The 144,179-nt window shown below is 43.4% G+C and overlaps 1 protein-coding gene and 1 long non-coding RNA gene across 3 annotated transcripts; one reads left to right on the top strand and one right to left on the bottom strand.

Annotated features, from left to right (window-relative positions):
• Window positions 1-39,528: 39,528 nt before the first annotated feature.
• On the bottom strand, window positions 39,529-66,238 carry LOC110303848 (uncharacterized). 2 transcript variants are annotated; one of them, XR_015048564.1, is made up of 5 exons: window positions 65,900-66,238; window positions 61,670-61,811; window positions 58,949-59,146; window positions 57,151-57,390; window positions 39,529-39,846 (listed from the first exon to the last, which is right to left on the bottom strand). It is a non-coding gene; the product is annotated as an uncharacterized LOC110303848 (long non-coding RNA). The 2 variants fall into 2 exon arrangements; XR_002378968.2 differs by lacking the exon at window positions 58,949-59,146.
• Window positions 66,239-66,380: 142 nt separating this feature from the next.
• Window positions 66,381-141,756, top strand: Frs2 (fibroblast growth factor receptor substrate 2). The gene is made up of 10 exons (XM_021175238.2): window positions 66,381-66,527; window positions 110,379-110,472; window positions 111,949-111,991; window positions 112,873-112,897; window positions 128,384-128,475; window positions 132,211-132,302; window positions 134,268-134,454; window positions 135,525-135,683; window positions 136,210-136,373; window positions 138,255-141,756. Exons 6-10 carry the CDS (start codon window positions 132,237-132,239, stop codon window positions 139,203-139,205), a joined length of 1,527 nt encoding a protein of 508 aa, XP_021030897.1. The 5' UTR covers window positions 66,381-66,527; window positions 110,379-110,472; window positions 111,949-111,991; window positions 112,873-112,897; window positions 128,384-128,475; window positions 132,211-132,236; the 3' UTR covers window positions 139,206-141,756.
• The last annotated feature ends 2,423 nt before the right edge of the window (window positions 141,757-144,179 follow it).

Below are 144,179 nucleotides of genomic sequence, written 5' to 3'. Positions count from 1 at the left end.
TAATAAACGGGTAGACCCTAATCCAGTATGGCTCATGACTTTATAAACAGGGTATTCAAACAGACGACATGGAAGGACACAGGGAGAGCAGCTCAGAGAAAGACCTCAGGAGAAACAACACTGCCCACTTCCTGATCTCTGTCTAGCCTCCAGAACTGTAAGAAAAGAAGTATCCGCTGTTTAGACACCCAGTATGTGTTGCTTGGTTACAGCGGCCCAGGGCAAGGACTCAGGAGTGAGGGAGCACGTTTGCTCTTGACACAACTATTCCTGCTGGGGATTCTAGCCAAAACAGACAGACAGAAAGTGAGTTAAAGTCAACCAGGCTAGAAAGGGAAGACGAAAGATGACCCTATGTGCAGAAGGCATGGTTGTGCTGGCCTGTTTTGTGTGTCAACTTGACACAAGCTAGGGTCATCAGAGAGGAAGGAGCCTCAGGTGAGGAAATGCCTCCGTGAGATCCAGCTGTAAGGCCTCTTAGTGATCAGTGGGAGAGGGCTCAGCTCATGGAGGGTGATTCCATCCCTGGGCTGGTTGGTGTCCTGGGTTCTATAAGAAAGCAGACTGAGAAAGCCAGTGGGGAGCAAGCCAGTAAGCAGCACCCCTCCATCTGTCCCTGCCTCCAGGTTCCAGCACTGCTTGAGTTACTGTCCTGACTTCCTCCAATGATGGACTGTGATCTCAAAAATGTAAGCTGAATTAACCCTTTCCTCCCCAACATGCTTCTTGGTCGATTTTGTCACAGCAATGGAAACCCTGACTAAGACAGTGACCTACCAAGAAAATCCCAAAGGAGCCAGGCAGTCATGGTGCATGCCTTTTAACACTCAGGAGGCAGCAGCAGGCAGGTCGCTTTGAAGCCAGCCTGGTCTACAGAGCAAGTTCCAGGATGGCCAGGGCTACCCAGTAAGACCCTGTTTTAGAAAAGCAAAACCAAGAATATTACAACTCAAGAATAGATGTCTCCATTGGAAATTGGGCATGATGATTCAGACAGCCCTACAGGACAGGAAGGAAGGGTTAGTCTAGCATCTGGTGGGGACAGCTCGGTAGTTAAGAGTGCTTGTTGCTGTTGCAAAGGACCTGGGTTTAGTTCCCAGCACCCACATGATGGTTCGCAACTGTAACTCCAGTTCCAGGGGACCCAGCACCCTCCACGAGCACCACACATGCACACATGAATGCAAAACACTCAGAACTTTGTCTTAACGACTGAGAAGACTCCGTGCAGCAATGGTGTGAGTCCAGGGTCTGAGCGGGGGCTTTTCGAGAGTTTCTTCCACTCTGACAAAATACTGGATGAGAGGAGTGAACCCAAGACTGTAACCAAAGGAGGCGTCACGGTTCTAGAAAAAGCTGAAAGAAAACTTTTGCAAACAACAGTAGTGACCGTGAGATCAGGCCTTAAGCAAAGGCTGGAGAGAGCCAACCTTAGTGAGAAAATCAGACTCAAAGTTCTTCTCACCAAAGCTGTAGACAACAGGATTGTTTTCTGACTTAGAGATGGTGACATTCTTGGAAAGTGTATGGAGTAGATCATTGTTGAAATGCGGTCACGTGAGGCCGCCTGTCCAGACATTCCAAAGTGTTTCATCATGGAAATAATATCAGTGCCTCCCTTTTGTAAGAAACAGATGACACCTGACCTAATAACGTCCGTTGTCTCAGAAGTTTGTGTCTGCTGAACTGTTACAAACATTTCAGAGAAGAATAAGGATAAACAAAAAATCTGGTGAAGCACCCCATCTTTGTGGCTACCCCTCCTTAAGACCAGCAAGCCTAAAATTAGCACTAATGGTTTTCCAAATTCCAACCCTGCCTCACTTGTGCTTAGACACCACTGTTGCCACAAGATGCTGAAGAGGCCCCTGTTAAGGCAGTCTTCCCATCTGGCTTTCTCCTGCTTTGGATCCTGGGATCCAGACTTCAGGATACGACCCAAATGGCTGTTTTGTTGAGGTTTAGCGACTGTCACAAAGCTTCTTGAAAGGTGATTGTTTTCCTATGGAGGGTTCCGTCCCTGCTTGTAGGTATGTGCAGCACTTGTGTATAAATGCCTTTGGAGGACAGATGAGAGCATCGGGTCCCCTGGGCCTGGAGTTACAGATGGTTGTGAGCTACCACGTGGGAGCTAGAAATAGAACCTAGGTCCTCTGAGAACGTGTCCAGTGCTCCAGTCCAAAGCTAAGCTAAATTTTAAATAGTATTTACTTAATGTACATGAGTCCACTGTCGCTGTCTTCAGACACACCAGAAGAGGGCATCGGATCCCATTCCAAATGGTTGTGAGCCACCCACCATGTGGTTACTGGGAATTGAACCTCTGGAAGGGCAATCTTAACCGCAGAGCCATCTCTCCAGCCCCTAAATTTTCTATCTCTAAAGAGTAACCTAACATACCAGGGCGTCTGACCAGCACCCCCTTTTTGGTTTGTTTTTCAAAACAGGCTTTCATTGTGTAGCCCTGACTGTCCAAGGACTCACTCTGTAGACCAGTCTGGCTTCAAAGCCAGAGATCTATCTGCCTCAGCTGGGATTAAAGGTGTGTGCCGCCACCACCCGGCTGTGTCCCACCTTCTGAGTGGAGGGTGCGGGAACTTTTCTGAAGAGACCCAGAGAGTAAATATCTCAGTTTCTGTCAGTCGGTGACATCTGCTATTGTATGAATGTAGTCTCACCAGAAAATGAGCATGACTGTCCAATAAAATGGCTTTGTTGACACTGAAATTGATTATTACATGGTTTTTCAAATCAAAATATTTCCTTTCTCTTGTTTTTATTCAAACATTGAAAAATTATATAATAAATGAAACCATATAGTAAATAATATATATAACATATATTGTATGTATAATATATGCACTCACCATTCACTATCCACTGGCTCGGATACCACCAGGCTTAGCCCTTAAATTCATCATTTTTTTTTTTTTTTTTTTTGGTTTTTTTGAGACAGGGTTTCTCTGTGTAGCCCTGGCTGTCCTGGAACTCACTCTGTAGACCAGGCTGGCCTCGAACTCAGAAATCCGCCTGCCTCTGCCTCCCGAGTGCTGGGATTAAAGGCGTGCGCCACCACGCCCGGCCTATCATTTTTCTAGATTAGACCTGCACCAAGACCTGTTGACCACAAGAGGGCAATCTGTGATTTCCTATGGAATTTAGAGTTTGTCCCTGGGCCCTTGGAAGAGTCCAGAGCAGACCAGATTAGTCCAAGCTACCCTAAAAAAAAAAAAAAAAAAGGATTGCTAGAACCTGCGAAATGGCTTAGTGGATGAGCCAAACTGATTCGCTCACTGAGTTCAATCCCTAGAGACCACATTGTAAGAGAGAACCAATTCCCACCTGTGGTCATATGACGTACACAGACAGTGGGGTGGGGGGGGTGGGGTGAGGAGCAAGCGAGCTTGCTAAGACATGGCAGAAGACCTCTTCCTCTTCCTTCCCACCTCATCCATGGGAGTGTTCTGTTCAGCGCTTATTTGACCCCTTAGCATTATTTGGAGGTTTGGTTTGTCTGTTTGCTATGGAGATGGGGTCTTGGCGTGGAGTCCATTTTGTCCTTGAATTCAAGGTATCCATCCTTACCAAAGCCAATTGCAGGTGTGAGCCCCATACCTAGTTGGTCAGCTGGCTCTCTCCCTCCGTCCCTCCGTCTGTCTGTCCGTCCCTCCCTCCCTCTCTTCCTTCCTCCGTTCCTTTTTCCAGGTGACAACACCTTTCAGCACCTATTCCTCTATTTAGTCTATCATTATTAGTTTATTAGTTATTTAGATGGGCTGTTTGTTTGAGACTGGGTCTCATGGAATCCAAACTGGCCTAGACTTGATGTGTAACAGACACTGTTCTTGAATTCCTTACCCTTTTGTCTGAGCCTCCCAAGAGCTGGGATTACAGGCTTGTGCACCTATGCACCTATGTTGCATAATTTACAAGAACTCTCCGAGTGTCTACCCTGAACCAGCTTTTTTTTTTTTTTTTTTTTTTTTTTTTGGTAGTCCTGGCTGTCCTGGAACTCACTCTGTAGACCAGGCTGGCCTCAAACTCAGAAATCCGCCTGCCTCTGCCTCCGGAGTGCTGGGATTAAAGGCGTGCACCACCACTGCCAGCCCTGAACCATCTTTTAAGGAATTCTTGCCTATCCATGGTCTTAAGTAATAATTTATGCTAATCATTAAAAGCCTACCTGCCTATCCTGAGTTCTGGACTGTATTAAATTACTTCTAGATAATATATTTGGATATTCTGAGGTCACTTCAATTAGAACATTCTTGAAATATAAGTCACCGCCTGTTTTAGTCTTCCTCCATCATGGACCACGAGCCAGGCACACAGCACCAGTTGTCCTTTTTTTCTTTTTCTTTTTTTTTTTTTTTTTTTTTTTCCGAGACAGGGTTTCTCTGTGTAGCCCTGGCTGTCCTGGAACTCACTCTGTAGACCAGGCTGGCCTCCCGAGTGACCAGTTGTCTTATTGTCTGTGGTAGACAGGATCTCTCCAGCAAAGGCTTCTCTGGTAAGAGTCCCAAACCTCCCCACAGGAGGAGGTCCGCGGGCATGCCTACGTCACGTGACCATTCTCTTCGGTTTGGATTCAGGGAGTTTGTGACCCCGGATCCCGATCATCCTCATCTTCTGGGGTTCTCTTCAGTCATTACCGCTGCCTGTGTGGGGGCCGGCATGACTGTGTGGGGGCTGGCATTGGCTCAAGGATTCAAAGTGTGGGCTCGGGAACGGGACTTCAAAGTCTGAGCCTTGCCTCCGTTGCTGGCTTTGTGACCCGAGGCAGGCTATTTAGCTTCTCTGGGCCTTACTTTGTTCATGCTTAACGGTGGGCATAATTATCATGGCCTCGTAACAGGTCAAATGAGATGACGCATGCCAAGGACTGGGCATTGAACGCAGAGCGCGAGACATCAGCAGCGCGCTTTTATTAGAGTATAATTTATATATTGTTTCGGGATGATTTGTGTTGCCTCCAAAGTTTGTGTGTTGAAACCCTAGCCCCCAGTACCTCAGAATGTAATTATATATGAAGATTAAATCTTTAAATATGTAATTAAACTAAGTCATTACAGTGGGAGCTAATTCAATACGAGTGCTCTTAGTTAGTTTCTTAGTTAGTTAGTTAGTGAGTTAGTGAGTTAGTTTCTTTGTTTTTGAGACAGGGTCTCACTGTGTAGCCCTGGCTGGCCCGGAGCTAGGTGTGTAGACCAGCCTCAAACTCACAGAGACCAGCTTATCTCTGCCTCCCAAGACTGGGGTGAAAAGTGTGCGGCCACACAGAGCTGGCTAGTATCCTTTAAAAAGTTGGGCCTCGCAGTCTACTTGTAATTCTAGCACTTGGAAGGCTGATGCAGGAGGATTCCTGAGAGTTCAGGATCAGCCCAGGCTATGCAGTAAGATCCTATCTTAAAAAGGAAAAAGTGTTAAGAGGGAGAGAGAAAAAAAAGTAGGAGGGATGGAGAAAATGGGAAGGAGGGAGCAGATTTGGAAACAGACACACGCAGAGGAGAGGAAGATGGGCCACAGACATGGCTGTGCAGTCCAAAGAGACCTGGGAAAGGGCCTTCCCTCACAGCCTTCAAGGGAGCGGGCCTCACTGGCACTTTGATCTTAGACTCTCTGCCTCCGGGGTTTCATAAGAATAAATCACTGTTGTTTAGCCACCCAGTGTGTCTCATCAGCCCCTACAAACCAGCACATGCCCCATAAATATCACCCACTCGAGGTACGACTCAGGGATTTTGTAGTAAATTTAGAATTATATACAACCATTACCACAGGCTAATTTTAGACTCTTTTCATTGCCTCTAAAAGAAACCTTGTGCCTGTTTGCAGTCACTGCCCGTCCACCCTCAGCTCCAGGCAAGCACCGTACTCCCTCCCATCTATACATTTGCCATTGCTGAACATTTCTTGTAACTATCTCCTGTGGTTGGAAAACTTTATACTGCTCACGCTATGTCCTCCCAGCTCCTTAAAAATGTAAAGATAATGAGCTGAGTCTTAGGCCTTGTGGCATCTGTGTAATTACACACTCCTATGATGGTTTATCTGCAATGAGTAAAAGAAAACTCATATGGGCCACAGAAGAGCTGCACTGGGAATGAATACTCGGTGCTGGAGAGATGGCTCAGCGGTTAAGAGCACTGACTGCACTTCCAGAGGTTCTGAGTTCAATTCCCAGCAACCACATGGTGGCTCACAGCCATCTGTAATGAGATCTGATGCGCTCTTCTGGTGTGTCTGAAGTCAGCTAAGAGTGTGCTCATATACATAAAATAAATGATGAAAGAGAGAGAGAGAGATTGAATATTCAAGTCTGAGGGTCTGCAAGATAGCTCAGTGAAAAACAGCCACTGAGCCTTACAACCTAAAGGAGAAAACGGAGTTCTGCGACCTGAACTCTGACACACACACATGCACATGTGCATGCACACAAACACACAAATACGTACATTTATAAAGATTAGACAAAACATAACAGTGAGAGTGACCATTGTGATCACTGTGTAAGAATAACCACTCTGGCCTCAGCACTCACTGTGGAGGCAGAGAAAGGTGGAGATCTCCGTGAGTTCAAGGTCAGCCTAGTCTTCACAGTGGGTCCCAGGTTAGCCAAGGCTATGCAGTAAGATCATGCAAATAAATAGATAGATAGAAAGACAGATATATAAATAAGAAAATCAATAACCACGTTATCTAGGCATGGTAGCACTACATGACCTTACTTGCAGAGCACAGAGGAGAGTGAAGTCAAAAGTTCAAGGTCACCTCCAGCCACGTGTGGAGTTCAATTCCTGCCCGGGGTACAAGGGACTCTATTTCCAAAACAAGCAAGATCGGCATTCCCTAGTAAACTTCAAGTCACATAGACTAGAGAGAAGTGTAGTCATACATAGACAAAGGTGCTAATGCCAGATTGACTGTCAGTTAGCTGATGTAGGCCCCTGATCAGCGTCATCAGGGATGGGTTAGCATTGCTTTGCTCTTCCATGGTTTTTGTCTTCAAGGGAATGTTTGCGACCAGTAGATTTGTGAGATATCAATACCATGGCAAAGAAGAATGTCTTCAGCAAAGGATCTCAGTGAGAGGGGAGTCAAAACTCTCAAAGACTGTACCCGTACCTGTTACTTTTCTAATGGCTGTGATCAAAACCAACAAGAAGCAACTTAAGGGAGTAAGGGCTTATATTGGCTCATGGTTCGAAGGCACAGGCTGTCATGGTGTGAAAAAACATGGCAGCAGAAGCAGCTGGCAGCTGCTGTGGTAGAAGCTCGAGGATGCTTGTTCACCTCCTCCTGACCAGATCAAGAAGTAGGGCTTGGCTATAACCCTCAAGCCCTGACAACCAGAGGCGCACTTCCTCCTACCTACCTCTCAAAGGTTCCAGGCTCTCCCAGAACAGTCCCGCTAGCTTGGGACCAAGTGTTTGAAACCCGAGCCCATGGGAGATGTTTTACAGGCAAATTATACCGCCACCAAAATTCTTGTAGGAGGTATACAGAAAACAGAATATATACAGAAAACAAAATGAGTAATTTAAAGCCATAGACTGATGTACAAGCCAAGCCAGATTTCACATATGGGAGTGGCACTTGGACACAGGACTCAAGAAGCCAAAGGCAAGAGAAATAAGATCTTGTTTCCTGAGTTGATTTGTGAAGCTTCTATTTGGTAATAATATTCCCCCTTTAAAGCCAGGTGAGGTGGCACAAGACTTTAATGCCAGCCTAGGGAGGCAGAGGCAGGTGGATCTCTGAGTTCAAGGCCAGCCTGGTCTACAGAGTGCATTTCAGGACAGTCAGGACTACACAGAAAAATCTTGTCTCAAAAAACAAAATTCTCTTCTTTAAAGTTTAATCTAATGTGTGTATGTTTGCTGCTCATGCTGTGTGTACCACGGTGCTTATGGGATTCCCAAAGAATTAGAGTCACGGATGCTTGTAAGGAAACAGAAGTTAGGTCATCTGAAAGAGCAGCAGGTACTGTTAGCTGCTGAGCCCTGTCTTTCTCCCCTCTCCATTTTATTTATTTATTTAGACCCAGGACCTCACTGTATAGCCCTGGCCAGCTATCTAAACCAGGCTAGCTCGGAACTCACAAAGATCTGCCTGCCTCTGTCTCCCAAGGGCTAGGATTAAATGTGTGCCTGGCTAGTGTGTCTAACTCTCGTGTGCACAAATCCTGTGTATTTGGTAGTTGCATAAGCAGGTGTGAAACTACTGCTGACAGAATATGGCCAAAAAACTCTGTGGCGAGGGGCTGGCCTGGGAGCCCAGCAAGAAGGTCAGCCTCCAGTGCTATGAGCATTGCTGTCTGAAGGTGGCAGCTTCTACCCTGGAGAATCTGTCTGGAGAGTAAAAAGACATGAAATACATTTTTAAAAGGTCAGTTCACATCTGCTTTCTATTTGTCATGTTTTGTCAGCACTTCTGTGAGAACAGGGCCATTACATCAGCCCAGAAAGCCAGAGGCAGCCAGATCCTGCAAGACTGGCACACCCACACACACACACCTCCACCCCTTGATCATGTGTCCCCTGCCACCCATCCCCAGAGCTGAAGATGCTGGTACACCCTCAACCTCAGCTCTCAGTTTCTGCCATGGTCAGTATGAAGAACAAGCATGAAGCACTCAGGCTTGCCAATCAACTGCTCTCCCCGCACTGCAGACCAACATCGATGACGCACAACAAAACGTAGGGGCTTCAATCCACTGATGTGTTAATCATCTGACAAGCAAGAAAAAGAAAATTCCCATCATTTTTTTTTTTAATTCTATTAACCATCTCCTCTAGCTGGGGACCTGGAATCTGTCCAAGAGACATACAGGCAAAGCCTCTGGCTTCAGGAAAATCCCCGAACTAATCAACCACATTGCCTAGTCCTGCTTATCAGAAGTAAGATTTCCCAACCGTGCTTATCTTGAAGCCTTTATCGGGAGCAAGGAGAGCTGGCTGTAGATGTGGTTCAAAGGGCAGCTGAGCAAGCACACAGGGTCCCTTGCTCATCTCCTCCAGTCCTTCTATCGCCAAGCCCTGGCTGGTTACGACGGGGTCGACGATTTGAAATGACAAGGCTTCCGTGACAGCTTGGGTCCCTTGTGGGTCGGTAGCAACAAACTTCCGGTGCTTACTGCTGAGACGAAGAAAGCATCCAGTTAAGCACTCGGGAGTTTGAAGTCATCCTTAGCTCACTGACTCTGTGAGATGCTTCTCAAAGCAAAGGAAGGCAAAAGAGTGGCAGCATCTGGTACTTGGCTAGAAAGAGACCCTACCCAGTCTGGGTAAAGCCGAAGCACCAACATTATGGGCCATTCTACTGTTGTTTGTTTTCTGAGACAGGGTTTCTCTGTATAGCCCTGGCTGTCTTGGAACTCTGTAGACCAGGCCAGCCTGGGACTCACAGAGATCCATCTGCCTCTGCCTCCTGAGTGCTGGGATTAAAGGCGAGTGCAACACCACATGGCCATGGGTGAATGCTTTGAGGCCTCTGAACAGAAGAAAGCTGACGACCAGGCCTGGGAATGTAGCTCATGGCTGAGCATTGGCCTAGCGTGCACAGAGCTCCAGGTTTGACCTCCAGTACCATCCAAACTGAGGTACAGGCCCATAAAGTAGAGGCAAGAGGATCAGAAGGTTAAGGCAGTTAAGCTCAGTAGAAAGTTTGAGGCGGCCAGCTCTACACGAGGCCCTGACTGAAAAGGAAAAGGCATGAACAGTTGCCATCCATAGCCTGCCTTATCAGGAGGCCAGCGCTCTGTGATCACAAACCCGCGCGCCTCGGGGACGGTGATCACTGTGTTCTCTGCTGTGTTTAGAACCAGTCTGGAGATGAAGAAAGCACTTTGTTGGTTGCTGTCATGTGCGACATTTTTAGAATCACTCATTGGCCCTGCTAGAAAACCACTCATTCTTGTGAAAAAATTCTCCAGGAAGGACAATAGGACAATAGGACTTGGTTTCTCTCTCTCTCTCTCTCTCTCTCTCTCTCTCTCTCTCTCTCTCTCTTTCTCTCTCTCTCTGTCTCTCTGTCTCTGTCTCTGTCTCTCTCTGTCTCTCTCTCTCTCTCTCTCTCACACACACATACACACACTATCTCTCTTCAGACACAGCAGAAGAGGGCATCAGATCCCAGTACAGATGACTGTGAGCCACCATATGGTTACTGGGACTTGAACTCAGGACCTTGAATTCAGGACCTCTGGGAGAGCAGTCAGTGCTCTTAACCACTGAGCCATCTCTCCAGCCATCCCCCTTTCTTTCTTTTATTTCTTCCTTTCTTCCTTTGCATATCTCCACAGGAAGAAAGAAATATTCAACTTAATTTCTCCTCCCCCTACACACACACACAGAGAGAGAGAGAGAGAGAGAGAGAGAACTCTGCAAGTGTCTGAAACCAGAGGAGCCCCAAAACCAATCACTATTGGCGAGACCTTGTTTCAGGGTACAGAGAGCATCCAGCTAAGATAGAAACCCAAGTGTGCAAGTGAAATAAGTTATGTGTAAAGTTTCTGACTTTCTTGTCTACCTGCATCAAACAAAGCTGTATTCTAGGGAGAAAAACCGAAGCTCATTCTGGTGGAGGCAGGCAGCTTCTGGGGATTGTCTTGTGTCGGTGGAACCCTCCTTGACGTGCATGCGGCTTTGGCAGATGGTCACAGACTTCTGCTTCTCCGTGAGCAGAAGTTTCAAAATCGAAGTCCCATTTGGACTGCAGATGGAGCTTGCCAGATGCGTGAGCCATTCCATGAGTTCTCAGAGATACGTTAATCTCCATTGCTCATGCTCTTGCCACTTTGGTTGGTTTTGTTTCCTTTCTTGAGATAGTTGGGATTGAACTACAGGCCTCACACATGCAAGGCAAGCCACTGTACACTTGAGCCATATCCTCAGCCCTGTATCCTTTTTTGCCATGTCGATAATAAGTCAAGTGTTCCTCTAAAACATTCACCTGTCAACAAAGGGCTGTATGTGTCGCAATGAGCCAGCACCAAGGACGGGAATGACCTAGGTTCTTTCCTTCCGTGTTTCCCTTGGGAAACTCCGTCCCTGTAACTAGACCTGGCTCTTGTCTGCTTTACAGCAAAAGAAGCCTATGTCATCGAAATACATTTGGGACAATCCTTCAATACTTCTGTCTTACAATCCCTTTAACTGCCAATGAGTTAATGTGATGATACAGATTGGTAATCCCGGTATAAAGGAGCCTGAGGTAGAAGGATTGAAGTGAGTTCAAGCCCAGCCTTGATACACATACACACACACACACACACACACTGTAACAAAACCATCGTCTATTGCTCTCATTATACTTTACTGTAGTATTTGCCATTCCTGCCAGTTTGAAAAAAGGAACAAGTAGTGACCTTATCAGAATGACCTTGAGATGGACTTTGCAGGATGCTGAGAGGAACTCCCCACCACAAAAAGATGGACTTGAAGCAGGCAAGCATACAGAACCAGCTGCCCTGCTCCATCTTTTCTGTGGGAGACAATGGTGTGGGCGACAATGGTGTGGGCACTGGTGCTTGCCACTGTGCGGTGACCTGGCTGTCAGAACTCTCTTTCTGAACCACAGGGCTCACTGTTGTGACCTGCCACATCCTTGTAAACACGTGAATCGTGATCTGATCTGTGATTCCATCCCTGTCTTCCTGTTGGACTTGCTGTCACGAGTACCGTAGGTTTCTGCGTTATGAGGTATATGTGCTAGGGAAGTTAATTTTGTTGACTTGATTGGCTAAGAAAGCCTATAGGATTAGCAGAGCACACCTTTGGGTGTGTCTGGGGTGGCATCTCAGAGACAACTAAATCACAAGGGCCCTGACCTCCTGAGTGGGTTAATCCCTTGACAGGGTTGTACTTTTGTCTAAAAAAGAGAGAGAGAGCCGGGTGTGGTGGCGCACGCCTTTAATCCCAGCACTCGGGAGGCAGAGGCAGGCGGATTTCTGAGTTCGAGGCCAGACTGGTCTACAAAGTGAGTGCCAGGACAGCCAGGGCTACACAGAGAAACCCTGTCTCGAAAAAACCAAAAAGAGAGAGAGAGAGAGAGAGAGAGAGAGAGAGAGAGAGAGAAAGAAGAAAACAAAACACTGAAATCTTTTTTTCAAAGTGAAATTTCCCCATTTTTTGTTTGAGCAAGGATGTCATTGTATATCCCAGGCTGGTTCCAGTCTGGTCTGAGCTGGACTGAAGAAGCAAGATCCTCTTTCATCTGCCTCTCAAGTGCTGGGATTACAGCTGTGCGCCAACAAGCCCACTGAAAATTACCAATTCAAATGACCAATTCTAGGGACACTGACCCATGAAACATCCCATGGACTGTGTATATTGCTTGAGCTACTGACTTTAGTAATTCTTCCCCCTGGGATTTGGTTTGTGGCACTGTCGACAAGCTGGGAATGAATGTTTCCAGATGTAAGGCAGTAGTAACTGGGGTAGCCAGCCAGATGTGTGTTTTAGGGTTCTGAAGAGAAGCGAGTGCCCACAGAGGGAACATTGAAGATTCTTCAGAGAGTGGCCCAAGGACAGGCGAAAGGCACAAGACTCTTAGGAAAGAGAGATATCTTAGCCCTTTGGGTGGGAAAGAGGAGGGGTTTGGAGAACTAAGGAAGAAGAAGGACCTTAACATTAGTGTGTAAGTGAACTCTAAGAAATAGTAGTCGAGCTCCCTCAAGCCTCCAACCCAAAGACAGAGGAGTAGGTTGTATGGAAAAGACCGAGGACACACACACACATTCACTTTGTCAACTGTGTTAACATTTTGTCTAGGCTCCACCCCACAGTTACCTTGGCAACAGTCAGGTGTGCCTGACTCACTATAAAACGAGCTGCTTGCCCCCTTCGCTCTCTCTTGCTCTTCTGCCTTCTTGCTCCCTCTCTGTCCTCTTGCCCTACCCCCTCAATGTGCTCATGGCCGGCCTCTACTCCTCTACTTCTCTTCTCTTTTTCTGCTTTTCTCTGTCTCTACTACCATCTCAACTCCCCTCCCCCATGCCCTGAATAAACTCTATCCTATACTAAAAAATAATAATTAAAAAAAAAAACCCAATCTCCGGGGCTTCTAGCCTTAGTTCAACCGGGAGCCACACTACCTTTCATGGTCCAACAAACTGTACCCTATGTGTATCTAAGGGCCAGGTCATTAAGTCGATCACTGGAGACACAGTGGAGGCTGTAGTTGCCAGAGACAGCTTTGACATCGTGTCTTGCACATCTGTGCATACTAGCAGTGTGTGTTACAAGACTGCATGAGTCGGTGTCAACACAACAGTTAGGAATTTTTCTCATGGAATCCAGCAGGACTAGAGATACCACAGACTTCCAAGTGCCACCCCCTGACCTCCGCCAAGACCATGTAAGGAGCGGAGACTCTGTAGACCTGCAAACGTCGTCCTGTGATCTCCTCTAAGCCCATGAACAGCTGACAGCAATGGGGCTGAAGACAAATTATGTTCTAGGAATGAGAAACACTAGGAATTATACTTCAAGATAGCTTACATTTTTATTTATGTATATGGAGATGTGGCTGCTGGAATCCTGTGTACTCCACTTGCTTGTAGGTACCTTTGGATGTTAGAATAGGGTATCAGGGGCTGGAGAGATGGCTCAGCGGTTAAGAGTGCTGGCTGCTTTTCCAAAAGTCCTGAGTTCATTTCCCAGCAATCACATGGTATCTCACAACAATCCCCTGTAATGGAATCTGATGCCCTCTTCTGGTGTGCCTGAAGAGAGCAATGGTGTACTCATATACATAAAATAAATAAATAATTGTTTAAAAAAAAAGAGTAGGGTATCAGGTCCCCTGGGAGTGTGAAGCTGTGAGCCAGGAACTGAACCTGGGTCTCTGCCAGAGCAGCAAGTGCTTTTAACCACTGAACCCGCTCTCCAGCCCCAGAAATTATACTGGAAAGAAGGAAAGAAGAAAAGAAAGGAAGAAAGTCAGGTGGAGGTGTAGCTCAGCAGCAGTAGTGTGTACTTAGAGTCCCAGCACCAAAGAATATAAAAACAAAAAGATAGGAGTTGAAGTGTCCTACTAAACGAGAACAGAGACAAGAAGAAGGCCTTGAGACAGGTTGGGGCGAAGAGGGTTTGAAGACTCCCCAGAGTGCGGATTCATTTTAAAATTTCTATTACTCTTGGAATTTTTTTTTATTAATCGTTGTTTTGACACAGGGTCTCCCTTGTATCCCAGGTCTGCCTTGAACTAACTGTCCTCTTACTTCAGGCTCCAAAGTGCAGGGATTATAGGTGTGCCTCGCCACACCCGACTAGTTCAGCATTTTAAAAGTGGCTTCTGCATTCCGGACAGCAAGCTAAGCTCTAGGTATTTTCAGTTAGATGGAAAAAAAGATGAAGAAATAAGTAATTGCCACAGGGCTGTAGATGTCATAAAAGGATTATTAGCAGGACACTATTGAGAAAGCAAAGAAGCATTCTGGAAAGCTTTTCGAAGAGGAGGCATTAAAATCTATGTTTAAAAGATGAGATATAGAAGTTATGAAGGCACTGGGGAAAAGCCCAGGATATGTTTGTGTGTATCTACATATATGATTTATATTGAATACTATAAATCATATATGATATATACAAGCATATACACATACACACACATGTATGTGTATCTAGAATATGATTTATATATTGAATATTATAAATCATATATGACATATACATATACACATACTCACACGTGTATATGTATATCTATACATATTTATATATTGAATATTATGATATATACATACAAATACACATACTCACATGTGTATCTGTATCTATATATAATTTATATGTTAAATATTATAAATCATATGATACACACACACACACACACACACACGGATGTAAGGACCAGCAAGATTCATCCTGAGAATTTCAGCTGGTTCCCTAAGTCTGAAACAGAGTGCTCACAGCCAAGCAAGAGAGAATGAAATTGAAAAGTTAACATGAGGGAGAATAAATGATCCAGAACTTGGTCCCGACGTATGGAACAAGGAAAAGCCATGGAAGATGCTCAAGCGTGACCGTGACATCATCAATTTCTCAGAGGACATGCATCGGCTGGAAGCAGGAGCATTAGGAGGGAAGCCAGGTTTGATGTGTAGTAGTTTACTTAGCAGCAGCAGCAGCAGCAGCAGCTAGGTCTTAATGGATTGAAGTGAATCCCGAGGCTCTTAAACCTCTTTATCCACTGATTAATCAGGATTGTAGAGCCGTCTTAGGCCAGTGTGTGTAATGGATGCCTCTGAGACACTTCTGGCAAGTGCTTTCATCTTGACAGAAAAACCCTGAAGAAGAAAGTTTTCTTGCCTCTCTTTTCCTTTTTCCTATCTATTGCTCTGTGAAGATGTGATGTTTGAGATGCAGCAAGCCTTTTGGGATTATGATGCAATAAATCTAAGGATGGAAGCCAGAAAAGTAAAGATTGCAGAACACAAGACACTTAGTTTCCAAAACATCTTTGGAATGGCCCACCTTGAACTTCCCAAGTTGCTGTGGATAGGGTATTTTTTGTTTGTCTGTTTGTTTTGTTTTGTTTTAAGATTTACTTATTTATTTTATGTATATGAGTACACTGTCACTTTCTTCAGACACACCAAAAGAGGGCATCAGATCCCATTACAGATGGTTGTGAGCCACCGTGTAGTTGCTGGGAATTGAACTCAGGACCTCTGGAAGAGAAGTCAGTGCTCTTAACCACTGAGCCATCTCTCTAGCCATCTTCTCCCCCCCCCCCCCATACTTTTAATGTTTTAAATCATAATGAGTTGGACTTTTTTTTTAAAGATTTATTTATTTATTTATTTATTTATTATATGTAAGTACACTGTAACTGTCCTCAGACACTCCAGAAGAGGGAGTCAGAGGGAGTCGAGATGGTTGTGAGCCACCATGTGGTTGATGGGATTTGAACTCCTGACCTTCAGAAGAGCAGTCAGGTGCTCTTACCCACTGAGCCATCTCACCAGCAAGAGAGTCCTGAGTTGGACTTTTGTTGCTGTTGTTGATCACTGCAATACCTTAGCCATGGCCTTCAGAGTAGAAAGTGTAGGAACAACCAATGCTAATCTTCGAACAGAATCCCTCGTGTGTAGTCTTTTCGGTGTGCACAGGAAATGTACAAGGATGCTAAAGGATATTTGATCACATGAACCCCGAGATTGTGTTATTTACTGGAAAAACCCATTTTCAGTTGTGGTGTGTGGCTCAGCTTTAGCACACAGCTTTAATCCAAGAGATTTCTGCTTGTATGTTATAAACAGGATTGAATAAAACCAACCACAGGTCAAGAAGTGGAGCAAGCAGTCAGTTGACCGGGAGTAAACATAGATTATTGAGAAAAAACAAAACCATAGAGAGTAAGAAGAGAGGATAGAGAAACCCACAGGAAGTGGAAGGGCGGGACTTGGAGTTGGAAGGAGTTGTTAGCGAGGACATTGCTGGTGGGGGTCGTCTAAGGCAGGTCAGCTGGGTGCTTGCTCGGCCTCTGAGTTAGAAGGCTTTCATCTCAGCATCTGGTTCCCGAGACTTCATTAGTAAAATCGAACAATTGAGATTTTGCTGTAAACCACGTGGGGGTGCATCCTCCTGGCCCCTCTCACCTCTCTGCCCAGCTAGACTTGACGTCTTATGTAGATTTCTCGAAGGTTCTTCACTCTTCTGGGCTCTTTCCTTTGTAGCGTTGAACTCTCCTAGCAAGAACTCAGGCTTATGACACTTAATATATTGAATTATTGATCACGAGGCCAGAAGTCATACTTTTTTATCTCAGTGCTCAGGGCAGAAAGGATGGAAACCGACCGACTCCAGTAGAGTTTGGAACAAGAGAAAAATAAATATAAAGAGAAGCGTTGGATTATTTTTTTTTTCTTGTTTCGGGGCGGGGCCGGGACTTCGTGCACGCTAAGCCATGGCTCAGCCGCTGAGCTGGGCCCACAGCCCCCACATATGGGTGTGTTTCCCTGGCTGCGTCGCTGCCCCTGAGCAGGCTGCTGAGGAGTTGCTCAGGCTGCAGGCTTGAGTATCAGCACCGACAAGGCCTCCATCCCACCCACGCAGCTGGGGTTCCAGTTCTCCAGACAGCCCAGCCTGGCAGGCGGGGTCTCGGGCTCTTCCTACCTTCTGGCAGAAGCAACTGTGTGCCTTAGGCCAGCTTCCTTGGTGTCTGCCTGGAAGGGCTCTTGGCTGATAATGTCTGGCAATGCCTGAGGGTTGTCATCCTGTAGGGGCTTCCTTCGTTGGATAGACTACAAGAGGCACGGGAGAACCAGTATGTTCCTCTTGCTCCTTGATACAGCCTCTCTTGCACAGACTGCTGTGGTCTACGGAAGAAGTTTACTGTGCGTTCTCACAAAGCTGGAATTCCAAACACAAGGCTGGGTCTTGGCTTTGTTTCCATCTCTGGTCCATGTCTTTATTATCTGCTCTTTCTGACCTAGACTTGTAACTTTTCCCTCTTAGTAAAACATTAGCATAGACTCTTGCCCCAGCCTTTTTTAAAAGAGCAAGACAAAGAACATCTAATGTTCGGGATCAACATGTGTGTGTGTGTGTGTGTGTCCCAGAGTGTGCACCCATGACATGCCATGCCATGGTAAGTGTGCAGAGGTCAGAGAACAGCTTTGTGGAGCTTCCATCTTTAGGGATTGACCGCAGATTTTAAGGCTTTCGCGGCAAGACTGTCGAGCAGTCTCATGAACCGCCGGAGCATTTAAAGGATACCTCTGTAGATGTTTCTCCAGTCTCAACTGGAGGGGTGTCAGTTTGAGCCAAGGCTGAGCTACTGTTTACAAACAAACAAACAAACAAACAAGTATTTTAAAAAAAAAACTTAGTTTTACATTATAGGCAGTGGGGGCATGCCAAAATGGTACAAAATCTTTCAAATGTTATCTGTTGAATTAAGCCATGATTAACGAAAGGCTTAACATTAGTGGTGGTACCGGCAGCATTTTGAGACCAGCCTGGACATCACAGTGAGACCTGTTCTAAAAAGAAAAGCTGTCCACTTAAAAACCCTCCTAAAACAATCTTAAAGGAAGTGAAATGAAGTCTCCAGGGCGGTCAGTTAACAAGGAGGATCAGCAAACACTTGTCTTTGACTTCCAACATTGTCAGTTTGGGCTGGATAGTAGCTGCTTTAAGTACAGATTTCTCAATGCACCAAGCCTGTGTTGACAAGTTTTCTTGAAGGTGTGTTGGAAGAATAAATTGACACATAATTATTTTTTTGCTTGATGCTTGGTTATCTTACTGTCATCTAATATCAATAAAAGCTACAGCAAATGATGGGTGTCTGGGTTATTTTTCTCCTGGCAGACATGAAATATTATATTACTTTTAAGCATTATTCTGCTTATCTCGGAGACATCTGTTTGATGAACTTGAATTTGTTCTGTATTGAATACATTGAGAAATTATAGACCATTAACAGAAAAGTCCCGAGGGGAAGACAAGCCTTGAATCCCAAAGGCAGATTTGTTATCTTGAATTCATGAGAGCCTCTGAGAGGCTGGGATCATTAACAATACATTAAAGGCAATATCCAATCAAGATGTTAACTATATAATTCTAATCTGACTTAAGAAGCAGACTCCAGATTTTTGGCTTATTGCTAAGCTAACTAGAACAGTATCACACACACTGAAAAGGAAGAGGCTGTAAGACATGGGGTTCACAACCTGTGGGTTGCGACCCCCAGGGACTGAATGACCCTTTTTACAGGGGTTGCCTAAGACCATAGGAAAACACAGAGATTTACATCATGACTCATGACAGTAGCAAAACTGCAGTTATGAAGTAGCAATAAAAATAATTTTATGAGGGAAGTGGGGGGCGCTATGGGGGACTTTAGGGATAGCATTGGAAATGTAATTGAGGAAAATATGCAATAAAAATATTAAAAATCAAAAAAAAATAATTTTATGGTTTCGGGTCAGCCCAGCATGAGGAAACGTATTAAAGGGTCACAGCATTAGGAAGACTGCTCTAAGAGGCCTGTAGTCTGCTCTGAAAAAGACACGTAGCAGAACTGCACACATTGAGAGAGAACCACTTTTTTTGTTTTGTTTTGTTTTGTTTTGTTTTGTTTTGTTTTGTTTTGTTTTGTTTTGGGGGGGTGGTTTTTCCGAGACAGGGTTTCTCTGTGTAGCCCTGGCTGTCCTGGAACACACTCTGTAGACCAGGCTGGCCTCGAACTCAGAAATCCTCCTGCCTCTGCCCCCACAGTGCTGGGATTAAAGGCGTGGGTCACCACCAGGCAGTGAGAGACCCACTTTTTAAAAATGGAATACAATCTGTTAGCGTTCTGTCTAAGCTCCACCCCACAATTACCTGGCAACAGCCAGGTATGCTCTGCCCCACAGTTACCTGGCAACAGCCAGATAGGCCTAACCCATTATAAAAGGGGCTTCTTGTCCCCTCCTTATTTTCTTGGTTTCTTGCCTTCTTGCTCCCACTTTGTCAACTCGCCCCTTCCCCTCTCTCTCACCATCCCAGTCCCTCTCTACATGGTCACGGCCGGCCTCTATTCTTCTCCTCTTCTCTTCTCTTCTCTCTCTTCTCTTCTCTTCTCTTCTCTTCTCTTCTCTTCTCTTCTCTTCTCTTCTCTTCTCTTCTCTTCTCTTCTCTTCTCTTCTCTTCTCTTCTCTTCTCTTCTTCTCTTCTCCTCTCTTCTCTTCTCTTCTCTTCTCTTCTCTTCTCTTCTCTTCTCCTCTCCTCCCCTCCCCTCCCCTCCCCTCCCCTCCCCTCCTCTCCTCTCCTCTCCTCTCCTCTCCTCTCCTCTCCTCTCCTCTCCTCTCCTCTCCTCTCCTCTCCTCTCCTCTCCTCTCCTCTTCTCTCTCTCTCTCTCTCTCTCTCTCTCTCTCTCTCTCTCTCTGCCTTTCTCCACCTCCTCTACTACCCTCTTAACTCCCCTCCCCATGCCCTTAATATTCTATACTATACCATCGTATGGCTAGTCCCTCAGGGAGAAGGGATGCCTTGGCATGGGCCTGCTGAGGCACCCCCTTCCCCTACACCTCACCACACCTCCATAGAACATAACCCCACCCCTCTTTATCTTTCTATAATCACATCACAAGCCATCCAGGAAACACAATGGCTTTGGTCATTTGAATTTTTAACTCTTCAGCCATACTCTTTAGAAAGAAAACAAAAAACAAAAAAAACAACCAAACCATCCTCCTTCAAAACACCTCCACCCAAGGCTAAGAAATTCTAGCTCTATACTGAAATACACTCATGTTAAACAAAGCCTGGTCTCACCATCCTAGTAATGGATAAGAAGTTGAGGGGTGGGGGGCAGTGGCACAGTCAGTCATCGAAGATATTTTAAATGCTAAGATGGAGGGCTAGGGAGGCAGCCTGGAGTTTAAAAGAACACACTGCTCTTTAGAGCCCCTAAATTGGGTTTGTTTATATGTATCAGGCAGATCACAAGCACTTGTAGCTTCAGCGCCAGGGGACCCAGTCCCCTTCAGGACTGGGACGACCCTGCACTCCTGTGCTCATACCCACACAGATATACACATATACCCATAGCTTAAATAAATTTTAAAAGATGTATTTATTTGTTTTATGTATATGAGTATACTGTAGCTGTACAGATGGTTGTGAGCCACCATGTGGTTGCTGGGATTTGAACTTCAGGACCTTTGGAAGAGCAGTCAGTGCTCTTAACCACTGAGCCATCTCTCCAGAAAAATAAAACAACTTTTTAAAAGTTCTAATGGTAAGCCGGGTAGTGGTGGCACATGCCTTTAGTCCCAGCACTCAGGAGGCAGAGGCAGAGGGATCACAGAGGTGTGAGTTCCAGGCCAGCCTGCTCTGCAGAGCGAATTCCAGGACAGCCAAGGCTACACAGAGAAATCTTGTCTCCAAAAACCCAAAAATAAATAAATAAGTAAGTAAGTAAGTAAATAAATGAATAATAAAATCTATGATGGATATTAAAAAGGAAACTACTAGCTAGGCTGTTGACAAAGGCCTGTAATATCTGTGACATGCTAGGCTGAGGGAGGAAGATGGCACTTCAAGGCTTCCTTCAGCTATGGAGTAAGTTCAAGGCCATCCTGAGCAATATGGAGACCCTGTTTCTAAATAAAAAGGCCTGGGGGAGGGGGTATAGTTCAGTGGTTTAACCCACAAACCATAGTTAATCAGCCTATAGACTTTGGCCTGAAGACCACCTTGGTTCCTGAAACCATGCCCCAGGATCAAATGGGAAAATCAGCTATGACTGCTTTGAAACTGCCTTTCTCCTCAGTCCAGTGGCTTCCAAAAGTCCGTGTAACTCCAGCTCCAAGGAATCTGATGTGTCTGTCTTATGGCTTCCACAGTTACCTGCACACATAGCCGAGTATATACACTCACACAGACACACACATGCACACACACATATAAATAAAGTAATTGATCAATAATAAATAAGTAAAAATAAACAAATACATCTTACAGCAGAAAACAGAAGAGGAAACTTAAGCAGGCAGTGGCCTGTGACTCAGATGTTACCCTGAGAACAAGAGAGGTAAAAAAGCCTTTGGGTTTATCTAAAGATGGCTTCTTCCAAAACACAGGTTTTCCCACCCCAGTTCCAAGCTATCATAGACTAACTGGGTCTGGAATTTCAAACAGTAGAATGTGGAAGGGAAGGAAGGAATGGCAACGTTCAAACTTTGAACGTCTTTAGTTAGTGTTCTGCTGTGATCTCTCCTCGAAGGTGGCCCTAAGAGCTTGTTTGTCTTTTTGCCTGGAGACGCATGTCTACCCATGGAGTCCAGCAGGAAAGTGAGGTGCTGGCTGATACCCTCATTTCAGACTCCAAAACTGATGTGTTCATAAAAAGATAAAGAGAAGAGGGGATATGTTTGGTGGAGGCGTGGTGAGGTATGGGGGAAGGAGATGTCTCAGCAGGCCCATGCCAAGGCATCCCTTCCCCCTCAGGGATTAGCCACACAACCGTATAGTATAGAATAGAGTTATTCAGGGCATGGGGGGGGGGAGTTAAGAAGGTAGTAGAGACAGAGAAAGGGAGAGAGAGAGAGAGAGAGAGAGAGAGAGAAGAAGAAGAAGAAGAAGAAGAAGAAGAAGAAGAAGAAGAAGAAGAAGAAGAAGAAGAAGAAGAAGAAAGAAGAAGAAGGAAAGAAAGAAAGAGAGAAAGAAAGAAGAGAGAGAGAAGAAGAAGAAGAAGAAGAAGAAGAAGAAGAAGAAGAAGAGAAGAAGAAAAGAAAGAAGAAAGAAGGAAAGAAAGAAAGAGAGAAAGAAAGAAGAAAGAGAGAGAAAGAAAGAAAGAGAGAGAAAGAAAGAAAGAGAGAAAGAAAGAAAGAAGAAAGAAAGAGAGAAGAAGAAGAAAAGAAAGAAGAAGGAAAGAAAGAGAGAAAGAAAGAAGAAAGAGAGAGAGAGAAAGAAAGGAAGGAAGGAAGGAAGGAAGGAAGGAAGGAAGGAAGGAAGGAAGAATAGAGGAGTAGAGGCTGGCCATGAGCATGTGGAGAGAGAGGCAGGGGAAGGGAATGAGGGGTGGGGGGGAAGAGAAGCAGAGAAAGAGCAAGAGAGACACAAGAGACCAAAAGAGGACCGAGAGTGAGGAGAGGGGGCAAGCAGCCCCTTTTATAGTGGGTCAGACCTACCGGCTGTTGCCAGGTAACTGTGGGGTGGAGCTTAGGCAGAATGCTCTCAAAAACTATGAGAGAATAAACTTGTGTTATTCTAAACCACGCAGGGTACAGGGTGCTGTTAGTGCCGTCCTAGGAAATGAATGTAGGTATTACATAGAGCGTATGCCTCAAATTACTCAACCAGGCTTTGCTGTCATGGGAAAGGTGACTCTCTACCCACAGAGAAATCCCTAAGTCCGGCGACGCCTGCTTGGTGCAGAAACCCCCTCCTGAGGACAAGCTTCAGCCATCTATTTTGCCACATGAAACCAATCCTACCAGGATAACAACAGTTGGGTGGAGCTCGAGTGCCCGAGGATGTGAGGAAAAGGACACCCAAGAGATGTTAACGTCAAACGGTCTACGGAATTCTCAAACGGACTAAGGAACTCTGTATGGGACTGTCGAGGGGTCGGTTTATCCAGGACGTAAAGTACTAAATAAAGAAACGGTGCTCTAGTCCGAGTTCAGCCTAGCTATTGGTCCTCCAGGAGCCTAGAGAAAGTTCTGCCTGAGAAGCTCTGAGACAGAGAGAATGAGTGTCTACACCAGGCTGCCCCATGTACCCCGGAAAGGAGCTGCTTCATCAAGGGCCATCTGGGTCTACTTACCGTTAGATACTGCCCAAGTCGGCTTGGGCTACGGTTACAAAACGCCGTGAGTCAGCAGGCTTAAACAACAGAAAGGTGTTTCTCTCTCTCCGTTTTAAAGATTGATTGATTGATTGATTGATTTAATGTATACGTAGATGTAAACTGTAGCTGTCTTCAGACACACTAGAAGGTGGCACCAGATCCCATTACAGATGGTTGGGAGCCACCCTGTGGTTGCTGGGAATTGAACTCAGGACCTCTGGAAGAGCAGTCAGTGCTCTTAACCTCTGAGCCATCTCTCCAGTCCAGAAATCCGTTTCTCACAGCCAGTCCTCAGAGTGGGAAGGCCAAGCCCTGGATGCCAGCTAATGCTTTCAAGAGCTTTCTTCCCGGCATGTAGGTAACCATACTCCCTTTATGTTCTCATGGGACAGGAGTGCAGGTACTGCTCTCTCTCCCTCTGATTTTATTAGATTAGGACTCTAGCATCATTACCTGATTTATCTTTAGGCCCTCCTCCCCCAAGGTCCCCCTTTACACCTAAAATTACTTGGAGAAATATTTCAACATTTAATGAGAGGTAAGGATGTGATTCAGTCTATAGAAAAGTTGTCTTTAACTAACACAGACTAGATCGAGGGTACTCATGTATGAACACAATATCCACGATGAGGCCAGAAACTAAATATATTCTGGGAGCGTACATACAGAGCCCAATGTATGTCTTCTCCTTACTATCGTCTTCCAATCTTTTCATAAGTTAGCGAGTGCAGGGGACATGAAGAAGAAGGAGGGGGAGGAGGAGGAGGAAGAGGAGGGGGAGGAGGAGGAGGAAGAGGAGGGGGAGGAGGAGGAGAAGGAGAAAAGGAAAAGGAGAAGGAGAGAAGGAGAGAAGGAGGAAGAAGAAGGAGAAGGAGAAGGAGAAGGAGGAGGAGGAGAAGGGAACAAACTCAGAGGATGTCTGTCACCTCACAAGGACATAAAGTACTTGCATTTGCATAAATAAACTCATATGCAGACAGGGTTTCTCTGTGTAGCCCTGGCTGTCCTGGAACTCACTCTGTAGACCAGGCTGGCCTCAAACTCAGAAATCCGCAAAGGCGTGCGCCACCATGCCCGGCGGCATCTGTACTTCTTCTGTACCTGGTCTTTGTGCCAGATGATTGTATAAACATGGCTCCATGAACCACACTGCTCAACCTTGCTTAATGGGCCAGAAGCTGAGGCAGTGAAGTTAAGTCCGTGGCACAGGGTCGCGCATCTAGCACGTGCTAGGTTGGTACCTGACCCTCACATGGTGGCTCCAGAATACCCACCCCTTAACAATGCCAGTGAAGTGGCTGGGCAAAGCAACGATCCGAGGATGAAAGCAAGCAGTGTAGGATGTTTAAAACACAATAGAGGTATAGAGTCAGAAGAGCATTATGGGAGATGTATTCTTTTGGGTGGGCTATCTTCATGCTGTTAGTCTCCATAGGCTTTAACAGCCACATAGCAACTGGCTACACCAGACATAAACATAACTTGCATTGGAATGAGGCCTTATCTGTCCAGGGTGCTATGGACCGAGCTGCAAACTCTTTCTGGTCCCACTCTGCCCTCCTGAGCAGATCTGCTTGCCCTGAAATTTCATCTCCAAGGCCGAAAAGGAAGAAGAGGGTATTCCTTCCCCTTGCTCCTACTAACCAAGCCCCTGTGTGCCCAACAAGAGCCTCTTCTTCATGGCATGAATAGATGTGTAGAGAGGCAGGAGGCCAGGGCTTATGGGCTCAGGGATCTGTAAGATTTATTGGAGCTGCTGGTGAGAGCACCGCTGTTTCCGTGAACTGGACCAAAATGCTCTCAAATCGCGCTTTCAACAACAAAATAAATAGCCTCAGGTGTCCATCGACCTAAGGGGACCTGCTTGTAGTTCACAGAACTGCCAAACCGCTGGCTGGATCCTTGACAGATGAGTGGTTAGCTCTCAATCTGAAGTGAGAATATACACCGAGGAAGGAGACGAAAGTCTTTCTTTCCTTTTACATTTTTGCTTATGTGTTTGTTTGTTTATTTGTTTTTGAGACAAATTGTTTTGAGACAGATTGTTTTTGTTTTATACATTACAGTCATGTACCACACCATGCCGGGGTTGAAACAAATGCTTTTTAAAAAGAGAAGTACAAAGTCAGACTTCCTTGACCTTTCTTTGGCTCGTCGACCTGCTATTGAGCTCCTTTCTGGGAGAAGAAAACCAATCAGTGAGGCAAGGAAAGATTCTCACCATGTTGCCCATCAGACATGAGCGAGGGGAGAGAGACGATGTTCTGGGTGCTAGCTAGGAGGTGATACGCGTAATGGAACAAGTAAAAACAGGACAAAATAAGGAGAGTTCAAGGGGCTAATTCCAACCTTAACACGGTCACCAACACAGGGTCACGGAGAAGATGCTATTGTTTGTGGAAGAATTTAAAGGATAGCGAAAGGATTAACCACATGATTATCTGGGAACAGATACACTAGACAAAGAAAACAGCAAGAAAGGGAATTCCTGGCATGTTTGAAGAAGGAGACTAGAGCAAAGATAGGTAGGGGACAGAAGGACTCAGCGATGGGGGCTTGTAACCTTTAAAAAGGCTTCATTTTGTACGTAACAGGACTTTACTCCCAAAGAGATGGGACACAGTTCGGAAGTCTCCAGCTGCAGAAGCTGCATTGCAAGCTGACCTCATGGGAGCAGGTGAAATAGCAAAACCAGAGGCAAGGATTGCAGTCGCTGCGGATAGAGCAAGCCAGATAGAGCAAGCTGCAGGAGGTGCACGTCTCCAGACCTAGGTCGGGTGCGAACGTGCATCACAGACAGACGCGGGAGTTATTGGCATACAGATGGCATTAAAATCAAGGGAACGAGTGTAGAGACTGGCAACTGGTCCTTCGAGCACCCATACCAGTGGGAAAAGGAAGAGACCAAGTTGTAATGAGTTAAGGGGGTAGGAGGAAAAGGCAAACGCTAAATTTTGGGAAATCGGAGTGAGAAAAATAGACTAAGAAAAAGGCACATAGCCGCTGTATCAAATACCACCGCGAAGCGAAACCAGATGAAGTCTGAGATTTACCACTAGATTTAGGCACATGGAGACTTTGTTGACGCTTTAAGAGGATGATGGAGGCAAAGCCAGTGTAGAACTGGTTGACAAGTGGATGAATACATACACATATGTGAAAATTATATATAAATTATATCACCATCACCATGAAGTTGACTTAAAAGCTTGTCTTAGTCAGGGTTTCTATTCCTGCACAAACATCATGACCAAGAAGCAAGTTGGGGAGGAAAGGGTTTATTCAGCTTACACTTCCATACTGCTGTTGATCACCAAAGGATGCACCTGGAACTCAAGCAGGTCAGGAAGCAGGAGCCAATGCAGAGGCCATGGAGGGATGCTCTTTACTGACTTGCTTCCCCTGGCTTGCTCAGCCTGCTCTCTTATAGAACCAAAGCTACCAGCCCAGAGATGGTCCCACCCACAAGGGGTCTTTTCCCCTTGATCACTAATTGAGAAAATGCCTTACAGTTGGATCTCATGGAGGCATTTCCTCAACTGAAGCTCCTTTCTCTGTAATAACTCCAGCTGTGTCAAGTTGACACAAAACTAGCAAGTACAATTGACCCCTTGTCAACTTGACACACAAACACATCACTAATAAGCCTTAACCCTTACATTCTTATTCATCCCCAAGGTCTAAATAACTTTAAACGTCCCACAGTCTTTACATATTCTTAAATTTTCAATCTCTTTAAAATATCCGTCTCTTTTAAAATCCAAAGTCTTTTTACAATTAAAAGTCTCTTAACTGTGGGCTCCACTGAAATAGTTCTTCCTTCAAGAGGGAAAATATCAGGGCACAGTCACAATCAAAAGCAAAAAAGCAATCTCCAACCATCCAATGTCTGGGATCCAACTCACGATCTTCTGGGCTCCTATAAGGGCTTGGGTCACTTCTCCAGCCATGTCCTTTGTAGCACACACGTCGTCCTCTGGGCTCCAGATGTCTGTACTCCACTGCTGTTGCTGCTCTTGGTGGTCATCTCATGGTACTGGCATCTCCAAAACACTGCATGACCCCTTCAGTCCTGGGCCGTCAATTGCAACTGAGGCTGCACCTTCACCAATGGCCCTCCATGGCCTGTCACAGTGCCTAGCCTCAGCTGCTCTGCGTGACCCCTTCATGCCTTCAAAACCAGTACCACCTGGGTAACCCTTACACATTACCAAGTCCCACTGCAGCAGGAGTACAACCTTGGCTATCTCTGGAACACAGCCTCTTTGTGCTTTCAGAAAACACTTCCCAGAAGATGTCACCTCAGTGATGCTGGTCTCTTCTTAATCACCACTAATTTCTTAGCTCCAGCTAACCAGCATCAATAGTCCCAGTAACACAAAGTTTTTGCTTTAGTAGTTCTGGTATCTTGTTAATCACAGCTAATTCGTCAGCCCCAGCTAACCAGAACTACAGAATCTTCACAATCAAAACAATGATGAAAATAGTCTTTAATTTTCCCTCTGAAATTTCACAAGCCAGACCTCTATCTTCTGCACTGTTCTCAACATTATCTTCCAAGCTCCTACACAACATTCGACAGAGCTCTTAACACCGAATGGATCTTCTGGCCCAAAATTCCAAAGTCCTTCCACAGTTCTCCCCAAAACATGGTCAGGCTGTCACAGGAATACCCCACTATGCTGGTACCAATTTGTCTTAGTCAGGGTTTCTATTCCTGCACAAACATCATGACCAAGAAGCAAGTTGGGGAGGAAAGGGTTTATTCGGCTTACATTTCCATACTGCTGTTGATCACCAAAGGATGCAGGACTGGAACTCAAGCAGATCAGAAAGCAGGAGCTGATGCAGAGGCCATGGAGGGATGTTCTTTACTGACTTGCTTCCCCTGGCTTGCTCAGCCTGCTCTCTTATAGAACCAAGGCTACCAGCCCAGAGATGGTCCCACCCACAAGGGGCCTTTCCCCTTGATCACTAATTGAGAAAATGCCTTACAGTTGGATCTCATGGAGGCATTTCCTCAACTGAAGCTCCTTTCTCTGTGATGACTCCAGCTGTGTCAAGTCAACACAAAACTAGCCAGTACAAAGCTCAACGAAAAGGGAAGAGCTATAATCAAACCAAACTCTGGACACATAAATCCAGCAATAAAACAAAAAAAGGAGTCTAAAATTATGTTGTGTTCATTGTGTGGGCTTCCGTAGACTAAGCAAGCCTCAGCAGACTACAAATTCCAGGGTCACACGGGGCCTAGGGCCAGTTTTCATAAGGTTTTGCAGGACGCCCTGGATCCTGTGTTTACCCACTGTGTATAGCTGCTTTTGTGAACAGAGATGTGGTTGCGATAGACTTTATGGCTCCCAGAGCTTAAAGTATTTACTATCTGATTTTTACACATAGTTTGCCAATCCCTGGTCTGGGATGATCAGAATGAGTCAACCGCTGCTATTTGTAACAGAATGGATCAATTCCCTAAGTATAATGTTGAGAGCCTGAAGCAGGGTAGACTGGAGTCTTCCCTGGAAGCACCTAGTTGTATAAATCTCAAAAAAAAAAAAAAAAAAAAAATGTGCTGCCGGTGCCAGCATGCGGTTTCCCTGAAACTAAGGACAAAGCAGCCTCAGGAGGTGACCTTCTGGGTTACTGATAAGAGCCTGTTTCTCGATCGAGGTGTGTGTGCGTGGGAGGGGCGGGGGGGCAAGTTATGAGGAATGCTCGTTCTGTGAAAATTAACCCACACACTTAGGACTTTGGACACGTTTCTAAATGTCCAAATAAAAGGTACTAAAAATTAAGTGTGCCTGGGGAAACCGGACTCAGTTTCTCCCATGAAGTTTTGCTGCAGGGAGACAGCCACGAAAGAGCACACAACAGAGACCAGCGCAGCAAAGAGCTTTGTTTCTTTTTTTCTTTTTTAAGCTGGGAAAATTACTTTTCTCCTTTGGCAGCAGGCATAGCTCCTTCCACCACCATGAAAGGCAACAGGAGAGATGACATCTGCAGTTCTGTGGGTCACATTCGACGGGCACAAAACGTTCCCGTTCCTTTAAGCCAGTGGCTCTCACCCTTCCTGAAACTATAATACAGTTCCTCAGGTTGGGGTGATCCCCCAACCATAAAACCATGTCATCGCTGTTTCCTAACGGTCATTTTGCTGCTGTTACGAATTGGAATGTAAGTACTTGATGTGCAGGGTGTCTTTACAGAACACCGTTTGGGGCTCAAGCTTGCACTCAGTGCTCCTGACGAAAGCAACAACTTTCTGCGTTTCTAACAAGATGCTACAGAGCTGCTGAGAGCAGCCAGAGTGGTCAGTTACATTTCCTGTGACCACGTCAGGATTGTGCCCAAGGTTTCTGCATTTGTTAGCTTGGATGCACCTAATAAAATGGCTTAAGTCACAGAAACTTGTGGTATCCAGTCCTAGGAACTAGGGCTGAGATGGAGGTACAGTGGTTCCTTCTGGGAGTTTTGAGGGAGTCTGTTCTTGCCTTTCCTGGGCCTTCTTCCACTGGAGCCTCTCTCTACCTTGTGGTCACGTGATGTTTTCCACTGATATATGACTGCTGTCTTAGCTTGGGTTTAACTACTGTGAACAGACACCATGATCAAGGCAAGTCTTATAAAGAGCAACATTTAATTGGGGCTGGCTTACAGCTTCAGAGGTTCAGTCCATTATCTTCAAGGCGGGAACATGGCAGCATCCAGGCAGGCATGGTGCAGGAGGAGCTGAGAGTTCTACATCTTCATCTGATGGCTGCTAGCAGAAGACTGGATTCCAGGCAGCTAGGATGAGGGTCTTAAACCCACACCCACAGTGACATACCTATACCAACAGGGCCGCACCTTCTAAAAGTGCCACTCCCTGGACTAAGCATCTACAAACCATCACAACTGCTGTGTTCAATTTTCTCCTTTTTAAAGGCACCAGCCATAGTGAATCAAGGGCCACCATACACCATCATGTGACTTTCAAGGTGACCCAGTTCAATCCATAACCGTCTATTGATGTTGCACCAATGTCTGCCTTGACAGTAACAGCTTAGGGAACTACAGAGCTGTCAGGATTTAAGGGTAAGCAGGACGGTGCGTGTCCATGGCCCATCCTCCTGTCTGTGAACCTCGACATTGTCTTTGATTCAACCTTTGTGAACTGTTTCAGGAAGCAGAACCTTGAAGCATAAGAGGAAGTGTGGAGTGGTGAGAACTAAGGGACTTTTGGGGTGAGGTGTTGCCTCTGCACCAAGGATTACACATACCAAACACATACTTGTCTTTCATAGCGTTAAAATAGCTCCACTGTGAGATTTGGAGTCTATAGGCCTAGAACCTAGGAATCTTCATTTGAGAGAGCTTTCAGCTGATTCTAATGTCACATTTAACTTTTTGAAAATATTTAGTTGGTTTTAGGTGTGTGAGTGTTTTGCTTGCATATATGTATGTGCACCACATGCGTGTAGCGCCGCCTGAGGAAGTCAGAGTCTCTGGAAATGGAGTTATGGACAGTTGTGAGCCTGTCCGGTGTGGATGCAGAAACGCAAACCTACCTGTTCTACAGGAACAAGTGTCCCTAACCACTGATCCACCACCTCTCCGGCCCCATCTGATGGCATGTGATTATAACAGTTTCCCTGAGAAGATGATGGTGTGCGGTGTGGGGAAGGCAAAGCATCAGGGCATAAGCTGGGTAATTTCTGTGATGCCCTTTCACTTTGCAAACTCTCAAATGTGGTGTCAATAAACAGTGCAAATTATGACAAGGTATGGTGGCACAAACCTTCATCTCAGCATTTGGGAGGCAGAGGCAAGTGGATCTCTGTGAGTTCAAATCTGGCCTGGTCTACATAGTGAATTCTAGGACAGCCAGGGCTATGTGAAGAGAGCTTGTCTCAAACTAACCAACTAACTAACTAACTAACTACCTAACTAACAAAATGTGATTTACAGACTTTTCCTACTCTTCCATTTTGTATCTTTGGTGTAGGAGCTGTGTAAGAAACAGTTTGTTATATAATTTATAACACTCGTGATGTGGTTAACTGGCTAACTGGCTTTAACTAATATTTAGTCCTATGGGAGATGGGTGCTTGAAGGTGACCACCATTAGCCAAGTTACATATGGGCCCAGAAAGGTGGTATAAGGATGTTGTTGTGGAAGATCTGAAGACTTCAAAACGTTGCCTGGGTGATTTAAAACTCCTAGGAGAGTGAGGCATGCTGGGCTACTGCTGTTGGATAATTTGTAAGGACACATTTAAGAGAGGCTATGAGTAAATATTGTAATGGTAGGAAGAAGGCATTGGCTTGAGCAAGACTGGGCCTTGCCATCCAGAGGGAGTGGGCAGAGCCATAGAACCTTGAGGTCAAAGCTGAGAAGGCTCACAGAAATGGCTAGGATCACCGCCTCACTATCTAGGCCAAATGGAGTCTATAAATGGTGGAGCCAGGGAGTTCTGAGCATTTAAAAAAGACAGAGAAGTAAAAACAGGACTTAAGTATAATAAGAGGATTACAATGGATCAAATGAAAACAGAGACGAGAAACGTGAGATGCTGTCCCTTAAGCCAATGTCTAGACTAGATAATGTCTCCTTTCTCCCTCGCAGGTCACAGATACTACCTCACTTCGGTTGTAGCCGTACTTCCCCACTTCTGAGGCAAGCCCACGGTCCTGAAGCAGCAGTGTGCGCACAGGGCAAAGAGCAGGTCTTTTCTGAATGGCCATATGTGGTGGGCACCTCTTCTTGTGGTGCAGTAATGTGGCAGGCAGAAGGGGAAACAAGAAACCCAAAAGAGTGTTTGGTGAATGTAATGAAAGTGGTCAGTGCCACTCAGTTAGCCAGGATCCTTCATAGTTAGACTGCTTGACAATACTTTGACTATGGCAGCCTCAACTGCATAGCTCTTCATAGCGCTGATAGCATCTTGGCCTCCTGTCTGCAGCAAGATCATCACAGGTAAGATCTGACTATCACTGGGCAGATATTTTGGAGACAAAAACCTGATCATGCCCTTTCTTCCTTATGACCCTCACCATCCACCTATGAATCCTTCCTTACACAGCGTGTTCCAGGTTAACAACTGAAGAGGACAAATGGCCACCAGAGTGGATATGTCAGCTTAATTAACAATATTTAAAAAGTTGGAAACGGGATGGGGAAATGGCTCAGCAGTTAAGAGCCCTGGCTGCTCTCCCAGAGGACCCAGGTTCAATCCCCAGCAACCACGTAATGGCTCACAACTGCCTAGAACTAGTTCTAGAGGACCTGACACATTTCTCTGCTTTCCTGGGGTTCTGCACACATGTGATACACAGACTTACTTGTAGGCTAAACACCTACATATACTAAATAATACAAATGATTTCTTTTGGACTAGAGAGATGGCTCAGAGGTCAAGAGCACTGGCTACTCTTCCAGAGGTCCTAAGTTCAATTCCTAGCATCCACGTAGTGGCTCACAACCATCTGTCATGGGATCTGATGCCCTCTTCTGGGGTGCATTAAGACAGTGTACTCATATATGTAAAATAAATAATTCCTTAGAAAATGAATTCCTTTGTAACTTCGAAACAAACCAAACCCCTACGATAAATGGCAGAGCGAAGCAAATTCTGCTTCATCTACATGCTGGAATACTCTGTACCCACATGAACTGATAAGAATCTGTTTTATTCTGAGGCACAAGAGTGCTTTGAAGATGCGTGGAAGAAGGCTTAGTTAAACCGACTAAATGAGCGACATATTTTCAGCTGGGACAAATTGGGGGTGTACATGGTGACAAAATACCAAAAAAAAAAAAAAAAGCAAGAAAGTGGGCAAGTGTTTGAACTGTGTGTAAGAATTTAAATAGGGAAAAAATGTCATCTCTTCTGGTATTTGGGGGTGATTAAAAAAATAGTAGATATAGATAAAAGCCATAAGATTTCAGTGCAGCCAAGTGGGCTAAGGACAGGGTGGCAGTTTAATTTGGAATGTCAGTGATTAGATCAGTTTGACTGAGAGCAGGGGAGGGGCGTTGAGAGCCCGCTGAGGCTGAATTTAGCGTGCTCATGTGACCACACACACCCTTGGCCACAGCAGTTCTTAGTGGTAAGAAATCAGAGCAGAGTGAGAAGAACCCTTTTAACTGAGAGGGAAAAACTGGTCAGACTTGACCAAGCAGAATACCAGTGTGATGTCAAATTGACCATGTATGTGTGGGGTTTCAAAGAAGCCTCGAAACCCAGATGCAGTTCTCTTCTCTTTATTGGTACTGTGTGTGGTCAAAGGCTTTTGATGTTTGTTCATGCGTTGTACTGGGGAGTGCATTTAGGGCTTCATACGTGCAAGGCCAGCATCTTCCCACTGAGTTTCATCTCCAGATTTCTTACTGACTTTCTGATTTTTGAGACAGGATCCTACAAACTTGTCTGGGTTGGTACGATTCGATGTAGTCCAAGCAGCCCTTGAACTTGAGTCCCTCCTGCTTCGGCCTCCTGAAGATCGTGATGACAGCTATTAGATGCACAGGTCACTGTAGTGTCCACACTTTGGTAACTACTTACCTATGTTTAGTTAATCTGTTTAAAAAAATAGTCTCCTCTCCCCCCAACATACCTATATCTAAGGCTATTTGCCTTCTGTCCCTGTCTGTGAACAATATTACCTGGAACTGACTTTTCATGCCTCCTGTAGGCTTTCTGCCTTAGTAAGTCTACAACCTCAATCATGGCTTATCCTGGGTTGACCAGGCTCTAAGGAAACAAAACAAAACAAAACAAAAAATGGTTCACGTTTCCCAACTCATACATAATCAGAGGGTCATTTTACTCGTTTGCAGAGACAACCTTCACAGCCAGTGGGATGTTATTTATATTGGCCTGTTTGTGAGGTCTCTTCCCACCAAGGAAACCAAGGATAAATTAGAAGAAGGTTGTCTCTGTGTAAGCGTAATAAATTGCTGGTATAGGGAACAGGTCTTGATTTTTATTTGTAAATTCATCTCTCCAGAACTCCTGGGTTCTCCCTCCATGTCGACTCCTACAACGATCTGACTCACACATTACCTATTCCATGAATTTTCTCCTACCCATGCATGAGCTTTAGGGAAAAACTAGTCTCTGTGCCCGCCAGGCTACCATAGCCTTGTGTTCCAGTAACTGCTCATGTATTTATGTCTACCATGATTTCAGAAACTTCGACAGAGACTTTATCTGATGTTGTTTCTTCAAGGCCTAGCAAATAATGCGCTCCATAGACAGTCTCTCCACTCATTTTAAAACTGGATTTTTGCCCAAGTGTGGTAAAGTATGACTTTAATGCCAACACTCGGGAGGCAAAGGGCAGGCGATATTTGTGAGTTCAAGACCAACAAGGGATACATAGCAAGTCCCTGTTTAAAAACAAAAACAAGACATAATAATAGAATAAAATTGGGTTTAGTTAAATAAGATATACAAAGATACTTAGGATAACTGAGGTTGGAATGAGAGAACCATTTCCCACTCTCAGCTTTCCTTTTTTTCTTTTAAATTGTTTTAAATTTTAATTTTAATTGTGTGTTTGTGTTTTGTGTGCTCATGACTGTAGGTGCCTGTGGAAGCCAGAAGTGAGAGCTGGATCCCTTGGAGCTGGGTTTATAGGGAGTTGTGGGCCATCCAACACAGCCATTGGATGCACAACTTAGGTCCTCTGTAAGAGCAGCATGTGCTCTTAAAAACTGAGCCATCTCTCCAGCTACTGTTATAAAACTTCACCCAGGTGTACCTGCTTATCTGTGTTCGCTGGCATCACCTACTCTCTGCGAGCATACAGTAAGCTGCCCCTTCCTTTTGGTGAATAGTTTGCCCTTCTTTTAAAGCGTATTGACTCTGATCTTCCTATTTCACTCTGCGCTCATCTTCTTGTTCTCCCTGCCCATCCAGGTGCTTTCTGCCCTCATTTCTCCATGTGTATAAATCTGGCAACATGGGTTTTGTTAGAAACATAGAACCTCAGAACGTCACAGGATTAACTGAATCTGAATCTGCCTTCTAAGGAAAAGCCAGAGTGATCTGTATCACTTTACAGTTGGAGAAGCTCTGCCTTACGTCTCTGGCAATGACTACTGTCCTAGCTCATGGCCTCCCTACACCCTGGTCTCCTATCATCCTTCAGGCATCAGCCTCCTCTGTATTAGTCATCCGTGACTTTGTTTAAAGTCACGATGGTGGTGCACATTTTTAATCCCATCGCTCAGGAAGCAGAGGCAGGTGGATCTCTGGGTTTGAGGCCAGCCTGGTCTACAGTGTGAGTTCCAGGACAGCCAGGGCTACAAAGAGAAACCCTGTCTTGAAAAACCAATAAATCAATAGAGTCACCATAATTTACAGGGCTTGAGAGATACCTCAGCAGTTAAGACGAACACACAGAGTGTTCTCCTGCAGAATTTATTTCAATTCCTAGCACCCACACAGTGGCTATCAATTGTCTGTGCCTCTAGTTTTGGGGAATCAGATGCCCTCTTCTGGTCTTTACAGGCACCAGGCAAGCAAATGGTGCACAGACATACATACGGATAAAACATCCATACTTCTAAGATAAAAACAAATGAGTCTTAAAAATAATTAACTGTAACTTAGTTGCTCAAAACTAACTTTCCCATGTCTTACAGGTTTTGTGGGTCAGGAATCTGAGTGAGACTTTCTTGGGCCCTCAGGGTCTCTAACCAAGTCAGCCAACTCTGTGAGAGAATCTACTTCTCCAATCAGCCATGTGATGTTAGTAGACTCAGATCCTTGGAGCTATTGGAGGGGCTGATTCCACAATGTGGTTGGCCCCAGGCCTCCCTTAAGCCCTCACAGGGTGAGTCTCCCCACTGTTCAGTTCACAGGATGGCAGGAGGTAGCTTCAATAAGCAAGCAAGAAAGCAGAGGAGAGAGAAGGAGGGTGACCTCAAAGTCAGAGTCTTTTACAACCTAATGTTAGAAGTGGCAGCCATCCTATCTGTTGGATTCATATTCCTTAGAATTTATGAGCTTGGCCAGCCTGGTCTAACAGCAAGTCCTGGAGCAGCCTAGGCTACACACCAAGGCCCTGTTTTAACATTAACAATAATGAAACAACAACAACAACAAACAAGTCACTTAGTCTAGCCTACCTTAACCAAGATAGCAATATACAAGGCTATGGCCAAAGGAGGTGGGAATAATTTGGAGATCAGCTATATTCATCTGGGAGATTCAATAACATGGCTGCCTGGTTTCTACTTACTATCAATGTGACCAATTGCTCCTTTCTGCCTTTGTAGTCAGTTAACGAACGCTATTGGTCTCATCAGAGCTCAACACAAGCCAGGAGCAGACCCAGCTCCTTGTGAGGATGAGGCAGAAGGATCACTTGAGGCCCCGAGTTTAAGACCAGCCTGGCAATCTTGTGAGGCCCCATTTTAAAGCAACAACAAATAGGCTGAACGAGATGTTGGCCATCTTTAATCCCAGCACTTGGGAGGCAGAGGCAGGCAGATCCCTGTGAGTTCGAGGCCAGCCTGGTCTACAAAGCAAGTTCCAGGACAGGTAGTGCTTTTATGCAGAGAAACCCGGTCTCAAAGAAACAAAAACAGAGCCAAGCAAGCAAGCAAACAAATAAAAAACAAGCAAAAACCCAGGTAACTGGGGGAGGAGCGTACCTGGCTGTTGCCAGGTAACTGTGGGGTGGAGCTTAGAATGCTAACATGTTCTAAGCAAGGCTTTGTGTGGTTGGCTGGCTACTTTCACATGGCTACCCCATCTGACTTGTTCTAACTGCCACTTCTCTTCTTCCACCTTGGTATCCTGTGGCTTTCTACTGTTTGTCGGCTGATGGACCATGCCTGAAGGAAAAGCATACAACCTTATCAAGTAGGATGGCTATCAATGCACGCTAACGTAACTGGGGGACCATCCATACGGACTTCACCTCCCAGTAGAAGGAGGTCCCTCAGCTTGGTCACATCCATTTTAGAACGCTCTCATCTTCTGGTTAGCCTTCCTGGGTCTGGGCCCTCTTTACTGATCTTAAAGCCCTGTCCTATCCCATTTCCTTCACTGTGGCTCATCAGCTCCTTGGTGCCTCCTGCCCTTATTTTCAAACATGAAAGCAGACAATGGTGACGCCATTACCCACTTGAGCTACGATTTCATCACACTACACTCCCTTCACATCACTTTCTTTCTTCTTTCTTTCTTTCTTTCTTTCAGATTTATTTATTATTATAGATAAGTACACTGTAGCTATCTTCAGACACCCCAAGAAGCCCAAAAGAGGCTCATTGATCTCATTACAGATGGTTGTAAGCCACCATGTGGTTGCTGGGAATTGAACTCAGGACATCTGGAAGAGCAGTCAGTGCTCTTAAGCACTGAGCCATCTCTCCAGCCCTATTTATTTATTTTGGTCTTTTTTGAGACAGGGTTTCTCTGTATAGCCCTGGCTCTCCTGGAACTCACACTGTAGACCAGGCTGGCCTCGAACTCAGAAATCCACCTGCCTCTGCCTCCCAAGTGCTGGGATTAAAGGCGAGCACCACCAAGCCCGGTTTATTTTTAAAGATTTATTTATTATGTATAGTGTTCTGCCTGCATGTATGTTCTGTCTGCAGGCCAGAAGAGGGCACCAGATCTCATAATAGATGGTTATGAGCCACCATGTAGTTGCTGGGAATTGAACTCAGGTCCTCTAAGCCATCTCTCCAGCCCCCACCCCTATTTATTTATTTATTTATTTATTTATTTATTTATTTATTTATGGGATAAATGACAATTATTTCCCCAAGTCTATCTTAAAGCAAAATAAATAATAATAAAAAAATAGTGATCACATTTTCCCAACGTTGTTTGCGTAAGTAATGTCAGTTTGTCCCCTTCAGCAATGGTCTCTTCTAATTAACATTGTTCTTCATAAGATCTAAAATATCTCCTAGCTTTTACTTTTTTTATTGTATTTTATTTATTTATTTTTGTTTTCAAGGTAGAGTTTCTTTGTGTAGCCCCTGTAGATTAGTCTGGCTTCGAACTCACAGAGATCTGCCTGTTGGGATTAAAGATGTGAGCCACCACCTCCTGGCCTGGAGTGTTTTTATTTCTACCCTTCTGCATAATTGGTAGCTTCTACAGAACTCAAGATCAGAAATACATCTTAAAAAAATCTTTGTTTTACATTTATTTATTTAGTCCATTTAACACACAGGCTTTCATTGTCTTAGAGCTCAACCACCAGGCTACGCTGGCTGGTGAGTGAATTCCAGGGAATTCTCCTGCCTCTGCCTCCCACCACAGGTATGGTAAGCATGTGCCACCACACCCTGAATTTTTATTTAGGTCCTAGAGTCTGAGCTTGGGCCCCCGATGCTGACAGGCAAGATTTTATTGACTGGCTATTTTCCAGTAGTATTTCTACCTTAAAATATTTTTTGTCAGCTGGGCGTGGTGGCGCACGCCTTTAATCCCAGCACTCGGGAGGCAGAGGCAGGCGGATTTCTGAGTTCGAGGCCAGCCTGGTCTACAAAGTGAGTTCCAGGACAGCCAGGGCTATACAGAGAAACCCTGTCTCAAAAAAACAAAAAAAAAAAAAAAAAATTTTTTTTTGTCAAATAATACGTGTGTGGAAGGGGTATGTGCACATGAGTGCAGATACCTGGGGGAGCTACAAGAGAGGAGTCAGGTGCCCTGGAGTTGGGAGTCACAGGTGGTTATAAGCCACCAGACTCGGGTGTTGACAATCCAAGTCAGACCTTTAAAAGAGTAATGTGCACTCGGTCAGGGATGGTACCACATGCCTTTAGTCCTAGCAGTCAGACTCCAGATATTTTTGGCAACCGAAAGAAAATAGATTCAAGTAATTACAACTTACCAAAACTCATCGGAAGGGACTAAAAAGAAGGCAGAGGGAATTTGGATCTCTGTGAGTTCAAGGTTAGCCTGGTCTACATAGCAAGTTCCAAGGCAGCCAGGGCTACATAGCATCTCATTTAAAAAAAAATAAAAAGGTCGTACATACTCTTTACCATTGAGCCACCTCTCCAGCAGCAGCACTGTCATTCCTGTTTCTCATTAAAGTCTTTCTTTCAATGCCCATTTGCTATTGGTATGTTTTATGTAAAAATGGGACAATACCGTGGTGGAATAGCACACTTACCCAGTAAACACAAGGCCAGGGTTTGTTTCTCAGGGCCACAATCAATCAACAGAGATTAAAAAAAAAAAAAAAAAAAAAAAAAACCAACTCATCTGTGCTTTTTATTGTGCAGTTCTTTTAGGCAGGACTTTCCCCCTGTCTCCTCAAACGCTGTTCTCTGAGGACACTAGTGGACCCAAAGACAGAGACTCTCCTCTCCTCCATGAAGTAAGTCTGCCTGCCGGTGTCCAGGGCCACTAGTATTAAAGGCTAGAGATCTTCTCGATCAATCCTCAGACTTTCTGATTCTTCAACTGTCTCAGGGTCCAGGGGTATTTCAGGGGCGCTCTCTGCAGATAGCCAGCACTCTCCGCAGCCCATCCCCCATGCAGTGATGGCGTTATCATCCACCTTCACTAAAGGAAACAGAAAATGATCCAGATACTGTGGGCGACAGAAAGAAATTAGATCCAAGTAACTATGAGTCACCAAGTTCACTGAGAGGACTTAAAAGGAAGGCGAGGCTAGATCTTGAGGAGACTGAGTTAAAGTTAACACTGCATTACCCGGGTCCTGATGTTCATCAAGCTGCCTAACCTACACTACAGGGTGCTCCGGCATCCTCAAATCTAAGACCCGGAACCAGAACCGGAACAGAAACTCCCTTCGTTGTATTTGATGTGTCTCTACCAGAAGCAACAGTGAAAGGAACAGGATAGTGGGCCTCGCGTAACTTCTCATGCCCAAGCGCAGTGAATTGTGGACTCCGAATTTATATTCCAAAGCCTAGACGCAAAGCAGTCTGATGAATGTACTGGTTTTGTTCATTTGTTTTCATTTTGAAGTTGCTGATTACCAGGATGTTACAAGGAGTGTCTATCCAGACAATCTCCAAATTCTCCACAGAAGGGGCAAGGCTAGGGAGAAGATCTGGGGTTCTAACCATTCCCCCCGTATAATGGAGACTTCTAGAATTTCATGGCAGGAATCAGAACGCCTCTGCAGGTTTCATTGTATTCTTTGTTGCTCAGAAACAAGTCTCTCAATCCAGTCCACGAGTACCCGGAAGGAGAATCGTTGGGGAATCGTCTAGAAAGTACCTACCTTACTCAGAAACGTCACAGCTTTCCTCCGTATGAAAATCATTACTTTCTGTGCCTTTGGGTTTATTTTTGTTTGGTTGGTTGGTTTTTGTTTGTTTTTTTGTGTTTTGTTTTGTTTTGTTTTTTACCTATCAGAAGTGACACTCCTTCCCTCTCATACCTTAGATCAGATTAGATGCATACTATCTCCCTCCGCGGAGCTGAACGGGCTCCGCCTATAGCATTGTAGTAGAGTTTGAACCGCAGAGAATTCAAGGACAGACTTCTGAGGGGGCGGGGTCTGGATCTGCGTGTGCGGGCTCTAGAACCTCTGTGGTGAATGAACATATCAAAATATGTGTCCACCCCCCTGAATTCGAGTTTCACCTAAGAAGTAAGGATATTGGAGCCAGCCCAGGCGAGTTCCTGTGGGATGGACTTGGCTGATGCATAGAGAGTAGGTAACACTGGGGCTGGAGAAACAGCTCCGGGGCTCAGTGCGCTGGAGAATCCACGCCCGACTCCCAGCACCCACCCAGTGACTTAGCCCACAGTAATCTGTAACTGTGGTTCCAGGGAATTTGACACACTCCTCTGGCCTCTGAGAGCACCAGACATAGGGTGCACAGACATACATGTACTCCAAGCACCCATACACATCAAAAAAAATTTTTTTTAAAAGAAGAGTGTTTAAGGTAATGTTTTTTCATATAAAATATATGCACATTCAAACTAATTAGACTATGATTACCAGTTCATTTCTTCACACATTAAAAATATTGTTGTATTCTCCCATGAAGCCTTATCACCAGCCAGCAAGGAGAATCCCTTTTTTAGGGTTATTGAGTACACATTTTGCCTATAAATTCATAGCACTGGGTCCCTCAGTTGCTATCTTGGCCACCCCTCTTCCCTGAGCTGGAGAGCAAATCCAGGGCTTGGTGTATCCTAAGCAAACATTCTACCACTGAGCTACACCCTAGCCCTTATATTTGCTTTTGACATCAAGTAGTACTTTATATATTCTGGATATTATACTTGGTTAATTATATTGATATTTTTGACATTTTTTTGAACATTTACTATTCTCAGAAAATACCACAATGAAGTAAATGATGAACAATAACCAAAGGAAAAAAAAACCCACTTGAAATTCATGAAGCATTTTACATTCTAGTGTAGGCACGGAAACAATAAGCAGAATTTATTATGTACTAAATTTTAGGTTCTCTGTAATGAACGCCATAGAGGGCGAAGTAGGGATGAGGGATGGTGGGTCTGGGGTAATTTAAGATGGTGGCCTGGAAGGTCTCACTGTCGAGAAGACAGTGAGTAAAATCCTTAAGGTTAGAAAGCAGCAGGTCCTAGAGATAATGTGGTGGAAGACACCTTAGGGGACAGGTGTGGCGACAAGTGGATGGTGGATCAGGAATTCAAAGTTGTATATTGTTGAGTGACCTGGGCTCAAGAAAAAGAAAGGAAAAAGGGAAGGAAGGAAGGAAAAGAACGAAAAAAGAAAGAAAGAAAGAAAGAAAGAAAGAAAGAAAGAAAGAAAGAAAGAAAGAAAGAAGGGAAGAAAGAAAGAAAGGAAAAGGAAGAAGACAGGAAACCACAGGATTCGAAAGGCAGTGGTATGTGGATCTCTTTGAATTCGAGGCCAGCCTGATTTTCAGAGTGTGTTCCAGGAAAGCCAGGACCACAGAGAGAAATCCTGTCTCTAAAAGCCAACCAGCTAACTAACCAAAATAAATGAATAAATAAATAAATCTATAAATAAATCTATAAATAAAACAATGATATCAACAAAGATCTGAAGTCCAAGGAGCACAAAAGTAACACACACAAAGACCTTGAAGTGACAGCACAAATGAATGTGTAAGGAACGCGGAAGATGTCACTGTGGCCTAAGGGGAGCAGGAAAAGCTGGGCGTGGCCACAGCTGGGATTCACAGTTACTGTGAGCTGTGCAGCTGTGGGTGCCTAGCGAAAGGAATGCTGGTGCTAGCAAGGAGGCTGCTACAATGACGTTTTCCTCCTTGATACAATGACAGCTTTTTCCTTCTTGGTGGAATGGGAGCTATTTGAAGAAAGGAAAGTTTGAGCAAAGCCGAGGTACAACATCATTACTTTTTAAAAAGCCCACTGGGAGGTACAAACAGGAGCAAACTCAATGGCTTTCACCATATCCTGGGTGAAGATAAGGATTAAGATAAGGGGCAGCTTGAACTAAGCGACAGATGGAGATAGAGGCGGGAACGTGTGATTAAAGGGAGTTAAAAGACAACCGGTTATCTACACCCCACCTGAAGGTGCATAGCATTCTTTGGGTAGTTTTTGAGTAGCTCTTGTTTTTCTTGTCTAGAAAAAGTTTCTCCAAAAATGCAGAAGAATTCAGATTAAGGACAAAGCAAAGCTTGACATTCCATTGCTGAAGGCTGTCGAGTCACTTGCAGTGACCAGGAAATGGAGGTCACAGCTTGGGAGTTTTCGGAGCCTGAATTGATTTTCAACATAAAAGTGGCAAGAGTCACTGATGAGTCAACATGGGAAATTAGCAAAACTGAGAAAGTAGGAAGACTGTAAGCTTTTTTTCCTGAATGTTTCTGACTTTAGAATGTTGATATTTCTGGGAGTTAATAATGGAAAGACTCAAGTTGCCCAGTGTGTCTGAAGGAGCACGGGCTTACATGTAGATCTGCTGAGTCTGATCAGCTTTGGACATCAAATGTGGATGCCGTGTCGGGCAACTGTATCTATGAGCTTGGAACTCAGGAATATTTAAAGTCAGTTTCATAAATGGTAGTGGACACCTAGGTTCCCAGCACCTGGGAAGAAGAGGTAGGAAAACCAGAAGTTGACCAAATTGCAACAGTGAATTTGAGGCTAGCCTTGGCTACCTGAGAGCCTCTCTCTAAGTCAACCAATAAATAGGAGCTTTGTTAGTCAAAATTGTTAAGGAGACAAACAGCCCAAATCTCAGTGGATTTTATGCCATTGTTACATTCACATGGATTACAGAGTTTTCTCCAGTGAGTGGCCAGTTCTCGGCCTGATTCAGTTGCCTTCTAGCCATTGGGTTCATTTGGCAGTTAACCATCACAAAACTAGCCCAGCCCTGCAATAAAGCCAAGCTGCATATTCTGCTTAGAAGAGAGATTTTGAGATAAATCCAGAGTGCAGATTTATAATCTTTGTAGAAGAGGAGGAACAAGTGGTCGTAAATCATAATTTAAGCTACTGCCGTGAGCACGGTAAAACACTGAAGAGAAGAAATCCAAAAATTGAGCTCTCTGAGCGTTCGAAAGCTTTGGAAATAAGCAAGAGTCAAGAGACAGAGGAGGAGCAGTGGAGGAAACCATGGACGCCAAGAGAGAAAATATCTCTCCAGAAGATGGAATCTCACACATGGCCGATCGGGAGGAGATCTAGCATCACTCAGTGGATTCAGCAGTGTCAGAGGCTTTGGTGATTTTGACAAGAAAATCAATGATGTGCTGATATGGAGAATAATAGAAGACACTGGATTTGTTTGTGTGTGTGTGTGGGGGGGGGTTGAATGCCCTTTCCAAACATGTTGTAAAATAATCTCCATTTTAGTGATAGTAAGAGAATCCTTTTCTGGCTCTCGCTCTGTTCTCTTCCTCCTGCTCCCACTTCCCCTCTCTCCCCATTCCCCCATGCCCCCGCCATGTGCTCATGGCCGGCCTCTTGTCTCTGTCTCTGTCTCTCTCTCTCTGCCTTTCTCTGTCTCTACTACCTTGCTAACTCCCCTCCCCATGCCCTGAATACACTCTATTCTATATGAGAGACAGACAGACAGAAACAGAGAGAGACCCCTTTAAGAGGTGATTGGGCTGTGAGGGCCATGCCCTTAATGGTGGACCCATGAAACTCTTGCCAGATGGGCTCCTTGCGAAAGGACAAGACTGATTCCATTTTGTCTGTCCTCTGCCTTCTCTCTCCTCATCTGCCATGGGATGTCCATCAAGAAGGGGCTCAACCCACGCTATCCCTCAACTGTGAGCGAATTTGTTTCTATGCCTCAGCAACAAAGCCTGTGGTAGTCTATTATCATAGTCCAAAATGGACTGAGTTAGGGGACAAGCCCCTGACTAATACAGGCAGGAGGCAGAGCAGAAAGAGAAACTTAAGAAACAACGGCCACAGGCAGGCCGTTCTTCAAGGGGCAGAATGGAGAGACCACTTAGCAGTTAACAGCACTGGCGGCTCTTCCCAGCACCCACATGGCAGCTCGCACCTACCTGTCTATAACCCCAATTCCAGGAAATCTGACATCCTCACACAGACATACATGCAGACAAAAAAAAAAAAAAAAATCAATGCACATAAAAAAGAGACATGAAAGCATGGCTTCATGGTAATATAAAAAATTCAGCTAAGAGAAGAAAACCAATGATACCCAGAAAAATAAAGAACGTTTCCCTCTCTGTCCTTGCATGGAACCCTGGGCCTTAAGGGGCACTAAGCAAATGTTTGCCCGCTGAGCTGTCTGTATCTGTACCTGTTGGTGGTCCCTGGCTAGGGCTGGAAGCTATGAGATCCAATACACAGTAGATGACTGCTTTTCATTAAGAATATAATCCCAAGCCCGCGTGGTGGCGCACGCCTTTAATCCTATCACTCGGGAGGCAGAGGCAGGTGGATTTCTGAGTTCGAGGCCAGCTTGGTCTACAAAGTGAGTTCCAGGACAGCCAGGGCTATACAGAGAAACCCTGTCTCGAAAACAAAAAACAAAAACATATATATATATATATATATATATATATATATATATATATATATATAATCCCAAGGCAGGTATTGTGATTCGTGCCTACAGCCTCAGCACTTCAGAGATTAGGGTGAGAGGACCAGAAGTCTAAAGTCATCTTCCATTGCAATGCTGTCTCAAAACTAAACCAAGCCAAACAACAACAATAACAACCCATCTATCTGACAGGTAAGAAGCCAGAGTAAGCAAAAGCTCAGATGAGTGAAGTGTTGCAGGATAGCTGACCACACCGGGAACCCAGAGGTTGTGTTACTTACTGAAACAAAACGAAACAAAACAACCACCTGTTTCTAGCTGTGATGTGTGGCTCAGCCTTAGCACACACCTTTAATCCCAAAGAAGGCAAAGTTAGTTTGTAGAAGGAAGCACCAATGTTTGAAAGTGATGTCTTATTGAACGGATAGTGGATCAGAAATGTAAGGCGGTCATTGGCTATGCAGTGAGCTTACGGCCTGCTTGTACTACAGGAGACATTGTGTCAAAAAACCCAGAAACCAATAACCCACATAAGTGTGTGCTGTATAATCTTTGTGTAGTCTGGATTTCCCAGCTCATCCGTTTATCCATCAGCAGGATGTCCAAACAGCCTTTAGACTCACCTTTGTGTGTGTGTGTGTGTGTGTGTGTGTGTCTGGTTGGTTCTGGCTTACAGTCTTCCCCTATTTCCCTCACTCTGCCTGCCTTATCTAGCTATTTTATGGCTGCCCACATTCTGACTCTGACCACTAATCCCAAAGCAGGTCTTAGGATATCATTTCAAAATTTCCACCCAAGGATAACATTGGAGATGTCACAGGTACAAGCGCCACTTTTTTTTTTTTTTTTTTTTTTTTTGGTTTTTTGAGACAGGGTTTCTCTTTATAGCTCTGGCTGTCCTGGAGCTCACTTTGTAGACCAGGCTGGCCTCGAACTCAGAAATCCGCCTGCCTCTGCCTCTCAAGCGCCACTTCTATGGCCAGCTGTGTTCAGCCACTATCTGTTGTGTCCTTGTCCCTCCATCTCCTCAAGGCCACAGCCCATATGTCACAGTCTCTGGAGGACACCAGCTTTCATCCCCCTGGCATAAGTGGAATAGCTGGAGTACTTCAGAGAACCATCTAGACCAGAGCACTCCCAGAAGTGTTACATCTTCATTCTTAAAGCTTCAGATCTTTCATTGACCGCGGGCTAATTTTGGTATAGTTTGAGATAAGATCTTTCCCCCTCTAAATATTTAACTGCTTGTCATCATATAATTTATCAAACTATTTGCATGCTAATTTTTATCATCACTTCTCAAACAGCCTTCGAATCTACCTTACATATATTTTTATATCCCATTGTTGACACCCTAGTTTCAGCTACTTCTTGCCATCTGGATCACTGCTACAGCCTTCTCACTCTGGGTTTTCCATCCCTTACACACACCTCGAATAGGATGACCTTTATGTAACGTAAAATTTATCACGTTGCTACTGCATGCAAATGTCCAGTACTCATTGAATTTCCTCAGGATGAAGGGTTAAATGATGTTAGCTTATTTATCTGGACTTGCTCGGACTCCTGAAGAGAGAGAGAGAGAGAGAGAGAGAGAGAGAGAGAGAGAGAGAGAGAGAGAGAGAGAGAGAGAGAGATCTGTCCCCCACAGCCTTTTTAAAGTTTTTTGTTTTTTTTTTAAAGCATGCTGAACATTCTGCCTCATTTTCAGACATCTGGTCTACTTTGCCTCTGACCTACCCCCACTGCATTTTAGATGACCAGGTCATCCAGTCTTTCAGGTTTCGCTAAGACAGCAGGGCCTTTAAAGCTTATTTTGTGATGTTCTTCCTTGAGCCTGTTCAGTAAGGGCTTCTCCCCAGGTGCTTCTCCACCTTAGCTCTAATTGTGCATTGTTGCAAAGTCTAATTTACCTCTAGGTTGTAAACTGTGTGAGAACCCAGCATGGGGGCTGCCTGGGTTAGTTTTATCTGTCAGTGACGCAGCCTAGAGTCATCCAGGAGTGGAGCCTCAGTTGATTGAACTGCCTACATTAGACTGACCCGTGCTCCTGCCTGTAGGGGATTATCTTGATGGTTAGTTGATGTAGGAAGGTGGCGGCTGTGGGTGGTCTCTGGGCAGGTGGTTCTGGGTTGTGTAATGGAGCTGGCTGAGGGCGAGTATGCGTGAGTCATCAGAAAGTCCTCCTTGGCTTCTGCCGTATTTCTTGCTGTGAACGCTTCACTGGATAGCAAGCACACCTGCCTTCAAGCTCCTGCTTAGAGTTTCTGACCTGACGACCCTCCACGGCAGACTGTGACTTAGAAGTATAAGCTAGATAAACTCTTTCCTTCATTGGTTTTGCTGAAAGTGTTTATCACAGCAACCAGAACGGTGGCCCACAACCCATGCTACCACATGGGAGATAGGGACAGTGACCAATAATTCACATACTTTCCATAGAAATTTTGAGCCTACCCTGGGCTCTAAGAGACACTGTTAGAAAAATAAAAATAGGGATTTTTGTTTGTTTATTTGTTTGTTTCTTTTTTTAAAATTAATTTATTTATATATTTATATACATATATTTATATTATATATATTTATATATGATTTATATATTTTATGTATATGAGTACACTATCACTCTCTTCAGATACACAGAAGAGGGCATTGGATCCCATTAAAAATGGCTGTGAGTCACCATGTGGGTGCTGGGAATTGAACTCAGGACCTCTAGAAGAGCAGTCAGTGCTCTTAACCACTGACCCATCTCTCCAGCCCTATTTGTTTGTTTCTTAAGGCAGGAAAGACGGCTCAAGTCTGGTAACTTGAGTTTGGTCCCTAGGACCTACTTGGTGGAAGGAAAGAAATGACTTTGGCAAGTTGCACATCCTGACACCCACATAACCACCCTGTACCCTCCCCAAAACCACTCCACCACAAAATAGAAATGTTATAAAAACAACGACAATGAAAACCCTGGAAAATAGAATCTTCTGTTCTACCCTGTAATCCCTGGTACTGAGAACGCAGTCAGTTTGTCGACTTGTTTATTCTCCAGGCTTGGAGCTCGACCAGGGCTGGTCTCTCAAGCGCTAGGCAAATATAGAAACATTATGTAAATATTTTCATATATATTTAAAAAAATTTTCATTGGCATGTAGTCATATATATTCTGTGGATTTTTTTTTTAATTTGTCGAAAACATATCAACTACAAGGAATATGGCAGACGCTATGTAAACAGTTGTAGTTTGTGTCAGAGGGAATTTTGTTGGTTATGATGACCAGAGTTTGTTCTGGAGTTTCTTACCAAAAGTTGTCTTTTGACTCTACATACATGCTGTGGTGCCCTCACTGATGCCTGTCATATACACAATAATAATAATAATACATAAGCAAAGATTTAAAGATGAAGAAAATAATTTTTAGTTGCTTATTTGTTTGTTTGTTTGTTTTCCAAGACAGGATTTCTCTATGTAGCCCTGGCTCTTCTAGAACTGGTTTCTACAGACCAGGGTGGCCTCAAACTCACAGAAATCTACCTGCCTCTGCCTCTCAAGGGCTGGGATTGAAGGTATGGGCTACCATGCCCGGTGAGATAAAGAACATCTTACAGTCGCACTGACCACTTCAATTTTAATCCGTTACTACAACGCCACATTCCCAGCCAGTCTTGTGTTCCTTCTCTGAGACCCTTCTTAGCCTCAATATTCTTGCAGTTTGCTTTAAGTCCCTCCATCGGGCCGGTCTTCAGACATTTTTAGGCTGCTCTCTTACCAGATCAGCCAGATCTTTGCATGCCTGGTCCCATGATCCTGCCCTTTCTCTAGAAAGGGTGGAGAGCCTCCTTTCTGAACATGTGGAGGGGAGTTGGGGAATGGGGGAGGGAAGAGGTTAACACTGGGAATCTTCCACAATCTCTTCTCCATTATACTTTATAATGACAGGGTTGTTTTTTTTTTTTTTTTTTTTTGGTTTTTCGAGACAGGGTTTCTCTGTGTAGCCTTGGCTGTCCTGGAACTCACTTTGTAGACCAGGCTGGCCTCGAACTCAGAAATCCGCCTGCCTCTGCCTCCCGAGTGCTGGGATTAAAGGCGTGCGCCACCACGCCCGGCTTTAATGACAGGGTCTTAATTTAACCCAGGCGGTCCTCGCTAAGGATGTCCTTGAATTTCTGACCACTTCTGTTGCCACCTCCTGACAGGTGAACACCATCAGTTTCTGTGTCTTGGTGGTGAAACCCTCGGCTTTGCGCATGCTACGCAAGCATTCTATCAACTAAGTCACACCCTCAGACAGGGTTTCTCACTGAACCCGGAGCTCAGCGATTGGCTAGCCGGATTGGCTAGTGAGCCCTGGGCATCCTCCTGTCTTTGCCTCGCCAGCCCTGGGAGTTCAGGTTTATATCAACACACTTGTTTGTTTGTTTGAGTGCGGGTCCTGGTGGTCCACGCTCACATCTTCATGCATTCCTTGCTAGCACTCTTCTGCCTAGGTGATCTCCCCTGCTCTTTGTTTTGTTGACATTTTGAAGTCACTTTTCACAGCATTTACTTGTCCTGGAGAGGGCTACAGCACACAGACTCATCTTTGTTATAGCGAATATGAAGTTAAAAGAAAAAAAAAATAGAGCACCCTATTGATTTTGTTGTTTATGAGTAACTGATCATTTTCAAACATCTGTTAGCCACTGAAATTTATATCTTTGTGAATCATTTGAATTCTTTGTTTCTCCTAAAGAAACTTTAGTGCTTTTATTTACTTTTTTTTTCTTTCCTATGTAGGTTCTCACGGTTTAAACTAACCTTCAACTTGCAATCCTCTGCCTCCTGAGTGCTAAGATATGGACCTGCCTGCATGGCTTCGGTGCTATAAATGAACAAACAAACAAACAAACAAGCTGGAACTATGTCTCAGAAGCTAGGGGCATTGCCTGCTCTCCAAGATGACCAGAGTTCAATTCCCAGACCCCATATGGTAGCTCCTCTATAACTTCCAGTTCCAGGGGATCTGATGCTCTCTTCTGACCTGTGTGGGCATAAGGCAGGAACCATGGTTCACGGACATACATGCGGGCAAAACACCTATGCACATGAAGGAGAAGGAGGAGGAGGAGGACGAGGAGGAGGGGGAGGAGGGGGGGGGGGAGAAAAACCAAAAACCAAACCAAAACAAAACAGAGCTGATAAGATGGCTCAGTGGTTAAGAGCACTGACTGCTCTTCCAGAGTTCAATTCCCAGCAACCACATGGTGGCTCACAACCATCTAGAATGAGATGTGATGCCTGAAGCGAATATATATATATAATTAAAATCAGTTTTATTGAGTTTTTCATAAATTTAGAATTGCTTGTTGCAAATATGTTCTACGTTAACTTAAAGGGGTTTTTTCATTTTCTTTTTTTCTTTCTTGATATAACAGAGCCCAAACCCAGAGTTTAAACCCCTCAGCACATGTCTTATGACTGGGCTGTTCGTAAAGCTCTAATTGTATCTTTTATTCCTGAAATTAAATTTTATATGCTTAAATATATTGATATGTTTCTTTATAGTTTGTATACTATTTTAGGCTTAATATTCCCTTCTGTATCCACAGGCTGGATATTACTTATACCTTATTTTTGTTAGAGAGTTTTAAAAAGTTTTCCTTTTAACTCCATCCATATGGAACTTATTTTGCTTTATTTTTAGCTAATGTGCAGAAATTTCTAATACATTAGAAATATTATTCTTATGCCTTCCAAAATTGCTCCAACTTTTTATTCCCCACTTAAGTCTATCTTATTTTTATTTTTCACACATAGAAACATTAATTTTTTTGGTAGTTAAGTCTATTAATCATGAGTGATTTCTCTTTGCTTTTCCGCTTAGAAAGGACTCCCTATCTAGAGATTTGATTTACACTCAGATTTTCTTTTTTCTTTTCTTTTTCTTTTCTTTCTTTTTTTTTTTTTTTTTTTTTTTCGAGACAGGGTTTCTCTGTATAGCCCTGGCTGTCCTGGAACTCACTTTGTAGACCAGGCTGGCCTCGAACTCAGAAATCTGCCTGCCTCTGCCTCCCAAGTGCTGGGATTAAAGGCGTGTGCCACCACTGCCCCACTACACTCACATCTTCATTCCCCCCACCCCACCCCCACCCCATTCTTCCTTCTCTCTTTACTTTGTTTTCTCTTTCCTTAGTGTTTGCATCCTGGTGGCTTTCAGTACAACAGAACTCCTAAGCTTGCCTAAGTCACTTCTGCCTCTTGGGGGGCTTACAGAGCAAGAAAACTGTGGGGTTAGGATGAGTTTATAGTACAACCCCCTTTCCCTCTTTCATTTTTTTTTAAAGACTAGAACAGTTCAGTTTCCAGTTTCCCAATAAATATTCATATATCTGACGATTCATAAGCTGTTGAAATGAAAAGTTGCCTTTGGATACTTGGTAAATAAATTTAGCCGTTTCTGTAGAGAGAATGAGAGCAAACAGACAAAATGGTCCAGTTTCTGAAGAGCAAACGCTCTTGCTTCTCCTTATACCTGGGGGTTCTGTTCTACGTCATTTCCTTTGAAGTCAGAGGGGCTCTGTGCAGGATCCGCCGCGAGACCGGCACACCAGCCTCTATACATGAAGGTGTGAAGTGCCATTACGATAAACTATCCGCAGTGTGGCAGAGGGAACATTGGCTTAATACACTTGGCGGTTGCCCTCGCAGATCCCACTGTCTGTGAGAGCTTTGTTCGACTGGAGCAAACAAGACCGTTTTGAATCTTGACACACAAGGGCTCTTTCAGCAGAGCATCCCGTTCTGACAGAAGGCACAGTGCTGGGCAGACATTGCAGTTGCGAGCCAGCACACTGAGGGCATTTCCCTCATATCCTCCCCGTCTGTAAAGAGTCTGTTTTCCAGTCCCCAAAGTGATTTCTCTATAGATTGGAGGGATGTATAAACATTTTATGTGTTTACGCTCATGCAGAATGGAGGGCGAACTGCAACCATATAAAAGTAGCCTGGCCTTCCCAATATGGAAAGAGAATTCTTTGCGAATTTTACCTCGTGAAAAGCAGAGTGTGTCGTAGAAACGAACATGTTGGAAACATGGAGTTGCTACAGTTGCTTTGAACCTCAGGGATACTGTTCTGCCCATCACTCTGCAGAATCCTCTGTCATCTATCCCAATGTCCCTGTGCCGTTCATTTGAAACCTAAGTCAAATGATGTCAGCTTCTTAATCCTAGAAACATTAGAATGAATGAGAGGTAAGAGAGATTGACCAGGGATTCCCCCACCACCTCTCCCATGCCCTCACTTTATAATAGTGTCTGCTTCCTTATTCCATTCCTTATTCCACACCATTCTGCTCTGTCCCCAGGGCTTTTTCCCCTCAGGCTGTAGCATGAATTCAACTTTAAGAGCCTTCACTTTCAAGTCTGTTTGCAGGGCAGGACACCAGCCCTTGGGCAGTAGTTTCTTCTTTTGGCTACCATTGGAGTAGAGGAGACATTTTCTTTCTTTTCGGTTCTTTTCTCTTTTTTTAAGATTTATTTATTTACTATATATATGTACACTGTTGCTGTCTTCAGACACACCAGAAGAGAGCATCAGATCTCATTACAGATGGTTGTGAGCCACCATGTGGTTGCTGGGATTTGAACTCAGGACCTCTGGAAGAGCAGTCGGCAGAGCTGAGCCATCTCTGAAGTCCCAGGAAACATTTTCAATTTAACATTCTAAATGCTTTTTTTTGGGAAACCTGTGTGGACATTTTACATTATAGACAATGTTTACATCCTTGAAGTTGGATGAGATCACCAATGGAGGAAGTGTAGATGAAGGAGACGAGAAAGAACTGAGTTCTGGGTGTATCGGTTTTGGTTTTGGCTTATTTTTTTTATTGGATATTTTTTTTATTTACATTTCAAATGTTATCCCCTTTCCTGGTTCCCCACCACCACTTCTGAAACCCCCTATCCCATCCCTCCTCCCTCTGCTCTATGAAGGTTCTCCCCCACCCACCCACCTACTCCCACCTCCCTGGCATTCCTCTGCACTGGGGCATATAGAGCCTTCACAGGACCAAGGGCCTCTTCTCCCATTGATGCCCAACAAGGCTATCCTCTGCTACATATGCAGTTGGAGCCATGGGTCCCTCCATGGGTACTCCTTGGTTGGTGGCTTAGTCCCTGGGAGCTCTGGGGGTTTGGGGGAGGGGGAGGTCTGGTTGGTTGATATTGCTGTTCTTCCTATAGCGTTGCAAATCCCTTCAGCTCCTTCAATTCTTTCTTTAACTCCTTCATTGGAGACCCCACGCTCAGCTCAGTGTGTGGCTGCGAGCATCCACCTCTGTATTTGTCAGGCTCTGGCAGAGCCTCTCAGGGGACAGCTACATCAGGCTCCTGGGGTATATCAGTTTTAAGAGATTGAGGGGAAGTGTGAGATAGAGCTGTCTTGGAGATTGTTCCACGGTAGTCCATATAGCTCCACTCTTTGAAGTAACAGCCTCATTGGAGGCCAGGTATGGCGAATTGTCCCTGTAATCCCAGGTTTTAGGAGGCTGGGGTAGGGGGGTTACTACCTGAGCTTTGAACTTTCCTATAGCCACACTTTAAAAAAGAAAATGCTGGGATTCTTTGATGCCCTCACACTTTCTATACATTTTTTTTTTTAACAAATCCTTTAAAACATTACGTTCCATCTGACAGTTGGTTGGTCATGAGTGATGGAAGCAGTCTCCCCAAATTAACGGCTCTGTTACTCACTCTGCACTTACCACAAGGTGCCTTGGGTGCCTTGTAGCCTCTCGGCTCTTTTTCTAGGAGCCCACAGCTCATCTCCACAGCTGGCATTTTTATTCTCCTCTGGGACTCAGAGTTCTTGGTGCTCTTTGTAATGTCCTGTATCTTGCTCATGATAATCGTGCAATAAACATTTGCAGTGGTTTAGATCCAGGGATATTTCAAATAAACATTTTTAAAATTAGAAATCACTTCGGGTTTCTACATACCTATGTATCTTTTTAAGTGCACTGAGCTCTCTGTAGGAGTAATGAAAGCTCGCCGTTAATTTACCAGAAGAGAAACATTTTAAATATGTGTAGCTAGGACTTATTGCTTAAGTCTCCTTTCTTCTTTCTCCAAAGGTCATTTGGTTTTTTCTTCAGGGAGCATTCTCCTGAAACACTCCAGTCTCTGCTCTCCAATACTGTCACCACACGTGCTCTATCTTTGTAGGTGAGACCCTCTGCCTTGGTGACATACAGTTTGCACGTGAGTTTCTGCTGCTTCAGAGCAACTTGAGAATTCTGTGCTAGTCACACTTCTACAGCCTTGGCATCGGTCCACAGTCACCACTCAGAAAGCACCTGGTCTGCTGGATTCCTTGCCCGTGAGCACGCTGGAAATGGCCAGAGAATTCTATTACATGGCCCAGGGAATATGAAGGAAAATGAAATTTGCTTTACCAAGAAAGGAGGTATTTGAAATGCATATGGTTCCATCGGGAGTCTTAAAAAGGCATAGCTTTGCCGGGCGGTGGTGGTGTACGCCTTTAACCTCAGCACTTGGGAGGCAGAGGCAGGCAGATTTCTGAGTTCGAGGCCAACCTGGTCTACAGAGTGAGTTCCAGGACAGCCAGGGCTACACAGAGAAACCCTGTCTCGAAAAGAAAGCCAAAAAAAAAAAAAAAAAAGAAAAGAAAAGAAAGAAAGAAAAGGAAAGAAAGAAAGAAAGAAAAGAAAGGAAAAAAAAAGGCATAGCTTAAAAGGTAAAGTGAGGTAAAATGGCAAACAGGTTACAAGTTCCCGATGTAGCTCACTGCTTGGTGAATATTACAGTGTTTACAATCACTCACACACTAATGGGTACAGAGGTGCACAGTAAACTAGCCATGGTTGACTCTGTGTGTGTACGTGTGCGTGTGCGCGTGCGCGTGTGTGCGTGTGTGTGTGTGTCTAGGGCTCTGGATGCAGCAGGTGAGCATTCTACCACTGAGCTACACCCCTGGCATAACTACTAACTTAATACTTCAAGACTGACAGTGGGAAGAATTTTGAAAATTCTTAATACAAAGAAGTGATAAATGTTTGAAATAATGAATATACCAATTACCAATCATATTGTTAGATACTGTATACAAATATTTAAATATCACACTATTCTCCATAAACATGTATAAATAAGTCAATGAAAACCTTAATATATTAAATAGATGTAAGACATATTTATACATTATATAATATATACATATATTTATATATAAAACATAAATAAATACACAAATATAACATATGTAATAAATGTATAAAATAATACAAATATATAACTATATTCATATGAATTTAAGCATATAATATATTATATTTACAGTATATTATGTATTATATACAATATATATTATCTAGAGTATATAACATAAATATATAAAATATTATAATATAATAAATATGATATATAGTATTATGTATTTTATATTATAGTATATAATTATATATAATATCTATATTATTTACATATACTATTTAGTTACATATATAATTATATATTACATATTATATATAATGAATACATATCTTTAACCCTAGGACCCCATGGTAGATAGACAGCCAGCCCCCACAAGTTGTCCTCTGACCCCCACCCATACAAATAAATAAATAGACATAATTTCACAAATATATAGAAGTAAAAATCAGAGTTATATTATTATATATTATATAAAATGACATATGTAACATACATAATATATGGTATACATTATTGCATTATATATAATATTATAATATGTTATATATTACATACATGCCAGGTTTGGTGGTATATGCTTGTAATTCCAGCACACAGGAGGTTGAGGCAGGGGGGTGAAGAGTTTGATATCAGGCTGGGCTATAAAAGAAGACACCTAATTTCTAAAACAAAAATAAAGCAAAACTATTTACCAAAAGACAAGCATGCATAAACAATTAGACTCATAGTTATAAATATGACTGCACATGTCCCACTCACAAAGCAAGCACCAGTGTATCTGCAACTTGCCACTTGCCATGTGTGTGTTGTTTAAGTGCTGCAGATTAAGCTTGGGCCTTGCACATGCTAGGCAAGTTTCTGTCTCCAGCCTCAGAGCAAGCTGGCATTAACATCTGAAGAATGAACCTAAGCTCTAAAGAGCTTATGGCTTCTGGTAAATACTTCCATTTTGTTTTGCCAAGCGTGGCAGCACATGCCTTTAATCCCAGCATAGGAGGCAGAGGCAGGCTATTCCTGTGAATTTAAAGCCAGCTTGGTCTACGTAGTAAGTTACAGGCAGCCAGAGCTATGGAAAGAAACCCTGTTCTCAAAATAATTATAATAACTTAAAATATATCCTTTTAATAGGAAAGTTTTATTAAAAGTAAGTACAAGGAAGTTCAAATGAACTCTGATTTGTACTTCTCTATACTTGTGAAAATGCTGCAGTCTTCTAAAAGTTATGTTTATTTATTTATTTGTGTGGGCGGGTTCAGAGGACGGCTTGTGGGATCTGGTCCTCGCCATCTCCCATGGCGTCCTCTGGACCAGGTTGCCAAGCTTGTAAGTTGTTACTCCAAGTGCCTTTACCCACTGAGCCATCTCACCCATAAAAATGCTAATTTCTTAAAACAATTTTTTTGGGGGGGGGTCCTGTTCTGCTAGGGCCTTAAGTGTATATGTCATAAGCACACACAGCGCCTACATATCGGGTTTTGTTTGTAGGAATGTAGGTGATCTTCCACAGGCCCTTACAGTAAAACAGATCATTTGCTGTAGTTGTGGCTGCGGAGAGGAAGGAGTTAGGGAATTGGGATCATTAATGGTAAAGAGGTGCTTTCAGATTTTACCCTCACACCCGTCCTATAACAATCAAAACAGCGTCATTTATTACATAAACAGCCATTAAACTGAAAAATAAATGATTCACTATTACCTGTGCTATCTAAATTTCACACTGCAGGGCTTGTAGGGTAAATGCTGGCGTGGTGGTCTGGAGGAGAGCTGAAATCATTCTTCAAGTTGTGAGCATTGACGCTAGTTTCTCTTGGGATAAAGTATCCCTTGTTAGCTTTTGTACCCATACATTGTATCCAGTCACAGCCACCGCTAACATTCAGTGGGCTCTTCTAGTATTCCTCTAGATGGACTCTGTTAGCATTACTTTGTTAAACTCCTGCAGAAACACAAGTTAGGCATTTTCAATTGTCCTTTCACAGTTAAAGAAATAGACCACCAGGGCTGGAGAGATGGCTCAGTGGTTAAGATCACTGGCTGCTCTTCCAGAGGACCTGGGTTCAATTCTCAACACCCACATGGCAGCTCACAAGTGCAGGTAACTCCAGTTGCAGGGGTCTGGCACCTTCACATGGACATATGTGCAGTCAAAACACCAATGCACATAAAATAAAAATAAAAATAAAATAAAAACCACTTTGGGCTGGAGAGATGGCTCAGAGGTTAAGAGCACTGGCTGCTCTTCCAGAGGTCCTGAGCTCAATTCCCAGCAACCACATGGTGGCTCACAACCATCTGTAATGGGATTCGATGCCCTCTTCTGGTGTGTCGGAAGACAGCGACAGTATACTCACATACATACAACAAAATGAGATCTAAAAAATAGAAAGAAAAGAAACAGGCCACCAGCTGGTAAGATGGCTCAGTGGTAAGGGTTCCTGATGTCAAGAAGGAAGATCTAAGCTCTATCCCTGGGCCCTACATTGTGAGTGGAAGAGATACTAACTCTCTTTCAAATTGTCCTTTGGTCTCTTCATGTGCACTGGGGGGCAAAATGCCTACTTCCAGCAACTAGCTAAATAAATGTGATTTAAAAATAAAAGAAACTGGCCAGAGAAGTTTGCCCTGCACATACTGGTTGCACAGCTAGGGTCACACAGGGCTAAGCCGCCTCTCTCTGGCAGTGTAACTTGGGATTCTGCAGAGGAGAGAGAGAGAGAATGGAACTGGTCTGTGGTTTATGATTTTGACTTTATTTCATCGTTGGCATATACACTTTTGTCTAATTGGGAGGTGACTAAAGGCATCTGGGGCTGGTTGGTGTGTTGGTTGAAAATTACTATTATTATGAGGATGGTCATTATAGTATTTAGTAATTATGCAGTGCTTTATACTTCAAAGACCTGCGCTTTATAATCATTTATTAGCCATGTCTCAAAACATCTCTATGATATAAAGATGCATTTATCGTGTGTATTTTGGAGGAGGAGCAGAGAGGCAGAGAGAGATGGGTGACCATTTTAAAAATAAAGTGAAAGATATAGGTTGTGTATGTGTTTATGTGTGTGTGTGTGTGTGTGTATGTTGGGGAGCGAGGGATCAGAGGACACCCCTCACACCATGTCGGCTCTAGTTATCAAATTCTGGTGCTCAGGCACACGCCCTTTCCCAATGAGCCATCTTGCTGGCCCCGGGCCAACACTTTAATTAAAAAACAAAACAAAATAAAACAAACATACAAACAAAATCAATGAAGGTGAAATGTAACCCTGCCTCTTTCACACTGATTTAAATAACTCAGTCCTGGCAACAAGCCGGTTAATTAGTTTAACCCTTTTGAAGGACATTATCAGGTCTAATACGTTTTCTTAATATTTAATTAAAAATTAAATGCAAAAACATGTTAAAGATTGATGCCCCTTCCCTCTGAGGGTTTTTTGTTTTTGTTTTTGTTTTTTTCTCAGAGACAGAGTTTCTCTGTGTATCCTGTAACTCACTTTGTAGACCAGGATGGCCTCGAACTCAGAAATCCCCCTGCCTCTGACTTTCGAGTGCTGGGATTAAAGGCGTGCTCCACCACACCCAGCGCAACGATTCAATTTTACTCTCTCCCATTTCTCCACCCGACCGCAATGTGACTACAGACACTGGTTCTCCAATAGCAGTCTTGTGTTGCATTGGTTTACATCCATTGTCTGGGAGAAAAACAAAATAAAACAAAACAAAACAGACTTTGCTCACTATAGACGTAGAACTCGGTGATAAATTTCAGTTAGAGACAAAAACTTCACCACAAGCATTATATGAGAATTTCAGAAAATTTCAGATGTCTGGCGGTTTGTATGCTTCAGAATGAAGACGACAAACAAGTCAGTGTGTCGTGGGCAGCAGAGGGAGGAGCTCCTTGTGGGTTTACTCTGGATTCCTCTAGACAGCCCTGGAGCAGATAGGCGCATTCTTCCGTAAACTGAGCATCTTTTGGGTGGGAGGCAATCACGGCTATGTCACATGGGGAAGACTCAATAAATATTAGTTTAGTGGTTAAGACTGCGCCTTCAGAGACAGATTGTCTGTCTTCTTATTCTGCTTCTGTTCCTTGCTATCTACCTTAACCAGCAGCAAGGCTGCTCTCCACTCAGAACAAAGGGAACAGAATGGCCAGATCTCAGTCTTACACAGTTGTTTCTAAGTATCTGATATTGTCTTCTCTCTCTCTCTCTCTCTCTCTCTCTCTCTCTCTCTCTCTCTCTCTCGCTCTCGCTCTCGCTGGCTCGCTCTCTCTCGCTGGCTCGCTCTTTTTTTTTTTTTTGGCTTTTCAAGACAGGGTTTCTCTGTGTAGCCCTGGCTGTCCTGGAACTCACTTTGTAGACCAGGCTGGCCTCGAACTCAGAAATTTGCCTGCCTCTGCCTCCTGAGTGCTGGGATTAAAGGCGTGCGCTACCATGCCCGAGTGTCTTTTCTCTTTTCCATACAGTTGACAACTAGTATCTACACCCCCCTTACGTCATTGGTGGCAGGGATCTGGGGATGTAGTCGCTCAGTTGTTCCAGTATTTATCTAAAATGCATAAAGGTCCATCTCCGGCACCTCATAAGCTCAGGTTTAAGTCATCTTTTGCTACATAGTGAGTTCAAAGCCAGCCTGGGCTACACATTTTGTTCAAACAAACAAACAAACAAACAAACAAACAACCACAAGGGCTGGTGAGGTGGCTCATCAGGTAAGAGCACTGACTGCTCTTCCAGAGGTCCTGAGTTCAAATCCCAATAACCACATGGTGGCTCACAACCATCCATAATGAGACCTGACACCCTCTTCTGTTGCGTCTGAAGACAGCTACAGTATATTTATGTATAATAATAAATAAATCTTTTTTAAAAACAACAACAAAACAAAATCCATTGGTGTTGATTCATTTGCTGTCTGTGCTTGCCTTTGTGGGCTCTCAAGAGCTGGTATCCAGGAAAACTACTTTCAGACTCTCTTAAAGTACTTTGGAATAAATAGTTATGACAAGAGTCTATACCTCTTTCTTTTAAAATATCTATATTCTCTTCTGTCCTGGTGGCCCCAGACTTAGTGTCTTCAGTGAACACTTTACTTATGAGAGGGAGCAACTCACTAACCTTGATGAGGAAGACAATGGTGCCTTGTGCCAGATGTTTGTGTGCCAGACGTGTGTCAGAGTAGTTTAAGTTTCAAGAGTTGGCAGAAAAAATTTTCTTTTTGTTTTTTTGTTTTTTTGTTTTTTTGAGATAGGGTCTTGAATCCCTGGCTATCCTGCCTCTCCTTCCAAAATTCTGAGGTTACAGGTAAGCACCAGCACTCCAGTGCTTTAAAAACAACAACAACAACAACAACAACAACAACAACAACAACAACAACAGCAACATCTTTAATGTGGTCCTGGGGAGTCAAACCCAGAGGTTTGTCCATGGCAGGCAAGCAGTCTTCAGGCTGAGCTACATCCCGAACCTCAGTTTTAAAGCTTTGCATTGATTCAGCTGGAGAGATGGCTATGAGGTTAAGAGCTCGGTGGTTCTTGCTGAGCACGGTGGTTGGGTGTCCTCAGTACCAGCACCCAGGAGGCATAGACAGGCAGGTCTCTTTGAGTTTGAGGTCAGCCCAGTCTACACAGTCAGTTACGGTCCAGCTGGGCCAGCTAGGGAGACATAGTGAGACTCTGTCCCCAAGACCAAGCAACAGAAGAGATGGCTCTGTGGTTAAGATGGCTGCTCTTTTGGAGGACTGGGTTTAATTTCCAGCATTCACATGGCAGCTCACAACTGTTGTAACTCCTGTTCTGGGGGTGGGGCTGGGGGTAGGGGTGGGGCTGGGGGTGAGGGGGATGCCTTCTTCTGCCCTTTGCAGTGCATGCAGATGGTAAACAGGCATCATGGAGGGAAAAACACTCCATATAAAACCAACCAACCAACCAAAAACCAACCACAACAAATCCACAAACAACAATAACTACCACTGCTACCAGTTACCACCAGTTACCACCAAGAAGACCATGCACTGCTTTTCCAGGGAACCCCAAGCGTCCCAGGGACCCCAAGTGTTCCCAGGACCTATATTGGGTGGCTCACAATGGAAAGAGACTTAAGTTCCAAGGCCTCTAAGGCCTCTGAACTCCCTGGGAAGCGGCTCTCACGAATATACGTAGCCACACACACAGACACACACCTACACGCATCATTAAGAATAAAACAAACCTTGTGGGTGGAGAAGTGGCTTAGTGGTTAGGAGCAAAGGATGATCTTACAAAGGATCTGGGTTCAGGTCTCAGGACACACATGGCGGCTCACAGCCACGGACAGGTCTCGTTTCAGAAGATCCAGTGTCCTCCTCTGACTTCTGTGGGCACAGGGAACAAATTCATACACACACATATATATATATATAAAAAAAAACCAAAAAGAGGGAAAAATCTTTAAAAAAAAAAACAACTTTTGAGCTTATTTTATTTTTATATGTTTATTTATTGGTACAAAACGATGGGACACGTACGTTCCAGAGCCATTTTCAAACCTTTCTGCACCCACCTGGAATAAAACACTTACGTATTGTACACAGTGCGAGTAGCATCCTTTGCGGTACATTTCAAGCACTTGCGCCAAAGAAAGGATCAAAGTTGAGGTAAACAATGTGTGACCATCTTTAGGTTTAAATCGAAACAAAACAAAACTCTAGTTAAGCATAGTGACACTTGTCCATAATCCCAGCCCTTGAGAGGTGGAGGCAGGAGGATTAAGAATTGGAAGTTAGCCTGAACTACATAGTAAAATCCTGTCTGAAAATAACTCTGAAACATCTAAAAGGCTCTTAAGTCTGGGAGATTTGACAGTATCAGAGTAGGCAGTGAAAAATGTCTCAGGGAAGTTTGGAGCCCAAGCTGGGTAAACTGGGTGGTAAAGGCCCAGGCCTGTGTTAAAACAAACGAAACATAAACAAAGACGGCCATTATCTCCAGGCCTGGCTAAGGGTGGACGCTGAAGTGCACAGCTCTTTTGTTTAACAAACTGCCTTAATGGATCTGGGAAGAGGTGCTTTGCAGAGACTGGGTTCTCGCCTTGTCGTTTCACCAGGCATGGGGTCTGTGTGATTGGCACCCCCTTGAGCAGCACTCAGGCTGTCTTCTTTGTGAACAGGACCCCCTGGGCTTGTGCAACCTGGCTATGAAGTCAGTAAAGATGACCTGGAGTCTGGCCTGAGATAAAGATTAAGACCTAAACCCTTCTAAGTAATAAAATAACAGGAATTTTAAGTCTTCTTTGGGGTGGGGTGGAGGGGTGGGTGGGGGGAGGCAGGAGGGTGGAAGGGGCTTAAATGGAAAGATTAAAAAAAAAAAAAAGCAAGCTTTGGATTAAATGTGTGTTTAGGGTGAAGGTGGGCTAGCATTTGGTACCAAAGTGGGGGGGTCTGTGAACCTTGTGTCACTTAAATTACAAGTTTGACAGGGTAACCTAGGGTCTTGGGCATGTTAAACCTACTATCATTGAGGCATACCCCTGCTCCTTGATTTTTAGTCAGGGACTTACTATATATAGTTCAGGCTGCCTAAACACCGGGGTTACAAGTCCACAAGTCCTTCTGCTCTCTACGTAGTTAACAACAACAACATATAAGAGCCTCTATCAGCTTCTATATCCTTTAGAAGACACTGTCAAATGAAGTTAAACACTTTTTTTTTTTTTTTTTGGAAGGGGAGTGGGACGCTCCTCTATATGAATCGGGGAAGAAACAACAAAAACTCCAAAGCCCAGGCTTACAAACGTGAGCAATGTGTGTCTAAACGCACAATACTATACTTTGCCTTTTTTTTTTTTTTTTTTTAAAAACTGGTTTTTCTTCAAAGAGCTGAAAGCACTTTTATTCCCTCATTTCTTCTGACATTCTAGTGTGGGCAGGGCAGATTTATGATAGCATTATTTATAGATGGGAGAAATTGAAAATAAAGATTAAATCGCTTACTCAACGCTGCGTGGCTGGGGTGGTGGAGCCGCTGGAATCTCCTTCTGCAGGCTCCAGCCACAAAGTGGGACGCGCAAGAGCTTTGGAATTAGAGGGATCTTTGAGCAATGCTGTTTCTACCCGGGAACAAGAATGTGGCCTTAAGTCAATTACTTCACCTAGGCCTCCGCTATTCTCATTTGTAAAAGTAAGACCATAAAACCTCATGGCACATCGAAGATGGATTCAGAAAACGCATGTAAAGCCTTCAACGCGGAGCAGATTTCAAGGAAGATTTGTTTCGCCATCTCCACCCCCACGCCCACCTCAGAATCATCTGGTTCAGTTTCAGTAAAAATCCAAAAAAAAAAAAAAAAAGAAAAGAAAATTCCCCCATTAAAACTCACTTTCCCCATTTTTATCTCCCGTGGAAAGAAAAAAGATGAATAAAAATGTTCCAAAATGTTGTTTAGTTAGGCAGGAAGCCTTTCTCTCTCTCTCTCTTTCTCTCTCTCTCTCTCTCTCTCTCTCTCCTTCTGACTAGGCGTTGTAACTCAGTGGCATTTGCTTCCAATGGGCTTAGAGACAGATTTGAATCCGCAGCACTACAGAACTAACACTCCTCTCCTCTCCTCTCCTCCCAACCAGAACCACAATCCCGGGTTGCCGAAGGTCCTGAGTTCAAATCCCAGCAACCACATGGTGACTCACAACTACCCGTAATGAGATCGGACGCCCTCTTCTGGTGTGTCTGGGTGAGCAGAGTTGACCGGAATGAGCAGAGGTCCTAAAATTCAATTCCCAACAACCACATGAAGGCTCACAACCATCTGTACAGCCACAGTGTACTCACATACAATAAATAAATAAATCTTAAAAAAAAAAAAAAAAAGAACAACAATCCCATGCTGTAGATTTACCACAATTAAGAAAAGAATATGCAAAAGATAGGCTATTAGAATGCTGTAGTTCTTTAACTGGGCGTCTTATCAGATGCGAGGTGGGGGCGGGGTGGTTGCGGAGGAGGGGCTCTTAAAACTAGGGTTGTTCCGTCTAATCCTTGGAGTTAAAGCTTTACAAGGTCTGGGCGGGGCCTGGCAATTTGCATCTTTAATACGTTCCCAGGTGATGCGGAGCTGCCAGGCCGGCCACACCTTGAGAAGCCCTACCCTGGGTGAGTGAAAAGGTTGGGGATGGGGCCCAGCAATTTGTTTAACAAGCCCTCCCGGTGATTGCGAGGTATTTTCAAGCCTGAGACCTGCTGGCAGCGTGGTGAAAAGCACCTGAGAACACAGCTTCACTTTTAAATCCAGGCTTCACCACTTACCAGTTACGTGACAGGCTGTGATTGAGGGTTCCCCTCACTAGGTCTCTGGGCTCTGTGTGTGTGCGCGCGCGCCCGCGCACTCGTGCTCCTGTCTGGGATTGGGGGGTGGAGATGGTAAATGGTTTGGAGACAGCCTAAGTTTTGTCTGTGTGGGGTCATTTTTTTTTTTTTTTTTTTTTCTTCTTCAGTCTACTAGGAGGCATGAAAGGCTGCTTGAACTTGAGAATTCTGGAAGTGTTTACAAACACTTCTGCAATTACATAAAGCACAAGGCAGTACTTTATATACAGCAATAGTGATGGCATTGTTTGCATCTTAAATTTGTAATAAGGGGTTTTCTTTTACTCTGCCTTTCTCAAAGCAGATTGTCTTAACACTCGTCCCTGCAGTATTTAACAGACACTAAGCATGCTAAGAAACTCTCTTCTTTTTCTCCCTTCCTTTTATCCTCCTCCTCTTCCTCCTCCTCTCCTTCTTTTTGGACCAGAGTCTTGCTTCATAGTCCTGGCCACCTTTGTCTGGAGACTCACTGTAAAGCTTAGGCTGGCTATAAACTCTCTGGACTCTCCCTGCCTCAGCCTTTTTAGACTGCTGGAAACAAAATAGCTCGCCAGGTTTGAACCCTTTTCTTCCTTGTGGGGCTTCGCTTCATACTGAAAACCTGCCTTTAATATTTGATACATTTCTTGATTATGTGACAGAGCAAATCTTTTAAGATCGTCTCACTTCTTTGCCTGACACTGATTCTGTAGGCTCTCATACTGTCTGTCTTTGGTAAGAGTTTCAAAAGTGCCCAGGTCTTCTCTATTGCTAGTTACTGGTTAGGTATAAGAATTGTGTGGACTTACTCAGTTCTGGGTACTTTGAAATGTTTACTATTGCGTTATGCATTATATTATTTTTAACGTCTACAATCCAGAGATGAACACCACACACACACACACACCAGGGTGAAATATAAAGAAACAGGATCCTGGCACTAAGATTGCATAGCCCGTCATCTCAGCCTTTGTTTAAAGTGCAAAGGATGACCCATATAGGGAAATACAGTTTGGCTCCCGTCTTTGAATAATTTGAAAAGTCTTGTTTGGGGCAAATGAGAGTTCTACACATACCACAAATTAAAGTAAAACCAAGAGCCAGCATATGTGGTAAAGTCCGATACCTTGGCCGATTTCCTTCTCTGTAAGACACAGAGAATAAAAGCACCAATTTCCAGGAGTTTGAAGGTTATTAAATGAGTTAACGCCACCGAATCGCGTAATGAATGCCCTGTCTGCCACGCCGTAAGCCTTCCTTCGATAAATGTCAACTGCATTTTCACGCGGGACAGAAGCGAGCAAGGATAACACCACCGGCCGGTTGGCAAGCCGGTGAATGCTCTGGGCTCGGCGAAACTAGACTCTCCGGGCCCCTGTAGAATTAAGTGGAAGGGAGCGATCCTAACAGGCGTTAAAATAAGGGGTGCCAGCGTAGCCCGGGGCCCGCGGGACCACAGGCGTTAGCAAGGAGCCCGGGGGCGGGGCCTCGGGGGCGGGTCCGCTGGCGCCCGGAGCAGAGGCCACGCCCCTCCCGGGAGGGTTGGCAGCTCCAGCCTGGGAGCAGTTCCGGTGCCAAACCCCTGCCCTCCCCCGCTCCCCCGGAAGTGCTTGTCTAGGGTTCGGGCTGGAGAGAGGCCTTGTAGACACAGGCGCCGAGGCTCCGTCGGCTCCGAGCAGGGGGTCGGGTCGCGGGGAGAGTGAGGAGCTCCGCGGCTGGCACCCCGCGTCCCTCGCAGCGCCTTCGCGCCGACGGTGAGTAGCCAGGGACGCCGAGCGGGGCCTGCGCTGGGCGGGCGAGCCTCGGACCGGGCTGTCCGCTGCAGGTTCAGCCGTCGGGGATCCGGGAAAGGGGGTCGTCGGCCGCCGCGGAGCGCGCGCGGCCCGCGGGCCTGGAAGGGGCGCGATGCGGGGCCGCGGAGTGGGCGGGGCGCAGCCGGAGCGGGGTTCCCGGAGCCGCGGCCGCCCGCAGAGGGGGGACTCCGGAGCGGGGCCGGGCCGTCGGCGCTGCGACCCCCTCTCTGCATCGGGCAAGTGGGCTCGGTGCCTCCGCTGTGGGGTCTGTGCACTCGGATGCTGGGGACCGGGACAGCCAGACTGCACTGGACATCAGTGTCCAACTTTCGTCGCCTCTTGGGTCTGTCCCCTCTTCCCGTCTCAGTAATTATCCTGTGTCCCAGGGGTGTAGTCTCAGTCCGAGGGTGGGGCGCTCCCTGTGTGGATGCTGGCGATCTCTTACGGGGCTTTTCCTCTAGACCTGCGTCGGGGTCGCTGGAGGTTCGATTTGGACTCGGCTCGAAACTTAACTGAGTCTGGATGCCTGCGTAGGGTCGGTCAGTGAGGCAGTACCATTCCTCGAAGGGTCTTTGCTCCCTTGCAAGCTGAAACTGTTGGGAGTTACTTCTTAAAAACAAAGATTTGAGGAGATTCGGAGATTCAGAGGAGTTTCCCCGTGTTCTTGCTGACGTTAAAAAAAAAAAAAAAAAGATGCTATTCTGTAATCAGCCTTCCGAATTCCTGCGCTCATCCGAAGTCAGAGTTGTAAGACTTCAGTCGGGACCTTGCACAAGTTGACTGCAAAAGGCTGGAGAATTGTATCCTTTTTTTTTTTTTTTTCACCCTAGTTTGTTTACTTTCATACTTGGAGCTGTCATTTCTTGAGATAAATATATATATATATTATATATATATATAATTTTCCTCAGTTTCTCTTCGGGTGTAGTCCAGCTGTGGGAACGCGGGGTGGGGTGGGGGGGGGTTCCCACAGCGGGACAGAGGTGTTTGTTGATTTAAGCATATGAAGTGTTTAACTCCAATAAACTGAGACTTTCCTAGAGAAGAAAATCTTGTAGGCACTGTTAGTAAACTGAGTTTGGGTGATAAACTACGGATAAAAGATTTGTAGGAAATAATGGAGCTATTTTCCGCTTTTATTGAGTTTTAAATTATAATCAGATAGTTTATTTGTTGCAAATGACCTTGTGGTGGTGTCAAGTATACACAAGTCATCTTCATGAAACCAGTGACATTATCTGCCCTTATTATTATGCTTACGTTAGGATTTATACTGTTTTGTTTTTTGTCTTTCTGTGTGTTTCTCTCTCTTGTACTTTCTCTTTCCACTACTGGAAGGGAAGATATCATGAATGAGGGGAATGATTTGAAGTGACGAGTTGCATATACTGTCTTATGCAAAAGAAAAGTTTATTTCATTAAAAAAAACTCTGTGTGTGTGTAATGCCAGAGGTTCACATTGGGTGAACCTAGACTACCCATCACCATGATCGTGATCATGATGATCATTTTGAGACAGGGTCTCCTGAGCCTGGAGCTTGTACTTTGGGCTGGGCTGCCTGGCCAGTAAGCCCCAGGGACCGTCCTGTGTTTGCCCCATGTCCCCAGTCCAGGTCTACTGGTTATCGCACGTGCCCCAGCATCTAGTTTTTAATGGAGGTGCTGTCGGTGCCAGTTCAGGTCCTCTCGCTTTCTCAGCAAGCACTCTACTACGTGTGAGTGGTCTCCCCAGCCCCCCCAAATCTCTGTCAAGGTTGTTGATAATAAACAAAGGGGGTGTTTTTTTAGCCCGTGGGAAAGTGAGTGAAGATAAGTTGTAGTGTTCAGACTCGGAATGATGCGGTAGCCCTAGTGTTTGAAGAACTCAGTTGTTCAGAGCCCAAGATTGGGATGTTGAATTAAAGTCTGGAAAATGAGTCAGGTTAGGTTTGATTATGTTTTTACTCTGGTTATAGCGTGCTTTGAAGGGAAAAAAGTATGGGGGTTATAAAAGCAAAAAAAGGGAATTGGTGAAAATCAAATACTTTCGGGCATTATAACTTTTAACTATTGCTCAAGTCAATTCAAATGACATCGAGCATTTTCTATGCGTCAGACTCTTTTAGTGAACCATGTAGGGAAAACAAAGCCAAAGCCATTAGAACTTGGGATTCATGTTTTGATAATTTTCCAAGTGTGTTGAAATCGTGAAGACTTGAATTGCACTGTCTAGGAATACTAAACCTCCCCTGAATTGGGACTTAATTTGGGGGGGGGACTGTTGAGTGCTTCACCCCGTGCTAGGCATGCTGCCTCACCAAGAGGAAGCTGGTCTGTGGAATGTGAATCTAATGGGTTGTAAGATACTTGTACAAAAGTTTACACTATAAGTATCTGTCTGAATGTGGTGTCATGCTTGCAGTGGCAAAGGAGTGGCAAGGTGACGGTAAGCTTCTTGTCAGGCTGACCCTGTTCACAACAAAAGACTCTGAAAGCAAAAAGTGTGTGTAAATCCTTAACCACATAGATAGTTATCTAAAGTTTGCACTTGTACAAAATCGAAGTGTTTGTAATAACTTAAGTTGAGTATCACAGCATAGAGACGGGAACACTTACGGTGTGGGCCAATACTATTAGTTATTGGTGCTTAGTTCTGTTATGGTTGTGTTTTCTCAACAGCATAGAGGCTTCTTTCTTTTAGACAGGGGTCTCCCTGTGTAGGCGTCTCTCAGAGTAGTCAGGAGACCGTCTTGTCAGACATGTCCAGTCATTCCCCTTAAGAGTTATGTGGCTAGCAGAACTGTCTGTATTTGAAGCCAGATCTATCTGCCTTGTCAGAAAGCTGGTATTTCTACTTCATGATGTTGCTTCCCAATGAGCTTCTTTTTATTTAATGTAGTTTCTGAGACAGGGTCTCCTATCTCTCAAGACTTTGGATCTGTAGTCTCAACCTCCGTCCTCTGCTTGGGATTACAGACATGTCCCACCATACCCTGCTCTTAAACTGGCAATCTTAAGTTAGTTGGTGACTGAGAGTTAACGTCTTCTGAAACAAAGATTTGGGAGGTAGGATTCCTGGATAAAGAAGGCCTTTCAAATTAAGAGAACGACAGTTTTGGAGATGAGAAGGCTCATGATATGGAAGAATGTTAGTGTCCCAGATGACCTGGATGGTTTATTTTGGAATTAGAGATGAAGTTTGCAATTTAAGTCAAGGCTGGATTGTGGAGCTTGCTTAGAGGCTATATTTAGAAGCTCAACATTTTGAAGAAAACAAGAAGTGTGTACCTTGCAATAGTTTAGTGTGCAGAATGATTTATTATGGCAAGCTATTAATATACAACTGTGCATACTGTGAGTGGTGCTGGTGGAGCGAGAGCAAGGGCCCAGCAGGCCGGGAGGAAAGCTGTAGAGGAGGCAGGATGGAAAGCTACATTTTCTAACTGTGGCTGTTGACAGTTGGACCGTTAACTAGGAATATGAGCAAGGAGTTGCATAATTAGGTTTCATTTTTTTCAAAGATGCGGTAGCCTTAAATCCACAGTTCTGCCCTAATCTGCAGAGAAACTGTGGTTACCAATGTATGCTATCAGGCCAAGCCTGCTGAGGGTGTTTAAAATTATTATTATTAAATATACTTACACACAGGAGCTATTGAGAAGCTTTGGCAATGTAGGTTTTCAGTTCGAGAGAGAGGTTCAGTGCTATTTTATATATATAGAAAATACAAATAGATTATTCAGATAGATATACTACTTGAATCTGTATGAGGAGATGAAAGTGCCAAGGGAGTGTGTAGAGGGAAAAGAAAATCACAACAGCAGCTGCAGAACCAAGTCTGCATTTAAAAGCATCTGCTTATAACGAAAGAGACAGCAAGTAGATTGTAGTGTACAGTGGGTAAGGAGTTTGGTAATCTGGGTTTTTTCCTTAAGCTATAAATTTAGATGGTGGAGAAAGAAATCTGTTCATTAAAATTCCCGTGACCCAAAGTTCTGTCCCTGCCACCCCCATGGTAGAAGGAGAGCAGCAGCTTTGCAAGGTGTTCTCTGACCTCCACATGCAGGCCACGGTGACTCACCCTCTTATCGAAGACACACACACACACAATGTCTGTGTGTGTAAACAAACAAACAAACAAACAAACAAATCAGTCTAGTTAAAAAGAATCCAATGGGGTTTGGAGAGATGGCACAGAGGTAAAGAGCACTGACTGCTCTTCCAAAAGTCCTGAGTTCAATTCTCAGCAACCACATGGTAGCTCACAACCATCTATAATGGGATCTGGTGCCCTCTACTGGTGTATCTGAAGACAGCTACAGTGCACTCATATAAATTAAATAAATAAATCTTAAAACAACAACAAAAACAAAAAACCACCAAGTGCTGTGGTCGTGCATACCTTTAATCTTAGCACTCAGGAAGCAGAGGCAGGTAGATCTTTGTGAATCCCTGTCTCAAAAACAACAATAACAGAAACCCTAAAAACACAAATTAAGAAATTCACTGGAGGCAGGCTGGGAATGTAGTTTAACTGGTAGAGTTTTTACCTAGCGTGCTTGAGACCCTGGGCTGTGGGTTACACCCCCAGCATTTCCTACTAGCTGTACCTATAACTTCAGCACTTAAGTGGAGGCAGAAGGGTCCCAAGTCCCAGGTCATCCTCAGCCACACTGAAGTTGAAGCATTGAAGGCTATGTGAAACTGGTTTCCATCTCACACACACACACACACACACACACACACACACACACACACACCGTCCTTGCAGGCCCCCCAACAACTAACAACAGAATCAAGAAATAGAAATTTCTTGACTTTGCTGGCAAGCCTGTTGTGCCATCATTCAGTTTGCAGGGAGCTCAGGCTCATTTGGAGTCCTTTGGGCATTTGTCTAGTGAGTGCTGTGTGAGGATTTAGAGGTGAGTCTGGTATTTCATTTATTTTTTTTGTGTATGAGTTTCATTTCTATTTCAATATTTCAACCTCTGATATTCAAAGACATTATGTGTGCTTCTCATTACAATGACTGTTAATAAAGTTAATATTGCCTTTTGTAAAGTGGTGTGTATATATATATATATATATATATATATATTTCCCCTCTGGTTCTTTTATAATACCCTTCTTATGATGTGGTAGTCAAGCCCAAGATTTCAGGCATCTCAGTTAGGTTCCAGCCCAATAGAAGTACTTTTCATTAGCGTGAATAATTTTATTCAAATGTTCTGATTACCATAGAGGAATGAAAGAATAAGATACTCATATCTATCATATATGTGAAGACTATGCTTTACTTCAAATTTTTTAAAGATTTATTTATTTATTTATTTATTATATGTGAGTACACTGTAGCTGTCTTCAGACGCCCCAGAAGAGGGTGTCAGATCTCATTACGGATGGTTGTGAGCCACCATATGATTGCTGGGATTTGGACTCAGGACCCCTGGAATAACAGTCAGTGAGTGCTCTGAACTGCTGAGCCATCTCTCCAGCCCCCCAAAAATTTTAAGAGCTATTAATATGTGGGATTTTATGTCTTTTGCTTTTTGGATAGTTAAATAGGAAGACATTGTATTTTCACATGTAAAAGATTATAGTAGTTTGAGAATGAGGCTCAGGGCTGTAACTGTTTAAAGACAAGTTTGGTTTTAGTCAGAGTCTCTGCAGAAGCATTTTACTTTCTTCTTAAGAATTAACAACTTAAGCTTTTCAAGAATATGGTCTTCACTGCATCACAGGCACCAGGAGATGTCCAGAGAGTCCTACAGCAGTGTGTCTGGGGGAAGTGACGCAGTGTGCTTTGTCAGGGATGATTGCTTTAGTTTCCTGAGCTTGGTATTAATGGGGCAAAGGTCAGGAGTTCCAGTTAGCTTTAGTCTGAGTGATGGCCAAGGATCTACCTCTCACTCCCACCAGCTGTCTGGGAAAGGCCTTGCTCGTCATTGGTCTCAGACATGGCTAGATGAAAGTGGGACGTTATGCCCTGGAAAAGTGCAGCTTGATGGTTGTGAGCTAACTCTGGGCTGTACAAATCAGAGTTAAAATTCCTGATCTATGACTTGGGGAGTCCCCAGACTTCCTCTAGGCTTCCACTCCTTGCTATTGGAGAGGTTGGTAACTGTTAATGTCGCATGCGCTTCCGCTGCTTCTCTCTTGGGGCCCTCGCCAATAGATCTGTGGTTCTCATAAGCTGACGTGCCTAATAGTGCCATGAAGGTCTGTAGCACTGTTGCCACTTGCTGTGTGAGAGGGGAAATGTAGTCTGCTTTTTAAGAATAAGTTTATTGAATTTAAAAGATAATTCTTTATTTTTTAAAATTATCGTTAATTTTAGGATTATTTTGAAGGAATAATTTTGAAAGAAACATGTTAGTTCTTTGATGAAATACATTGATTGTATAGTTGGCTTTTTTGTTTTTGTTTTTCAGGTAGCCCCTTATGTAGTGCAGTCTGGTCTTGAACCCTCTATTAGCCAAGATTGTCCTGAGACATGTGACTCCTTGCCTCATCTCTCAGTTGCTTATTTTACTGAAGTCAGCCACCATTCCTGTCAAGAGAGACAGACAGACGGATGGACGAATGGGGGGAGGGTGAGTGAGTTCTTGGCAGAGTAAGAGTTGGCAGTGCTCCGTTGGTCTCTCTGCCCCTTTGAAAAGATGGTGGTCCAATGAAAACTGAGAGTCTTGGCTTAGATAGCATTGGAGAAGTTGGAGAAGACTGCTCATCTTATATATTTATGCACATTCAAGTTAGATTCAGGGTCCCCTGGAGGAGCCATGATGGCTCTGAATACTGTAGAGCATAATCCTGCCCCTCTCCCAGGTAGTACTTGAGGTGCTTGCATAGTGCTTGCAGAAGGGGCAGTGCAGACCATCTGCAGGGTTTTAAGGCGAGACGTGGTGGACTGCTGGGATGGGGATGCTGTGGGGTGCTGCTGTAAGTCCTCACTGTGTATCAGCAGCTCGCCTTTGACATAGTGGGATAGCAGAGACTGGCTTTCCTTCCTTCTCAGTAAATCCTGTGCTAATAAAATACTAGTAATTAGAGTGGTCCCTAGGGAAAGGCTGGGTGTGAAGCACTGTGCATAGTGGGCCATGAAGTCCTCTTATCCTTAGGATACACAGCGGGTATTAATAGATGGTTATGGAAGTCGGTTGTCTGATGGAAAGCTTAGCACGTCCTTGTTCACTTAGGGTAGGGGAAGACACAGGGCTTTAACACACAAACGTACTCTAGGCTACTGAGTTACGATGCTAACTTTAGTTTTCTTTGAGTGCTTTAGTTTGAGTAATTAAATAAGTTGGGTGATCTGTAGAAATCTTTGAGTTTGTAATAAGATACCCAGAAGAAAATGTTGGTGTTAGCGGCCCAAGTGCCTTGGAGGTGTTGCTGCCTTAGATAGTAAAGATGGTCTTGTCGTAGACTTTTCCTGTATATAATTGTTTGTGGAAAACTAAAAAAAAAAACCAAAACAAAACATATGTAATTCATTTATTTTAATATTGTTGATTTTTTTTCTACCAAGCATCCCCAGTGGCAAATGAGTTGGAAGAGTACCCTAAAAAATGGAGGGGAAATAGCCCAAAATATTCCTTTTATAAGTTGAAAAGTCTTAATGTTTATAAAGTCTTATTTTTTTTTAAATTAGCCAGGATTTTACATTTTGTGTCTTCTCTGTGTGTAAGCAGTGTCTAAAGTGCTTTCAGCTACAACAATCTTGTTGATGATTTGCTTTAGAGCTTAGAAAGAACTGATTTTTTTCTGTTTTACTCTGTGTGTGTGTATGTATATGTGTGTGTGTGTGTGTATGTATATGTCTGTATGTATATGTGGGGTGTGTGTGTGTATGTGTGTGTATGTATATGTGTGTGTGTGTATATGTATATGTGTGTGTATGTGGTGTGTGTATGTGTATGTATATGTGTGTGTATGTGTATGTATATGTGGGGTGTGTGTGTATGTGTATGTATATGTGGGGTGTGTGTGTATGTGTGTGTATGTGTATGTATATGTGTGTGTATGTATATGTGTGTGTGTATATGTATATGTGTGTATATGTGGTGTGTGTGTGTGTGTGTGTGTGTGTGTGTGTGTGTGTGTGCTAGGTACTGGGGATCGAGCCTAGGGCTGTACATCTGCCTGGCCTGGAAAGCACTCTCCTCCCTGAATGGACTCTTTCCCTGGTATCTCAGCATCCCACGTGCTGAGATTGTAGGTATGTTTCACTATCTAGCTTGAGCTCAGTTTCTGTCTGAAAAACTGAAAGAGAACATTTTTCCCTCTCCCATCTCTCTATATCGGTGGAGCTAGGATTGAACCCAGAGCTTTGTGGCATTTTGTTTGTTTTCAAACTGGCTCCTGCTATGTAGCTCATGATCACTTTGAATTCATGATCCTCATTTTCTTCCTCTTGAGTTCTTTGTGACTGTGTGCACATAGTTGTGCGTGCGCGCGCGCGCGTGTGTGTGTGTGTGTGTGTGTGTGTGTGTGAGTGCGTGCGTGTGTTCAGGTCATATAACGGAAGTTGGGTCTCTCTGTATGCTCTCCTGTACACTGTCCCAGCTGGCTAGGAAACCTGAGGCAGTCCTTCTGTCTCAACCTCTCAGGTGGTGTTTATGGGCATGAGCCACCCTGTCCCGACTTTCATGATTTTGTTTTAATTCTTGTGGCAGTTGTAACTATTTTATAGTTTTGAAAAATAAGACTCAGAGATAGAGTTGATAAAGGTAGCAGTGGAATTCAAACCCAAGCATGTGCGAGATTTTTTTATCGGCTACAGTTGCTTTTGAAATTGTTGTTAATGTTTATATATTTGTACTATTAAGTGTACACATAACATATCCATGATTGCTGGCTAAAATAGATTACTGAAAAGGTAGTAATTCCAGTGTAATTATATGTATAATAATATATATTTATATGTGAATATAGATACAATGTGTATATATGTATAATAGACATAATTGTATATAATTGCTGAGAACTTAAGGCTCATATGGAAGGAGTTTCTGCTATTTTGCATAATTTTAGCTCATTTCATAAAGAACTTTTATGTAGCAAAGAAAATCTGCAGCAAGTAACAGCAGAAGTGAGGAAGATTGTCTGGTATCAGTTCAGTTCTTTTTCTGGTTGTTAAACAAGCCCTTAGGATTTGGATAATCAATGGAGAGGTGGCTCCGCTGTTAAGAGCACTTGTTGCTCTTGCAGAGGACCCAGGTTTGATCCCTAGCTCTTACATGGTGACTGACAACTGTCCGTGTAACTTGAGGGATCTGATAGCCTCTTCTGAATTCCACAGGCACCAAGCATTGCAGGCATACATACATGCAAGCAAAACACCCGTACACAGAAACCAAGGAAATAAATCTAAAGTAAAGGTTTGAATAAGCAGAGGAGTTGGCTTACTTACATTGATACCGTGTTGGTGTCAGGTGTAAAGCTGGTTAGTGTTTTCCTTTGGGCCAGTGAAGTAGTAGAAGCTGGGCCCTTAACCAGATTCATTCTTTTTCTTTCTCGGGATTTCTGTCTCCCACTGTAGCACTGATAGTTTGATCCTTTTGACTAAGGTTACAGGGCTATGCCATCTCTACCTTTTATTCTGAGGTAGTGCTAGAAGGACTTGGGTAATGAACAAGTTAGACCATGAGTCTATCTACTGATGGACGCAGTAAGTAGCTCTTGAAGGGTACTAGGTTTCAAGAGCCGTGCTAGTGATTGCATATAAAATGAATTCATAGAAAAGAATTTTTCTTTTTCTTCCCTCCTTCCTCCCCTCTCCTTCCCCATTTTTTCTTTAAATCGTTTCCTTTTGTTTGTTTTTTTGAGACATGGTTTCTTTTCATAGCCTTGACTGTCCTGGAATTCACCATGTAGGCCAGGCTGGTTTACAATACAAAGACATCCTCCTGCCTCTGTCTCCCAAGGGCTGGGATTAAAGGCCTGTGGCATTCTGCCTGGCTCTTTTAATTAATTAATTAATCAATTAATTTTTAATTTAAAATATGTTTAAGGCAGGGTCTCACTGTGTAGCCCAAGCTGGCCTTAAACTTGGGACAGTCCTTCTGCCTCAGTCTTCCAAGTGCTGATACTCTAGGTGTATACTGCCATGTGTGGCTAGGGCAGATGTGAGCTATTTCTGTGATGGAACACTGTCTAGTGTACTATAGCTCTTGTCTGTAGGAGCCATTTACATATTTGAATTAAATATGTATAAGAAGATCCTATATGTTCAATCTGTTTTCTGCTCTTTTTTAAATGAATTGTGTTAAGTATAAGCTTTGGGAGTTCAAAACTATTCAGTTAAATGTGATCTGAGAGCTAATAGTTTGACTTAAATTGAAGCCTTTTATTAAAGCTTGAGTTAAATAGTGTTCAGCCTACTGACTGCCGTTTTTTTCTGATGTTGTTTTGTGAATTTGATTCTCATATCCTACATATCTTAACAAAAAAGGTTGGGGGCTGGAAAGATGGTTCAGTGGTTAAGAGCACTTCCTGTTTTTCCAGAGGACCTGAGTTTAGTTTCTAGCACCCGTATCAGGCAGCTCACGACTGCCTGTAGCCCTATGTGGCATATACTCTGCCATCTCCACTCTTTCTCTGAACAATTAAATACAAATTTTGAAAAAAAAAGTTGGCTATTAAATTTATTAGTGAGCCAGGCAGTGGTGGTGCATGCCTTTAATCTCAGCACTTGGGAGGCAGAGGCAGAGGCAGAGGCAGAGGCAGAGGCAGGCAGATTTCTGAGTTCGAGGCCAGCCTGGTCTACAGAGTGAGTTCCAGGACAGCCAGGGCTACACAGAGAAACCCTGTCTCAAAAAACTCAAACAAACAAACAAAAAAACCAAAAAAAAAAACAAACAAACTTATCAGTGGGTATTTAGCTTCTTGCTTGGAAGATTCATAAGAAGTTTCATTGGGGGCTGTTGTTCACCTAGGTTGGGAGGGAGGGGTTAAGGAAGGGTCTCTGGAAAAAGTAACATCTATTCAGAGTCCTAGAAGATTAGGAATAGGGCAATTGGGGTGGAGGTATGTCATCCAAAGAGAAAAACACATTTGGCCCCAGAACTTGTAAGAACATTTAGTGTTACTATGTCTAGTGAACCCCTAGAGGGCCCGAGGTATACACAGCCACCAAACTTGTTGCTGTGGAATTCTAAATGTTTCCTGCAGCATGATGGCTAATTTCTATTGTCAGCTATCTAGAATTATTTTGATTAGGTTAATTACAATGGGATGACCTGTCGTTTGTGGGTGGCACCAGTTCCCAGCCTAGGATTCTGTCTGTCCGAGAAGCAAAGTGTGTGAGGTCCATCCTCTGCTCCTTGACAGTGCTTACAGTGTGACCAGCTGTCTGCAGCTCTGGGGCTCTGACTCCCCACTCTCTTGGACTGTGATGTCGAGCTCTGGCACACGTAAACCCTTTGTCCCTTAAGTTGTTTTTGCCAGGGTATTTCATCCCTGCAGCAGGAGAAGTCACTAAGGATGGGATATCTTGTAAATACTAGTGGTGGGGGACATGACCAGTCATGCCCTCAGGAGTGAACCGAAGTGTTCTGGACGCAGAGGGAGTTCCACTCCAATTCAGGGAAAATTGGCAGGACATAGGGGAACAGTAGATGGAAATAATAAAGACAGAGAAGGTTCAGAAAGTTTACAAAATAGACAAAATGTTGCTATTCTGAATAAAATAATTACTTTGAAGGTTTTTTCCCCTTTGGTCCTGGGGGTAAAATCCATGGTCCACGCCCCCCCTTCCCCAAGCGAGACCTGTGCTGCTCATCCAGACACCACAGGCTTGGAGATAGTTTTCTTTTTCTTTTTAACTAGTGGTTTCATGTTATTTTTAACCCAACTTCTTTTAAGATTTATTTATATAGGTGTTTTGTGTGTATATTTATATATATATTTCACTCCAGAAGAGGGTATTAAACCCCATGGGACTACATTTGCAGATCATTGTAAGCCACCATGTGGGTGCTGGGTTTGACCTCTGGAAGAATAGCCCGTTCTCTTAACCACTGAGCCATCTCTCCATCCTATAACCACTGATAGTTCTTCAACTATCATTTTAAGCAAAAGCAATATTGAACAGTATAACTTCATATGGGATCACATAACTATATGGATTTTGGAAAAGATTTGGAAATAGCGAAAGGTTTCTGAGTATGCAGCATACAAGAATGAATTGAGACCCAAGCATGTGGTAAGTCTGAGGAGTAGTGCGTGGCTGTGAGATGTGGCAGCTTCCGTGCTGCCTCTGCTCTGATCACATAACACGGTCACTCTTCAATGTGTGTGCCAGTGAGCGCTCCCTAAAACACCTTGGCGCAGATTGCAGAGTGCTGCGTGAACCAGGCGCAGGGCGTCTGCTGCCCCTACAAAAGATTCTACTCTTTTTTTTTTTTTTTTTTTTTAAGATTTTTTTTATTTATTTATTATGTGTAAGTACACTGTAGCTGTCTTCAGACACCCCAGAAGAGGGCATCAGATCTCATTACGGGTGGTTGTGAGCCACCATGTGGTTGCTGGGATTTGAACTCATGACCTTCAGAAGAGCAGTCTGTGCTCTTACTAACTGCTGAACCATCTGTTTAGCCCAGAAGATTCTACTCTTTTTTTTTTTTTTTTGGTTTTTCGAGGCAGGGTTTCTCTGTGTAGCCTTGGCTGTCCTGGAACTCACTCTGTAGACCAGGCTGGCCTCGAACTCAGAAATCCGCCTGCCTCTGCCTCCCGAGTGCTGGGATTAAAGGCGTGCGCCACCACGCCCGGCAAGATTCTACTCTTATAGAAACATAATGAGCTCATTACAGAATACAGGCTTTGACCACTTTCCTACCTTCATTCTTCAGCATGTATCAAATTAGAACAACTTTGGCTTATATTGGGTTAGAAAGCTTAAAAAAAATTCTAGAGTTGCTGACGTAAACTTTATTGAAAAAAGAAAAGTTAAGTGGGGCTAGAGAGATGGCTGGGTGGTTCAGAGCGCTTGGTGTCCTTGCAAAGGACCCAGGTTCAGTTTCCAGCACACACAGTAGCTAAGAGTCATTTGTAACTCCACTTCCAAGGGATTTGATGCCCTCTCCTGGCCTTTAAGAGTACCAGACACATACATGGTACATGTACATGCAGTTCATGCAGGCAAAACATGCACATAAAATGAAAGTAAATAAATCCTTTAAAAATAGTTAAATGAATTTTGGTTTGGGAGTAGGACAGAATTTCCAACAAATTCTGAAATGCCCTAAATATATTTATGCCAGAAAAACTGAAAGATAAAACAGCAGCCCACACATACACAATAGCCGCTATGAAGTGAGCACACCACTGCCATGCTGCACAGTTGGAAGCTGCTGCAAAGCTTTGGTGTTGACTTGACTAGCGCTACAGGGAATAAACAGACATGACAGGCAGATAGACAGAAAAGACAGGCTTGGGCGGGCCGAGCACTGATGCAGGTGGCACTGGAAGGCCAGGGAAGTCAGTGCATTCTGTGCACATCCAAATGGGTAGGAGGTCTGAATAAGGAGAGTATTTACTGTCTGGGCAGGCGGTTAGCTAATCCTCGTGAGGGTCTCTCAAGCAGAGCAGCCTCAGGCTGCAGTCATCTGGGAGGAGGAAGCTGTGCCTGACAGGTTTTGCACACACTGTCAACATCTGTAGTACTCTGACTTGGGAGTCTTGCCATTCCTGTGGGTCTAAGGGCTGTGCTCAGGGCAGCAGTACACATTGACTCAGGACTGCATTTGCTTTCCACTTTGATGGCTATAAAATTAAAATATCAGTCAACTCTGGAAAACATTGAAGAGGCTCTACATTGGCAGCGTGAATGATTCAGCCAAAATTTAGTTATTTATGTAAAACTAAACAAGCATATTCATCTCATTAGTATGCAAATTTGCTTTTGCTTTAAATAAATGGTAAAATAGGTATACCAAAGAATTATTTTGGAGTTATATATTATCGGTAACAGTTTGGTTTTCATGCCTGCTTTATATATGTAACATATCTGAGATCACATTAAAATTTTTTGGGCAAAAAGGGATCATGAGCAGAATCAAGTTAAGAAGCGAGACTTACTATAGTCTGTGCTTAGTTTTGCTTGCTGCATTAAAAAAAGAAATAGTAATTTCTATGTGAACCTTTAGCCTTTGTACCTGCTAGATAATAAATACTACATCATTGAGCTTTGCCTTGTGCCTATATTAAATATTTTCGTAAAACAGTTTATCATTCTTAATTTTTGCTGTTACAGGAAAATTTAAAGAAAATATAGTTGATATAAGAGTTTCTTCATGTTTTTTTTTTTTTTTTTTTTTTTTTTTTGGTTTTTCGAGACAGGGTTTCTCTGTGTAGCCTTGGCTGTCCTGGAACTCACTTTGCAGACCAGGCTGGCCTCGAACTCAGAAATCCGCCTGCCTCTGCCTCCCAAGTGCTGGGATTAAAGGCGTGCGCCACCACGCCCGGCTAAGAGTTTCTTCATGTTTTAACTGTTACTTTAGGCCATATTCCCAGGTATGTTTTTATTTTTGAGATGAAAGGCTATCAGTATTTGGAATATTGGCTTAAATTGCTTTTCAAAAGAATGCTCTTATTAATGTCTGCTGTCTTTGCTAGGTCACTAGTGTGCCTCCCCTTCTGACTCACCTCACTGTTCTCATTACAGAGTGCATTTCTTTCTTTCTTTTTTTAAAGATTTATTTATTTTTATGTATATGAGTACACTGTAGCTGTCTTCAGATACACCAGAAGAGGGCATCAGATTCCAATACAGATGGTTGTGAGCCACCATGTGGTTGCTGGGAATTGAACTCAGGACCTCTGGAAGAACAGCCAGTGCTCTTAACCTCTGAGCCATCTCTCCAGCCCCATACTGCATTTCTTTATGTAAGTTTTTCATGAAAGTAAAGTTGGACATAAACTTTTAAAATGTGGATTTTCCTTTAAGTGATTGGAAAAGCCTTTTCCAGTCTGCCAGTGTTCAGCCATTCTGATCTCGAGGTCAGATTGCCAGGTACTAGCGTTTAGTTTACTTGTCCCCGCTCCTATCTCCTCAGGCTAAATCCTTGGCTGCCCTGCTCTCTGTGTCTTGCTCAGGAGCTCCTGCTTCCTCCCTTGGTGCTGCACCAGCACCTCATCCCTTTCTTCTCTTCCTGTCATCTTCAGAAGCCTGGCACACTGGCATGGCAACACACCGCTGTATTCTTACCTTGTGGTGAAGGATCACTGTCTCGCAGGACTCAGCTACCACACCTTACTGTTTTGATGGTCACCATAGAAGTTACAGTCTAGTGACATGTGAAATATGTTTGTATGTGTCTGTACAGAAATAGTGGAAAACAAGGAAGCTAGGTGCCTTTTTATTCTTGTGCTTAAGAAAGGAGCAGTACTGCTCTCACTTTCTGCCCATTTTGAGACTGTCTTGTGACGCCAGACTGGCTTTGAACTCACTATATATTTGGCAATGACCTTGAACAACTACTTTAAGAAAATTGCATCTGTCTGTCTGTCTATCTATCTATCTGTCTGTCTATGTATCTATGTATCTATCTGGGTGGTGATTGGGGCGCAGTGCGCTGGTCAAAGGATACACTGTGAGAGTCAGTTCTCCTCTTGTACCATGGGTGTCCTGTGGATGGGACTCAGGCTGTTAGCTTGGCAGCAAGTACTTTTACTCATTGAGCCACCTTCCTGAATGACTTTGCTTGAACTTCTGATTGTCCTGCCTCCACCTCTTAAGGCTGCGGGTGATTGCAGGTATGTACCACCATGCATAGTACACAATACATGTGCATAATCTCTGTGAATACAGTGTTGGGGATTAAGCACCAAGCTTTGGACATCCTAGGCAAACACATACCATCTGACTGATCATCAGATCACAACAAAAGAGAGCAGAACTCTAAAGTGCAACAGGGTATAAGAGAACAATGCTGGAGATAAACCCAGGGCCATGTTCACGCTAGGCGAGCACCCTACCACTGAGCTACATCTCCCGCCTTAGAACAGAATCTAAATAAATAGTAGTCATTCTGTGTAATTAAGTACATAGTTTTGTTTAGCCTCCGCAATAACAGAAAGCTTTGAGTGTCACATTCAAAGATTTCATATATGAAATTTGAGTATCTAATTGAAAAAACGATTGTGGGAAATCATAAACAGACTTATTTTTATTTATTTATTTTTTATTTTTTTGGTTTTTTCTTTTTTTTTTTTTTTTTTTTTTGGTTTTTTTTTTTTTTTTGGTTTTTTGAGACAGGGTTTCTCTTTATAGACCTGGCTTTCCTGGAACTCACTTTGTAGACCAGGCTGGCCTCGAACTCAGAAATCCGCCTGCCTCTGCCTCCCGAGTGCTGGGATTAAAGGCGTGCGCCACCACGCCCGGCTTTTTGGTTTTTTCAAGACAGGGTTTCTCTGTGTAGCCCTGGCTGTCCTGGCACTCACTTTGTAGACCAGGCTGGCCTCGAACTCAGAAATTCGCCTGCCTCTGCCTCCCGAGTGCTGGGACTAAAGGCGTGCGCCACCACGCCCGGCCAGACTTATTTTTATGATGAAGTTTTTCTGTATTGCTGAGATTGAGCTCAAACATTTTTGTCTCAGCTTGTGGAGTAGCTGGGAATGTAGGCCCCTGTCACTGTGGAGTAGCTGGAAGTGTAGGCCTCTGTCACTGTGGAGTAGCTGGGAGTGTAGGCCCCTGTCATTGTGGAGTAGCTGGGAGTGTAGGCCCCTGTCATTGTGGAATAGCTGGGAGTGTAGGCCCCTGTCATTGTGGAGTAGCTGGGAGTGTAGGCCCCTGTCATTGTGGAATAGCTGGGAGTGTAGGCCCCTGTCATTGTGGAGTAGCTGGGAGTGTAGGCCCCTGTCACTGTGGAGTAGCTGGGAGTATAGGCCCCTGTCATTGGGCCTGGCCATATTTTAACAATTTAACTGAAATCTCTGTCCTCTTACTAATTTCCCCACACAAGGTCAAGGCTTTTCTTTGTGGATATGGCCTGTGGGTAGAGTTCTGGGCTGCCTTTTAGCATAGTAATACCCGTGGGGCATTATTTATTAAGTGTCCCAGTAGTATTCTTTCTTATTACAGGAGAACATGAGTAACTGTTGTGTACTATACTGTAAAATACAAACTCTGCCTGTAGACATTTGTTTGTTTGTTTTGAGATGAATCTCCTGACTTTTGACTCTTTGATTATTGGCATATACCACTGTCCTGAGGTCTCCCAAGTCTCTTTGACTGCTGATGTGTACAACCATCCCTGCTTCTGGGTTCTTTTATGTTCTCTTTTCTCTTTTATTTTTAAAAAGGTTATTTTTATTTGTGTGCATGTCTATAGGAACCAGAGAGGGTGTTGGATCTTCTGAAGCAGGAGTAACTGCATGGTGAGCCTCCTGCTGTGAGCGCTAGGGGCTGAACTTGGGTCCTCTTGAAGAGCAACCAACAGCCGTAGCCCGAGCCATCTCTCCAGCCCACCTCTCCTGTTCTTTTAAAGCTGTCTAAAACACACCCAATTTCATAATAACTGTAAAAAATGGGCAGGGACCCAACAGGATGGCTCGGCCAGTGAAAGGTAACTGCTGCCAAGCCATGTGACCTAAGCCTGACCCACATGCTAGGCGAGAACCTACTTCTGTGAGTTGTCTTCTGACTTCTGCATGATACACACACACGCACACGCACACACCACACACACACACCACACACACACACACACACACCACACACACACACACCACACACACACACACACACTACACACACACACCACACACACACACACCACACCACACACACACACACACACACAACACACACACACACACACAACACACACACACACACAACACACATACACACACACACACACCACACACACACCACACACACACACACACACCACACACACCACACCACACCACACACACACAACACACACACACAACACACACACACACACACACACACACACTAATTTTTTTCTAAAGTTAGCCTTTTGAGTCTTTTTGAACTTTTTCATAAAACAGTCTCTTTTTACTTACAATTCATAAGTTTAACTAGCTATAGTAACAAGTTGACAGGAATTGGTATGGGGACAAGAAGGTGGCTTGTACTGTCACCCTGTTCATTTGGTAAGAACAGGAGGTGGAAACACTGAGTAGTTTACTTAGAAGTCTATACCAGTGCAGGGAGTCAGGCAAGAGCTGCAGACCTTTAGTTCTGCAGAAGAGTCAGGTTGACGTTTTAAAAAGACTTGTACTGAATTATTATTCTGACTTCCATCTTACCTTTGAGAGAGCTGGGGTGTCAGGAGCTCAATAACCCCCAAAGTCAAGTAGACAATAATTAATCAGGATTTGTGCCTAGCTCTGCATAGATAGGTGCAACTTAAGGTCTTCCATGCTATGGAGGTGCTGGATGCCATTTAGGCCACCTGCTTTATTTAGTCATTAAATAATCTTGAGTGTGTAAAGGGTGGTTTGGGTAGCTTCTTACATTTGACCCGTATCCTTGATCCCCTGTTGTTTTATTCCTTAGATCTTGTCTTGAAGTCTGATTTGTTGTTGTTGTTGTTTTCTTTAAAAAGTAAGGGTATATTGTGGGGTAAAAATGGAACATAATTTTTTTTTTTAAAGATTTATTTATTTATTATATGTAAGTACACTGTAGCTGTCTTCAGACACTCCAGAAGAGGGCGCCAGATCTCGTTGTGGATGGTTGTGAGCCACCATGTGGTTGCTGGGATTTGAACTCTGGACCTTCGGAAGAGCAGTCGGGTGCTCTTACCCACTGAGCCATCTCACCAGCCCCCGGAACATAATTTTTTTGTTTTGTTTTGTTTTGTCGAGACAGGGTTTCTCTGTATAGCCCTGGCTGTCCTGGCACTCACTTTGTAGACCAGGCTGGCCTCGAACTTAGAAATCCGCCTGCCTCTGCCTCCCGAGTCCTGGGATTAAAGGAGTGCACCACCACGCCCAGCTAATTATTTTTAAAAATAATGGTCAGGTGGTGGCAGTGTTTGTACCACCACCAGGCAGGCAGATCTCTGACTTTGAGGCCAGCTTGGTCTACAAAGCAGGTTCCAGGCTAGCCAGAGCTACACAGAGAAACCCTGTCTTGACCTGTCCCCACCCATTATGTTGGACATGAGTGTATGGGGACTACAGCTTAAAGACCTTATAAGGGAGCTGGGTGTGGAAGCAACTGAAGTAAAAGAAGAAACAGCATTATTCTCGCTGAAATTCCTTATTGGTTTGGGATCTGATAAGTTCCCTTTATCTGTTTTCATCTTTGTTCATTCAGGCTTTAAGAGAGCTGTGGATGCAGATATGTGCATATCTGTCCTCAGTATGCTGCTGTTCTCATCTGGCAATCACCAGTCTTTTTCAATGTTTAGAGCCCAATATGTAGTTTTGGTTTGCATTTTACTTTTCTAGAACATTTAAAAAGCAAACCACTCTTATTTTATTAATCTTAAATTGAGATTCAGAATTTTTTTTAACAAAATAGATTTTTATTTAAAACTTTTATTTTAGATTTATTTTGTTATTTTATGTGTATGAGTATTTTGCCTACATGGATATATGTATAATGTGTGCATGCCTGGTACACAGAGAAGCTAGACGTCAGACCTCTTAGAACTGGAGTTATAGACATGTGTGAGCTGCCATGTATAGTGGGAATTGAATCCTGGTTCTCTGTAAGACCAACAAGTGTTTTTAACCTGTGAGCTAACTTTACAGTCCTTAAAACTTTTTTTTTTTCAGATTTATTAATTTTATGCATATGAATGTTTTGCCTGCCTGTGTGTGTGGACACCATGCTTGTGCCTGATACCTGTGAAGGCCAGAAGAGGCCATCAGATCCCCTGGAGCTGGAATTAGGGAAAATTGTTGAGTTACCGTGTAGGTGCTGGGAATCAATCCCAAGGCCTTTGGAGGGGCAATGAATACACACACACACACACACACACACACACACACACACACACACGCACACACCTTTATCCCAGTGCAGATCAGGCCCCTCCGTTACTGTCCTAGTGTCTTTGTAAAACTTGGCTGCAGCATTGTTCCTGGTGTTCTTTTTCCTCTTCAGACTGTCTTTCTGCCCCACTTGACCTTTTCCATTGTAAACCTGCCTCAGAGTGATAACAAACAACCCTGTGACAGAGTCTCTGCTAGGCTGTCTTGAAATCTCTGCCAAAGAGATTAGTTCATTACTGCAAATTTAGCCTGAGGCAAGGTCTTGGGACTGGGGCAGAAAGCAGCCCCATTCTTTGTCAGAGCATCACAGAATGGCCTGTCCCAGGCGCTCATGTGACTGCCCTCTGGAACTTCTGGAGCTGGCCTTCATGTCTGTAGCTCTCGGCCTGCTGCTTTCCAGGCTTGTGGATTAAGGTGGTTTGCTAAGCCCCACTGCCGTGCACACTTTCCTGGACCAAAGTCTGCCACATCTAAAAATTCATTGTTTTTTTTGTTTGTTTGTTTTGTTTTGTTTTGTTTTGTTTTTTAATCTAGGTGTTCTTCAAGTTGGGATTGAAAAACCATTTCCTTACATATGAACTTTAGTGCTTCTGTGTGTATGTGTACATATTAATCCCTTCATGTGCTTATAATTAATATAATTGACAGTGTTCTGATCATATTCAATACTTGAGGTTTCTTGGGCTATAATTAGTAAAATTAAAAAATAGCAGTTGGTAAATTGTGAAGCTTGATTTTCTTTGTAAATAACCATGATACACAAACATATAATTATGTGGCACCACTTGTTTTAAGTATACCTTTGATTCATGAGTCTTTGTGGAGGGGTGCCATTAATCTCGCCAAGGGTTGGGGTCTTGATTTCTCTTTTATGTATCAGCTGATATCTTTTGTTTTCTAACTTATATTCAAAACTTCTAAAACCATGTTTCACGTGTACTCACGTGGAGGCTGGAGGTTGAGGGTCAGTTCTCCACCTTGTGAACTCTGGGAATTGAGCTCAGTTCATCAAGCAAGGCTGCAAGCACCCTTACCTGTGAGCCATTGTGAGTTTTGTGATCAGTGGTCGGGGCAGCGAAGCCTGTGGAACAGAAAACCTGGAGAAAAGTGAGTTGGGGCTGAAGGACTTGAGAGGCACAGCAGAGTGAGGGGCGGGGCTCACTGTTCTGGATGATTTACATTCATGATACAGGCTGGGGAGGAAGTGAGAAACGGGAAATATGGCGTTAGTTCTGGCTAGGAATTCCAGCTTCTGGATTGCCATGGGTTGAGGTCTTAAAGGAGGTGATAGGGAAGCAAGGGCAAATGAGAGTGACTGTATTGTCTAATTGATAGTCTGAGGGGCTGGAGACATGGCTCAGTGGTTAAGAGCACTGGCTGCTTTTCCAGAGGTCCTGAGTTCAATCCCAGCAACCACATGGTGGCTCACAACCATCTATAATGGGATTCAATGCCCTCTTCTGGTGTATCTGAAGACAGCTACAGTGTATTCACATACATAAAATAAATAAATAAATTTTAAAAAAAGATAGAGTCTGAGGATAAGGGAAATGGAATGGAGAAGATTTCAGGGTTAAGAGTATATAGGGGTAAGTATGTATATACATACACACATACATACATACATACTGGAGTAGTTCTTTTTAAGTTCTGAGGAGAAGGACAGTAACATCTCTATGTTAAATGGACCCTTGTTTATTTTTTGAGACATGGTCTCTATGTAGCCTTGGCAATCTGAAATTTGCTATGTAGACCAAGCTGGCTTAGAAATCCAGATATCTGCTTGCCTCTGCCTCTGGAGTGCTAGGATCAGAGGCATGTGCAACCATGCCTGGCCATATCATGTGGGCTTTTAAAGAGTACTCTGGCTAGTCTTCTCTGAAGTGAAGACACACAATTAGACAGTGCTCTCTGTTGTAGTCTGTTGGTTTAAAGGTGTCCAGTGTTGGTCTCAGTAAAGGACTACTAATAATTCTCGTTCTATCTGATCTAGTTCCATGGTGAAGCCAAACAGAGTTGGCCATCAGATGTGTCTAATGTCTGTCTGTGAGCATCAGCAAGCACTTGATGCACACCCCTGTCTTGGTTTGCATGTTTTTATTTTCCTTTAGTGTAGCTTAAAACTAGGAATGGAATTCCTGAGGTTTTGAGAGGAACAGTGTTGGCAAACTGAATTTTGAAGCTAACGGCAAATTAAGATACCAATCAAAACAAAGAGATACAATTCCTTTAGAAAAGGATCTTAAACCTGCTGACATTTGCAAAACTAGTGTCTTATATTTATATAACTATCTTATATTTATATAAGATTTAGATAGGAATTGCTCTTTTCTTTACATTGTTGGCTTAGAAATAATTGCTACATTTGTGCATTTTAAAAGTTGCTTGTAACACCCTTGGGCATGCAGGAGCTCAGCCTTTTTAGACATTTGCCTATCAAGCCTTTCCATTTTATACTGTCTTACAGCATTAAGGTAATTAAAGTGGCTGCAGAAGTCAAGAATTCAGTAAACTGCCATTAAATGTCATATGCATTTAAAGTATCACTTAAACAATCCTTAAACCTGTTCAAACGAATTAGAAAGTTAGCCAAGTATTGCTAAAATGACAAATTATTGCCCTTGTGACTTTGCTGGTCCTATTGCATAGCTAGGATCCTGTTAATTAAACAATGGTTTTTCTCTCAGATTTGTCTAATTTTGTTTCATCTAGGTCCTGTTAGTGTGTGTTTTGTATGAATTTTGCCCAGCAGTTCATGTGCTTTTTTGCCTCCTGGGTTAAATCTATTTGTGTGTTTTGTTTTACTCTTAGCTTTTAACATTTAAGTATTTCTTTAGGGCACGAAGTAAATTTTATTAATTTGTTTTGGTAATTTTCATACAGTAGTGGATGTTTCTATTGTGACAAGCAGATAATGAAGAATGCTATATATAAATAAGTATACAAAAATCCAAGTAGGTAAGAACTCTGTGTTAAAGTTCCTTGAACTTCAATAGATGATACAGAAAATAAATCAGTTTCAATGCCACGAGTGATTTTTTTTTTTTTTTTTTTTTTTTTTTTTGGTTTTTTCGAGACAGGGTTTCTCTGAATAGCCCTGGCTGTCCTGGAACTCACTTTGTAGACCAGGCTGGCCTCGAACTCAGAAATCCGCCTGCCTCTGCCTCCCGAGTGCTGGGATTAAAGGCGTGCGCCACCACGCCCGGCTGCCACGAGTGATTTATAGTTTTAATTTATCTTTGAGAAGTTCAGAGTTCTGTCTCTGACAGAAATCTTACTTTAAAGTGTACTGATTTTTTTTTTTTAGCTTACTGCTCTTAGGCTTTCTGTCTCACATTTTGTTTTGTGCTGGGCAGTGGTGGCGCACACCTTTAATCCCAGCACTCGGGAGGCAGAGAGAGGCGAATTTCTGAGTTTGAGGCCAGCCTGGTCTACACAGTGAGTTCCAGGACAGCCAGGGGAACACAGAGAAACCCTGTCTCGAAAAATTAAAAAAAAAAAAAATTGTTTTGTTTTGTTTTGTTTTTTTCCTAACAGTCTTTCTGTGAAACACGATATATCTTTTATGTCCCCTCAGAGAAGGGTTATGATATGGAGTTCACTGAGCTAATATCTTAGAGAACTGGAATGATTGATTGTTGAGACAGATATCCCAGCCTGGCCTTGAACTTGATATATAATAGCTGAGGATGCCCTTGAACTTTTTCTTTCCTCTTCTTAGTATTTTTGATTTTGAACTGGATCTTCTCCCTTTGAACACTCTTTTGACATTTTGAACTATATGTATTTGGAAGAGAGAGGGAGAGAAGGAGAGAGAGACAGACAGACAGACAGACACACAATAGAAACACAGAGAGACACAGTTCTTGGCAATGTCAGGCTTGTGATAAGGGCAGAGGTACCCTTAGGTTCTTTGAATCACCTAGGTAATATTTTAAAAAATTGAAAGATCAAATATTTTAGAGCCAATTCAGTCTGGAGTCATTCATACATAGCTTTTAAATTTTTATTTATTTACTTATTTAAAACTGTGTGTCTGTGTGCGTGCATGCTTGCCTGTAGAGATCAGAGGTATCAGATTCTCTGGAGATGGGATTTGAGTTTCCAGATATGTGTGCTGAGAATTGAACTCGAGTCTTCTGGAAAAACAATCTATGTTCTTAACTGCTGAGCCGTCTATGCGTGTTTTTGACAGTCAACAAACTAGGATCAAACAAAGATTGAGTGTAGAATTGTAAATGATTAACAACACCATTATTTATTGATCTCCTACTGTGAACCAGTTCTTTTATTGCATGAAGGTATGCATAACACCTTTATGAGGTATGTGTTATTGGCTTGCTTTTATAAATGCCTTGCTGAAGTATTAAGTGGTCAGGTAACTTCAATAAGGCCCAAGCTAGGAAATAATGGAGCTACTATTTGAGCAGTTGACTCTAGATATCATAGAAACGTCACAGAAGAATTAGCTGGATTGGGCCTAGAATACAGAAGCTCTTGAAAAGTTTGCAGAGTGGGCAGTGGTAATGGTTACACGTTCTGTCCTTCTACCATAACTCAGGCCTCAGATCACCAGGTGTCGCTGCAGGCACCTTTACACAGTTAGCCATGTTGCTAACTTTAGATGGGAGGTTGCCAGTGGGCTTGAGGGTGGAAACAACATGAGTCTATTAATTTAGAGAATTGGATGTGTGAGGACTGTTTCCTAAGTTGAAAACACGGAGTTTACTTTAGGATTTGGTTTTAACAGAGACACTGGGAGACACGGAGAGAAAAAGTCATCTCCATACTACCAGCCTGTAAACCACTCTTTTAATTAAGTATATTGTGTTAAATGAGAGGAATAGGCATCAGAATGGCTTAGTAAAGATGGTTGCTGCCAAGTCTAGTGACTTAAGTTCAGTCCCTTGAGCCCACATGGTAGGAGAGCCCACTACCTCAAGCTCTTGGATTTCCACATGTGTACACACACACACACACACACACACACACACACATGGGGCATGGAGGGGATGGGGAGAAGGGAGAGAGAATATGAGAATAATGAAAAAGCTAAGGGCAGATCTGGTGGTGCACGCCTTTAAATCCCAGCAGAGGCAACTGGATTTCTGAGTTCGACGCTAGCCTGGTCTACATAGTTCTGGGACAGCCAGAGCTACACAGAGAGACCTTGTCTTTTAAAAAGAAGTTACCTTATTTTGTAAACATATCAAGACGAACAGCAACAAGATACTGGTAAGTGGAAAATTGATGAACTTACTTTAAATAGTTAGTAGTGTCAAAATTAAAGAGAAAATGGCAAACTAATGGTATTTTAGCTAGGTATTATTACCTGAAAGTTCTTCTCAGCCTAAGTCGGGGAGAGAGGTGAGAGGGAGGGAGGGAGGGAGGGAGGGAGGGAGGGAGGGCGGGCGGGCAGGTGCACACTCATGCTGTGTACTCTGTGTTTGGGTGGATACTGAGATAGATGGCGTTACCCTACTCCAGTCTCGACCTCCTGAGTATTAGCCTGGCATTCCTGTACCACCATTCCTGGTCCTCCCGAGCATCTCACTGAGTTGTACTTGCCCTTCTTGTGATGATGGAAAATCACTGAGTACCTGATAATGAAATGGAGTGAGTTACGTATGCGCTTTGGTGTGTTAGACTGCTACCTAAGGGCTGCGTGGACATTGGATTTGTGATACTGTGGCACTCTGATAAGCAAGATGGCTACATTTAGTAGAAGACAGTTTGGGCATAATGTTTTAGAAGTTAGAGTTTTGTGTAACATTTCTCTGCTTTTCTAGTGGTGGGTAATAGCATTTATTATGTAGCTCACTTGGGATGTTAGTTCCTTAAAATAAAATGTGTAAGTAATAGGCATTAACCTGTTTTAACTATAGATAAATTGCTGGATAAACACCAGGGCCATTCTCCATACTAGAGACAAGTTTTCATCCATTGTTCCAGTGAACACTGTACTTAATAGGTCCTGATTTATACTTTTAATGAACAGGTGGTTTTAGTTGCATCTAAATAAGAAGTCCACTTTAAAAGATTTGTCGTAGAGCATGAAAGTTCTGTAAGACATGGAGCTGCGCTTCTGCCAGAAACTCAGCATTTTGAAGACAGATAGTATCCCAGTTCCGAATTGAGATTGGGTACAAAAATATCCTAGGGCTGAGAATAGACACAGTAAACACACCAGCAGAGATCCGTTCATGTGGTTATGATGGAAATCTTCATTGTGCTTGTACAGAAAAATATGCTGTAAACATTGCACTTTGAGCACAGTAGACAAACCCCTGTTTCACGGTTATCCTATCTGGTTACTTCTTACTATAGAGCGTGAAGGCTGCTTCTGCCCTTTTCTCCAGAGTCCTCCTTCTCTCTTCCAGTCACCTGCTGGTTTCAGAAGTGTCTCTTTAAGTTTTCCTTATTTTTATATTTTCTTTAATGTTTTTATATGAACACAAAATTTCCCTTAGTACTTTAAGAAATTATAAGACAGTAAAGTTGTCTTCAGGTGTCTTTTATTTCATCTCAGCACCGTTTGAATTGGTGTAAGACATACTCACTCTGCGTAATTTTCTCTTCATGGAGAAGTTACTTTTAGTATTAACACATCTGGAAATTATTTCAGAATCTAACGTGTTGTCTTGCTTGTAGTAAGAGTTCAGAAGCCTTGATGATCACTTCTCTTGTCTTGTGTTTTCTTAAATATATGATCTATAACCTTAATGTAATGTTACTTGTATGTATGTTTTCAGGGCTGACCACTTGGTATTGGATAACCAATGAGTGCTGATTTGTTTTTACTACCAAATATAATTCTTCTGATAATGAAATTTTAGATATTTGTCTAGCACATAGTTAGGATGGTGTACCCTGAAAATCACAGTCATTCATCCACACCATGTGACTGCTTAGTGGAGTGACTAAGAGCGTGGATTTAGAGGTCTCGCTACCCGTATTTGATTTCTGTTTCTACCACTTAATTAGCTGTGTAACTTGGGTAATAGATTCTCGGAGCCTTAATATTTTCATCTATCAGATATAGGGTGTACTTATGCCATAAAGAGGATTAAATGAATTGTAGAGTGCTTCAGACAGTTACTGCACGATGAGCTCGTTGGAGTGTTGGTTAAATAAATGTTTTGAAGTCACAGTTTGTAGAGCAGTGTGTGTCCTTCCCCTGGGTTGTTACTACAGTCACAGGAAGTTGTGTGTCGGAGCTCTCCTAGTGCTCCTCAGCTGTGGAGTCAGTCCTGCTCCTGCTACCGCCCCAGCCCACTCTGTCCCTCCCTCTGCCTTAGCTGCTATGTGGCTGCTGAGGCCCTTCTTCATGCTCTGCCGCTACCACAGCCACTGCCGCCACTACCACCACTAAAGATCACTAAGTTTGAGGACTTTCTGCATGTGACTTGGGAGGTTAAATGCAGGACTTAGTTTTTGTATCATGTGCCACAACCACTTCAGAGGGCCGAAGGGTGTTCTTGTGACTCCTTTCAAACTCTTTACCCCTCTTGCAGCAGACACAAATAGTCACAGATTGAACCATCGCCAGGTGGGGAAATGCCTCAGCTTGCTCAGGGCTTGCTGTGCACATATGAGGAGCTGAGTTCAGTTTCCCAGCACCACAGAAAGAAACTTATGTGGTGCTGTGCACCTGGAATCCTAGCCCTGGAGAGACAAGAGACAAGTGGGTTCTTGGGGTTTGCAGGCTGCTTGCAGAGTTGCTCAGTTACAGGATCATTGAGAAACCCTGTCTCAACAAATACGCCTGAGGGCTGGTGGGGGCGAGCAGCTGAAAGGGAGGCTCCAGAGCAGGGATGACTTGAGTTTGGTTCCTGGAACCCATGGAGGAAGGAGGCAACCTAGTCATGGGTCTATATCCATGAGTGACTTAGGATAGTCACCTAACTGCCATACATATGCTGTAGTGCATACATGTGCATGTGCACAGACGTGTAACTACCCAAATAATAAGGAAGTGAGGTGGAAAGTGATAGAGGAAGATACTGTACAGCAGCCTTTGTCCTCACCATGTGTGTGCACGGTGCATGAACTAACATATATTTGTACACATGCATACAGCACACAGTGTAGCCATAGCCCTTGGTAAGAGCCTTCTGTATATTCAGTAAATGGGGTTAAATCAGTAGTACGGTCTTCTGGACATTCCAGGGAGGATGTGGCTGTCACTCAGACATGTTTCAGGTAAGAAAGAATGTAGGAATCTTTGACCTTGACTCTGGGGTATCAGAAGACAGTGAGGGCAAAGATACTGTGGCTCGTAGATGACAAACTAATGAATGCTTTTCATTTATGACAAGGAATTCTGGGTACACAAGAAACATTCATGGATATAAACCAGTAATAAGAATTTATTAGAGCAAGGCACATTGCATTTTTGGTATAAATGATAGTGTCTTAATTTCTGAGAATATAAGGTTGATCAATAAATATATGGCATAGCATATTCATGAGTAATTTTTTATACTGTTGAAATTTGAACATATTCATATCTTACTTTACTTTTAATCCCTATCTATGAAGCTGTCAGCTTATAATCAAATAATTTAGAAAAGGCTTTGAAAAGGTTTTGGGTATAAATTCTTTGTGACTGTGGCCTTTTGTTCTGACCTCGTCATTAGCTTTTCTTCTAGCCATCGCGTGTCCTGCTGTCCAGAGGGTAGGTGCACTGGGGTAGTCAGACAGCTCAGCTTACTGAAAACAGAAATCCAGGATGAAGCCGGGCGTGGTGGCGCACGTCTTTAATCCCAGCACTCGGGAGGCAGAGGCAGGCGAATTTCTGAGTTCGAGGCCAGCCTGGTCTACAAAGTGAGTTCCAGGACAGCCAGGGCTATACAAAAAAAAAAAAAAAAGAAATCCAGGATGAAGTGGGCTCTCTTTGACTTGGAATCATGGCTGTGTTCAGTATAGTTATTTTAAACAAATGCTTTGTTTAGTGTTGGAGCAGGGTTTCATGTAGCCCAGGCTGTCCCTGTGCTTGCAGTGTAGCTGAGGCTAGCTTTTCTTTTTTTCTTAATAGTATGCTGATGTTTCTGGTAGAGATTGGAATCGAGTAACGCAAGACAGTGCTTCTGAAGGGCTGTCACCACGTGGGGACCAGGGGTCTCACCCCTCACACAGGTTTGTGGCTGTGACTGACCTTTTTGTGAGCCTGTCACTGGAAAGGCGGTTACAATACCTGTATGTTCTTGTTCTTTTTGAAATAATAGAGTTAGTTCAGTCAACTACAATAATGTGAGCCTGTTTAGTTAAGCACTTTTAAAATTATGGCTGAATTCATTCATTCATTCATTCATTCATTCACTCACTCACTCATGCATTTACTTTATATCCCAATATCACCCCCAGTACCTCCTCATGCAGATCCTTTCTCCACTTCTCCTTCCCTTCTCTGAGAGGGACAGTCCCCCTCTGAGTGTCACCCTTACCCCCCAACCTACCCTGTAGCCCCTTCCTCAAAGATTTTATTTTTATGTATTTATTTTTTCTTCTCTGGGAAGTTCTTTTTATATTACTTCCCTTTTTATTTTTGATTTTTTGCATTATGTTCTCCCCAGTATTTTTCACTGTGAAGAAATTCATAGTGCAAAAGCAAGAGGGAGAGAGCTGACTGGACTTTTATTCTCATCGCTGTGGTTTTGCTGAGTTTGGGGCTGAATTTGGTCTCTGTGTCTGTTTTACACGCTTTATTATCTTTCCCCCTTCTAAATGTGTTTGTAGTTTAGTTCTCAGTTGTTTTACTGTTTTGTAATGCTCATGGATTATTTTTATGGCCTAGACTTAGTAGCTCTACCAGGCACTTTTTGAAACAGGGTCTTACTGTGTAGGCCTGGCTGGCCTGGCTCTCCCTTTACATAGACCACGCTGGCCTTGAACTTGGAGCAGAGCTCAAGACTCTAGTGTTAGATTTCTAGGCAGGTGCCACTCCTGCCTCAAGCCACTGTGTCCGCTGCTGCTGCTGCTGCAGATGATGATGTCCCTCCTCCTTTCTTCTTCTTCCTTCTTCCTCCTCCTCCTCTTTCTTCTCTTTTCTTTCTTCTTCCTCTGGTTCTGGGAATAGAATCTGGAGCCTTGCCAATATTAGGCCAGTGCTCTGTGGCTGACTCGCAGACTCAGCCCCTCACCGTACAGTTCCTGTACTGCTCTGTACTGCTAAACTTGAAGAGTCCTTTCCTTTCTCCTGCCTTTCTGCCTCGTGTTCCTATCACATGATGGGCATTCAGTGATGGAAGCTTGGGATTTTCATTGCTTGCTACTCTCTGACTGTGTTTCTTGTCACAATAAAAATGATATAAAATATTACCAATGCCTTTAAAATGTATAATAATTACCTAATTAATTTTGCACTGTTGTTGCACAGTTGATAAGTGAAGTCTGATATAGATCACCATCCTCTGTTGATACTGCTGTAAAAGTAACCTAGACACACATCTTTTATTTCTATATGAAAAGAGCTTTGTTATTTAAAAAAAATTAAATAAATTCTGAGGTAGTTTGTGGTTTTAATCTTGTGCTTTAAAATGTTTTCCTTTTTTGGATACAGGGTCTTAGTTTAGACTGTAGAAGTATGCTAATAGCATTATATTTAGTTGGTGAATTTGTGCCCACAAAAATGTGACTTTTAAAAGTTGCAAGTTGCTATAGTTCTTGCAGATAAGATTATTTCCTGTTTTCTCTCTTATATTTAGTATTTGTATGTTTTCCATGAGGAGGCCCTTCAGCTGTGTCATTTGACATTCACTTTTAAATAAAGCTTTAACTACACAAAATGTCAAAATGTTTCTTTGACCAGAGTTACCCATAATTTCCCACTTTAATTCTGTGTGTGGGGAAGTGGGGGGAATGGGAGGGGCAGGCAGACAGGTTTTCTCCTGCCACTTTGTAGGATCCTGAGCTCAGGTCATCAGCCTTCCTTTTATTTTTGTAATGTAAGGTTTCAGGAAGAATGTAAGGTCAGTTATGCTTGACCAAGGCCTGCCTCCCCTTTTCTTTTGGTCCTGTAGGAATTTCTGCATTTTTGACTCACCGTAGCCCTTGGCTGGCTTGGAACTGGCTATGATGTAGACTAGGCTGACCTCAAACTCACAGAGATCCTTCGTCCTTCCAAGTGCTGGCATTGAGGGTGCGTTCCCATGCTGGGTCTCTCTTTACAGGAGTTTAAAGGCATTTATGGGGATGCCAGACAAGCTCACAGCCACATCAGCTGTGAAATTGAGATGGGCAAGTAAGCCATTGCCACTGCTTCCCATCTTGGTTGTAGGGCTTTGCTATCCCTGACCCACCTCAGCACTGCTCCCCTCTGAGTCTCCTGGACGTCTAAGATGGTGTCCCTACAACAGTTTTCATAGTGAGAACCTCACCTTTCTCTGGAGAGTGATTTGGGAAGAGATTTGCCAGAACCTTCCGGAAAAGTCTTTTTTTTGTTGTGCTTGTTTGTTTGTTTAAGATCCTGCTGAGGCACTGGGGAGATGGCAGCCCAGTGGTTCAAGTGCTTTACCACTGAGGACAAGGACCTGAGTTTAGGGCCCAGCTTCGGTGTAGGTGAGGGATAGGTGTGATGGCCGTCTGTGACAGGATCCATGGAATGCTGCCCCGAAGACTGGCTTGAGAGGCCCTGCTCCAAGGAACTAAGGTAGAGAACAGTTGAGGAGGCTTCCAGTGTCACCCTAGGTATTAGGTAGGAATGAACCTCATAGTTCTTACTCTTGTTGACCATTTTTCTATATTGATAACTTCATTATTTATGAATTATCACAAATCAGAAAAGTTAAACACAGTTTGAGTTGAGTTTTGAGTTTTCTTGCCCTGGACTTGGTTGGGGGGGGGGGTGTTTTGGACTTTTGTTTACTTTAAATCTTTACATAATGTGGGATTCAGTTAATTTCATTTTGACTTACATGAAGAACAACTTGTTTTAATGGTGTGGCAGCTTGGGATCAGGAGATAGGTTCCTCACTGCGTCTCAAGGCCTCAAGTTTCTTCAGTCTTTCATAACCCGAGTATATGGGTGTTGTATTAGTTAGGGTTTTACTGCTGTGAACAGACACCATGACCAAGGCAAGTCTTTTTTTTTTTTTTTTTTTTTTTTTTTTTGGTTTTTCGAGACAAGGTTTCTCTGTATAGCCCTGGCTGTCCTGGAACTCACTTTGTAGACCAGGCTGGCCTCGAACTCAGAAATCCGCCTGCCTCTGCCTCCTGAGTGCTGGGATTAAAGGCGTGCGCCACCACGCCTGGCCCAAGGCAAGTCTTATAAAAACAACATGTAATTGGGGCTGGCTTACAGGTTCAGAGGTTCAGTCCATTATCATCAAGGTGGGAGCATGGCAATATCCAGGCAGGCGTGGCACAGGCAGAGCTGAGAGTTCTTCGTCTTCATCCAAAGGCTGCTAGTGGAAGACTGACTTCCAGGCAACTAGGGTGAGGATCTTATACCCACATCCACAGTGACACACCCATTCCAACCAGGTCACACCTATTCCAACAAGGCCACACCTTCAGATGGTGCCACTCCCTGGTCCAAGGATATACAAACCATCACAGGTGTTGTGAGTTCTAAGGTTTGGGACACCAAATCTCTGTCAAAATCCAGGATTCCAGGATTCGTATCTATAATTTCAGTCTATTAGATAGGCTTTCGTTATCAATACAGATTTCTAAATGTCTGATCTTTATTTTAATTTAAAAAGACTAATTGAAAAAACTTTGTTTGATTTTTGTTGAGATTAGTCCTCTGCCTGCATTTTGATCCATGCAATTAAGTAATAAACAGATTTGAGCTTTAGGACACTGGGAAAACATCCTGAAATATAATAGAGACCTGGCGTGAAGACCAGAAGAGGACCGGAAGAAGAGTATATATCAGCCGTATCTATAGGGGTTGTGATTTACTCTGCATGGCTTATAGAAGGGTGAAGTGTTCTGCTATAGATGTTTTACTGAGTTATTTGTTAAAACAAGTGGATAAAGCTCTGTGTGTGTGTGTGTGTGTGTGTGTGTGTGTGTGATTTTATTCTATGATACCTTTTCAACTCTGCCATTCATGGGTCTTAAGCAACAGTGGCTCTTTGTTGGTTATAGATACTCAGGTTAAAATCTCCTGCTGGGAATTCACAGATCAGTGCTGGACATGCTGAGATAATTGGTTTTTCTTTAAAATTTGCTTCATTTTATTTGTTTGTCTGTGTCTTAGGGTTTCTATTGCCAACTCTTACACAGGAAAACATTTCATTGGGATTGGGTTGCAGTTCAGAGGTTCAGTCCGTTATAGTCATGGTGGGAAATGTAGCAGTGTGCAGACAGACATAGTGCTGGAGAAGGAGCTGCGAGCTGTATATCTGAACCCACAGGCAGCAGGAAAAGAACTGGTGTGAACTTCTGAGACCTCAGAGGCCACCCCTTCTTCATGCACCCCCTTCAGCAAAGCCACACCTAACAGTGCCATTCCCTGTAGGCCTATAGGGACTGCTTTTTTCTTTGAAACCCCCACAGTTTATTTGCTTGCTTACTTAATAGGGTTGGGGGATCAGAAGACAACTTTATTCTTTCCTTCTACCTTGTGAGTCCTGGGGATTGAATTTAGGTTGTCAGGCTTGGCAGCAAAAGCCCTTACCCACCGAGCGTTCTTACTGGCCCTGGAATAATTTTTGTTAGTTTTTTTTTTTTTTTCGTTTGTTTTGTTATGTTTTGTTTTGGGGGATGTGTTCTTGATAATATTCCTTAGAAGTGGATCATTTTCTAAATTAGCAAAATCGTTACTCATATTTTATTAAAACAAGGTTTAAGAATCCCAGGATAAAACATAGGTTGAAACTGGATAGTATTTTTTTCTGTGGTTATTTGTTTATTTATTTTATTATTATTTTTAAAGATTTATTTATTGTATGTGAGTACACTGTAGCTATTTTCAGACACACCAGGAGAGGGTACCAGATCTCATTGTGGATGGTTGCTGGGATTTGAACTCAGGATCTTCAAAAGAGCAGTCAGTGCTCTTAACCGCTGAGCCATCTCTCCAGCCCTATTTATTTTGTTTTTGTTTAAAGAAATTGAAAATTGCATGCGCATGCGTATGTGCGCGCGCGCACACACACACAAACACACACACACGCACATTTTCTTCTTGCTGCTTGGGGCTAGGGAAAGTGAGAATAGATGGTCTCTATACTCACTGTGTGCTTAATTTCTGGAGTAGGAACCAAGGTAAGTAAGTGTATCTTATAGTTTAAGGGGGAGAACTCAGGGTTCATATTGGTGCAAGGGTTAGCGAATTGGGTTCAGGGTAAGCAGCCAGGAACGGTTCCCAAAATCACACCGCACAAGGGTTCCTGTGAGGATGCCATAGCAACTACCGAGACAGGCAGACATCATAGCCTGTCCCAGTGACACTGCTGGACAACGAAATGCTGCCACCTCTGCCCCAGACTTGACCTTGCTATAGCTCCACTGACTTTAGTATGAGAACAAGTTGTTTTCTCTGCTTCTGGTGTTCACTTGGCCCTCCTAGTCTGCATTGGATATATGTGCGATAAAATGTGGGGAAGTAGTTAGCTTTCTGAGATCATCAGATGGGGAAAATTCTCAAAGTGGTAAGTGTTTGCTCTTTTAAAATGATGCAGGGAATTCTAGAGCTGACGAGAAGAATGTTAGACGTCCATGGTGCCTGGCGCTGTGGATGCTTGTCGCTCCTCACTGTTCAGGGTGCCAGGCTCAGCATCTTAGGAAGGAGATGACGGTCTGTGTCATTATCACACAGCGGCAGCATTAACTCAGCATCTTAGAAGAGAGGCGGTGAGAGAAAGTGACTAGACCGAGAGCACACACTGAGTCATGGTAGTGTAGAGACTGTTCAAAGCTGTGACTCCAAAGCCATGTCTCCAGCTGTCTGTCTGTCTTATTTTCTTGATGAACACCTTCTTTGTAACCAACATGCTTAAAATTGATATTCAAATCTCCTGAGGGCTGAAGAGATAGCTCAGTACTTGTGAGCTCATATACTTTCAGAGGACCAGAGTTCAATTGGCAGCACCCACATCAGTCTACCCTAACTACCTGTCACTTTAGTTCTGGCATCCAAGGGCACCTATACTCATGCGTATGTACCCACACACAGGCACGCATGTATACCATATCAAAAACAATCAACTCAGGGACAGAAAGATGGCTCCGTTTTTAAGAGCACACTGACTACTCTTTCAGAGGACCCAACATTGATTCCCAGGATCCACATGGCGGCTCATAACTATCAAAACTCTGTGGTGCATATACATCCATGGAGGTAAGCAAAACACTCATACACTTAAAAAAAAATCTTTAAAAAACTTAGTAAACTCCTGTGCTTCAGATAAATTCTGTAAGCCTGTAGGCTGACTCTGCTAGGTTTACTAACATATTTATTATGTATGGCATGTGTGCTCATGAATTTTAAAGTTGAAAGTTGGTGGCTTTGACCTACTTTATGATGAAGCTTCGCCTGTGCAGTTAAGCTGTCACAGAACTTCATATGTAACCCGGGCTGGCCTTGAATTTCCTGTTCCTTCTTCGCTGTTAGAGAGCCCTGACTGCAGGTGTGCACTACGAGGCTGACTTTCATTCACTTTACATTCTAATCAGTGTTTGAATAGTCTCCATTTTATCTTGTTTTGTGGTGCATGTATCAAACCCAGGTGCCTGGTAGGCGAGGGCTTTGCCCCTGAGATTCCCCAGCCTAATTTCTGCTTCTTTCTCATTTTGGAACAGTTTTTAAGTGCTTTGGCTCTGTCTAAAATCTGATGCTTTCTTTCTGGAAATCTGGGCTTGCAATTGAGTTAGTTATTGAGTAAGAAAGGGGCATGAAGGAGAGGGAAGACAGACAGAAAGACCAGTGCTAAGGAAGGGAAATACTAAAACTGCACATACATACAAAGAAATACTGATGCAAGAAAGGGCACACACACTGTGTTCTGCAAGTGGAATTTAAAGTACCTTTAAATTACTTCTGTTAGGTTGAAAAACAATAAAATTCTTTGTGATGGTTTAGGAAGCCATTCATTTTATTTATTTTATTAGGGTTAAGTCCATGCTTTCCCTAAAGTAAACAATAAGTCTTAGGATTTTTGCAATGTCAGTAAAGACTGCATGTTTCTTCAGAGGCCTCACACTTACTGAATTGCTTTAATACAAGTCTGTCTGCTGATTTTTCCATAGTACACAAACAGCACTCTATAATAATGTGTGCCCTTGTGATGAAATAGCACCATTTTTGTAAAACTGAATAATTTGACTGTCCTTCTTTACATAGCACTTTTGGAGCCTCAGATGTGGTCTGGGTGTTAGAGAAATGCTGATGTAAGTTGGAATTAACATTAACACTGAGCACATTCACACTGAGCATATTCACACTGGGGGCATTCACACTGAGCACATTCACTCTGAGTGTATTCACACTGGGGACATTGACTCTGAGCGTATTCACACTGGGGATATTCACACTGAGCACATTCACTCTGAGCATATTCACACTTAGCACACTGTGCTGTCAGCCTGTTGCCACCACCTGCTCATTATTTTTAGGCGGTGCATTTTAATTTGAGAACTGTTAGTTCTTTATAAAATTTTTGTTTTGAGTCCAGTTCAAGCTGTGTGTGTTTGTGCGTGCATATGTGCGTATATATAAGTTATTGGGACATCTTTGAATTTGTAAGCTTATGCTTCCTGTACTAAACTAGTAATCTTGAAATAATCTGTAGTCCTTTTGTTAGACAACTAAGCTGAAAACATACACTAGTAAGCAGACTACTGACACATAAGGAAGGAGGTATATGGTAGGGAGCTCCGTGGACTTTCTGTGATTAACTTTAGGGAATGTAAGGACAAAAATATTTCAGGTATAGCTTGTACTCTTGGTTTGTGTGTGCCCAATGAGCCATAGGTTGGGAGGGAGGTTGGTGCTCAGTGTGATAGTGTGGGGAGGTGGTGGACCTTAAAAGGGGTAGGGCTCAACGCAAGATAATTAAGGTGTAGAAATTGCTGTCTTTAGAATATGGGACCCTGGGTCATTCTCTCCCGAGCTGTACTGAGAGAGCAGGACTGGCTACTTCTTGTGATCTTTTTCTTTGTTGTGATGTCTCCCTGGAGATGCTCAGCGGTTCCACGGTTCCATGCTGTTAGGACTTCAGTCCTCCAGATGATGAGCTTTAATTAGGGCTTAGAAAACAACACCCCCTCCAGGCATGGTGCACTCACTCTCCCTTCATGCCAGCACCTGGAGGGCAGAAGCAGGTGGATCTATCACTGAGTGTGAGGCTAGCCTGGTCATAAGTTCCATAGTGAGACCCTGTCTCATTTAATTAATTTTAAAATGCAATGAAAAACTAATGACAGTCTGTAGGTCACATGTAAAAACTGAATTCAGGCAAGCCTGTTTTGAGGCCAAGTTTTCTATATAGCGAAGGTTTTAGACATTGCATTTAATTTTATGATAAACAATAAATGTCACAGATTGGTGATGCCTATTTAGGTCTGTATACATCTTTTGCTTGTGATGAAGATCTAGAAGAAAATTAGTGAAGTTTCTACTTTGATACTCTAAATAGGTCACAGTGGAAAATGTAATAATGTTTTCTATTTAGAAATACATTTTGTGTAGTGTCTAGAATGTAGTCAGGTTATCTGTATAAAACAAAAGTTTGTTGTTGCTGTTGTTTTAATTTTATGTATGTGAATACTCTGTCTCTGTCTTCAGACACACCAGAAGAGCGCATCCCATTACAGATGGCTGTGAGCCACCATGTGGTTGTTGGGAATTAAACTCAGAACCTCTGGAAAAACAGTCAGTGCTCTTAACCACTGAGCCATCTATCCCCCACACAAAAGTTTTAAAATAGGACATTTCCTCATTATTTTGAGTGTACATAGGAAGAAAGACCAGACACTTACTGATTATAAAGATTGCACACATAGTTTTCTTTCTTTCTTTTTTTCTTTTTTCTTTTCTTTTTTTTTTTTTTTTTGAGACAGGGTTTCTCTGTGTAGCCTTGGCTGTCCTGGAACTCACTCTGTAACCAGGCTGGCCTCGAACTCAGAAATCTGCCTGCCTCCGCCTCCCAAGTGCTGGGATTAAAGGCGTGGACTGCCACCACCTGGCTTGTACACATAGCTTTCAAGAGACCATGTACACTTCATATACTATCATTTCCCTTTTCTTTTTAAAAGATTTATTTATTTTATGTATATGAGTACACTGTAGCTGTCTTCAGACACACCAGAAGAGGGCATCTGATCTCATTACAGATGGTTGTGAGCCACCATGTGGTTGCTGGGATTTGAACTCAGGTCCTCTGGAAGAGCAGCCAGTGCTCTTAACTGCTGAGCCATCTCTCCAGCCCTCATTTCCCCTTCTTTAACCTGAAACAAAGTATAAAAGCAAACACTACTAATGATGCCTGAGGTATTGACTTGGAGATCACACAGCCCACTCCAGTATCTTCATTGCATTTGAAGGTTTGTGTTGAAACATCAAATCCAGCCGGGCATGGTGGCGCACGCCTTTAGTCCCAGCACTCGGGAGGCAGAGGCAGGCGGATTTCTGAGTTCGAGGCCAGCCTGGTCTACAGAGTGAATTCCAGGACAGCCAGGGCTATACAGAGAAACCCTGTCTCAAAAAAACAAAAACAAAAGCCCCAATCCATATATTAAAAAACAAAGAAACATTAAATCCTGTTTTGTTTTGTTTTTTAACTTTTAAATTATGTCTGTCTTCCCTCCCATCCTTAGTAATCCCAAACACTGAGTTGAAGAGCAGTCTTAAGTGTTAGTTTTTCTTTACAATACTGGACAAAAGATTTTTGAATGGTAGCATTTATATTTAGTCATTTGGGAATTTTAAGTTGATAACTCCAATGACTTAGCCTCTGTGCAAAGAGCTAAGCTGCATTAATGTTTAAAGGCGCATTTTTAGTCACAGTGATAATTGTTATTTTCTCTAGATCATTGAGGGCGTTAGTATAATAAAGCTAAGTTATTAAAAGTCTTTCAAAAATGTTTTTTACATTTATTTCTTGTGTGTGTGTGACTCTGTACACTCATGTAGTCACGTGGGGCCATAGGAAGGCAGCTCTGAGGAGCCAGGTCTGTTTCTTTCGTGTGGGTCTGGGAGAGTGCACACAGGTGTCAGGAAGACAAGTGTCTGCTTAGCCATTTTGCTAGTTCTATCTCTCATCTTTCAGAGAGTTGAATTTACAGGTCTGATTTCTAGATGACCGAGGCTATTCTGTTTAAAGTCTTCAAAGGGTTCTCTCCACCTCCTTTCCCCAAGTCAGCTTTTCATGCCAAAGTCATTGTCTAGCTCTTGAAGCCCCTGCTGATTATGTTTTTGACATTTTGAATTTATTTTTACATCTTGGATGATATGAGAATAGCTTTGTGAACTTTAAATGAAAATAAATTGTTGAGATGAAAGGTTTGTGGCAGAGGTTTGGGGCAGCTCTGGAGACTGGGTATGTTTGCTTTGGTCTTGAGGGTGATGGCTGAGTCATACTTGGGGGGGTCCTCTGTCCCCTGGCTAATCTCTGTTAAAACTCTGCAGCTTGCCACATGTGATACACAAAAGGCAAAGTGGGTCTCAGCCCAGAGGGCGTTTGTTTATCTAAAGAAGAAAAAATGCAGTTCAAACAGCCCTACTGTGTTGTATCTAATTTAGTCATGTTACAGATTCGTGGGCTCTTTTGATTCTTTCTAGGGCCCATGATGCCTAAAGATAACAAATAAATTTGAAATAGTTGAACTTCTGAGAAAACGTGAAACTTTATAACCACAATAGAAATGCTTCAAAACAAAACAAAACAAAAAACAAACAGGAGAAAGGCTGTGTCATTTCTATTGAGAGTCGTCCTAATGGTGCTCATTTGATTAAAACTCATAACTGCTCTTTTGTAGAGCTAATACTGCAGAGTATTTAAAAACAGAACACTAAGAAAAACAGTGCGGTACTACAGACAACTTCATTAATTGTTTGAAGTTGGGAACATAAGAAACTTAAAAGTATTTTTTTGCTGTTTCACTTTATGTGTATAATGCCTTGAGGCGTGTGTATGTGTGCACTGCATGCATGCTTGCTGCTTTGTGACACCAGAAGAGGGTGTTGGAGCCTTGGAACTGTAATTATTCATAGTCGTGAGCCTCCATGCTGGGAATCAAACCAGGCTCCTCTGGAAGAGCAGCAATGCTCTTAACTGCTGAGCCAGCTCTCCAGCCCTGAGCATCTTTTAAAAAGTAGCAGTGTGGACCAGTCAATGTTTAGAACACACTCTGGAAACTGATGATGGTGTGTTTGGAAATCAGCTCATCTAAATCGAGTAACTTATTTTTCTTAAATATTCTCTCCCAGATAACAAGAAAGAAGTATGTATTTGGGTTTGGGGGATGCTTTCCCAGACAGGCAGCTATCTCTGATGAGATGACTTATAAAAACCAGACTCTAAAGGAAGAGGAGAAAAAAGTGGCGCGTGGTGGTGGGGTTGCTTGCACAGAGAAAACAAGTAAGAAAGCTTTGAAGTAGGAACATGGCATAATGTATTTAAGGAGAGCACAGAGGCCATTGTGGCTCAACAGGAACAGAGGTGGGTGAGTGGGAAGCAGTCAGGGAGGTGAGGTGGAAAGGATCGCAGCTAAAGGTTTGGTGTTAGTAAAGAGTGTTTCCTTGAAGGGCTTAAACAAGGATGATATGCTCTAACCTTCTTTTGAAAACAGTTAATCTCACTGATTCTAGAAGCAAGCAGGGAAGAGGTAGGGTTCTGATGGAACCTCTGCAATAACAGAGCTAGAAGTAAACATGGCCTGGATCATGTGATGAGCGTGGCTGTGGAAGCTGATACAGCTGTGGGTTAGAGCTGCCTGTTCAGGCTTTGTGAGACTCTGGGCTTGGTTCTCCAGAACACCACACAACGTCTGTCTGTCTATTTGTCTGTCTGTCTTTTGCACTGTCTGCTTTATTACCTTTCATATGAAATTTATGGGTTAGCAACTTCTAAAGGTGACCATGAATTTTATGTACTTCATGTTCCAGTCCATGGTGGTTATTATAGTGTGGTGTGTGGTGGGATAATAATTGCTTTAAGGCTTTTTTTAAGGGGGAAGAGCAAGTAATAGATATTTATGAAATGAATCATGAGTCTTTATGGATACTCTAAATTTTATATAATCATTGAGTTTTTACTTCTGTCATTTTTATTTGAATCCTAATGAGAAATATTACCTATTTGTCAGTATTTGTAACAAGACTACTCAATGCATTTTTTTTAAATACATATAATTATTTCTTAGTCTGGAGGGCGTAAGGTTGGGTGACTGTTCCAGGATGTACATGTGGTGGTCAGAGAACAAATGGGGTTCTTCTCTCTTTTCCTCCATATTCTTTCCAGGGATTGAACTTAGACCATCAGAGCTGTTGGCAAATGTCTGTACTCGCTAAAACATCTCTCTGGTCCCAAGTTTAAGAGATTTTGAGATAAAGAAGCTATAACCATGAAACTTGAACAGCATGTCTACCTAAACAAAACATGAACAAACACTGACTGGGAGACTCCCAGGCCCCACCCCTGCACAGAGTACTGGCAGTGAGCAGCAGCTCAGCTAGGGAGAGCACCCTGAGAGGTTATATACAGCTCCAAGTGGTGCTGAGGTGCATAACAGTTTCCTTAGAGACTGAAACATTTCATCCTACAGGGAAACTTCCCTAAGCAGGATGGTAAACAACTCAAAAATAAACCCAGAACATCCCTGAAACTACCAGGCTCATTAGGCCACTTTTTGTCAGGGTGAGCAATAAAAACAGAGTCCCTATCAGAGAAACAAAGATAAGCTACAAAAGACCACCGAGAGCAGACCAGCTGCCTGGGAGAAGCAGAAAGGAGCTGAACTGGCTGGAAGAGATTTGGACCAAAGTCCCTTGAAACTTTCCAACCTGTTGAGCTGCCTGCAAGCTCTGCAGTGTGCTCTAGGTCCCCAGTGTTGTGAGCAGCTGTCTTTGAGCTACTTCTGCTCCTGTCAGTAACTCCTCACCCCTACTCCTGTAAACAACCCCACTAAAACTCATGGTCCACAAAGTTGGACTCTGGTGGTATCCACACTTTGGCTGGTTTAGCTCCCAGTCTGTAGTGAATAACATGTGTAGTGCCTCCCCAGGATATGTTTTGTCACACAGTGATGAACCCTAAAGCCATATCTATGCAAGCACCACTAAATGGACACACGCAGTATAACAATAATCACTAAAGAATAAAAGGACTTCTGAGGATGTGTATGGGCTTGTTTGCCACAGCATTCATGAGGTAGTTTGAAGACAACTTGGGGTTGTTTCATTCCCTACCATTTGGTCCTCGGGATCAAACTCAGGCTATCAGGCTTGGCAGCACACATCTATACTAGCTGAGTATCTCATCTACCTATCTTGTATTTTTAATTATCTTAACTATGTTTCTAAAGCCTGGTTTGATGGTGTGTGCTGCATATTGCACAGGAAGGTGAAGTCCGAGGATCTTGAGTTTCAGATGAACCTAGTCTACCTACAAGACTTGGGCGTTCAACCAACCACTCAAGCAGCCGGCCAGACCTCCCTAACCAATCCATGATAGCACAAGATAATCTGAAATGCAGTTTTCAGCAGCGCCTGGTTTATCTTACTCCTTTTCTCCATTATCATCTGAGAATAATTTGGGTTCATTGTTGCTCATTTTGCTTTGTGAAGGATGTGGGACCATCTGAGCTTCTTAGTCTTCCAAGTTTCACATGGACAAAGACTCACATACCAAGAGCATTTTGATTGATTGATTGATTGATTGAGACAGGGCCTGACTATGTAGTTGTAGGTGTACTCACTGTGGAACTCTCTGTAGACTGGGCTAGCCTCAGACTCACAGAGATCTGCTTGCCTCTGCCTCACCCCTGTGCCCAGCCACAAATAGCATTTTGTGGATCATTCAGTTATAGCCTGAGAAGTAGAGACTGCCAGGGTTGTTGGGTTTACTCTTGAGATCTGTCAGAGTGGCACCACTTCATCCCCTCCAGAAGACCCCTGTTCCTAGTGCTCTCTACAGTACCTCAGAGACTATGAATGTTTAATAAAAACATCGCCCACGCCACGTCCTGGGACCCGACAGAAACCACATGCTCAACTCTTGTCCTTCTCAGAGTCTTTACCAACGGTGGAGTTGGTCAAGAGCCAAGGTGGCCTAGGCCTTGCTCTGTCTCTGTGCTCCGGAGTATGTTTTCCCTGCCGTGCCGGTTGTGGCTCTTGTTTATTGGAGAAAGATGGTGCCGGTGTAGTTGGCATTCGTGCTGTTCTGTGGAAGAAATGGTGTTTGAGACTTAAAGTACTTAAGCATTTCATCAGTTGGAGTTAACTAATAATCAGTTTATGTTTCTTTGAATAAACAAGTGTGGGCACTCATTGACATGAAAACACTGATTCAGGTGTCTAAAATAAGCATATAAAACGAGCAGTGATCCCTTTCTTGGGTTTTCACTTCAGGTGAGTGGGTAAGTAAATAGCAAATGGGCAGTTGCTTCATGGAGTTCAAAATGTGCAATTGATGGTTTCCTATGTGTATGTCTTTTGGTCCAGTTTGTCAGTCACATTCAGAACTGTAAGGCCCAGCAGGAACAATGGTGTTGAGGACTGAAGCTGCCTGGCCCTGAGGGACAAGACCCAGCTTTTTCTTTTTAAGTCCTTCATAACTCAGACCTGTTCATGTTTTCTAGTAGGAGTTTGGTTATGGTCATGATAATGTAGTTAATTGTTCTTTACATTTTTATCATTTTATCATGTAAGTTATGTTCTCGATCACTATGCCTTTATTTCAGAAATGGCTCCCAAGAAGTAAATGCCCAGACGTAATGGTGAGGAACTGATCCAGGTGTCATGAAGTAAGATGCAGTATAGCATCCATCCAGACTAGTAAGTGACCAGATCTCTCTCTTTTACCTTAACAGTTATCTGAAAACATTTAATACGAATGTGGGCATTAAAAGAGTCACTTACATCTCTGTTTTCCTGGATAGTTCAGGTTGATTCTACAAAATGTGTCTGCTATGTTTTCTTAAAAGAACTGTGCATGTAGTATATTGAATTACAGCTTTAGAAAAATGTATTGAAAGAGTTACCTCTGCCCACTACAGCTTTTCTTACTATTTTTGGATATCTATTTTTATCCCCGTCTTTGTTTTTGATATTATAATGATATAGTTTGATCATAGTGTTGTACAGATGGACTATGCTTCTTATCTGGGTGTGATCCCACATGCCCAAAGCCCAAACACTGTAATGGCTGAGGCAGGAGGATTGTGTATCTAAGGCCACCTTGGGTTATGTAGTGAGTTCAAGGCTATTTTGGGATCCAGAGAGACCCAGTCTCAAACAAATGACAAAAAATAGCTTCTAAAATTAGATTTATTTCAGATACTTCTTTCTTGAATTAAAAACTTACCCTTCAATATTTAATTGAAGGTTTCTTATTGGGATGATAAAATGTTCTACAATTAGATGAACCTAATGATTATATAATATAATATCATAAAATATAATATTCTATGAATATAAATACTTCTGTTGAAATAACTTAACTTTATAATATTTTTATACCTTAAAAAATTATCCAGCCAGGCGTGGTGGCACACACCTTTAATCCCAGCACTCACGAGGCAGAGGCAGGCAGATTTCTGAGTTTGAGGCCAGCCTGGTTTACAGAGTGAGTTCCAGGACAGCCAGGGCTACACAGAGAAACCCTGTCTCGAAAAAAGAAAAAAAAAAAAAATCCTTCAGAATATGTCTTGGAGAAACAAATGTCACTTGAGTTTCTGATGTCTTAGAATATGACAGTGCACCTCACATCATGTGCCTGACAAGAATGATTTGATTTGGTGGTTTTTTTATTTATCTATATATTTTTTAAGATTTACTTTTTAAATTTTATGTGCATGAATGTTTTGCCCCCCATGTCTGTATATCACATGCACACCTGGTTTCCTTGGAAGCCAGAGGAGGGTGTCTGATCCCCTAGAACTCAAGTTGCAAATGGTGGGGACCTACCGTGTGCTGGGAATGAGACCCAGGGCCTCTACAAGAGCAGCAAGTGCATGAACCCCCGAGCCATCACCCCAGCCCCTTCAGATGGTAGTGCTATACAGTAGAGTGGATTTTATGTTTATTTATTATTAAGAAATTACTGTATCTAGGCATGATGGTATACACCTTTAATCCCAGACTCATGTGGTAGAGGCCAGTGGATCTATGAGTTCAAGGCTAGTCAGGACAACATAGTAAGATCTCTCTTAAAAAGAAGTAAAATGTAACTGAATTTGATTTTGAAATTTCTCATTTTCAAGAAACTATTTTCAAACTAATTCTCTCCTACCTGATTTTTTTTTTTTTAAGGAACAAAATTATATCTGTTTTTCTCAGAAAAGAATTCCAAAAGGTAAGAAATCATTTATTTATTTATTTTTTATTTATTTATTTTTTTAAGATTTATTTATTTATTATATGTAAGTACACTGTAGCTGTCCTCAGACACTCCAGAAGAGGGCGCCAGATCTCATTACGGATGGTTGTGAGCCACCATGTGGTTGCTGGGATTTGAACTCTGGACCTCTGGAAGAGCAGTCGGGTGCTCTTACCCACTGAGCCATCTCACCAGCCCAAGAAATCATTTATATAATAGTAAACTAAATGGGAACAGTAGAATGATTTCCTCTGAAAGATAGTAATATCGTTTCTGTTGTCTTCTTTTAGACATTATTTACGTAGTGTGCCTATGTGTGTGTTGGTGCTTGTGTGCCACGAGACCCCTGTAGAGCTGGGAGAACAGCTCGTGAGGCCGTTTCTCCTTCCCCCATGTGGGTCAGGGATGGAGCTGGGTAACCAGGCTTGCTCAGCCCTTTGAGTCATCTCACCATCTGTTTTCATGGTTATCTTTTGTTTGTTTTAGTTTTTAAAGATGGGGTTTCTTACTCTGTAGCTTTGGCTAGCCTTGAACTTGCTATATAAATCAGACTGGCCAGTAGTTCAGAGATCCTTCTCCGCCCTCCTTCCAGCATGGAGGTCTAAGGGGTATGCCACCATGCCCTACTGTATTTTGAGTTTTTAAAAACAGGGTCTCATGTAGCCCAGGCTATGTCAGATTCACTGTGTAGCTAGCTAGCTTTGACTTTGGCCTACTGCTTGAACTATAGCTGTGTTCCTCCATAATAATGGTGTTGTTAGGGTTCCAGCCCTACTAGATATTTTTTTTAATTCCTTATTGGTCACCTTTCCAATGGATTTTTAACAATAGTTGCTTTTTTTTTTTTAATTCTTTAGACTTTTTGAAGGAAGACATCATCGAGTGAGTAGAAACTATCTTTGTTTGTTTGTCTGTTTATTAACTGTGTACCAACTACTTGGATTCAATTGCTGGGCAACTTTAAAAAGTCACTGTGGTCATATTTCCTCAGGGACATTGGAGGTGGGTAGTAGTGATCATTGTAGATTAATTCCACCTGCCAACTAAAGGCCAATTAAAAAAAAAATGTTTTTAATTCCCTATGGATCACCTTTCCAATGGATTTTTAAGAAAATAGTTTTAAAAATATTCTCTAGACTTCCTGAAGGAAAGCTCTTAAAGGGATTTTTTTAGATCAGTAACCAGTTCCTGTTAAATCTTCCAGTATCAGGCTTTAAGCGATGCACATACTCTGGGCAGTGCCTTTCCCGTTGTTGATTCTACTGCAGAGTTAATCCTGGTCAGGGGAGCCCCTGACTGAGGCTCGGAGCACAGAGCAGCAGGGAAGGCAGGCTGCCCTGACAGCAGGGCTTCAGCCTCCACCCAGGAGCTGCCTCAGCAGTCCAAGCTGTTGGGAGGTCTTGGAAGATGTAAATAGCATGTTCAAATCTTCCAGGGTGCGGTTCAAGGCACTGAGAAAGCACTTCCGTAGAAATCCAGAATGTTCTTTTCCTAGACTACAGTGCCTAAAGCAAAATTTCTGGGTTTGTTTGTTTGTTTGTTTTGTGTTTTGGTGTTTGTTGAGAGAGACAGGGTTTCTCTGTGTAGCCCTGGCTGTCTCGGAACTCACTCTGCAGACCTCAAACCCAGAGATTCCTCTTCCTCCACCTGCCAAATGCTGGGATTAATGGCTTGCGCCACCAGCTCCACAAAAAGTAAAAGGCTTTTTAACCTTATTGTTCTTAGTCTGTCATCTTTGCCATGTTCTTTTGAAAAGTGAAATTTAAATCTTCTATATTAGTAAAATATGTGATTCATAATGATGATGGATCATAGGGTCTGATAGCTTTTGGGCTCCCATCTAGAGTGGTAAGTGGTTATTTTTGTGATTTTTTTTTTTTTTTAAATTTGTATTTTATTGATACTGGGCATTGAACCTAGGGCCTCGTATGTGGTAGGCACACTCCTCTTAGTGAGCTATGCCTAAATTCCAGTATTTTTATTTTGTGTTTGTGTGTACGCATACTTGTTGGTACATGTATGCAGATGTACATGTATATGCAGATGCATGTCTGTGCATGTGTATGTAGAGACCAGAGAATGACCTCAGCTGTCATTTTTTTCATTTGTCACTTTTTTCTCTGGAGACAGGGTCTCTTATTTGCTTGGAACTTGCCAACTAGGCTGGACTGGCTGGTCAGAGAGCCCAGGGGATCTTGTCTGACTCTGTCTCCATAGAACTGGAAGTACAAGTGCACACCAGCACACCCAGCTTCCCATCTCGGGGCCTCTGCTTGCAAGGCACACACTTTACTAACAGAACCACCTCTCCAGCACCCTGATAGTTTATATTTAGTGTCGAAATTCGCACATCTCACACACACACACACACACACACACACACACACACACACAGAGTATCACTGCTATGTAGTTAATGTAGTAAAGGGACAGTAGCAACCTTAAAAAATCATTATACATCTTAAATACTCTATATAATGTATTTTGCGTTTTATTTTTTTGTGTAGGTTTTTTGAGAGCCTCAAAGAGGCTGCAGGTCTGGGCTGGTGAGATGGCTCAGCGGTTAAGAGCACTGACTGCTCTTCCAAAGGTCCCGAGTTCAAATTCCAGCAACCACATGGTGGCTCACAACCATTCATAACGAGATCTGATGCCCTCTTCTGGGGCGTCTAAGGACAGTTACAGTTTACTTATATAATAATAAATAAATCTTAAAAGAATAAAAGGGCTGCAGGACTGACACATAAGATCAGGAGTACTGATACCAGAACAGTCTCTGGTCTCTGTTCTGCTCATCACCATTGGTCTATTTAAAGGGCTATCTGCTTTCTTCATATATATCGGTTCATTTTGTCTGTGTGTCTGTGTGTAAGTAAATGAGTACATGTGTGTGTGAACAAATGTGTGGAGGCCGGAAGATGCCTTCCACGCTCCTCCTTTTCTCCGTCTAAGCCTTATTTACTGATTGATACACTTTGTGTATGTGCATGGGTGTGTGCGCATGTGTTCCTCCACCAAAGAAGCATAAGGTCTCTGGAGCTGGAGTTAGAGTGGCTGTGAGTTGCTGTGTAGATACTGGGACCAGACGTGGTTGGAAAAGGCAGAAGGTTCCTAACTGGGATGGCAGTTCTTACTGTGAGGTGAGGGCTTTGGAGGCTCTGTTTCTGGGTTAGGAACCGACACAAGCTGGAAAGAGATAGGGAGGCGTCTCTATTTGTGTGTCTAGAATACTAGCAAGCCGTAGATTGGGCAACTTAAAGAGAGAAGTTTATTTCTCACCATTATGGATGCTGAGCATTGGAAGATCGTGTACTTACCGGCAGGGTCCTTGTCTGGTGAGTGCTGCTTCCTGCAGAGAGGAGGGGTGCAGGGCCAGGTGATGGAGAAAGGTCCTGTGAGCCTCTTCTGTGAGAGCCTTAATCCCATCCAGAGAGGAGCTGTGTGACTTGCTCACCCCTTCCCTTCTGCTCCTAGCCAGTTCCAGCCCCTCAGCTTTGGAGGGCAGGGAAGGCAGGAGGGCGCGTGGCTGAGAGAGCAGAGCACATGGAAGGCAGCCTTTGAAAGTGGTGGGCGGGTTGTTTGGTAAATGTCTATAATGATGTATTTATAAAAGTTTTGGTGTGGAGAGCAGAACTTTTGTGATTGATAATGCTTTTCACATTCCATAGATTGCCAACTCACAGTTGAACAAGCACGTAGTTCTTTTGGAGTATCTTCTGTTCTTGAGTCTTTTTATACGGCTTACTACTTTCACTGTTCTCACCCCGTATCCTGCATGGATAGAACTCTGATGTTTCCGTTTTTACAAATGGAAGCCAGTTTTAGAAAAATGGATTTGGGGGTCTTTCTCTTTACTGTATGGCTGCCCTGTCAGTCACTAGTCATTACTTTGCTTCATGAACTAGGTTATAGGTTAAGTCTTAGAGAAGTTTGTTTTTATTATTATTGTATTTTTAGTTGTGTGTGTGTACACGCACGCATGCATGCACACATGCTCACTCCCGTGTGCACAGATGCTGTGGTGAACAAGTGGCAGTTAAAGGACTTGAGAAAGTTGGTTCTCTTCTTCCTCAAAACCAGGTAGTCCAGGCACCTGTACCCGGTAAACTATCTTGACAGCCCCCCAAGGAAGTGTTTTAACCTCTTAATGTGGATGTTTAAAAATCACATGTATACAGTTAAAAAAGAGAGTGAACAAAATCAGTGAATAATTTTTAGTAGTTTTTAATTTTATTTTATGTGTATGAATGTTTTGCCTTCTTGAATGTCTGTGTACTGACTGTACCTTTGGTGTCCTTGGAGGCCAGAAGTAGGCATTGGATCTTCTGAAACTGGAGTTACAGACAGTTGTGGGCCACCATGCTGTTGCTGCGAATCAAGCCTTGGACTTCTGGAAGAGCAGTCAGTGCTCGTAACTGCTGAGCCATCTCTCCAGCCCCAGATGCTTTTATTTAAGTATGCTTTCTTTGAGTTCCAGTGGAGCAGCATTTATTGACTTGATAGGCTTTGCTTTACCTTCGTTATATAGAAAACCACTTCATTAACGCTTCTAATTTATCACAAACAGCACAGACTTCAGTTCAGAGTGTTCTGGGTGACTTTCGCTAAAGATTAGGTGTCTGCTTTTGTTGAGTAAGATATTTTAAATGCCTTTGTGGGTTATGTAATAAACAAATTGATTGAATGTTTTTCAGAGTGCCACAGTTTTCTCTGCCTGTTTTATAGTATGGAAATCATGTATAATGCATTGTAAAACTTCCTTATATTCTGAAAGGCTCAGTTTGCTTCAGACCCAGGTACAGGCAGAGATCAAGATTGGTTCTAGATAGTTCATGTTATCTATGTCAGTCTAGATTTTGGTCTTTAGATATGCTTATTACTTGATTTTATTTCAACATCTGGAACATTAAGAAACTGTCCCTCTAGGTGGTAGAATAATGAATGCAGATTGGCTGATAGTCCATTGGTTAAATTCTTGTGAAACTTGAAGTTTAGTAGCTCAGTGATGCTGGAACTCTACCCCGGGGTCATTCTCTTGCTAGGAAAGTGCTTTCTTTGGGCTTTGTGTCTTGAGAGTCAGACAGAGGCTGTGATATTGAAAAGTTAGCAGTTTGTGATTCCGATCCCTTGTGGTAGATCAAGGCGTCAGGTGTTAAGTTTAACTGAAACTGAGCTTTATTTTTGAAACTTGAGAGTTTTAAATTTTAATAGAAGAGTATGGTTGTTTTAGGTAACTTTTTGTTTCATATTCTGCTCATAGAGTCTTGTATGATCTAGCTGGATGTACTTTCTTAGTTACTCAGAGTAGGTTGAAGCTGCACACAAACTGCTCCCGCAGAACAAAAGTGCTGATGCGGATGAATCAAGCCCTGTAATGTGGACTGAAAGGCAAACCTCTTCTCTCCCCCTCTTGGAAGAACAAGCACTTTCCTTGCCAATGAGGCCTGACTTTAAGTGGACCAGCTGTCCATGTTGGGAGCATAGGGTTGCTAAGGGGACCAGGGCTGTTTGCAGCAGAATGCAGCTGAGAGGGCAAGTTCTTGCTGTGTGAGCTGAGGGAAAGAATGTGGTGTGACTGTGCATCATTCCTAATCACAGAGTGCTGTGTGGGCAGCATGGAGACGCAGGGCTGTGAGCCCATGCTGTGTGCAGCCAGAAACTCACAGGTCACGGGCAAATGTCTGCCTGCCTGAAAAACAAGAGTAAAGGTCTTTTGCTTGATGACATAAACATTCATTATATCCAATTTTTACAAAGTATTTGACATAAATGTTTACGTATTCCATCTCATCCTTTTTAGCTGTGGATACAATGTTGATAAGTTCCCAGTTTAATGATGTGTTCTTTGCAGTTGTATTTCTTTGACTTGACACTTTAATCAGGATTGTTTGGAAAGCCCCATCCCCCATCTTTGCTATTCTAAGTCCTCAGACCTCAGCCTCCCAAGTAGGTCTGACAGCAGGCTTGCCCTGCTGTGCCTGCCTTAGCAGTTTCCCTCCCTCGCCCCACCATGTTATTGCTGTCTCCAAGGAAGAGCTTGCCTCTGTTTGTCGTTGTTTGTCTACTTGTTCTTCGTTTCTGAGCCTGGGTCTTATTTTGGAGTTTATAGGCCTGCTCAAGCTCATGTCTCCCCAGCCTCTGCTTCTGAGGCTAAGGAGAGCTTATCTTTGTCTGTATGTGTGTTTGAGACAGTCTTTTCCAGAATCTGGAGCTTGCCATTTTGGCTAGACTGCCTTGCCCGGAAGGCAAGGGGGAAATCTATCTGTTTGTGTCTCTCCGGTGCCGTGGCTATAGCCACAAGCCTTCATTCCCAGCTTTTTAAGTTGGTGCTGGGGATCTGACCAGGCCTCCATCCTTGTGTGGCAAGAACTTTACCTGCCGAGCCATCTCTTCAGCCATGTGAGACCCTCACACATTGTTCATCCTCGAATGCATCTACAGATAGGTTCTGGCGTTGACTTTAGTAAACCATGTGATGATTTAAAGGGAGCTGGAGATACGGCTTACAGTTGGGAGCACTCCAACTCTTGGAGAGAGCTGCAGTTGAGCTCTGAGCACTTGGGTCAGATGATTGCCACCTGTACTGCCTGCAGCTCCAGGGCATCCAGTGACTTCTCTTGCCCTGTACAGGTGCGCACACACAAATGGCTTTCATTCGTAGAGATGCAAACCAATGCAGAGAGAGAGGTACATCAGCATGCTTCAACTCTGACACACCTTTACTCTGCCATGAGCACTGTTATGCATACTTAAGTCAACTCTACAGTAGCCACAGACTGGAACCTGTATTGTTTTGGTTTTATTTTTTCCTTCTCCAATTCCAACAATAATGTATGGATTCTTTCGTGTTTTGTTTTGTAAGGCAGTGTCTGATGTGTCCCAGGCTTACTTCCAACTTGATTTGTGTCATAGATGGCCTTGAGCTTCTGATCTTTTGCTTCTACCTCCCAAGTGCTGAGACCACAGGCGAATGCTACCGTGTTCCCTTGATTTAGTCCAGAAGATGGAATGTAGGGCTCCACGCACTTAGGCAAGGGCTCTGTCAACCGAGCCACAGCCCATCCCAATGACAGACTTATCTTTTTTTTTTTTTTTTTTTTAAAGATTTATTTATTTATTATATGTAAGTACACTGTAGCTGTCTTCAGACACTCCAGAAGAGGGCGCCAGATCTCGTTATGGATGGTTGTGAGCCACCATGTGGTTGCTGGGATTTGAACTCTGGACCTTCGGAAGAGCAGTCGGGTGCTCTTACCCACTGAGCCATCTCACCAGCCCCGACAGACTTATCTTAAACAAGGCACAAGAGGTAACATTACCATGAGGGGTAGTGGAGCAGTCACAGCCCTGTCAGCCTCACATTATTTAAGTCTTATTGCCCAGGCCGGCTTCAGCTAGAAATCCTCCTTCCTCAGCCTCCAGAGCTGCCGCAGCACATGGCTCTTTATTTTCTTAGGTAGATAATCTACTTGATTTGACAAGGTTTTGTTTGATTAGTTTTGTAATTATATAATTTGAAGGGTAACTAAAGAATTAAAATAATTTGACCTTTAAATTCATTTGCCTGCCGGGGCCTAGCAAACACAGAAGTGGATGCTCACAGTCAGCTATTGGATGGATCACAGGGCCCCCAATGGAGGAGCTAGAGAAAGTACCCAAGGAGCTAAAGGGAACTGCAACCCCATAGGTGGATCATTATTATGAACTAACCAGTACCCCAGAGCTCTTGTCTCTAGCTGCATTTGTATCAAAAGATGGCCTAGTAGGCCATCACTGGAAAGAGAGGCCCATTGGACATGCCAACTTTATATGCCCCAGTACAGGGGAATGCCAGGGCCAAGGGGTGGGGGTGGGTGGGTGGGGGACTCGGGGGGGGGGAGTGTATTGGGGACTTTTTGGATAGCATTGGAAATGTAATTGAGGAAATTACCTAATTAAAAAAAAAAAAGAAAGAAAAAAAAATAAATTCATTTGCCTCCGTGCTGTTTCACAGATTTTTTTTTTTAATGACTCCCAAATCTTTTCCTGTGTTCTTGAAGTGTCCAGAGATGGTACATGGGTGTGGTCAAGTCTGGGATGCCACCTACCCATACATCACAACCAGGAAGTATTAATTAATTAATTTGTTATGCACATAGTACTCTGCCTGCATATATGTCTGCACGCCAGAAGAGGGCACTAGACCTCATTATGGATGGTTGTGAGCCACCATGTGGTTGCTGGGAACTGAACTCAGGACCCCTAGAAGAACAGTCAGTGCTCTTAACCTCTGAGCCATCTCTCCAGCCCTTCACAGCAGATCTTGATAAGCGTTGCTGCTGCTCCAAACGAGCAGCAGGTAATCAGTTCACAGCCCTCCCCACTCCCACAGCAGCCCTGAATTTCAGTGTAGGATGATGTGAGCTTTCTTTCATTTATAGTTTATCTTAGGAAGAAGTCAGGCCGGTTGTGGTGGTGCACGCCGGTAGGATTTGCTGAAGGAGGCAGAGGCAGGAGGATCATGAGTTCAAGGCCAGCCTGGGCTACACATTTAAAAGAAAGAAAGAAAGAAAGAAAGAAAGAAAGAAAGAAAGAAAGAAAGAAAGAAAGAAAGAAAGAAAGAAAGAAAGAAAAGTCAGGCTTTCATGGATGAGTAGGTTTTGTTTCTGTGTGCTCTTGCTTTACTGCACTGTCCTGTCTAGTCCTGGAACATTGCTCACAGGGATTTGTCTTACATATCTATCTGTGAGTTCAAGGCCAGCCTGGCCCATAGGTGAGTTCTAGACCCAGCCACAACTACACAGACCCTGCCTCAAAACAAAGTCCTTAAAAAAAAAGAAAGGATTGCATATAGCTCCAAGCCCCAGCACTCTAGAGACAAAACGATGGAGAGTCTGAGGCAGCCTGGACTACGTAGTGAGTTCCCACCTGAGCCACATGGTTACATCTGCCTTAGCCTAGGGCTTCTTCATTCATACTAGGCTACTACTGTACCAACTGGGCTACATCCCCAATGCCCTGGAGCGAGACTTGGATTTTTCTGACTTTATTTTTTTGTTAACTTTCTCTCTTGCCAAGAAAAAGACTATGCTCCAGTTTTATAGTTTTAAAACATTTGCTCTCATCTATTTGAAGCATGTCTATTAAAAAGTGGTGATAGGGCTGGTGAGATGGCTCAGTGGGTAAGAGCACCCGACTGCTCTTCCGAAGGTCCAGAGTTCAAATCCCAGCAACCACATGGTGGCTCACAACCATCTGTAACGAGATCTGATGCCCTCCTCTGGAGTGTCTGAAGACAGCTACAGTGTACTTACATATAATTAATAAATAAATCTTTAAAAAAAAAAAGTGGTGATAACTCTATTTTCATAAAATTGTATTAATTTAAAATTACCTTTTCTAATCTCAGTATGAACTTTTAAAAGATCTATTTATTTACATACTTTATGTATATGAGAGCTATCTTTGCATGTGTGCCTGCATGATAGAAGAGGGAGTCAGACAAAAGAGGGCATCAGATCCCATTACAGATGGTTGTGAGCCACCATGTGGTTGGTTGCTGGGAATTGAACTCAGGACCTCTAAAAGAGTAGCTAGTGCTCTTAACCACTGAACCATCTCTAGAGTCCTCTCAGTATGAATTTAATTCTGCATTTTTATGCTAATTTTTCACAAACTTTTTGTAAAATTCAGTCAAAAGCAGAATCCTGTTGGAAGTATGTCACATAGGAAGAGCACACCAGGGCCTGGAGGTGAGTGTTAATTGGCACTCTCCCTACAGGAGAGAGAGGTACCAGTGTCCTTTAGAGAAAGATGGATCCTAGACTGGGGCAAGTAAGCAGGACGCACAGAAGTAAACCCTACAAAGATGGGAATGTGTTAAAGGAGCATAGGAACCAAGGAGAGCCAAAATTGAAATCATTTGCATAACAAAGTCATGTAATGTAGTTTTAACAATACTCAGTGTAAAAGAAATATCCATGGGTCAGCAGTGGTGTAAATATGTGACTGGGTAGAATCAAAGCGGGGAAAGACCACCCTCTTGTGCAGAAGAATTCCAAATGGTTGGTCAGTGTCACAGATAAAGCTCAGCAGAGAGACTGCCCACCTAGCACACCAAACAGCTAGACAGTGCTCTGTCTTCAGAGAGCACTGAAGCTGCCCCCAACACCCTCTTCTTTTGTGTGTGTCATGCTGGGGATTGAACCCAGGGTCTTCTGTACAGTGGGTCAGAGCTTTCTCTACCCACCCACCCCACACTGCAGTGGAACTCCGCCCCTTGAAGGCTAACAACTGTACTTGTGGAAAGGCCGGGTGGCCCACACCACCTTTTACCTGCCCAGGCTAGCCTTAAGCTGAAAGTTCTGCCGGAGCCCCTTGAGTCTCCTGAGGGATTGTGGCCTGCCTCGCCATGCTTGGCTTCCGTACTATGTGGGAAGGAGCTGGAGTGGAGTAGCTTCTAGTGGAGAAATGGCAGGCCCAGCCCAGCCAGGTGACCAGGCCAGCATCAGCCACAGTCGTGCTGATAGTGTTTCAAGGGCTGTAAAGGTTGATCTCCTATCTCCGGGTTTCCCCAACCTCATAATCCTCGTCTGGTTATAAGAAAGACATGAAACAAATTCCAGCAAAGAGCTTTATAAAGTATTTAACCTAGTATTGCTCAGAACTGGAGGAGTCACCAGAAATAGGGAACATTAGGAGAAAATGGACAGCCAAGAGAAGACTTGCGATTGTAGGATTACATAGAAGTATCTTGGAAGGAATGGGAAAACTTATGTAAAAGCCAAGTAAAGCTAACAAGTAAGTATACTTAAAAAAAAATTAAATTGTTTTTTGTTTTTGAGAGAGGATGTCACACTATAGCTAGGCTGGCCTGGAACATACTGTATAGCCTAGGTTGGCCTCAAACTCATGCCAGTCCTCCTGCCTTGGCCTCTTGGATGTTGGGATAGGGCGTAAGCTTCCATGGTGGTCTTAAGTGTGTACTTCAGTTGTTCCAGCACACCAACCAACGAGCCGTGTAATGTAAGGTGTGAGCTGCAGAGGAGGTGGGCACGGGTCTGTGGGCTCTCCCTGCACCATCGTCCTGGGGTGTCTTGAAAGCTGAAGCCTTTCATCCCAGAAAAGACGTACCTCATACTTTTTTTGAAAGCCATAATTTAAATAATGCCATGCTGTTGAGCAGTCCATGTTTTTATTTTGTTTTATTTTAAAATTAATAAATACAGTAAAGGAATACTTTGCCCTGGGGTCCTGGGTAAATGGTTCTTGTAAAGAGGCCCTCTGAAGACATACTCATGAATGTGGGGTTTTTGGGTTTTGTTTGTTTGTTTTTTTAAAGTCTTAACCCCTTTAGAATATTTCAAGTTTTTATTTATTTATTTATTTATTTATTATCTTCAGGTTAACCAAAATTCTTATAAAATACTGACTATATTTCATACTAAATTTTTTGGCCTATGTTTCTATTGAGTTTCTGTTTCTGTTTAGCTTAACTTGTAAAAGAAAGGTTGGAGCGCTAGTGTTATTAATGTGACTAAGTGTGCTTTCATATAAAAGCAGCCCTGTTGTAATTGAGATGGAGGAGTTTGGGTTTTAATCTACAGTAATGGTTCTGTACAGTTTTTCCTTCCTAACAGTAAGTTTAGCACAGCGTTAGTAATAAGGAGGGCACTGGTTGCACATGAGCAACATTCACTCTTCAGGGTAACTTCGCAGTACACGGTGAACGTGTGATCACTCTTCTGGTCAGAAAGCAAACGTCATCAGAGCTGGAGAGAGAGAGAGAGCACACAGCGCTCACTGCTTTCTAACTCGGGGTGTGGGGAGAGGAAGTGTTCTGAATATTTTCCCTTACCACAGGATTTTCGTAGTATTGACAAAATAAACACATTCATTTCTGGCATTTTAATGAAAGTGTGAAAACACATACGCTGCCAATTCCAGTCCTGAACAATCTCAGCCTTAGCAATAGGAGTAACTTACAGTCTGTGCAGTGACTTCACCACTAGGTAAGGAGATGAAGTTTTTATTCATGGATTTCTTTTTTTTCAAATTTTTGAGTGAATTAGTAGATAGAAAACTAATGGGAAGAAACTAATATTCATAAACTATTATTTCAGTAGTTTATGATGTTCTAAAGTTACTTTCTTTCTTTTTTTATTATTTGTACAAATATTACTGTTTTAGCTGAAGTAACTATTTTCAATACACCAAAGGTTATCACTATGTAGACCAGGCTGGCTTTGAACTCACAGAGACCCTCTTGCCTCTGCCTTCTTGAGTACTGGGATCAAAGATATATACCACCACACACAGCTCATATTATTATTTTTAAAATAAATTTAGGGTTTTGTTTTGGTTTTTTTTGGTTTTGGTTTGGTTTTTTGGTTTTTTAAATTTTTTTTGTTTTTGTTTTTTGCTTTTTGAGACAGGGTTTCTCTGTGTAGCCCTGGCTGTCCTGGAACTCACTTTGTAGACCAGGCTGACCTCGAACTCAGAAATCTGCCTGCCTCTGCGCCCAGCTATAAATTTAGTTTTTATGTGTATGTGGGGTGGGTACTTGGTGCTCACATTGGTCAGTGGGTGTTGGATCCCCTGAAATCGAGTTACAGATGATTACCAGCCACAGTGTGGGCGCTGGGCACGTCATCAGATTCTCTACAAGAGCAACCAGTGCTCCGCTGAGGGAGCTCTCTAGCCCTTATCTGTTTCCTAAAGTTTCAAATAGAATTATACCGCTTTTCCTGTTGCCCTTCCCTTTTAACCTTCCCCTGCTAGTGACTCTCTTCTCTTTTAACCATGCCCCCTTACACAGGCAGAAGACAGACAGACAGACAGACAGACAGACAGACACACACACACACACACACACACACACACACACACGTCACCATGCAGCCTGCTTAGTCACTGGGCATTACCAACATGCACAAGCACATATGTGTAGGGTTGAGCACTTGCTTTAAATAACAGTCAGGACCTTGTCCCCGGGGAAGGCAGGCTGAATCTTTTTCTCCGAATTGTCAGTTGCTTGTAGCTCTTCATCTAGGGTGGGGCTCCATGAGATTTCTCCTATCTCAACTAGAATCTCAGTTATTGTTGAGATTATCCAGGCCTTGTTTAGGCAGCCGTATTGTTGAGATTTCATGGGTGTAGTTTCCCTACTACATCTAGAAGGCATGTTATTCTTTTTTAATTTGACATAGTTGATAGTGTGTGTGTGTGTGTGTGTGTGAGAGAGAGAGAGAGAGAGACAGAGAGAGACAGAGAGAGATGAAAACTTAGCAGGCATTGGTTCTCCCATTAGATTTCCAGGAACAGTAAAAACAAAGCTTTGTTATCTGTATAATCACTTCCTTTTCACTGCACATGTATTGCGTTCAGGTCTGAGTCATTCATCAGTGGAGAGAAACCAAAGAGATTTAAGAAGTCACACAGAGGGCTAGAGAGATGGCTCAGTGGTTAAGAGCACTGACTGCTTTTGCAGAGGTCCTGAGTTCAATTCGCAGCAACCACATGGTGGCTCACAACCATCTGTGATGGGATCTGATGCCCTCTTCTGGTGTCTGAAGACAGCTACACTGTGCTCACATACATAAAATAAATGTTAAAAAAAAAAAAGTCACACAGAAGATCTGAATGAAATCAAATGCCCATGACCATGACACCCATGGTCCAGTGAGTTGTTGTTCTTCATATTGGGAGTGCTTTAGTTTGTTTGAAACTGAGAATGTATTTTCATGTACAAAGTATGCTTTTAAAGGAAGCACAAAATCTTTACTACCCAGTACACCTCAAATAGTAGGTATTTGTACTGAAAGTTTTTTTAAATTACTTTATATCCTGATACCTTCACATACATAGTCCATTCCTCAATGCCCCTCTCCCCTCCTCGGAAAAGCAAGCAAATCCACATAATACATTGTTAGCATTGCTAACAGTCAAAACAATTAACACATAAAGTGATACAATGGACTGCAGTGGCACACAGCTGCCATCTCAGTGCTCAGGAGCAGGAAGGAGGGGGGACCATAAGTGACAGCAGCCTGAGCTGAACAGGGGACCCTGTCTCACCCCCCCCCCGAAAACAAACAAAAAAAAAGAAAGAAAAAAACAAACAAACAAAAACAACAACCAAAAAAACGGAAAAAAAAAAAAAAAAAGCCAGGTGGTGGCGGCACACGCCTGTAATCCCAGCACTTGGGAGGCAGAGGCAGGCGGATTTCTGAGTTCGAGGCCAGCCTGGTCTACAGAGTGAGTTCCAGGACAGCCAGGGCTATGGAACTTTGAATTGTTTTTAAGTCCTTATAGGTTAGCATACTGATTCTGTAATATGTTCATCTTCAAAATGGATTTTTCTGTTTTTGTTTTTGCCACTCTTGTTTACTTACTGTAAACTTACTCAGTGTGGAAGTAGGCAGATGCTGAGAGCCCCCAGCAGAGAAATAAGGAATAATGGTTTCTCTGAGTAGAGTTAAAGCTTTGAGAAAAGATGTAGACAGTGGGAGCGGAGCCTCAAATAAGAGGAGTGCTTTGTGATCGGATGCACAGAGCTGTGGGCACTTGTACACACAGTCTCTTTCTGCTTATGTGCACTCACACACCAATGTATTTGAGTGCTGGAGAGTGGAAGAGTATATAGAATGGGGCTTCTTAAACATTTTTCATTCATGACCCCTTTTGTGTGAGAAAGTTTCTTATAACTATAGGTGTATGTTTATGAAATAAGTATACAAAGGAAACAGTTACTAATAATAAATCGGGAAGTATTTATTTATTTAATGGTTTTTCGAGACAGAGTTTCTCTGTATAGCCCTGGCTGTCCTGGAACTCACTTTGTAGACCAGGCTGGCCTCAAACTCAGAAATCCGCCTGCCTCTGCCTCCCAAGTGCTGGGATTAAGGCGTGCGCCATTTTTTGATATACATATAGTTTTACCGAAAGCAACTTTCCATGCTTATTTCTACATAAAAAATTAAATGTTGGGTGAATATGTGAAATCACAAGACACAGAATATCAAAAATCTTCATAGTTGGTTGATATTTGTAATAATCAGTGTTGAGAATGTTCATACTTGGTATGAAAGTGGCAAGAGGGGGCTGGAGAGATGGCTCAGCGGGTAAGAGCACTGACTGCTCCTCCCAAAGGTCCTGAGTTCAATTCCTGGCAACCACATGGTGGCTCACAACCATCTGTAATGGAATCTGACGCCTTCTTCTGGTGTGTCTGACGACAGCTACAGTGTACTTCGATATAATAATAAATAAATCTTTTTTAAAAAGAAAGAAAGAAGTGGCAAGAGTATGTTTACAACTATTCCTGTCCTAGGCCAAACCAAAATTCACTGGAAAACTTTTATGGCACTTGAGTGAGCAGCTCAGTCAGTGCTCTCTAAAATCAAGCTTCCCGGTGCGGTGCCAGTCAGAGATAGACTCATTGGGTGCTTACCTGTGGAGGGATAAAGACAGGAAAGTGCTGTCTTTGTTTCTATAGTTAAGCCTTTATGTTTGTACAGGGGCAGAAAACTGTGTGGTCCATAGAAATGCTGCAGTTCCCAGCACTGAGTGTTCCCCTGGCCTGAGCCGAGGCCAAGCTGTATTCCCTGATGTTGGGGAACACGGATAGTGAAGTCACGCATTACACTGCAGTAGAGTACTGTCAGAAACACCTCACACTCATTGCCCATTTGATACTAAAGTTAGTTTTGCTCATTGAACATTCATTCACACACTTTGCCTGGGGCTAGCAAGCTGGCTAGTAGCTAAGAGCACTGCTGTCCATGAGCAGAGCCAGGGTCCATTCTGCTCACAGCTGTCTATTTCAGCCCCGTGGGATCCAACACCCTCTCTGGCCCGAGCACCAGACATGTTTGTGGTACACAGATGAACATGCAGGCAAAACCCATGCATATAAAATAAAAATAAATTTTAAAAACAAAAACTGGGTGGAGAGACGTCTCAGCAGTCAAGAACACTGTTGCTCCTCTAGAGGACCCAGGCCAGAGGCCTCACACCCACATGGCGGCTCTCAACTCTCTGATGCCATGGTTTAGCCTCCACGGGCCTCCTGCATGCATGTGATGCATAGACAGACATGTAGACAAAACACATGAACATACATTAACATAAAAATGATTTTTTAATAAAACATTGTGTGAAATTCTCAAAGAATTAATTAAAAATATATTTAAAAACTCAAAGCAAATCCCTTTTTATTGTTGTCACATATCTTTTGAGACCTATAGTTTTTAAGAAGCCGTGTTGTCTTTGAAAAATGGTGTCTCAGGGCTGGATATGTGCTTCAGTTAAGCGCTTGCACTCAGCACGGTGACGCACACCCTGGGCCCAACTGTTGGAAAGAGAGTCATTTTTTTCTGTTATTTCTAGGTTAAAGTACCAAACGAAGACCTGGTATTTTGAAATATGATTAATCTCCTGATGCAGCATCAGAGGCTAACAATATTAATGGCCAGATCTAGGTAAGTTGAAATTTACCTTACAAGAAAGAACCAATCAACATCATTTTGTTGAATGTAAACCACGTCGTGTGTTGATTTGCTGACTCCCCTATCCCCAGAAAATGAGGACAAATGGCTTTTTTTTAAACAAACACAGCGTTTACTAATATAGAATATTCAGCTGATTTGTGGAATTTTTCATCACAGACCGAAACTCCCTCTTGCTAAATGTACTCAGATATCTGTGTACTGGGGGAGCATAAGACCCCTTACATACCAGCTGAGTTCTGTTTAAAATGCCAGTGCTTATTATGAGCTGTCCACAGAGATGTGGCCTTCAGATACCAGTCTGCTGCTCAGAATGCAGACTGTTCGCCCGCCTGTCTCGGTGCCTAGGACAGGGTGGTTCCCAAGGAGGGCGCAGAAACCTGAGTGTAGATTCCCCATTCTTTAGGCAGTGCACAGCCGTTAGAATCAAGGCCTCGGCACCTCCAGATGTCCACATGAGAATGGGGTTCGCAACGGCAGGCACACGTGCGGGAGGACTCAGGGCACTGGACCCCTCATTTTCGGAACTGTGCAGACTACAACTGCCAGCGTTCATCAGCTGGAGTTCCTCACTCGTGCTGAGCTGCTGCTTTCATGCTGAAACCTTTGTCCTTCGTCCTCTGCTTTGTTTCTTTCCTGACCAGAACATCCTGTAATATCTGTCTCTTCTACCCTCAGCCCCCAGATCAATTAAATCAGTCAAGCCCTCTAACTGCCGAGTGCAGAATCCTGACTCTCATCTTCTGCTGAGGTCCTTGCATCTAAAAATCTTCTTGGCCACTCAGTTATTTACCAGTCTCTTCAGCTCCCTCATTTTGCAACCAGTGTCTTGTATTTTATAAGATGGGAGATGCCATCAACTTCAGCTTATTTGCTATTATCACCTGTCTGTCCTTTAGTATGTATGTGTACATGTGTGTACATATGTGTATATATACACATGCGTGTGCATGCGTGTGAATGTGTGCTGTACAGGTAACTATAGGGGCCAGAAGAAGACACCTAATCCTCTGAACCTGAAGTCACCTCTCTTGTCCCTTCCGTTCTTATGTTTTCTCTTGCCTCAGAGTCTACCACCTCTCGGTAAGCGTCACAGTCTGGTCACTGTACCTATCTCCCCTTCTTTAGGTTCTCAGCCCACTCTGTTAGTTAGGCTCCCCCCACCCCCCCCCACCATGCTTCCCCTCTGTGTTTTAAAAAAGGAAAGAAAAACCCTTTTACTGCCCCATTGATTGAAGATCTGCTTCTTTAATTACATGACACCTAAGATGGTGTGCGCATGGTGCTCTCCGTCCTTAGAAGACTTGAGACAGGACAGTTATAAAGTTGAGGCCAGCCTTCCCATACTTATGTGTGTGGGCTTGAGTGTATGTATGTGTATCTATATGTGTGTGCATGCACGAGCCGTCAGAGGGCAGTGGATCCTGGAACTGGAGTTACTTGGGCTTGTGGGCCATCATCTGAGTGCTGGGAACCAGACCTCTGCAAAAGTGCTAAGTGCTCTCACGTGCTAAGCTGTCCCGGCTCTCCTTCACTTAATAGCTTCAGTGGTCCATGGAGTCTGCTTTCTAAGCTCCTCCCTCAAACCCATATTTCCATACTTAGCTCTTTTGTTTGTCTTTGTTTGTAGCCTCAGGTTAGGATTGTCGCAGCTGAGTCGGTCTGCACACGCACCAGAAGAGTCCCGAGCACCCACACAGTAGATAGAATAGACCCTTGCTTCCGGCTCCTGGGTACAGTCAGCCACTCAGCACTGTTGGCTGTGGCTCTAAAGCCATGACTTTCTTCCTTGTGCCTCCTGCTGCTGTGTTGCTACGTCTTTATCCTAGTTCAGTTTTCTGTTAATCTCACTCAAGTGTATCCTGCGGGCATCTAAATTTTAAACACACATCTGAGTACCTCCCTTATGTGGTTAAAATGAATGAGTTTTAAGGAGGGTGGGGAAAGAATGCTATATAATTTTAAGATTTTCAAAATGTTTCCATCAATTACATCTCTTTTGTAAACTTAAAAAAGTTTACGGGCTGGAAAGATGGCTCAGCGGTAAAGAGCACTGACTGCTCTTCTGAAGTTCAAATCCCAGCAACCACATGGTGGCTCACAACCATCTGTAATGAGAGCTGACACCCTCTTCTGGAGTGTCTGAAGACAGCTACAGTGTACTTACATATAATAATAAAAAAAAAGTTTACAAAATTTAATAATCTAGCCCTTCTTGGTAAAAAAAGAACAGCACGTATGGAACATGCTCTGTGTTGGACAGTATGCTAGTGCCCTAGGAAATGAAGAGGACATGGCCTATTCTCCGCGAGGTCCCAGTGGAGTGAGTCAGTACAGACAGAGCTGTTGCAACAAGACATGGTAAAAGGCCTCGAGAGTTCACTGTGGGACACCGGCAGTTATCACTCCGCAGGCTCACAGATGGCCTAAAGTCTGCACAGATGAGTGTGGTCTGCTTCTAACGGAGGGAAAACAGGACATAAATAGATTGCCAACCCCAGTTCCTGCTATGTGGTGGATACTTTGCTATCGGGACAGCCTGAGGGAACTTAGATGGGGATGGGTGAGAAGTCTAAAACAATTCTAAATCAGCCCAATAGGGCTGGAGTAGGGAAGTTTAATCTTGAGAAAGGGAAGCCACAGAAAGCTGTGTGGAAGGAAGAACACGATGCAGGAGGCTAATGTGGGAGAAGGCAGTCTGTTACTCTAACTGAGGAAGAGGAGGGCTTGCTTGTTAAACCTGAAAGTGGGAAGAAGTGTCTCATGGTTTCAGTCAGATCTGTGCTTATAAGGTTACAGCCTGTGTGGCTTCATTCCCTGTGTAGCACACAGCAGGTTCACTCCACCTCGCTACTCTGTTAGAAGGAATGCTTTGACATTCTCCTGTGTTTATTTGGAATGGCCTTGAACATGAATCTCACCTCTGTAACCTTTCCTATCTGACCTTCTATGGCAAAGAATTAAATACACAAAATATCAGGTTGCCCAGTGCTGTGTGTTTTATGCTACTGGTGGAATGTTAAGTTGACCTTTTTCCCTACTAATGTACTGTTTAAGATTTGATATTGTATGAACTCTTTGATGTCGCCAATGAACTCCTGTCTAATAGAATACATAAAAAAGGTACTACAATGAGAATCAGAATACCCGATGGTTAAAAGTATAGCATCCTTTTTTTTTTTTTTTTAGTTGTTTTTTAAAACTTTTTTTTTAACTTTTTATTTTTTTTGGAGACAGGGTTTCACTGTGCAGCCCCGGCTGGCCTGGGACTTGCTATGTGAATCAGGCTGGCCTCACAGAGAGCTGCCTGTTTCGGCTAGGATTAAAGGCATGTGCTACATGCTCCACTTTTTTTTTTTTTTTTTTAAAGGGAGGACGTGAACTTTCTGATACATAAAAGATTGGTTTCTTGATTAACTGTTGAGTGATTGTAAACTAATTATTTAGATAGTGGTATACGATTGTAGAATAAGCACACTGTTATAAATTAAACTAGAAATGTGAGTTTCTGTGGCGTGTATAATTTACTCTTATTAAAAGCACAAATTGACCAACTAGTTGAATGAAATTAGTCCTAAACATGAACATTATTGGGCGTTCTTTCCTGCATCGAACTAACGTGCTTACACGGGATGCTTTGTGGACTTTTCCTGTTTTGGATCTTGTATCCTGTGTATAATAATTTTCTTGAAATTATTGTCTTTGTAGTGCTCACATGGTCTTCTGAAGAAGCCATGGGTAGCTGTTGTAGCTGTCCAGATAAAGGCACTGTCCCAGATAACCATCGGAACAAGTTTAAGGTCGGTAAAACCAGCAGAGCTATAAATGTTTCTCCTGCCTACTTGACATTTTATTATAAGTACACTGTAGCTGTCTTCAGCTGCACCAGAAGAGGGCATCAGATCTCCTTATGGGTGGTTGTGAGCCACCATGTGGTTGCTGGGATTTGAACTCAGGACCTTTGGAAGACCAGTCAGTGCTCTTACCCGCTGAACCATCTCGCCAGTCCCATATGTTGCCTTTTTTAAAAATCCCCCTCCTCCCCCACAGTGTGTCTTTTCGTATTTGAGCAAACAATGGTGCTTTCTTACTAACAATATGGGTTGTTGCTCTGTTCTTCACTGCTGCAGCAAACACCTAAAGCTAAGGACTTACAAAGCAGAGAGGAGTGCTCAGTTCACAGTTCTGAAGAAAAGACTTCAGTCAACATAGCACTGGCCCTGCCCAAGAACCCCTTTGCTAGACTACCTCTCTGTGAGAGAGAGACTGTGGACTGCCTCAAGTCTCACAGGAACTGTATTGATCCCTTTTGAAGGCACACCCCCAATAGCATAAGGGCCTCCCACCATGCCTCAGCTCTTAAAGGTCCTACCACCTCAATACTGCCTAAGTGATGACCAAGTCGCCTACACATGAGCTGTTAGGAGGACAGACCATAATAGGAAGCACTTTTTAGTTTTCATTTGGTCATTTTTATCCAGATAATCACATAGGTTTGGTAATAATTTTTTTAAATGTCATTTTACAATTTTCTCAAGACTACAAGCTCAGCACTTGTGAGCTTTCTGTTCCTGTAACAAAATCTTCCATCGAAGAATAATTGTCTTTTGGGTTAGACTTAGGTTTCAGTCTGTGGTCTGTTAACCACTGCTGTAGGATAGGATGTGATAACACCTCAGGGCAGACGTGTGTTATAGACCAGAGTCATGTCTGTCACGGTCAGCATGTAGAAATCCTCTAAGGTCTGACGCTTTGTCAGTACTGCTGCCGATGAGCGTCGGGGGCCCTCACCGTCTCGAGACATCCTTGCGCATGCTTAGATCATGGGGCTTTTCTTAGTACAAGAGTCTCGCTGTATCTAAGGCTGCGTGCAATCTTGGCCCTCCTCTTTCCTAGCTGGAACTGCATGCATGTACCACCACGTCTTGCTTGATTTCTTAACTGCACTGCTATCCATGCTGAGGTTAACATACAGTTAGTCCTCCTTCACCTTTCGTAGCTGCTCTCAGACTGGTTAGTGTCCCATACACTCTTGTCCTGCTGCGCTGGGGGTCCTTGCCTCTGCATGACTCCTATCTGTAACTTCAAGCCCTGTTACTTCACAGCTTTGCTCTCTTGGGCAGTTTGTGTGATTAGTAAGTGGAAGCCTGTGGTTTGAGGCGTTAGGAAGATGACATGAAGATCATGGAGATCACCTGCCCGTGCCCCAGGAAGAACAGTTTCTCTGTGCGTTACCCTTTAGTCTTAGTCTCTGGCCATTTTCTATGTTGCAACACTTCGAGTGGAACCTGGGACCTCAGGCATGCTAATCCCCGGCTCCACCACTGAGCCATATACCCAGTCCTTTAGATGGACTTTGTGCCTGACTGAATTTGGTCTCTTTGAAAGGTGCTTTCTTTATTCTGTTTCAGCATCGTGCCTTCATGCTGTGCCGTGCATCTTGGGAGCCACCAGATTTCCTCTGTAAAGTTAGTCCTACTCCAGCCTAAAGAAGTGGCCGTTGTTTTTTTCATCCACCTTAGGCTACCATCGCCACCTTGTGCGGGCTCTATTGCATTCATTTGTCAACAAGCAAACCGTCTGACTTGGTGTTTGTGTCTTATTAAGTGGGAATGTAAATGCTCTATCTTACTGGGACATAGTCCATTCCTCTACACACACTGGTGGTGAACGAAGCAGCAAGTGGAGGGAAGCTGACAGAATTCTCAGCAGTGCTTTTTGTCTAAAAGGTAGTGAAATGTTAAGTTGCTCTCATCTCCTTCTAGGTCATTAATGTGGATGATGATGGGAATGAGCTAGGCTCTGGTGTCATGGAGCTCACAGACACAGAGCTGATTCTGTACACCCGGAAACGCGACTCAGTAAAATGGCACTACCTCTGCCTACGACGATATGGCTATGACTCAAATCTGTTTTCTTTTGAAAGTGGTCGAAGGTGTCAGACTGGACAAGGTAGGGAGAGCCTTTCTTTTCTCCAGATGCTAGTGTTTGGAAGCCTTGCACTTCCGGTTACTCTGAATACAACGTGGCATGGAGACACAGGCTTGGCCCCCGAGCCCTTGGGAGGTAGACACAACTTATGAATTCATTTACCAAGCATGCACGAAACACTGTGCACTTGATAGAAATAAAGTGTTAAAGAATGTCAGCAGTGGAGCGGTGTAGTAGCTTAACAGCTTTAACATCCTGATCCACAGGCAGCAGGCAGAGGGCGCTGGCCTGGCCTGGCCTGGGCTTCCCAGTGACACAAGGCCACACCTCCTAGCTCTGCTCATAGGAACTAGACATTGAAATATATGAGTCTGTGGGAGCCATTCAGACCGCCACAGTGCCTGTTTCACAATGTCTTCCTTTCTGAGTGTTCTCACAACTTAGAAAAAGTCTCATTACCACATATTCATTATACATAAAGTGGACTTCATTGACATTTTCACAAATGTACATAATAAAGTATAATCGCACCCATCTCTCACTCTTGCTAATCCTTGTAGCTAGATAGTCCCCCCCCCCCCCCATCTACTTTCACATCATTTGGTGTGCAGGGGCTAGAGGGATGTCAGCTTGGGGAAATTGAGTGGGTTTCATTTAGAGTCATTTACAGGGACATGTGTGAGGGTTTGTTCAGGGGTATAGGCACCTTACCAAAGGCTGCACCATTGATAAGTATATCTTTCCCAAAGCCCCTTGAGCCAGCTCTCCTACCCAAGGGTAGGGTGTGTTGATGGGTCTAATAAGTTCAGTTCTCATGTACACGGTAGCAGCTGCTGTCATGCCCGGAAATCAGCATTCCAGACCACTCCTTGCCCTTTCTTTGAGTCTGACAGTTTTCTGCCTTTCTGTACTGTTTCTTGAGCCTTAGAGGGGAAATATGACCAAATGTTCAACAGTCATTTGTTTTTGGTCCTTTGAATCAATCTCTGCAGTTATTGCTGCCTAATGCAAAAGGAAATTCTTATGACCAAAGTTCCTATAGCTTGTTAAAGGCATGGTTACCATGTTTTGCTCTTGATTTGTATTTTTAGGAATTTTTGCTTTTAAGTGTGCCCGAGCAGAAGAATTATTTAACATGTTGCAAGAGATTATGCAAAATAATAGTATAAATGTGGTGGAAGAGCCGGTTGTAGAAAGGAGTAGTCATCAGACAGAGCTGGAAGTCCCTAGGACACCTCGGACACCTACAAGTGAGTAGCCCTTTCCTTCCATGTTTGCATGTCAGACGTTCATATGGATATCTAATCTATAACAGTCAGAAATGGCCAGGCAGTGGTGGCACGCACCTTTAATCCCAGCACTTGGGAGGCAGAGGCAGGTGGATTTCTGAGTTTGAGGCCAGCCTGGTCTACAGAGTAAGTTCCAGGACAGCCAGTGCTATACAGAGAGAGAAACCCTGTCTTGGGGGGCGGGGGAGCAGGGACCAGTTAGAAATAGTGATGAACAGCCACAAAACCCCTGCTAGCTTTATTTACAAACATTTTAAAAATGAAAACATTAAACGTGTCACATTGACTAGACTGAGAGTTCAAGGTAGGAGACTAGGTCAGTGTGGGAATGCTTGCCTTGCCTGAGTGGGGGCGGGGGTTTCAGCATCAGCACTACAGAAAAAACAGCCAGTGTCACCAACTCCAAGTGTGCATTAGTCTCATTCTTTTTATTCTCTGCCCTACTCCACGTCCTGCCTTTCTTCTCAACACAACAAACAAACTGCAGCTCCAGGGCTCGGTGCTCAGAACTTACCTAATGGGTATCCCCGCTACCCCTCGTTTGGAGACGCTTCATCCCACCCCTCAAGCCGGCATCCTTCTGTGGGAAGTGCTCGCTTACCTTCAGTCGGTGAAGAGTCCACACACCCTTTGCTCGTGGCTGAGGAACAAGTAAGGTCTACCACTGTGTCCGGAAACTGATTCCGTGGGGTTAAAGTGTGCCTGTGTTAGTGCTTGAAGCTTTTACTCAGTGCGGATTCTAACCTCACTCTCTGTCACTTCTGCATCGACAGCTGAAGAAGTGGTTTTCATTTGCTACCCTGTGCTGTAGTGCGCACAGATGTCTCTCCGGCTTCACTTTTCTCTTTCCTTTCTGAATAAGGGGTTCCCTACGTGGCCCTGGCTGGCCTGGGACTCACAGAGATCCCCCTGCCTCTGCCTCCCGAGTGCTGGGATTGAAGACACTTTCGAGTACTTAGTCTGTCCATAGCGAGGTGCAGCTGTCGATGAAGAAAGGCAAACTAACAGTCGGCTCTGAACAGAGCAGCTGTCAGAGGCCGGGATTTTACGCTGCTTTGACTGTGCAGGTCTTAGTTACCGTGGAACTGCGCGTGGAAAGGCAGACTTTGCTGTTGAGGTTGTTTGCAGCTGTTCGGAGTTCCTCACTAGTTCAGACATGGAGCCAAGTATTTGAACATTATATATTATCAGATAAGCTTATCCTTTGTAAATTGCATGATCATTTACGAGTAACAGTTTTTTTAGTGTTTTTAAAGTATAGTTCTTTGCGTAGTAAACATTTTTATATTATTTACTATAACTATATCTACTTTTTCATTTCATTTTGCATTTCGTTTTGAACCCTAAAATTCTTAGGTAGAGCCTGTCAGATTGTCTTCTACAATACTATCAGACATTTTTTTTTAAAGATTTATTTATTTATTATATATAAGTACACTGTAGCTGTCTTCAGACACTCCAGAAGAGGGCGCCAGATCTCGTTACGGATGGTTGTGAGCCACCATGTGGTTGCCGGGAGTTGAACTCTGGACCTTCAGAAGAGCAGTCGGGTGCTCTTACCCACTGAGCCATCTCACCAGCCCACTATCAGACATTTCTAAGCAGTGACGACACCTTACTAGGTGGCAGCTATTTTGCATCTATAAATTGTATAGAACTCTTATACAGGGGTTTCCACTTTGTCAATGGTAACAGAGCTGCCTCTTCCTTTCGTGCTTGTTGTTCCAAACTTGTGAGTCATGTGTTAATTCCTGAGAGCTGCAAAAAGAGAAGCCTATTTGGTTCTGACTTCTGTCCTTTTTCCTTTCCTTTTCTTTCTTTATTTATTTGGGGAACCGGGCGGTGGGGTGGCGTCCTGTTATATAGCCTGTGATAGCCTCACACTTGTCTATCTTCCTGCCTCTGCCAGGATACCAGGATTATAGATATGTGTCACCATGGTCAGCTGACTTCCTGATGAATGCAATACTTTTTCAATATAATACTGCATGTCATTTTTAAGTAGTTATTCTTTTTATAACTTATGAGATTTCTGCATACTTTCCCTACCTCCAATTTTTTGATTAGGTAAAAAGATAGGTGCAAACATTTTAAGGTAGCAGTACATTTAAAGAGGAAATGATAAAATTAACAAATGGAAGCCAGGAATGGTGGCACAACCAATAATCCTAACATTTGGGAAGTAGAAGCAATTGAGTCTAGTTGGATGCTAGCCTGGACTACATAGTAAGACCCTGTTTCAATAAATAAATAGGATGAATTGACATGACCAGTATCTTTTTAAACATTTTATGTGTATGGGTGTTTTGCCCATGTTTATGTGTGCAGTGTCTGCTAGAGGCTACAAGAGGGCACTGTAGTTACAGAAAGTTGGGAGCGGCCTTGTGGGTGTTAAGAATTGTGAACTCTTTTGGGTCCTCTGGAGGAGCAGTCAGTGTCCTTACCACTGAGCCACCTCTCTGGCTTCCTGATTAGTCAGCCTGTTCTTGTTTTGTGCTATACACTTGACTGATTTGCTCTGTTTCTTTTTAGGTACATACTTATGTTAACACTACAGGTGTGCAAGAGGAGCGAAAAAACCGTGCAAGTGTGCATGTTCCCCCAGAGGCAAGGGTTTCTAATGCTGAGAGCAACACAGCAAAAGAAGACCCGAGTAACCCCGAGGACAGGGACCCTCAAGTGCTTCTCAAGCCTGAAGGAGTCAGGTTTGTGCTAGGACCAACCCCTGTCCAGAAGCAGTTAATGGAAAAGGAGAAACTGGAGCAACTGGGAAAAGACCCAGTCAGTGGGAGTGGAGCGGGCAGCACGGAGTGGGACACCGGCTATGACAGCGACGAGCGCAGAGATGTGCCCCCTGTCAACAAACTGGTGTATGAAAATATAAACGGGCTATCTATCCCCAGTGCCTCAGGGGTCAGGAGAGGTCGTCTGACATCTACCAGCACCTCAGACACCCAGAATATCAACAACTCAGCGCAGAGAAGACCTGCACTATTAAACTATGAAAATTTACCATCTTTGCCTCCTGTTTGGGAAGCCCGCAAGCTCAGTAGGGATGAAGATGACAGTTTAGGACCAAAGACCCCATCTCTAAATGGCTACCATAATAATCTAGATCCAATGCATAACTATGTTAATACAGAGAATGTAACAGTGCCGGCAAGTGCTCACAAAATAGACTATTCGAAGCGCAGGGATTGTACACCGACAGTCTTTAACTTTGATATCAGGCGCCCCAGTTTAGAACATAGGCAACTCAATTATATACAGGTGGATTTGGAAGGGGGCAGTGACTCTGACAACCCTCAGACTCCAAAAACGCCGACCACTCCCCTCCCGCAAACCCCCACGCGGCGCACAGAGCTGTACGCTGTGATAGACATTGAGAGAACTGCTGCTATGTCCAACTTGCAGAAAGCACTGCCTCGAGACGACGGTACATCTCGGAAGACGAGACACAATAGTACTGACCTGCCCATGTGAGCCCGGGAAGCACTGCGTCCTTCGCACCTCCGCAAGGTTTTCAGAGTGGAGATGCAGTGCCTCCTTTTCATTTCTACACTAACTCCTTTATAGACTGGTCTTCTTGTTCTCAATATTCCATGTGCATCTTTAAAGGGAATTAATGCAGAGCAGGTCCTCCTTAGAGAACACTAATCTCCTGATAGCTACTCACTGTCCAGCCGCACCCCATTCTCACAGTGCCTACTTAACCACATGAATGCCGTGCTGGGTGACCTGTCCTCAGCATCCTAGGGGATGCATAGCTTTCATGTCTGAGTTGTGGTGGGCGTTTGAACCTTTTATAAAGTCTCTTGATAATGCGCATTGCTAGCATAACTCTGGGCCCTGAGAGGAACGCTCATAGATCACTGTTCACAGGGTATGGTTGCCAGCATGGAACGTGAGGATTTTATCTCATTAGTTAAAGGCTTTTTGACTTGGGCCAAATTTGTGTCAAAGAACAAAGAAAAAAGAAAAGAACAAAGAAAAACACTTCCTTTTGTACCAGTCAGCACCTCTGTCTTGAGTGTGCTGGGAAGAGTTCAGTCTCATAGCTGTGATTGCAAGGCAGTCAGGAGACAGCTCTGTGTCCCCACCTCCTGGTGTCATGTGAAGGGCGTGTCCAGATAGCATCTTACTCAGAGTTAGGATGGGCTTAGGAGTCAGTCTCAGGTCACTTTACCCAAAAGCATTTGAAAGTCTACCCCTGATCTCTCGGTGTGTCTGCGATAGATTAATGACAGCACACATGTGTCTATAGACACTCGTGCCATTCAGTCCCGTGGAGCTCCAGTTTCCCCTTTGGTCTTTGGGTTGTCTTGCCTTGGATGTAATACTTTTCCAATTTACAACACAATGTTTGTGTATCGTTTTGGAATAGGATTGTGTGTTTGCTGTTACTACTTAGGCTGCGTTTTGTTTTTACGGTCTTGAAGGTCCATTTGGAACTGACTGTTATTCTCTAGCTGGGTTGCCCTTGTCCAGTATTTATTTATCTCCTGCTTGCTTTTCAAGTTGATGAAAAAAATCGTCGTTTGGGTCTTAAAGTTCATTTGTGTCCATGGGTGATGTCTTTAGTAGCTGAGAAGGAAAGGAAGAGACTCTAACATGTGAGTCCCCGGAGGTCCTCGCTGGGGCGCCCTGCGCTGCACTTTAGCAGGGGTTGTCTCAGCTCCATGGCTGTAGGCCCGCTCTCCCCGCTCTGCTGTCCTCTCACGTGGAGCTGGGCTCTGATTCACCCTGTGATGCTGGTGAGCTGTTACGATTGTTGCCAGCATAGCAGGAACAGGGAAGTCTTCAAGCAGCCCCGTTGTGTCCTAGTGAAGTGAAGAAAGGCCATTCAGACTAATGAGCTCCCAGACCACTGTGCAGCACAGGGAGTGCAGCCTGCCGGGTAGCTTCCCTTTTCTCTAAAGTCGGAGAAGTGCTGGTTATGATCTGGATATACCAGATGCCACTAAGGTGGATTTTGTCAAGAAAAGGGTTAAGTCATCGGCAGTCAGTATATTTAGGAACTCATCCCAGAACAGAGGCTGGATTTGCAGAACAGTCGCGTGGGGCCATAATATATAGATGGTTTCATGTGCTCATCTTCAGTGCCGTTGCTTCATAGCATAGCAGACGTTTCTTTTCCTTGTCCCTCTGGGAACTAAAATGTTTGCTGTTCTCTTCCAGAGAGTAGTGGCTACATGTGCAGTTTACATATTTAATACACTGTTCCATTCGTCCTTTCTTCTTAGTAGCTTTCTAAGTGTGCCAAATTTCAGTGGTAGTTTTGTGATGTGGGGTAAGGACGCTTATGGGAAGAGCGCAGGTCCAGACAGAAGTAGCCCTCCACCTCAGAGGGCTGGTCTGCGCGGCCATCTGCAGGCTGGGCGCTGTTCTTTCTCTGTACTCTTCACTTTTCCCTTCAGATTTGAATTAGATTTTATATATTTTAGCTGACTAATATCATCATTACAGCTATGCTTTAAGTAGTGTATGGCTTAAGAATGCAAATGGGACCAATTTGTCTGCTAAGAATTTGATTTTAGGGTACAATATGAATATTAAGAAGAGGTAAACAGGTGTGTTAATTTCTAGATATCTTCTGGAAACCACCTTTGTTTCTGTTTAACCAGTCCTGTAGAATCCCTGTGCCCTTTACAGTCGTCTCATGATGGGCATTTAGCTCTGTCCTGGAAGAATGTACCTGCTACTATTTGGTGAATTTTAGAGTGAGATATTTTATTGGCACATATTTGTAGCCATATGTCTCAGATTTTCTGAATCAAACCTAATGTCAGATCATTGGTTTTGTTGGTTAGACCATGTTACCCCACTTTCTGGTTTTGGAAATATAATCCTTGCTCCCTTCTTTTCTCCCCAGATAAAAACCCTTGCTTAGTCCATATAGATCCTAACACTTATACAGACCAGGGCTGGAGACTGATAGGGTATCACTAGTGTTTCCTGACTGTTGTGTTTCCCAGTTTCATCTTCCTTTGAAAAGTGAAAATATGGTGCCTGCCCTCCCTCCCTCCCTCCCTCCCTCCCCCCCTCCCTCCCTCCCTCCCCCCCTCCCTCCCTCCAAAAAGACGGGCAAATTGCTCCTTGTTCTCCCACTGCTGTGGAGTGATGAGACACGCACTTTACTCTTGAAGACTCAGCAAAAAGACTCACTTCTCAGCATATCCATAATAGACCACATTTCGGACTTAGGAAGCTTTGCCAAGCAGTCTCTGTCATTACAGATATTAATGTTGCCTTCCCCCCACCCCCCACACTATGTTGTAAGTCAAACTGTGTTTGTCTGTGCTCCCCACTACGCCTACCCTAAATCTGTGGGTGTGCACAGCATATAAAATGTACCTCACTAAAGTTCTATTGCAAATGGGACAGGGCCTTATGTGTTCATCATTTCCCAGCAATGTGCCACCATGTATTTGCCTCAAGGCAAAGGTTTAACAAGCTAACAAGTACTTCCCAGTTCCCCTGTGCTGTTTTCTACCCACAATACCCAAGTGTTTTGTGCAATGTGTAGTGTGTATGTATAAATATATATATATATATTCTTTAGAGACATCATTCAGAAGTAATGTATTGGCATCTCATTCACATTTCTGATGTGAAGTATATGGTACTATTTACTTTTTCCTTAATGTTTGCCAAATTAGAATCAAGACATTGGTACGAAATTACAGCATGTGTAGGAAACATTTTGGCTTGAAGAGTTAACCTGAAATCCTTTCCCCCATCAGTGTGCCCTGTGCAGACTAGCGCCCTGCCGGCTCGCTACCTGGTTCCCAACCCTGCGTCCTCAATGTTCAGGGTGTAACACAGTTCTCTCATAGCATCCTATCATTGAAATTGTCTGACAGTTGGACAGTGAAGCCTGGAAACAGGCTGGTACAGTGTACAATAGTCACCAGGGGCCGAGTTTGCATTAGTAAATGCAAAATAGATGTTTTATAAAGGACAGACTTTGTGTTATGTTTCTATTTTCATTACATTGTATAATAATGTAAGATTATTGTATGTTCTAATTTGCATTATAAATGTTTTTTTCCTACATAAAGGCATAAATATAGCAACTTTGTATAAAGGTAGCTTATTAGATTTTAATTTTTCTTTTATAAAATTGTCTACAGTGGGACTACCATTGCCAAATTGTATATGAGATATGAATCTTCCCCTATGGTTAATTTCTTTTCTAAACATTCCATATTTCTCTAATGAAAGACGTGATACTGTACTATGCATAAATTGTGTTTTAATGCTGTTTCATATCAGCAGGTTAATCTTGGGTTGGCAAACGTAACCACTGTTATTACAATAAAACCTTGTGTGTGTAATGACGTCGCTGACCCTCTAGCCCCTGTCTTTGTTCTTGCTCCCCCATCAGTGCCAATGTCAGACGCCCTGTAGCATGGCAATAAAACAGACCTTCTACACTGAGGCCGAGTGTGGCTTTGTGGAGGACGTGTGGGTGGGAGGACCACCCCACAGTTGTCATAGTGTGGGACTCTTTTGCCATGTCAGCCGTGTTGTCAGGCATAAGGAGTTATCTACGATGTAAACATGCTTTAAGGACAAGTGTGCGAGTGCTTGGAAGCTTTGCTTTGATGTAACAGGTAATAACTAGTTGTTAATCTTTGGAAAAGTCAGAGTCCTTGAAATACAATCAAGCCTTTATTAACTGGAGTACTTAAAGAATAAGCTAATAATGGAATTTTGTTCAACAAGGGCTAAGCAACACTTTTACAATTCTCTTATTTATTGTACTAGTATACTTTCCTATCCTAAAATTAGAATGTGTAAAATGTGGTTCCATCTTAGACTGTAGCATCTTGCGAGGCCTTCCTGTCAGCATCCGGGTGTAAATATCCATGATGGCTACCTGATGGGTACAAGGTGATACTGAAGCTGAGCTGACACTCCCTGACCTTCAGCATTCAGGAAAACTGCTCTGTGGAATCAAATCTGATGAGTTCTTATGGTCACTTCTCCCTTATTGCCAAAAGTAGATTGCAATAAAACCCAAATAAACGTTTGGTTGGATACTTACGTAAAGTTTTACTGTATTTATATTCCATGTGTTGCTTGACACCTCATGATAGAGGTGTTAATCAGTTGGGGGTGTTGCTGTACAAGTGATGCAGTGCCCATGTTGGCCAGAAGAGGGAGTCAATCCCCAGTAGATTGGTTGGTGAGAAACAAACCATGGTCCTCTGCAGGACTAGTGTGTGCTCCTAAACACTGAGCCATCTCTGGCCAGATTTGTTTTAAAAGTGAACATATACTGTGTTAAAGATTATACATTTAATTGGCAGACTTTCTTAGTATCTAATGTGCATGGTCATTCCAATTTCTCTCACTCAGTCCTGGGAACCCAAACCTTATTTTAGCCACTGAGTGAGATTGTCAAGTCTCGTCTGGTATAGCAGAGATGGAAATCATTTAAGCAATACAGGG

This window comes from Mus caroli, unplaced genomic scaffold (genome assembly GCF_978045245.1).
Source record: "Mus caroli unplaced genomic scaffold, Mus_caroli_1 scaffold_9, whole genome shotgun sequence".
NCBI lineage: Eukaryota > Metazoa > Chordata > Mammalia > Rodentia > Muridae > Mus > Mus caroli.
This window is presented reverse-complemented; position numbering and strand designations above follow the sequence as displayed.

What these genes read in the sequence shown, in the direction of transcription:
- Frs2 (XM_021175238.2), top strand. Translation starts at nt 132,237, where the DNA reads ATGGGTAGCTGTTGTAGCTGTCCAGATAAAGGCACTGTCCCAGATAAC. An exon ending in ACCATCGGAACAAGTTTAAG is followed by an intron (nt 132,303 to 134,267) that starts GTCGGTAAAACC and finishes ATCTCCTTCTAG; the next exon opens with GTCATTAATGTGGATGATGA. An exon ending in GACACCTCGGACACCTACAA is followed by an intron (nt 135,684 to 136,209) that starts GTGAGTAGCCCT and finishes AACAAACTGCAG; the next exon opens with CTCCAGGGCTCGGTGCTCAG.